A 120,392-nucleotide genomic window follows, 5' to 3' on the forward strand; every position below is an offset into this window, starting at 1 on the left:
GGAGGTAGTGAATCGTATGAAGTCGGGCAGCTTAGACCACAACTTATTAGCGGAGATCCTAAATGAATTGCCTATGAAGGATGAATTAATAACCCTGCCTTGTTCTACGTTCCTCACATCAACACATTATGCAGAAAACTCAGTTTTGTATCGCGCAGCCCAGGAACGACCAAAATTTAAGGCTTGACTTGTTTAAGCTATCGCGGAATATGCTTAAAACTAGTACTAACAATATCCATAGCACTAAATCACCTTCGCCATGAGCACATACACATCCTCATATAAACACCCTCACATTCAGACCAACACACAGCCGAGCCGAATTAGGTAGGTATTATAAGTAGATATATATATACTAGCAGACCGGCCAAGCGTTGCTGTGGCTAAGGTTTTAGTTATATTAGATAGCAGTAACCTATTCAAGGGAAACGGTAGGAGAACACCAGTCATGGGGACCACCATGCTTCTTTGGTGGTAATGCCATTAAATTGTAGCTTATTTGAAACGTTGGTACTTTCAACACAGCGCCATCTATTAGAATTGTGACTATCAAATAATAAACAAATATTTTGCAATAACGTAATATTGCGGCTATAAATTGAGATGTAAGCTATCCTATCTTTTAAATTAGATCAAACTGCACACGGTGTGCAAATTTGATTGAAATCGGTTCGGTAGTTTCGGAGTCCATAGCGGACAAACAACGTGACACGTAATTTATATATATATTAAGATTAGTCTTTATTTAATAATTATCATTTATTTTTTACATTCGTAAATGTTTAAACCTGTTTTTAAATATAATTGTTTTGTTGTACCTATATCTATACTTTATGTTAGCTGTAGGACTAAGAAATAAATAAATATAATCATTAAGGCTATTTGGAAATAAAGGAAAACGCTAAAACTTTATTAATTTTAAAGCGCAGTTTAAAATATACTTAGAGAAGTTTTTAATAATTTTACCACCCATAGTTTTCACAAAGCTGCAAGAGCGGGGCGCTTGTTGACCCTGTACTTAATGTGTAGAGTATACAGAAAAAAGGTTATGTTTGCGTGTCGATGACCTCCATGGGAAATTTGATGTAGAGGACTTCGCCAGAATAATTTCACAAAGGCTCCACCATCACGTGAATGACGAGGCTATTCTACTTCTTCATACCACGGGCCTAGTGACAAGTAAGAAAAGCATTTGAATAAGTTAACGAGTGTTATTGCACCTTAGTATTACGTGCTAAACAAAGGTAAATGAAAAAATTGTTCACAAGAATGCCATCAAACCAAGCGTTAACAGGAGTATTTGACAGCACTCTTCAAACACAGTATATATAGCAAGTTTAGTAGACAACCCCGGGCACTAACTAACTGTCCTTTAACTGTAAATACTTATTTATGTGTGTTTTAAGAACACTGTCAAACACTTTTGCTACGATTGTGGTGAGTCAGTTAGGCCAATTATTTAAATTTGTAACATTACCTAATTTATTATTTACTACTGGAACTACAACAGTTTTCATCGAATTATTTGGTAGGTAGCAATGTAATGTAGTACCGCGATGTAGACAAACCTCCATCCATCGCGACCAGGGAACTAATTGCTAAAATTGATTCACATATTTTACTACGCGAAAAGCTTCAGTGATTGTCACAAATATGCCAAGTATCAGACATATTTTAAAATAAAACAAAATCTATTTTTTATACGTATAATTCATACACAATACTAAATGTATAATTCAAATACAGTGTATAGACATGCAAAAAGTCGCAAAATATAAATTTGTATAAAATACTCTTAAGACTAAGTTTGTAATATGGCTAATATGCTAAGATTTGACAAGTTCATTTGAACCCTGTCATCTGTCAAATTCCGATGACTATTTGACATGAGATAGACTACTTATCTACGTCCGCACCCTTAGCTTTCTCTTTATTTTTTTTGAAATGTCAAGCATACCATAAAATTGTATCTAAAAACTAGCAAACATATCGTTTTAATTGCCAGTGCCTGTTCAAATACGGTACAATAACTCCACAAAAATACACAATACTTTTTTCTACTATACGCTACTATAAATTATGCGCCAATATTAAAAGACTAAGGGTACAGAACGCATAATAAAGGAATTAAAATAATATTTCCCGCCTAAAATCGCTAGTAAATTTCTTAATAAGTATTAATTTAAAAAATAATGGCAGTCTTCAGCCTTATTAACGTATACATTATACCTGCTCCACATTGTATTTACGGCTCAAAAAATAAATAAAAAAATGCCTCATATACAATTCTAAATAGTAAAATAAGATACAAAAATAAATGAGTATAACATGAAACACGAAACCAATTTAATACTGATAAATTTTTCTAAAATTAAATTTTGTTTAAGTTTAGATCCCAACTCCGAGCTTCATTACAGGACCAGAGTCAATATTATTTATTACGAAAACCTAAATCGTATTGTAAAAATCTCACACATTATGAAATAAAAAAATAAAAAATGTCACTTCTATGAAGTTTTTATCGAGCAGCGCCGGTGCATCGTGACTCCCAATAGCAAAAGCAATAGAGAACCACTGTTTGAGATTTTTATCGATTTCCATGTCCTGATGTTGCAATCAGCGCTACGGATATTGAAAGAACTACATATATCGAAACTACAAACTCGTGGTGATCTGATGTTAAACTTCCAATAAGTTACACAGTACGGACGCAGTTACAACATATATAATATATATATCAGAAATCCTATATTGCAATGTTCATAATTTTTATAAATATAAAAATAATAATAAAAATATAAAACTTTTTAAGAGATAGAAACTATAAATGCGTAAATTTGCAACGAGTTTCGTAAATAAATTCGCGTTTGTATCGTAATGTATTTCGGACGTAATTCAAAGACAATATTATGGCCATTTGTGATCGTCACTGACATAGATTATAGAATCTCCAAGAAAAAACCTTGTATCTTTACTAGGTTATGTAAATGTTTATAAATATTATACGTCAATAAAAAAATATATGCAATTGAATTCGTCCTACTATGAAACTTGAAGATTATGAAGAGTAACATTCAGTAATGAGACAGCTCTGACTCCAGTGCATCAAAAAGAAATTGGATTTGACATAAGAGTCACAATTCATCACAAGTCTCGTTTCTGAATCTTACCCTTAAATCTCCTGAATTAAAAATACTTATAATGGCACATTTAGATCCTGATTAATTACAAAATGTTCCAATTATTTAAAAAAATAATTATTATCATATTATAAATGATAAAACATTTAAAATTATATAAGGTGTCCATGATATTCGAATACGAAGAGGACTAATGTAAAATTGAATACATATTGTTTTTTAAATCAAATAACAAAGACTTTTTCCGTTTACAATAGCCAACTACATAAATTTTAAGTTAAATATGTATGCAAATTTAAATATGATTTAAAATAACAAAATCTATAATTATTCATTTTAAATTTTGTCTTAAAAGTCTTCTTATATTATAATAAAAATTAGCACTTTATCACTAATAAATAGTTTATACAAATATAAGTTTTGCAAGAAAATATTTAAACAAAACTCTTGTTTATAAATATTGATGTTGGTAGATTTGTATACTAAGGCATTACAGAAATATTTTCGTATAAAAAATATATATGGAAGCCATTAATCAGTCTGTATATTCGAGTCATAATGTACGAGACACGACATTGAACTATTTCTCCTTTGATAAAACGTTTAGAATACAAAATATATAGGTATAACAATGGTTGTGTAACATATAAACATGTGATGTACAAAAATTAGCAATAGCTAGAAAAAAAATATCAAATCACTTTTGAGCATCAAAAACTTTATAAATAAATAAAATGACAATAGACATCTGTCACTGCATACTCTAAATGTCAATTGTCAAATAGAAGTAATATCCGAAGTAATCATAATATAGGATATGTTAAACGGAAGGACCCCCTTATTTACAAAATTTTTAACTAAAGTTATGTCTCTTTTTGTCACAAGGTAAAAACAATTTAATAGCAAGAGATGCAAGAGTAATAAATAAAGGGGTTAATGTGACAATGCAATAGATTATAATCTTACACTAATGTTCACAAAAATGTGATGAGTATTCTAGAATGAAAAGAAGTATAAATGCACCTGGTAACAGCACCATTTGTGAATTATAGAAACTGTAGGAACTATAGACGTATTCAATTGTTGGTACGCTTCTCACAAAGGTAACACAACACGGCTATAAGTGGCTATAAAAGTATATTTTGGCCATAGATTACTATTTTTATTTAAATGCGAACTGTCAGAAGGCTCACGAGTGTGTTGCCGGTCTTTAAAGACAAATGATATGCAGTCATATGCTCAGTTTGATTCAAAACAACAACCCACTATTTGCCAATCAGCATGGTATAATAATTATATTATCCATTTCACAGCTCTAAGAAAAATTAAAAAAAAAATAGTTTAAATGACACTTTAACATTTTCAGCTCATTGCTTACTATATAAATTCAATCATTATTATTTATTGATTTATTTGTGAAACCTTTTACTTAAATTTTGTATTTTCATGATTATATGATTTCTGAGATCTCTCTTATTATTATTTTCCTATTCCTGGTCAATTATTTAGCTTGTGATATATGTCATACCATACTTCATCGAAATTTCAGCAGTTAAATCATATGTATTTCGAAGTTCTCAAGTCGAAAACTCGTTAACTCGTTTTTTTTTGCATTTCCATTGACATTAGAGCTATCGAGATTCCACTGTATTGAAACAATTTAAGACAACATAATGAATGTAACAGTCCGTTACCTATTAGATAAATAAGTTTGAAAGAGTAATGTAGGAACCACAAGGGTGATTCAACAATGATACTTCATAGATTTCTCATAAATGTGAAAAGAGTCAAACTAACACTGGTTCCAGTACTAATTACCACCAAAAGCCTTTCCAACCGTATTTCTATTTTCACCAGTACCTTATAGGTATCATGCTAGGCAAATCAGCTGTTTCCCTTCATCCATTTTAAACTGGACTTTGTCAGAATTAGCCGCTTTATCCGCTATCTTTGATAAAGCACTTGCCAAAAACACTAGACCCACTCCGAGTATTGTCATGTATAGGGCCCAACCTGGAAAAAGCAAATAAATTATGTAATAAGGTGTCATTATAATTTTTATTTAAAGTACGGAGGGCAAACGGACGGGAGGCTTACCTGATTTTAATAGAAACCGACGCCCGTGGACACTCTCAATGCCAGAGGCAATTAAAATTGCAATTTAAAATGTATCCTACATTAGGTTTCTTGAATTACTACTATCTATGGTATTGTTAAACAAATGTTTGACAACTGACTCTGACTATCACAAAACCTTTGAATAAAATGTCATGTACTTTATCCACTAAGCCACAGAAGAAGTACCAATCAACTATTGCAATTTTCAAACAAACTACTCCCATACTTTTAGAGCTATTACGCACTGTCGACTTGTCGCCGGCGACTCGGTCGTTGGCGACTGTGAGTTTCTACAGTTTAAATAGATGTCTACGCACTTGGTCGTCGGTCGCCCAAGCGACTGGGCGACTCGCCGCGTCGTGGCGACAAGTCGACAGTGCGTAATAGCTCTTAAGGTGAAAAGTAGAATTATGATCATTAACATCCAGCTTTAGGTACATATTCCAAAATATGTCTTAGTAATCCTATATATTTGTATTTTTTATTTGTGTATTTTATAAGCCTTACCAATAGAACAGTCCCCAGGTATGTAAGGCTCAGAGTATTCACCACAAAGCCGCTTTACTCGGGCAGCACCCCAACCCCAAGGATAAAGCAGTATACCCAGCACACCAAACAAACCTAAAAAATTATGATTAATAATATTTAGTGCTTGCTACATACACTTTGTCTGTTTGTATTTTGTCTACACTTTGTTTACGTAATCAATTCTATTTTAAAAAAATAATTCATTAAAACGAAAAATAGTATTTAGTATTATTTTTTAAATTCAAAAACCACTAATCTCTTAATCAATTGTAAATTTACCTCCCAATGCCTGAGTGGCACCTGCAAGTGATATTACACTCTTTTTAAATACAGATTGGACACAGCATGCCAAAACTCCTGCAAGTACTGTAGAAAACTGGATAGCTGCACCTGAAAAATGTATTAATATTATGATTGTATGATGCCACTTCTACCCTAGTCACCTTTTGTTTTTCATAAGATAACTGTGAAACATTGAGATAGAAGCAAGAATAGTATGCATATTTCATTTAAAACCCCCTTACAAAAGCAGAAATGTCTATACACACACTTGTGCCATCAGGTTCTGTTTCTTTGATCTAATATTTCTATTAGGTTTGCCATCAACTTTATGGGTCCTCTAATATGCAACACAAGAGTGATAAATACTTACAAAAGGATAAAAAAAACATTGCTGCCTTCCAAGGAGTAGGATACACATATGAATCGGTTGCAAGTCCATAGAGTGAGAATGGAGCACAATGGTTTCGGTCATGTTCTGTACGTATACATCTATAAATTTAAAGGCTCATAAACAAAAATATAAAATAAGGTGTAATTAGTTAAAAATATTATAACACAATTAGTTTTGACAATTTATAACTGTGTTAAATATGAATTTTAAAAACCAAATGTCATAAAACTTTTAACAGACATCTATATGTATGACCTTTAACAAGATAACAGTAGAAGAAACAAATCCAAATCAATTTTTTTACGAAAAACATACTTATGAAAAACCTAAATAATAGTGATAACAATATATTTCATTCCCTTTAACTTAAATCAGTTGAATAATTTAGTCATGATAAAAGCGCAATGATCCCTTTAGATCAGGAAATGATCGCATATATCATAGGGCCACATAATAATAAATTGATCTTAAAAGGAAGTCGAGTTACAATAACTGACACCAATACGAGAATACAAACCTATTGTAGATACCAACACTGGGAACATAAAAACTGGTAATATTGTTTTCATTCACTATGTTTGGCTGGCCGAGCAACCATTTAGGCGTCATAACACCGGTCAAAATTAGCATAAAAGCAGCCAAACTTATCAGCAGCCATGCTAGACTGCGGCCGGTTATAATAACATAACACATAGCTTATTAATTATTCTAATTTCGTTTTCTTGTAAACAGTATACAATAAGTTTCTTAAAAACTGTTAAGAGGATAAGACAATAAAAAGGTAGAACGCTTACAACTTCCAGTTCTACCTCTCAATCCTCATATACAACTCACGTATCACGATACAAATGAAAACAATGAAATTCGTTCAAAATTCAATCAGCAATCAGCATGATTGTCATTGAAAATTTCAATTTGACATTTGGATTCAATGTATTGTCAATGTCAATAATTTATTGTATACGAGACTTCTGACTCGGATACGAAATTCAAAGTTCGTGCTAAGTCTATAGTCCTTTTCACGAAAGAAGTCCCCCAGACGCGGCGCTGCAATCGCATGACGTAATGTTGCCATTTATGAGTAAAAAATTTACCTATTTTATTTACATTTAGCAGATGTAATTTATCAAGTAATATTATTTTCTGTATACTTCGATGAAACAATATTTCTGTTATGTAAAAACTATATATTTATTTACTTATATTAGCGGTGTTCTACCTACTTACAGGGAAAAGATGAGAAAATAGGGTAAAGAAAAGCAATACAATTTTTTATTCAGAGTTTTATTGCATAATTGTTGGGTTACAATTTTTTTCGAAGTACACACCGCTGTTATACCTTCGTTTGTAATTCTTGTTACAGTTATTTCTGACACACCTGCAATTAAATTATGAACAATTAAAAATAATAATAACTTTAAGTTTATAATGCTTATGTAATATATGTTTTAATTTCAGTTACCTAGTTTCATCACGTTATGTATTTGTTGAATTTTGTCGCAAAAACTAATTTATATCATAAAAGTCCCATCAATACAGCAAAAAAATATTAAATGGCAACTCTAAAAAGTACCTGTTATGGCGGCAATTCTCTTCCGAACATTGTTTAGTTGTATTAAAACACCTTGATTCTTATGTGCCGCTTCACAGAACTCTTTCACCTTTAATATCATTTCTCGAGCCGAACTTTTTACAACTTTTGGCATTGTAATCAATATTTAAAATGCACTAAGCTAGTTAAAAATTCACAAAAATCTACCACAACAAACGAACTTGATAACATCGACGAATGACAACATTGCCGACCTGTCAAATTTAGTTCCAAAAATATCCGCGGGACTTCTTTCATGAAAAGCACTATAGTTTCTGAATTGTACCCTAATGCATATTTCAAAGTTATTCTTATTTTATAATTTTTTAAATTAATATTTATTATTATATTCTTTTATTATATATTGATTATTTGAGTAATAAAAAATCTAAAAAAAATATACAACTTGTGTCATATTGAACGCATCTTTATACCAATAATAAGAACGACACCTAGTGTCAATACCGAAAATCAATAGCTTCTCAAGTGACAATTGACTAATACCAATGGACAATTTCTCAAATATTGGCATAATTAGGCGTTCGCTCTTATTTTCTTTTTCTTTGTATTCTAACGTGATTTGAATGTACGTGAAATGTTTCTAGCCAATTAAACTTTATACAGAACTATTAAAGTAAATGCAATTTATTCTTCACTAGAAGATATTGCAACGGAAAAATATATTACTTTTTTATCATTTTGTGTTTGAAGTGAAATGTGGTCGATGACAGTGTAAAACGGGTGTTTGCTACGTAAGTATAATCTAAACAAATTGTGATATCCCTTAGTTCTAAACGAAACAAGTCTTTAGTATTCTATTTCGTTTTGTTGTATTATAATAGCAGACTGACAATAAATAATGACAAGTCTTGTAAATTTAGATGATGCCCAATTGTATTCGACATAAAAAGCGATAGAATAACATGAAAAAGTCTGATATTTGTAAAAAACTAATTTTTTATGGTTTTCGCGTGTTCAAATCAGTGCCATAGCTGTGATCTGTATTTATACGAATCTGGTACGTCTTAGCTAAGGATAAGAAAAAAAACATGTTTCGTTTGCCCTTGTTGATTGCAAAATCTCTTTGTCGAATAGACTTTTACTTTTTAATCATTGTTCGTGTGACGATTTCCCGTTGTAAAAAAAATACGCGGATAGAATCTACCTACTGCGTGATAAGTTTGATGTAAACTTTCTTACATTAAAACAAAACAATATGATAATATTGGCACAGTTAATGCATGATTAAACATTGTTTGGTAATTTGTAAATACAGAAATACCTGCTTTTTGTCTTTATAATGCAGAAATAACTTGAAAAGCTTGATGCTTAACATCAATACAAATTATGTAAGTGTTGTGCAAATGTTAGTATGAAAAACTTGTTATTTACACACACTCACTTGTATATAAAAGAAGATAATAATATTAATTAAATTTTCGTGGAACAAACTCTCCAACCTTGATGTTTTCAAAGTAGAAAACAATAAGAAACATCAAAATATTTAAAATGACTTTATTTTCAAATTTTTTGTGTGTACATTGCTATACAAAAGCAGTATACTTTGTAATAAGAATCACACAAATAATAAACAAATAGAAAGTATAATTTAACAAAGGTAACAGGATTTGATATGATTTAAATAGTAAACTTAAACCCAATATTATGATAGCTCTATTTAACCTAAATGCTAATTAATGGTCTATTCAGTAATTATCAAACAAAGACATAGCCTTGACATTGTGTTGAAATAAACTGATTTCATTTTAATTGTGCCAAGGAAGACTATGAATTGTAGGTTGGTTAAATAATAATTAGTAATCTTGAATTAGAGCAAAAAAAATAAATTATTATTGCTACAATAAAAATTATTTATTGCTGCAATACTTATACTTACCAGATAATATTAATTTATTCTATCTTATATCTAAGTTCCAAGTTAACAAATGTTATTATTTGCTTTATTGTGATTATAATGTATTTATATAAAAGTTTTGCTGCTATATTTCATAGGTTATTTTCACAATTAAGAACCTAATTAAACCCTAGGAAAAGAGGGTAGGTTTCCTGAAAATTATGGATTTTTTTCTGTAGTATGTTGATTCAAATAAAACTTTTTAAACTGATCCTGTACATTTGGGTTACATACCATATGCAGATATGTTTGATACATGTTTAAACATAATATATTTGGTGTAAATATAGAAATAGAAAAGTCATAGATTGGCTTATTTTGTTTTTTAATTGCTCTATACTTGGATTCTTTTGGGTAACTTTTAAGTCTTCTTATAATACCTAGGTTTAGGGTGATCACATAAGATCTTTTCAATGAAGCCATACATAAACAGATTATGAGATAAAACTTCTTTGTGGTTTTATTTTAGTTGCTTGTTATAGTAAATATCATCTGCTTAGTAGATTGTATAATGTGTCAACTGTTTATGCTGAAAATTATTGTGTTTATTATAAATATTTTTATTTTAATGGTTGATGAAATAAAAATTAAATATTTGTTTCTATGTTATGTGTGTTTTGTTTCAGACAGTCCTAGAAGCACAAGACAGTTTGACCAAGCTATGCTGTAAATAGTTGTAATCCATCTTCCGTATAGTGTATAGTGAGTGGATAGTGTTTATAGTGCTAGTGTGTTATATAATGAGCGGACAGAACCGTCTTAACATGCCTCCACCACCTTTGAGACAGATTGACTTGGATCAGGTATGTTTTATCTTTTAAAAACAATTTAAATACAGACTATTAGTCTGTGACATTTTCCTTTTAAATAACAATACAACCTTATATACCAACTGAGATTCCAAGAGATTCACAAAACACAAATAATATCATAATTGGTATACTCATACTGAAATAAAGAAAAACATCCAACACCCCAGTGAGACTTATCGCCATCAGATTTGAGAGGTATTTTCATAATTAATGTACCTTTATATTTTTAATACATGTGATGTATGTACCTTCGGAACATATGAGTCTCTAGTATTAACCTAAGTTCCCTTAAAAATAAATTTGTACTTGCCATGGCCAATTGAACACAGAGCTTTTGAGAGGACTTGTGTAATTTAGTCTGTTTTAAGTATATTAAAATTGGAACCAGTAATACTTTTTTATATTGTATTGGGATGTATTACTAATCAGAGTTCAGTTATTCTTGTATGTTTCCTAATATGGAACTAACTTGTGTGGGTGTTTGTTGCTTTTTACATATTCAAGAACAGTTTTTTACAAATACAAAATGTATTTGAATGGTTTTTTAATCCACTTCAACAAAGGATGTAATCAGTTTGTTGATCTATTTTGGCTTTCAAGCACATGTACTAAATTTCTTATGTAATTCTATGTATAACCACAATTTATTAAGACTAGTTTTTTTTAACTTAGGGAACAATATCCAGTTTCATCAATATTGGTTCAGTTGTTTTTGAGACTCTGTGATGTAGGTAAACAATGTTAATGGGCACTTGAAGTCCATTAAATTTTGTAAATTACTTTGTCTAATGTATTCTATCAGATATTACTAGGTTCCATCAAAGTTTTAAATAACTTAAAAAAACCGCCATTTATTAAATAAACATTTAAAAAAAATTATGTTTATATTACTTATGGTACATTAACCTATTCCATCAAGTTGGTCAAGTGGTAAACATAAATTTATTTACAAATAAAGAGCTCAATTTTTATAACATGTTGATGATAACAAACAATTTTTATTTATCATCAATGATGCTGCAGAATGAATATTTCTTTTTTAAAATCAAGATTAATATATTCTATGACATGGGATCATTGTGACCAACAATTTTCCTCTCACGGTAAGCTACGTGTGAACGCCATTTGTAAAAATGTAGTTATAGCGTATTGAAAAAATAAGTCGTAAAATTAATAATTTAAAGTATCTTGTAGTATGAGCTTTAAATCGAAGTTTTTATTACGTCTCCTGATTTGGAAATTCTCTATTTATGTGTTTAAATGTATTTAACTCATTTATATTACTGTCTATTGTACGTATACTAAATTCATTTGTACCCTCAAAATGCTATTTTAATTTTTTTTGATTAGTTTATGTTGTTATTTATATATATAACCCTCCAATAGCTATTGATTATTTTGTCCTTATCAGTTCTCAATAGACGTCACAAAATCAAGCGTTTTTTCAATAATATCGCTGTTTTGGTGTCAGTTACGTGTTTGGTACTTGTTTTACCGACACAGTTAGCTAACTGTAATCTTTTTGTTTCCACGTTACCTAACTGAGTTTAATTAAAACGTCATTTGCAGTAACCTGTATTATGCAAAAATGGTCCTTCCGAACATATTTCAATAAACATTCAAATAGTACTCAGAGTCATAAGCATTTAAGATTAGTTGAGCTAAGTAATTATTGAATTAAGTTCACCATAGATCCAGACGGAAGCTTAGAAAGGTCTCTCGACCGAACCCAATAACCTATCTCAATCAATAATCCACCATCTGAGATAGTAATCTTTATCCAAATGTTTTAACAATGCCAATATGTGCCAATAACCAATCGATGGATTGTAATAGCTATCTGTCGATACAAGCTATCCATGGGAGGTCGTATCCGTGTCTTTGTATGAAAATGACAGTTGACGGAAGCTGGATTTCATCAGTTAATTATTTTAACAGATTTTAACTTACACCAGTTTTAAATTATAAAAAAAAAACTGTTCATTATGTTTTAAATATACACATGTATATTTTAATGTTATTTGTACGGTTTTATTTACTTTATTTGGTTTACATTGATTATCAAATATGAGTGAAAACTCGGTAAAATGGAACGACGAAGAGCATTTTATCCGTCGCCAAAAAAGGATTGTCTTCGTAGGGTTTGGTTATTGGGATGGAGTTGGAGCGACTGTCACGGTCTGATCTTAGATTGATTTCTGAGATTGTGGATTGATTATTGGGTTCGGGCGTTTGCCGTATTCTTCCTTTAATCAGTTGTTATTTAACGCTGTGGTAAATTCCCTACAGTTGCTCTGTTGAATACACATTTACATTAAAGAGAACGAGCTCGTGATGCTCTCGGTACGGCCGTTAGTCTCCTATAAGTAATTAAATATTTAACGACTAAGAAAATATCTAGAGCAGAGACATGCTATTGTTGTAATGTAATGTCGTCTTTAAGTTAATTATTGTGTTAACATAATATAAGAACGAGCAGTATTGGCGTAGCGGCAAAGAGCAGTTCAGTTTTGTTTCTCTTCTTTCCATGTGTGATATCTTGCGTCTTGGGAAGGTTTGTCTTAGAATCGACGTCGTATCAATCACGGTAGTCTTATCACCTTGAGGAATATTTATCAATAATTATTCAGAAATCTGAGACCAGGTCAAGATTTAGCGCGTAGTATGGCTCCTCTAAATCCCCTACTTTGTTAACTTTCGTGAGTCATATCTATACTAATATAGCGATACGTCTCGACTGGTGAGATTAAAAAAAAAATATTGTTCCTTATTAGGGTTGCCTGGAAGAAATCGCTTGTTAGCGATAAGGCCGCCCGTTGCCTAATAACTTATGTAACCTACTTACTTTTTTTTATTTTTTATATGTATAATTATGTGTATTATGGCAATGAAGTATACATAAATGAATAAAAGTGACTTATACCATGAGTCCCATATGTCAAAATCCAATCAATTGTTGACGTACGAGAGTCACACTTAGCGCTAAGTCTTGTTTCTGAATCTTACCCTCAATTTACCAAAACACCAAGGAATCTTGCGATTTAATTCTACAACGCACTAATACTTAAAAGCTCAAAATCATAAAATGTTATCAAATCTAACCTAAACATAATAGAATATTACTACACTCTCTCTCTGCATCTTCTACCGCATTTACCATAGAGAGTGTTCAGAGGAGTGGTTCGGTCTAATACCTGCAGCTGAGTTTCATCATCGGACGTCAAGGCAAAATACAGAATAACATCCGTATGTATCACCTCGACGTCCGTCGTCCTCAACTGAGCGTTTTCTAAGGCAGTTTTTGCCGCGCACCACAAACCAGCTGCCCACTGAAGTATTACCGAACCAATTCGACTTAGGGTCCTTCAAGAAAAGAGCGTACCAATTCTTGAAAGGCCGGCAACGCACTTGCGAGCCTTCTGGCATTGTGAGTGTCCATGGGCGGCGGTATCACTTAACATCAGGTGAGCCTCCTGCCCGTTTGCCTCCTATTACATAAAAAAAAATACTAAATAAAAAAAAAACAACATACACTGCCGTCTTTGTGATACCTAAGGTATATCTAGTAAAACGGTATACGTGACCTGTATACGTAGTTGTATGAACGTCACTTGAGATTTTATTCGTTTGGGAGCATTGCAAGGCCTACAGGTTTGAAATACTAACTGTAAGGCCTAGTTTAGCGTCTACGTCAGCGGATGGTAAATGTAATCACTATATATAGTAGGTATATATGTACATATATACTATATGTATAAAGTTGTTTGTCCAATCTTAATCAAGTGGCAAGTTATCTTATTATTGCTTTTTATTTTGTATGTTTTTTTTTATTGTACTAAGAAATAAATAAAGCGTTTATGTGCAAAGATAGTTTTTTAGACATTAAGATTGATAAATTATAAAAAAAATATTGGTTGTTTGTAAAGTAGGTTTACGATCGAGATGTTTACGTGATAACGTCTTATTGGTGATATAAGTTTTTGGGAAGTTAGGAATTAATGAAGATAACAATTTTTTCAAATTTTAAATTACATCTATCGTTTTATTCACACTTTTGATGATAAATTTCGGGTGTAAAATGACAAGTTTACTTATTCGACTATGATATACATTTTTCTTCATACATTCACGGAATGACTGGCAGCGCTCGAGATGAGACGGGAGATCGGTCCGTCTCTCTCTCGTTATACCTGCGATCGCGCTCGTGAGGTTTTGGTGTGACACAAGTTTCTGAACATGTCACCCGACTAAAACGATTTTAAAGACGTTATCACGTCAAAAAACGTATAGCCATATAAAAATAGGCAAATGTCATACTAATTATCATATATAACAGTTAAGTTATTTATAATTGTTGTCAAAATGTATGGTCTAAATACTCTCCAACGCTTTTAAGAAACTTTAAAAATTTAATCACCTTCCCCTTGAAAGCTATACTAAAACTAAATATTATAAAGTGAGTACTTGGGATCTGTTATACTTTTTTAAATATCTAGATATTGTTACAGTTAACAGTGTTTCCCAACGTTTTTTGTGCTTCCCCTTGCCTTTTCTAAACTTCCTATGATGAAATATAATAATTCACTTAAGAAAGAAGGTTTGAGGAAGATATTACTAAATGTTAACGAAACACAAGAAGTAAATTTTCAAAACATTAAGAAGACCTGAAATTCAAATAACAAATAATTTTAATCAATTTTCGAAAAGCGTCACCCTTAAGAAGGCCATATTTAAGAAAAAAACGTGACAAAACTTAGATTTACGACTAGTTGCGAAATACTTGTAATAATAATAAAGCCATTAAAGTAATTCCTATTAAAAATTACATATCAAATGAGTATTAGTTCTGGTATAGTAAAGGCACTGAACTGGATATTTGGATAATCAATTTCTCCCCAGAAACCTTAACTACTCAACAAAACAAAAAAAAAAAATCCATAACATCTGTTACAGTCGTGTACATTTAATGTAATGGAAATAAATCCTAGCGTGCGAAGATATCACTATTTTTTAAAAGTTAAAAAAAAGGCTTTTCAAATGTACAAAACCTAATACGCTGATAGGTTGGGTTATGAAAGCGAAACATAATACTTTCACTAAGATTAATACTTAACAGGAATTAGGAAGTGTCATTAAACACTGGTTATAATATGTTGTTGCATGTCATTAAATTATGATTAACATCAGCCTATTATATATATAAGCATTGTAACTTTAATAATGAAACTATCTAATAGTGCTCCCGATGTGGTTATGGGACTGAAATTGTACTTTTTTAACCACCATAAAACAATTCAAAATATCATCATAAATTTTTTTTTTAAGATAAATAAAAAATATTTTATTAAGACACAGTAAAACCACAATCAATAACCAAAGATGGGTCCAGCTGTCACCAGAAACACTGACTTACAGTGGGCCATACAATCTTAGACATAGACATATCATTTATTACAAACAAAAACACACACACATATAACAATAATCAAAGAAAAAAATTAAATAAAAAATATAATAAATATATTTAAAAAAATATAAAAAATGTTTTCCCTCTTCCCATTCGGTTCGTTTCAAGTGTAATGCGTGTGTGCTGTGGCGGTAATTGGCCCTGGCTCAGCATTATGCTAAGGAGCAGAATGTTCCACAGCCCTGGTCATTCTGCCACATCAGCTAGTTTGGCCTCAGTCGAAAAAAAGTAAAGAAAAAGAATGTAATAATACTTAGTAGAAAAAAATAATAATATTAGTAAAAGTTAGAAGTGTAAGTAATGAAGTCTTGTGCAATGGTGTGTAGTTAATAAAATAAAATGATAAGTTAAAAATTAGAATAGTTGTTAAGTCAATATATTTTTTTATATTATCTTGAAACTAAACAAATTATAAATTAAACATGAGACAATGTAACTAAATTCCCAACCCAGCCAAATGGCATTCCGATAGGTTATTTTCCGTTAATTATGCAATTCCATTCAGTCACGCGGAAATTGTATTCGTTTTTACAACAAACTCCCAAGCAAAATTAGAGAATTATCACTAAATAAATTCAAAGACCTCGTTAGACGAAAAATAATCAATAAAGCTTTTTATAAATTTGAGGAATACTTAAATGATCCTAATCCTTGGGATTGATTTGCTCCAGTACAAACAATTTGTATGACAATACTTGGCGATTAAAAAGATCGGCGGAGAGTTTCTTGCCAGTTCTTCTAACCCGCTCTACGCCCTTGACTTGCGAACTGGTAGTAAATGTAGAACAATTAATTTAACTTATTTCTGACAATTCATAAGTGTACTTTACCTTTTGTTTACCTACATGAATAAAGATATATTGAGTTTGAATTTAATAATAATGTCGATTTTACTGTGCAGTCAGAAAATGTCAGGACTTTGTTTTATTCAGTAAAGCGTATAGTTAACGATTTGACCGTTCGCCGGTTGAACATCTGCCGTTTTCAATCACATGCAACTTTCACTCGCATCCCGTGTCCCGTTATAGTTATTCAAATGAACCGTATGTTAAACGTAGTTTTAGGATACAGTATCGCATTTTTACTAACTAGACATGTAGATTATCTATATATATTCACAGAGCTGGTATAGGTGAAAATTCAACGTGTCAAACTTTTTTTTTTGTTTGAGGACAGGAAATTAATTGCCAGCGTTTTAAAAATAAAAAAGGAATGAAATATGTAGTCGTAGACTACAATTTTGTTTGTGGTTTAGTATTATTTTGATAATTAAGATATTCGGATGGATTTTAAGTATATCTTTAACCAATTAATTCTCCCTAAAGTTAAGATGTATTCGCAATTAACACTTGCTCTTAAATGAAAACTGCCTAGACTCGAAAACCTTAATGTGATACACAATGCATAAAAAAACAGATTCCATCTAATAGACCAAGATTCAAAATTACTTGATTATTTATTATTAAATTCTACTCAAAAACTACGTAAAGTTTCACGAGTATAGTGTTATTCAAAGCTCATAAGCTAATAAAAATTAATATATCGTACTTTTGTAAGTATTTTTATGCGTTGGCACGTTGCCAAGTAAATCTTATTGAATAAAAACCTCATATATCGGCCCAGATTCGCGATTATTATATTTAGATTTTATTTTTAATAACGGCAATTTTTGCCGAATAATATAAATTTGTAGCTTATGTTACATAATATAAGGCTCAGTTTGTATTGTTCAATAGATTTTAACCAGATCATTTTGTATAAAGGGCTACTAAGTTTTATGTAAATTGGCTGAACAATTTCATGTCTTGTCGTGTCGGGAGTTTTATTAACTTTAAAGTAATATATTACTAGGTTACAAAGTACCTAAGTCGCGAGTTATAGAGACGGACCATTTATATATTAATTTATATCTCGTGCGGAGACACATAATGCGCTGTTGTATATATATATAATACTAGCAGACTCGGCCAAGCGTTGCTGTGGCTAAGGTTTTTGTTATATTACATAGACTATTCAAAGGAAACGGCAGGAAAACAACAGTCATGGCGATCTCCATGCTTTTTGGTGGCTATGCCATTAAATTGTAGCTTATGTGAAACTTAACTTATGTGGAACTTTCAACACAGCGCCATCTGTTAGAATTGTGTCGAATAATAAACAAATAATTTGCAATAAAATTACATTGCGGGTATAAATTGAGATGTAAGCTATCCTATCTTTTAAGTTGGATCAAACTACACACGGTGTGCAAATTTGATTGATATCGGTTCTGTAGTTTAGGAGTCCATAGCGGACAAACAACGTGACACGTAATTTATATATATTAAGAAGATAATACTGCAATGGTTCGTTCCGTGAATGAAATCTCGCTGTTTTCCCGTGGCTGGCGCAAGGCCGTCTCCTACGAGACTCGGTCCTCGGTTTGTGCCGTCACGAGGTGGTCAATCGCCTGAAGGGCAGGACGGAAGTTCACTGGACTGAGCTAATTACGGAGGAAAGGTCCGCGCCCTCCCCGGTGAAGGTTTTTTACCCTAATCTAATTTTTAATATTATTTGGTTTTTAATTTGGCGTTAGCTACGGTGATTGGATCATCCGGATCCGTAAGGACATGTCCGGGCCTCCTACGGGCCTTTTCTGTCGAGAACGGGCCGTGTCGGTCTAGTGGTTAGGACCCTACGTTGTGTAACCAATAGCGATCCTTACGTTTTTGTATTGGCAATTTCTGTTTAATCCTCTCAAAATCCATAGCGTTCATGTCGTAACCTTGTTATAACCCGGTACAAAGACTAGACATTTGTAGTCTAGATCGCAATCGCTCTCGCAATTGGCAGGTAGGTATCGGTGCAGGGCTAAGACAGCTTTACGTACTCATTCGATCATCCTTTTATTATTTTTACTAACACAATTTGACGTTTCAGCCGTCAACAAGAGAATATTATAACAGCGTTTATATCGGCTATAGATGTATACAGTATACGTTTTTAAATTTAAAATATTATTAAGTAAACCGAAACTAAAAATCCAGTTATACAAATAAATAGGATTAATTATGCAGCCATAATTAATTAGTCTTGATAGCAAATTAATATTATAGCTAAGAGGTTTTCTGTCCACTTATATGTCTTCGTTGCATAAATAGCAGAATATCGATGTTAGTATTGTGACGTCATTTTATATCTTAATATATGTATATATAAATTACGTGTCACGTTGTTTCTCCGCTATGGACTCCTAAACTACCGAATCGATATCAATCAAATTTGCACACCGTGTGTAGTTTGATACAACTTAAAAAATAGGATATCTTATATCTCAAATTATACCCGCAATGTAATTTTATTGCAAATTATTTGTTTATTATTTGACACAACTCTAACAGATGGCGCTGTGTGGAATATACCAACGTTTCATATAAGCTACAATTTAATGGCATATCCACCAAAAAAGCATGTAGATCCCCATGACTTGTTCTCCTACCGTTTCCTTTGAATAGTTTAATACTATATAATACATATAACAAAAACCTTTGCCCCAGCAACGCTTGTTGAGTCTTCTAGTGTATAATAAAGAGGACAAATTATATTACTGTTAGGGATCTATGTTATCTCTAATATGTATGATATAACGTTATTATAACCAAAGATGTGAAAAAGACTAATAAAATTTTCTAAATCGCTTACGCTGCAGAAACTACTGCGACAATAGGGCATAGTGATGTACCTAATACAGTTTTATAGACGACATTAATATCTACAAAAAAGTAAAGTCTAACAAAAAAAATCTTTTTGCATTTATAAGTCTATTTACTGAGAAAAGCTATAGAACGATGCTGCGACCGAATTAATGCGGGTGGAACCGCATTCTATGTATATAGAGTTTAGATATTAGCGCGTAGTAACTAGTAACTTACGCCCGAACCCAATAATTAATCCACAATCTCAGATTGAAAATTATCTGAGATCAGACCGTGACAATCGATCGATCTTCTATCTGCATCCCAATAACCAAACCCTACGAAGACAATCCATTTTTGGCGACGAATAAAATGCTCTTTGTCGTTTCATTTTACCAAGTTTTCACTCATATTTGATAATCAATGTAAACCAAAAAAGTAAGTAAAACCGTACAAATAACATTAAAATATACATATGTATGTATAAAACATACCAAACAACTTTTTTAAATTATTTAAAAAACTGGTGTAAGATAAAATCTGTTGAAATAATTAACTGTTGAAATCGAGCTTTCGTCAACTGTAATTTTCATACAAAAGTCTATCCACAGACCTCCATACGACCTACCATTTTGGGGTTTTTCTTGTCTCTACGACCAAATTGGTCAAAAAGGCCGGCAACGCACTTGCGAGCCTCCTGCTCGTTTGCCTCCTAAACTACAAGCTACTTTATATAACAATAACTAGAGATTAGACTACACGATATATTCATGAAGTAGTTGGCTAAATTATTTACTCAAATTCTTTTCGTACTTATTCCATATATATACGTGACAACAATATTCGATTTTATCGTCTTAAGAAATGAATTATGAATAAATTTTACACAATGCTGCAGATACATTTTGAGTTGCTACAGATTAAAAAATGACATTTTTTTTTATATGTTATATATCCGAAGAACAGTGTTGGCCTAGTGGCTTCGGCGTGCGACTCTCATACCTGAGTTCGTAGGTTCGAGCCCCGGCTGTGCACCAATGGACTTTCTTTCTATGTGCGCATTTAACGTTTGCTCGAATGGTGAAGGATAACATCGTGAGGAAACCGACATGTCTTATACCCAAATAGGCGTGTGTCAGGCACTGGAGGCTGATCACCTACTTGCCTATCAGATTTAAAAAATGATCATGAAACAGATTCAGAAATCTGAGGCCAAGACCTAAAGAGGCTGTAGCGCCACTTATTTATTATTTTATTTTATATATCCGAAGAAGAAATAGCATTCGTACTAGGGTTGTATGTCGCACCGGAAGTATTGAGTGTAAAAGTTATGTCGTTTAGGCCGTGGTAGAATGCCAGATCGAACCCCAGAACTTTATCTAAGACGGCCTTAGATAGGTTAAGGAACTACTCAGGCATTGCTACTCCATCTCTCTAAATAGCTGAGATTCTGGTATGGGTCGGTTCCCTGCTACTTTCGGAGGCACGTGATACGACAATGCGTATAATACATAAGGCGTTGTATCTGAGACTCTGAACACTCTTAAGTTCTGTAGAGAGCCAATGAGCACAACAGTTGCATTGTAAAGGCCTTCTAACGATTATTTCACATTAATACGACATTAACAGCCATACACTTTATAATATCAACTATACAAGTACAAAAAGCAAAATTGTTTGAATAAGCAACGTAGAATGATATCAGCTATAGTAGTTAAGTAATACCTACTTTGATCTTAAATATCAATATGAGTGATATGCCGGATGGATTATATGGATTATAACGGTTTCATACAAGCATATTAACGCTCAACCGTAACAATGAAGACTGTAATGCACGCGATATTCGAGTTTTATCGTTCAAATTAAATTTAAAAAAACAAATCATATGAGGGTAGTCTAAAAATATAATTTTTAATTAATTAAAGGTCAATTACGTCAGCGTTTACGCATATTTTAATTTATGATTAATGATTATTATTTGTTATTTTTATTGAATTATTTATTTGAATGAGATTCTTTTTTACGTCCAAATGTGGGTATTAAAAAAACTTGTCTCATGTTCGATTTTTTAACTCTCATTTTGTATGTATGAAAGAAAATGTTTGCAAGGTTCTTGAACAATTTTCATTTCACAGTTCTATCAATAGCCATAATTTTGATGTCACAAATTTTTAAATAACGTGATGATAGTTTTATTTCGTAACCGAAAACTGTTTTATTAAGGACGTATTTAGGAAATGGAAAATAGCGTTTTCTTACCAACGGAATATCTTTAATATCTATATTTTCGTGTTTAGCATAATACGCTGCATGTACATTTATCATTTATCATTTAGCAAATTTCCATATTTAAAATGTGTGCAAAAACGAGAATTTTGGTTCAAAAACTAAATCTTATGTTTGGTTTTCAGATATGGGGCGACTTAAGGGAAGGAATCGAACAAGTATACAAACGACAACAGATGTCAAAATTGAGATACATGGACTTATATACGTATCCTTTTTAAAACGAATATAAAACACTGCCTATCGAGATTGAAACACACTCAAAATTGTATTCCTATTACTCATAGGGTTCAGTTTAGCATGTGGCCCCTCCGCATTTCATTAACCTTCAATTCAAATCACCCACTATTCGAAATTCAAACTTGAAAAAGGTTCTTAGGTATCGAGGCTTTTTATAGAGCAACGGCAAATAGGCAGGAGGCTACATGTTATACCACCGCCCATGGACACTTATTGCCAGATGGCTCGCGAGAGCTTTGCCGTTTAAGGATCTATCTGGTCGCCAAACTCGAAAAATTCTTTCCATTTTTCGTCATCGTTTCTTGAAGTAAGGCAAATGAAAAAAAAAATATTGGTTGTTTGTAAAGTAGGTTTACAATCGAGATGTTTACGTGATAACGTCTTATTGGTGATATAAGTTTTTGGGAAGTAAGGAATTAATGAAGATAACAATTTTTTCAAATTTTAAATTACATCTATCGTTTTATTCACACTTTTGATGATAAATTTCGGGTGTAAAATGACAAGTTTACTTATTCGACTATGATATACATTTTTCTTCATACATTCACGGAATGACTGGCAGCGCTCGAGATGAGACGGGAGATCGGTCCGTCTCTCTCTCGTTATACCTGCGATCGCGCTCGTGAGGTTTTGGTGTGACACAAGTTTCTGAACATGTCACCCGACTAAAACGATTTTAAAGACGTTATCACGTCAAAATATATGGTGGAGTCAAGTCTTAGTCAAGATTATTTATTTGACATTTTGAAAGATTTAAATAACTTCGCTCGATAGAAAATATCCAAACATAGCCAATTTTTGACACTTTGAATTCATTTTATCACGAAAATGTATATAGAACATGAGTTTAAAATGAACACGATATATTTTATTGTATGCCAAGTGATCCATTTAAAAAAAAATTGATAAAATTACATTTAATGTTTTACATAACTAATTGTTATTACGGGCCGGCGCACATCAGTGCTCCAGCTCTCCACTGCGCACCGCAGTCCACCCCGAGACACTGACACAGCAATTCGTGATAATATTCCTTATCGTAAATCAGTCATGTATATAACTATTGTACATCAGTTCATCAGCAGAGTGGTTCCAGTGGGAAGACAAGCTATACAAGTCGGCCAAGTGGAACGGTGCCTAAAAAACAGGTATATTCCATGATGTTTATAATCCAAATGCTGAAAAAGTTCCTTTCTCCAAGAAAATCCAATTTTTTGACTACCTGGAATTAGTAGGCAGTGATGCCAGCTAAAGAATAAAATAAAGTAATTAAAGTTAATTCGATATATTGTTCGTGATATTGAAATATTTGTTATTTTTGTATCAGGTTACTTGAGTAAGCAAATATTTAGATTTGTCTTTTTGTAGGTAAAACAGAAAAAATACGTAGCATTTTTTTTATTGCCCTCAAATAAGTCAAATTTTTCCGTTTTTCGGTGGAGAAATGTCAGAATTCTACGGAATAAAAAATCAGAGTATTTGTGTTTGTTTAAATCACGTTGATCGTTCGTTGACTTCTTTCTCTTAACATTAACTTAACGCTAAGCTACCCTACGTATATTATGAGTTATGACCCATAATAATATCGCCGCCACAACTTATACGAAATTCCAGAACCAAGTGGCGGGAGGTGCGCAACTAGTCGGTTTGGAGCTGTACAAGAGGCTACGGGAGTTTCTGAGGATGTATCTCGTCAATTTATTGAAGGTATAATCTTTATGTATTAATTATTATCCTTTACAGTTTTGATATAGAATACATTTGTCTCTTACTGTCACATTGTGTGTGAGCTGTGATGAAAAGGGACAGATGAGTACTAACTAAAACGTCTCCCGTGCTCTCTATTTGATGAAGTAAATACGGCAAAATATTATTTTACTAATTACTTCGTAGTTTTCAGTAATGAAAATATAAATATAGTATTATGAAGTAGCAGGGAAATATTAAAATTCTAAGTATTTTAATTCAGAATGGCTCCGATCTGATGGGCGAAGATGTGTTGGCGTTCTATACAAAACAGTGGGAGGAGTATCAGTTCTCATCGCGAGTGTTGAACGGCGTTTGCGCTTACCTCAACAGGCATTGGGTCAAACGGGAGTGTGAGGAGGGGAGGAAGGTTTGTATTGTAAATGGATTGTGGGGTAGACAAGGGGCAGATTCGTTTTTTCATATACAAGGAAAGAAAACAAAATGTTCATTTGATTAAAGCACACACACATATATATATAAAAGAAATACTATTATCCAAAATCTCAAACCTAACAACTCCTACCCAGCTTTAACTTCTTGTCACCAGCAACACTGATTTTCAGTGGACCCATATATTGTAGAGACAGCTAGACGCACTGAAGAAAACAAAAATTTAACAATCAAAATAGAAAATAAAATTATTTAAAAACAATAAAAAAAAAGTTACAAACACAAACAAATATCGAGACAATGCAACTAAATTCCAACCCAGCCGACTGCATTGCAAAAGATAATATAATATATGCTATATTATAGCATACATGCTTGCCTTGAATTTCCATTAAAACAAATCTTCAAGTAGCTATCAACTGAAAAGGAAATGACGATAATTTGTTAGGTACACCTATATTAGACATCATAAAGGTTAGGTATTCACCTATATATGAAAATGACTACTGATTTTTGAAGAAACTCGGACTAAGTTAGAATATACTTAAAAAAAGTGTAGCACTCGGGGACTGCCGCGGTAAAAAAATTATACAAAGCTATTGTATAATTTTTTTTTCAACTTATGCAATTATAATTATTTATTTATGCAGTATTTTTTTTCTTTAATATTAATTGAAGTTTTTTCTTTGATAAATTAATTCAATGTACCACTCTACCAGGCTCAGACTAACTCGCCTATGTAGTCTGTCTCACTCTAACGCGCACCGGCTGCACCAATCTCGTCAGAGAGATGTGAATACGCAGTATGCGTTCTGTCCCGCTCTAACGCGTAAGGTTTTTTTCGTTACGGAATTTCTGGATTCGGTCTCCACGCTCGAGGCCCGAGATAGAAGCTATGCTTAAAAGTATTTTTGAGAAATTTAGGAAAAACACAATTAATGCAATGGCGGTTTCAATAAGGTACGTAGTAAAAATACTTATAGGACTCAATATTAACCATTTTCAGGGTATATACGAAATATACCAACTGGCTTTAGTGACGTGGCGCGACAACCTTTTCAAGTGCCTCAACAAGCAGGTGACGAACGCTGTTCTGAAATTGATAGAACGTGAGCGGAATGGAGAGACGATCAACACTAGACTTGTTTCTGGCGTAAGTATGCTGTTTTTTTATAGAACTCATTTTCTATTGTCATATTTTTAATTAGACGAAGCCAACTGACAGTAGCTAATGTCACTTTGTAAAATAATGTTGCCATGTTTAAAGTAATAGTGATACGTTCAGTTCTTGTTCAATTAGATAGTTCAGTTAATCATTTCAAACTATAAAATAATATTATTTCCATTTTAAAATTGTATAAAAGTGCTCTGATAGAAGTTAGGTACTAGTAGTATGTAACTACAATCAGTTTTTTGACGTCTTAGTACAAAGCGCGGCGTGGTGACTAGTGCCATCACCGATCATTAATTCAGGAGTTTTTTCAATCATTCACTTTGTCACAACACTATTTTAATTTCATTAAAAACTGACAACACCGTAAACGTCATTTGACTTCGTCTAATTAAAAATACGACTGACTATAGTTATTACTCTCGACATGACTCACTTATTCACGGAGGGAACCAGATGAGACAAGCTAATTAATTTATAAGAGAAGGAAAAGAAAAAGAGTAGTTTTAGGCTGAATTTAGTCTCACGCTCACCCTCAGCGCTCATAGATCAGCGCGTAGTTCGTCAGCGCTGACAGCTACGCGGCGCCGACGCGCGACGCGTACGGCCGCGCAGCCATCGGCGCTGACCACCGTGCGCGCTGATAGCTACGCGTCATTCAAAAACGCTTCCTAGAAGTTCATATATCTCGACCATCAGCGCCGACGGTGCGCGTGCGGTCGGCGTGACACTAAATTCAGCCTTAGAATATATGTATTTCAAACAAAAAGTAAATCCATTATTTATTCTATTGGTACTTTGTAGTAAGAGTCTTATACATATAAGACTATATTATGTTTATGGACATCCATAAACATTAATATATTGTTTTACCAAAAGTCTAACAATCTCCGGAACTAAGCTTTGCAAAACAGAAATAATATTTGTATTTAATATTCATGTAATTTAAATAATGCAGGTAATAAACTGTTACGTGGCACTCGGTCTCAATGAAGAAGAGCCAGCCGCTCGAGGCCAGAACCTGGTGGTCTACAAGGAGACCTTCGAAGTCATCTTCCTCGAGGACACGGAGAGGTTCTACACGCGCGAAAGTACGGATTTCTTAAGGAATAACCCCGTCACGGAGTATATGATCAAGGTATGAAGAATATTTTATATACAGTCAAACCTGGGTAAGTGAGAAAACTCTATAAGTGAGAGAGAAAGTTTTTATACCATCTATCCTTTAGAAATAATAAATGTGCAATGTTGAGTAAATATGAGGATAGGTTAAATTTTTATAACTTGGAATCTCTGAGTGTTCGCAGAGAAAACATCGACTTGCTATACCTATTTAAAGTAATTAACGGAATAGTGGATTGCCCAGAAATTTTAGAACGTTTATCCATCCAAGTTCCTCGGGTCGGGAGTCGTTTGCACAATCGAAGATGTTTTCACATCCCACATTGTCGAACAAACGTTGGCAGAAACTTACCAATTAATAGGTTATGTCGCTACCATAATGATATTGCACAGAGTTTTGACATTTTTCACGGTTCTCTGGCCTCAGCTAAGAGTAGAATTAGGACACAGTACCGATAATTTATTTTCTTGGTTCAAATAGTTTAATTCTTTTATAGTTTGTATTTTTAATTTTTATGCTTGTTTGTATTTAACACTGTTTTTTGTATCTACTTGATTTCGCTGGTCGTGTCCACATGTTATAGGGACGGCACCGCTGTTGATAGTTATGTATGTATGTCAATTTATATCATGTGTTTGTCCTAATTTTGTGGTCCAAATAAAAAAAAAATAGTGAGAGTAATAGCCGGGACCCATCATCGCAGTAATCGCAGCCCAAAACCTCTATTAGCGAGTAACCGAAATCTCTGTAAGAGAGAGTCGTTTTTCCCTCATGGACCTCCGTAAGTGAGACTGCTACTATAAGCGACAGTAGAGCTTTATTTATTTATGAGGTTACAATAAAAATACATACACACATACAGTAACAAATGATAAAACATATTACAAATTTAACATCTGCTATTTTATGACTCAATCTTAACTTTCGTGGAACTTCCTACCATTGTTTTTGAGTTAGAGAAAAACAGTCAAAGTACAAAAACAGAAACCCAAACGATATTGACGGATTTTTTTAAGGGTAAAAAAATATACTGTGACTATGTGACTTGTTATTGATGCGTACCTCTATTAGAGAGAAACGCTACCCATGTGCCTGCATTAGCGAGAAACTCGGGTTAGTGAGAAACCTCTATAAACGAGAATGAGATTGTGGTCCCTTGAAATCTCGCTTATCCAGGTTTGACTATAATAGGGGTAATATATTTGTATATAATAGAGGTAATATATTTGTATATAATAGGGGGGAAAACGAGCTTGCGGGACGTCCAAAAAGGGCAGTAATCGCAGCCCATAGACACCCATTATTAGCGGGTGCTTTGCCGGCCTTTGAGGGAGGAGTATACTCGAACATTTGAACCAATTATATATAAAAGCTTTTTTAGATTATTATCAATATTCTGTCATTGATAACCGAAATATAATAATGATGATGCGATAATGGATTGGAACAATCAAATTCGAGTATTAAACTAAATTAAGTTTGTGGTTTATATGGTCAGAAATCGTAACATAACTGTCAAACTTTAATTATGATAACTTTTCGATTATACTTATTTCGTACAAAAATGCAAATCGAGGTTGTCTTTGTTTTCAGGCTGAACAAAGACTCCAAGAGGAACAGCGTCGCGTGCAAGTGTATCTCCACGAGACCACGATGGACAGATTGGCCAAGACCTGCGATCGTGTGCTTATCGAGAAACATTTAGAGATATTCCACTCTGAGTTCCAGGTGAGTTGAAGTGAAACCTCTTTAGGCGCATGAGGGTAATTTTTTTACGAATGAAACGCAATAATAATAATAATAGCGTCACGAAGGTGTGCAGCGTTTTTGTCGAAGAAAAGGGAGAGAGCCATTGAGACCGATTGAGTAAGAAAGAGATTCTATTTTAAAATTAAAATTTCGTCAAGAGAATTTAGGAAATATTAGTACATATTTTATGCATAATAATTTATTGAAATCTCAAATGACGAACTGAACATTAATATGAAGAAATAAATTAAAAAAAATAATTTTCAACACTTAATATTTTAATGACAATTAAATTAATTAAATTCCTAACATATCCTTTTTCCTTTTCTCTAAGTCTCGGAAATCTAAAGTTTTAGATTTGTATAAATATGAACAAGACTTAAAGTTTAGTTAGCCAAAGAAGTTTCACTTCTGACATGTGTACTTAGTACGCGTGCACTTTTTTTTAAATAGGTAACATTGTTTTTATTGTCTTATAGAGAACTTTAGAAATTTGGTATTTCGTAAAGTTAAAAATAAATTTTAACGTTGTTAAAAGAAACTTCTGGACGCCGACAAGAACTCCCACCTGGGCCGTATGTACAATCTGGTGGCGCGTATCCCCGACGGCCTGGTCGAGCTGCGACGCCTTCTAGAACAGCACATACACGCCCAGGGGCTGCAGGCCATCGACAAGTGCGGGGAGACTGCGCACACGGTGAGTCATAGATATCTTAATATATATATTTCTTGTGTGCGTGTGTATGTGACTGAACTCCTCCTAAACGACTGGACCGATTTTGATGAAATTTTTTGTGTGTGTTCAAGGGAATCTGGGAATGGTTTAGATTCACAAATCAGCCTGCCAGATGTTAAGGGTAGTCCACCCCTAATTTCTATTTTTTTATTTATAGATAAAATTTTATGTTTTTTATGTTACAGAATTAAAAAATACATACAACCCCTAATTTTCAACCCTCTACGATCAACCCCTATTTTTTTATATTTTTATTATAAATGATATACATGGCAAAACGACGTTTGGTATTATTTAAAATTCTCGTGTCACCATGTTACTTACCATACTTCTCCGAAACGGCTTGACCTATTTTCATCAAATTTTATATGCATATTCAGTAGGTCTGAAAATCGGCTACTATCTATCTTTCAACCCCCTAAGTGATAAGGGGTGTGTCCACCCCAAAAAAAAAATTGTTCTTATTTTTTATGATACATCATACAACATATAATCCCTAATTTTCACCCCTCTACGATCAACCCCTATTTTTTAATATAGTTATTTTTATTGAACTAAAACAATGTTTCCTACAAATAATATACATGGCAAAACAAACGTTTGCCAGGTCAGCTAGTACTATATAATATCTCTCCTTTCACGGGACTTGCATATAGTGCTACGATAATTTGTATATATAGAGATACATGGATAAAGTATAGTATAGATCTCTATCTATATCAAGCTTATTATTATCTATATCAACATGTATCTCTATATATATCAAGCTTTGTAAGAAAAAAAAGTACGTGTAATATAGATTTTAGAATCTAAAGGTTTTTTTTTCTATCTTTGTAGTAGCAATACAAATTTTTAAAAGGCCAGCAGCGCACTCGCGCGCCCACTGGCATTGAAAGTAGCTATAGGCTGTATCACTTAATAATGACGGATTTTTATTATGTTTGTTTTTTTTTATATTAATATTTAGACTCCGCAATTAACTTTTGTTCCGCAAACAACTTAATTGGATATAATTAAATTTCCTAATTGCACCTGAGTCATTGTTATAAATTAATTATATACAAACTACTTAGGATCCAATATCTCGATGTTATTGGATGGTTTAAAAAAATATTGTTTTCCAATTCAAATAATCAAAATAGTTTCTATGGAATGAGAATTAAAGTCACTCCTTACTTTTCCCGACATTATTAAACATAGCTGCCCCCCCGAACTTCGTTTCGCCTTAATATTTTTTACTAAATTTATCGTTTTAGTAGCTTCATACCAATGTTTTCCTATGTTACCCAATGGAGAATGTTCGCTTTTCCGGGATAAAAACCTAAGTACTAAATAAAACTACATTTTTCTCTACACAAAAAATCCAGCCGCTCTCTAGTTCTGCATTTACCAATATTGTCACGATTACAATTTACAAGGAAGTATCAATGATACATCCTTACAGTCTAATTGCACTCTTTTAATTGAAACTTACTTTAGCGCTGCAATTAGACCGATATTTTATGATTATATCTATTATACTGATAGAGGACAAATCTTTGTTTTTAATTTATTGTTTTATTATTTATTACTTAAGATGTCACGTGGAACATGGTGTAATGGTTGCAGCTCCTTACAAACGTTGTGTAAAACAAAAAACTTGGCGATTAAAAGGAGTGGCGGAGAGTTTATTGCCAGTTCTCTTCCGTTCTACGCCCTAGATTTGGGAACTGGCAGTAATTGTAAAATTAGAAGCATTTAATATGTATTTCTTTATTGACGTTCATAAGTGTACATACACCTATATAAATAAATGATTTTTGACTTTGAAAATAAAATTCCTCCTTACTGGGAAGCCTCACTAAGAAGGAAATGAACTAGATCATAAAATGATGTTAGCATTTGCTAAGTCTGTCCATGAATGTCCTGGTGTGATGCAAAATAGGCCTCTTCGGGTCTTTCAGGAGGTAGGGACACCCTTAACTTGCAGCTTCAAGCAAAAGCGAGCTACTTTAATTAAACGAGCTGGATCTGGACATCCATAGTTGCTCACCTCAGACTTTGAGAGCGATTTTCGTTTAGTGTTTGTTTAAATTTTATTATTGTTTTGTTTAATTAATTTTATTACTCCTTGCATGCTATGTTTGCCAGTAAGTGTTTGACACATTGAAAACTGTACTGAACTTTTCTTCTGTCAATGTTTTAATGTAAGTCCGGAACCGATGGGACTTTTGCTGGAGATTTACTAACAAAATACTTCTACCATTTAAAGATCTGATGTTCAATTGCAGGATCCAAAGATATATGTATCGACAATACTGGAAGTCCACAAAAAGTACAATGCTTTAGTACTGGTTGCATTCAACAATGACTCTGGCTTCGTGGCTGCACTCGACAAGGCTTGTGGACGGTTTATTAACAGTAAGTATGCTTTAGCATAAAAAATAAAAGTGTACGATAGGGTAATATTTAGAATTAGGCCTGTCTTAGCTGTAGACAGCTTTATAAAAGAAATTATCTATATATATAAAAATGAAACCCGTTTTCCGTTGTCACGACATAACATGAAAACGGCTAGACCGATTTGTCTGATTCTTTTTTTATAATATTCTTAGAAGGACGAGGATGGTTCTTACGGAGAGAAAAATTAAAAATGAATGAAAAAGTCTAAAAACAACACTTTTCTATATTCCCATACAAAATATTCGTAATAATATTTAAAGGCAATTTGAACTTTAATACCATATCATAAAGTTCAAGTGTTAGTGGAGGGGTTCCGGGAAGGTAATTTTTTATTTTTTTACATAATGTAAGTATTTGTTGTATTATCAACTTTCTTTTTTTATCTTAGCTAGACCGGTGTCCCGAATAGCAGAATAAGTATTTTTAAAAAAAAGAATCGACTGTTAGGCGGTACGATGTTCGCCAGGCCAGCTAGTATACTATAAAAGTAAATAAATAATGTGTAACATAGTTTTCATTATTTATTTTATGTCTATACATTCTGTAAATTGTGCTCTGCAATTAAAAAATAAATCAGTGGCGATATAACTTAATAGGCAAGTAGGAGATCAGCCTTCTGTGCCTGACACACGCCATCGACTTTTTGGGTCTAAGGCAGTGATTCCCAAAGTGGTTTATATCGACCCCTAGGGGTCTATGACAACCTGCAAGGGGTCTACGTCAGCGAAAAAAAATTTGGGGGTCCACGGTAGTGGATCTCAACACATACACTGATTGTACCTATTTACTTACATCATACTATCTTATAATATCAAAAAATATACATTATTTATAAAAGTACCTACATATCAGATAAAAAAATCTATTTTGAGTAGTTTTAATTTAAATTCAATTAATAAATGTATAGATTAACATGTGTTTTTACTTTAAGTTTTTAACACTTAACTTCACTACAGTTAGAAATTTACAGGAAATCAATATCAGGTAAGTAGGGGGTCGGAAAAACATGGCAAGGGGTCTACGACACAAAAAAGTTTGGGGAACTCTGGTCTAAGCCAAGCCGGTTTCCTCACGATGTTTCCCTTCACCGCTCGAACAAAACAACGCACATAGAAAGAAAATCCATTGGTGCACAGCCTGGGATCGAACCTACGACCTCAGGGATGAGAGTCGCACGATGAAGCCACTGGCCAACAGGCTCTGCAGTTTCACTCGCGTTATTTAAAAAAAAAATTGTTATTTTAGGTAATTCAGTGACGAAAGCCGCCAACTCATCATCCAAGAGCCCGGAATTGTTAGCCAAGTACTGTGACCTGCTGCTGAAGAAATCCAGCAAGAACCCCGAAGAAGCCGAACTTGAAGATACTCTCAATCAAGTGGTGAGTCTGATATTTCTTTAAATAAAATAAAAGAACGGTAAAAAGTAATTTACAGTGCAAATTCCTATATGGTTTTTATTAAATTAAATGTAACCTATGTAAGGCATGCTAATTCTAAAACAAAAATTAATATCGGTCCAATATTTGAGTATATTTGTTGCAAATAAACAAAATATTTTTTGTTTCCTTTTTATATCATTAATGTGAATTCTTGTGTAACAACCTAGTTTCCTTACAATGTTTCACCTCTAACGCATATGAGTACTTTTTTTATAAGTTTTTCTGCACAGACACAATTTTACATTACGATCTAGTATTTATATTATCTATCTAGATAATTCACTAAAAAGGATATTTAACATTAGATAGTGTCCAATAACACTTCTTACACTATTAAGGGGAAGACACTCTGTTCTTGTGTACTATTTTAAAACTAGTGTAGTGCAAAATTAGTTGTTTGTAATGTTGATACCACAAGTAATCAATACAGTAGTAACATAAAAATATATAATTCTTGTGTAATATAATAATATGATGTAAAAAAATGACGGTCGTCCGCATACCCGCCACGCCTTTTGTCTTACGGCACACTTATTTTAAATTCTATCTTAATTTTTAATTAAAATATGCTAAATACATATATGTATTCAATTTAAAAATATTTGAAATAGTAATGAATTAAAAATATTTTATTATATATATTATTTTATTTTTATAAAAAAAACTACTATCTTGCAATGTCTACTAAGCGCCATCTATTGTCGCGATCTCTAATAATAATATTAAGTTATCTGAACTTAGAGACATGAAACATCGACAAATGTAATAAATTCGCGTTTGTATCTGTTAAATAATTAATTATTTTTTTATTAATACTCGTGTAATGCAAATATATTATTAAAAATAATAAAATAATATATTTTTACAGATGGTTGTATTCAAATACATCGAAGACAAGGACGTATTCCAGAAATTCTACAGCAAAATGTTGGCGAAACGACTCGTACAACACATGTCTGCTAGCGATGACGCCGAGGTAAACGGCTGAATTGAATTTGACGGATTCGTTGAAAATGTGACAACTTTTATTTATCGTTAAAAATTGTTTTCAGGCCTCGATGATCTCGAAGTTGAAGCAAGCGTGTGGTTTCGAATACACGAGCAAATTACAAAGGATGTTCCAGGTGAGATATATTTTATTCAAGTAGATATATATATATATAGTCAAGTTAAAAAAAGAATGCAGAGATTGGCGTTGTGTTTGTTTCCATGGTTACGATTACTTTTAATGTAAATAGTTTTAGTTTTTTGGTAATGTATAAAAAAAATGTTGTTTAATTCGAATATATTTTGTATTTGGTTTAATTAGCTACGATATATATTAGTATGTTATTTTAACCGACTTTAAAAGGAGATTATCAGTTTGACATGTATATGTAATAGAATTTGTTATTTGAGTATCGTAGTTATTCCAGTGGGATGCTAAATTTTGTAAGTGCTTAATAATTATTTTTTATACCATTAATAATTTGTTGTAGGACATTGGCGTGTCTAAAGACCTAAACGAGAACTTCCGCAAGCACATAGCGAACAGCAGCGAGATTCCTCTGCATATCGATTTCAGTATCCAGGTGTTGTCTTCTGGCTCCTGGCCCTTCCAACAGTCCACCTCCTTCCAGCTGCCAACCGAGGTGAGTTTGTGATATTTTATTAAAAAAATATTATTACATAATATTTAAAAAAATACGACGAATACACTTCAATATGAATCTTTTTATTTACTAGTAAGTATTACTAAATATAATAATAGTTAATACCATAGACTTAGTATATACTGGCGTATAGACGAACTGGCAGCTCGATAAAGCGTGACCAATTTTGATTTGACAGTGTGTGCATTAGCTAGTGATGTACCTTTTACTTTGGAGGACTATCGATAACTTATTGAAGTTAGATGTTCGACCCTTGGAGAAAGTTATTCCATAGACTGTTTTTGTCCAGATTATAATTATGACATTATGTAAAAAAAATGCATTAATAAAAAAAACAACTTTTTTCATTGCTTCTTAATTTATTGACCTTTAAACAGAACAATCTTATTAAACTGGTTCCTTTCCTAAATTATTAAGTTTACATTCATACTTAAGTCGAATGTCAAAGTAGATTTCTATAACGTATTTTATTATTAAATACCTATGACCACTTAAAATATCTTGGTCCAAATTGTGGTTTTCTAAACTCGAAAATAAGCCGGGATTATCTTCTAATATAAGAAGTACCGCTTTGCAAATTGTAGATTTCCCAATAGCTTGAGTGATTTTTTTATTTTCACGAATAAATTTTTCTATTTTTAGACAAAGTTGTATCACATCTTTTGAAGGGTATGTTAAAAAGCCTTGATCAGCCTTAGATGAAAAGTCTCTTTTGTTTATGAAGGATTCTTGGCTACTACATTGACGGGAGGACTAACGCAATGCTTACTGGTACAAATAAAGTTGGAATGGCTCCTTTAACTAAAACTGTATTTATTCGTCTTTTTCTTTTATATTCGTCCGGGAAATGTTTGCTGCAAATGGTAGAGTTCTTCTTTGAAGTCCAACCAACGCGCCCAATTAATCTCAACCATTTTCCTCTTAGTATAGTATCTAGAGGGAATCTGTTGGACAAATAATACAAAATTGGGCAAAATGGTTCAGATACGAGACGGTAAACGTAAGCAAGCATTTATTTTCATAAGTAACATTCAAGATAAAATATCGATAATTCTATCGATTAATTTGAGTCAATCCCTAGCGTACATGTAAAATTAATTGATGAAATATTTATCCACTAAAATCATGTAAATTATCAACAAATGGACTTCCACATATACAAAATATGAAAGTAAACAAAAGCATTGGCATTATTTTATATTTTATATAGGATAAAAGACAAATTTTAACCAAAAATAAACGCGTCTTGCCAGTGATGACGATTTGGGTATTTACCTGTGAAATGTGCAATTTTCAGGATTATTTCTATTATTAACACCACAATCACTCTCAGAACATGTAACCATTGTTGAATACAATTAGATTTACTGAAAATAAACCACGATGTACGCAAAAAATCCAAAATACTAAGGGGTTGTTTCTCCGCGTTCCGACTTGTGATGACCTGTCATTCAAAACCAGTCACAGTTTCATTGGATTCACTATCCTTTTCTATCTTGGCAAATTTCCGTAAGGGATTTTCTTCTCCCTCGCTCGCTTTGTTGGTCTATACGCCAGTATATACTAAGTCTATGGTTAATACAGACTACATAATAGACAAAAGCATGAACCACAGATAACAGTTATTGTGAAAAAAATAATATATAAAATTTCAAAATATATATATTATATATTTATTACTAGCATTCTTGTGTACATAGTTAAGGAGTATTTCTCTTTCTCACTTAAAAGTAAAAATTGATGGGGTGGCATCAACTAATTCAGACGTAGTATAGAAGCGCAATCAATACGGATTTCATGTGCCGATTCCAAGTGGGGTTTGCGCCCACTTTAGTTTGTAGTTGGCGGCGCTGGCGTCGTTTTCCATCTCTTTCTCTTGTAGTTGCACTATGTATCATCTGAAGGAACTTCCATCTCTCTTGCTCATTCTTCAGTTAGGCCTACGTCTGAATTCGTTGCCGCCAAGTCTGTTAATGTATTAGTGACACGATGTTTATTAAAGTCCTACCTAAGACAACTTTAGGGTCTTCTACTTGTCTATTAGAAAAAAGTAAAAACATTATGACAAAACCGATACAGTTTGAGTTCAAAGTCAAGCCAAACGGTACAGAATACTAATTTTATTTGTAAATACACGATTATTACTAAAAAAAAACAATATACCATTCCTCTTACCTTAAATTAACTTATAATGAAATCTGTATTCATAAAATAAAATACTTGCCGTGTAAGTGATCAGCCTGCTAATTTTATTCGCCTGAAATCGAACCTGGATAAATTGAATAATTGTCGTCAGTTGGAGCGTTCCGTTCACCGTTTCACGACATTCTACTCGTCGCAACATTCTGGCCGCAAACTCAACTGGCTCTATAACATGAGCAAGGGCGAGCTTGTCACCAATTGCTTCAAAAACAGGTAATGCCTTATGGGAACTATTTTTTAACTGTTATTTAAATATACGAAAAGTTATTATGATCAATTGAAAAAAATAATGGGCAGTAATATTTTTATTGCTGGTTGGTAAATTTGGGCGACGGTAATAAAAAAAAAGGGTGCGTGTACTAATGTACGCGCGTAAGAAGTTACACTTCTTTGGCATTATTAAAAATAGTTTTTGATTGCAAGCAAATAATTAATTACAATTAAGATCAAAGACTGGAAAAGGAGTCATTATAGTCAATAAAGTTCAGTTTACATTTAAAAATTTAATAAATAAATATTTATTATTATTCTCTTACATTAAGTGTAACATAAATTCTATTATTATTCGAATGTTGTTTTTAAATTATTTCCAATGCCGTAGCATCTTCCGTAGGCAACTTCATTCTGTTAATTTTGTGTCACTCTCATAAATTTTTTCATAACGCGCCTAAAGAAGTATAACTTCAAAAAAGAATTTGCCAGTTATTTCGTCTTACAATGACAGAACTAAAAATACGTAAGCAGACTAAGAAATAAATGGCCGGTAAAAATTATGGAATGTTCCATAAATAGTTCGACAGTTTTGGGTTAGCTTTAGGATGACTCACAATTATTATGATACATTTTATAATTTTTTACGACTCATTTTTGTTTACTTCACTGCTAAGATTTAACCACCGTACTTTTGTAATTTTGTCATTTTCAACTTACACATGGGAATACTTCGTGTTATACGAAGCACTGAAATCGCGTAATATGAAAATGCGTTATAAGTAGCGTGTTATAAGGGAGGCTGAACAGTGTACATTCCTTTTTCAAGTAAAACAGTTGATAGCAAAGAAAATTTGTATTCCGACTATTTTCATTTCATAAATCATTTAGATTATTAAGATTGCAGCATTTGTAATCTCAGTTCTTAAGGATTTTACCTTGTCATATTTATTATAAAAAAATTAAGGTAAACAATATTGGATGCACACAGGCATTGCATTTCTTATAAAATAAATAAATCAGCTACAACCTCTTTAGGTCTTGGCCTCAGATTTCTGAAACTGTTTCATGATCATTTTTAAATCTAATGCGCAAGTAGGTGATCAGCCTCCAGTGCCTGACACACGCCGTCGATTTGTTGGGTCTAAGACATGTCGGTTTCCTCGCGATGTTTTCCTTCACCGTTCGAGCAAATGTTAAATGTGCACATAGAAAGAAAGTCCATTGGTGCACAGCCGGGGATCGAACCTACGACCTCAGCTATGAATGTCGCACGCTGAAGCCACTAGGCCAACACTGCTCACTTATATTTACATTGACTTGTATTTAAGTTAGTAATAATATTTTTTATTATTCAGAAAAAATTTGCGCGCCATCTAGTAATAGGATTTAAAGTTAAAAAATATTTTCCTTATTGCCTGTGTAAAACTCTAATTTACTATCTACTACCCAACAAGGCTGATTCTAAGAATGTTTATAATCGATAGATACACGTTACAAGCGAGTACCTTCCAAATGGCGGTGCTCCTTCAGTACAACGACAACACAGCGTGGACTGTGAAACAGCTCGAACACCACACTGGCATCAAGGGAGACTTCTTGATACAAGTAAATAATCATTTTATCGAAATTTAATAATATTTATAATAATATATGCAGAGGCGATGAGAACTCTTTGATTATTGTTTATGTGTGTGTGTTTTTGTTTGTTATGTTAAATGTTATGTGTATGAAAAGTTAAATACAATTTACTCATATAGGTAACACAATGTACAGTTATGAACGTCAAAAAAGAAATTTACATTTACTGCCAGTTCTCAAATCAAGGGCGTAGAACGGAAGAGAAGAACTGGCAATAAACTCTCCGCCACTCTTTCTCGTGGTTGATAAGACAGAAGGCAAAAGATCACGTGGCCGTTCACCAACTATGGGCCGATCAAGTGAAAGACTCATCGTCCTCAAAACAGTACACTGTTATAAGAGAGGTATTGGACAGAAACCGGTGGAAACATATAGTCCTCTCTCCTCCTCTCTCTCGGCACCTCATGTATGAGCGCCGATTAATGAGAAATAATAATATAATTTTTGCCGCGCAACACTATGTCGAACCAACCAGCTGCCCACTGATTTCCGAACCAATTCGACTTAGGGTCCTTCAAAGAACGTACCAATTCTTTAATGGCCGGCAACGCACTCGCGAACCCTCTGGTAGTGAGTGTTCATGGGCGGGGCGGTATCTCTTAACATCAGATAAGCTTCCTGCCCGTTTGCCCCCCTTGTTTATAACAAAAAACCTAATTATTTTATATTTATTGAGTTTTATTCAGTTCCCTAATTGGTATCGACTTATGGAACATTTGTTTAAAGTATTTAAACCTAAGTAATTTCGTGACCTGTAGTGTAGAAAATAAGATCTAGATTCGATTCCCGGCGTAAATAAGTGTATTTTAATTGATGACTTGCCTTGCAGGTGTTACAAATCCTGCTGAAGGCGAAACTGCTGGTCTGTCAGGATGATGAAGCTGAGCTGAGTGAGTCATCGGTCGTGGAACTTTATTTAGGTTATAAAAAGTGAGTATGAAATTATTAATTCGTATCGTATTTTTTTTTTAATTCGTAATGATTGCAAGCCTGAAGCCTTCCAACATGCGCCACGTGACCTGGATCAAGTAATTATAATAATAAATATTAATGTTTCTCGCCACACATATGGGAACAACTCGGGTCATACCATTAACAAGACAAATGACGTCATTTCAGAAACAAAGATTTTTTTCACATTCTGTCAAAATATGTTTCCGCTACGAAGAGACGTCAATCGTACTTAAAGTGACAATTTGGTCTTCAATAGAGTAATATATACTTTTTATTTAAATAAATATCCTTTACAAATACATGAAACGAATTTAATCAAAAAGAAAACGCAGTAATTAAACCATAATAGGTTTTATATTTGAAAAGGCAAAATTATCATTTTCATATGCAATTATAAAATATACAGTCGCGAGCCTATCACAGTTAACATTTTTAAAAAAACTCCTACCCGTTAGTTGTAAATTTTAGTTTCTTTTAAACGTGTATATGAATAATATTTTTTCATTCGTAACGGATTGTGTGTACCGACAGAAAAAAACAAAACATATTTATAATTACAAAATCAGAAAAAACAGGTATTGTGAAAGATATAATTTTTGTTTAGTAAAAAACTTCGCGTGAACATAAACATCCCCCTGAAGACAGAGCTGAAGGTGGAACAGGAAGCGACGCACAAACACATCGAGGAAGACCGCAAGATGCTTATACAGGTGTGTATTAGATGATTTCCAATTACATATATGTATAGCTTTTGACGTGACAACGTCTAATAAATGGATAAACGCCGGCTGCACTCACGACTCATTGTCCCGTTACGTTCATTGTCCCGTTACGTTCATTGTCGCATTACGCTCATTGTACGCTTGCGCCGCATCTATCTCTATTCCACTCGATTGGCCCATGCGTCCGAAGATTCACTCCTTTTTTGTACATACAAAATAGTGATAATTCAATAAAAATAATTCATTTTATTCAAAAGTATGCAATCATTTCATCACTGTTTTGTTATGTCGTTGTCACAACCAGTTTTTTTTTGTAGAATCCTATAAGTTTGATGTAAATTGTCAGATTGACGATTGTGTGAAATTTATAATAAAATAATTTTATATTTTCTTACACTAATTTATGTGACGAAATTATATGTAGAAGTCGATAGGAGTAAAATGATATTTTCTTATGAATCTCAATCATAGAAGAACTGATCATTTTTCAAACTTTATTTATCTGATATGATGTTGATATAATAATATAATTTTGTAAAATAATTAGTAAATTTAGGACTGTGTGATGTCGTAAGCTTAATAACTAAATAAATATATTTTTGAAGTTACTTCTTTTGGCGCGTTAGGGTAAAAATGATGTAGTTGTTGTAAATATGAGTAAATTTTTACGATGCGCGCGCACACCGTCACAAAAAACCGACACCCGAAGTTAGCTAGTCAACATTTAAGTTTTTTCTATTGTTAGTGTTTTTTCTACAAACGTAGAATACAAATTTTGGAGAGACTTTTATCTTGTTACACCAAAGAAGTATACACACATATTTTTTTTTCATTCAAATTTATATTTTAATCGATTTTATTATTAATAATTTCAGGCGGCGATCGTGCGTATAATGAAGACCCGCAAAAAGCTGAAACACCAGCATTTGGTTGTGGAAGTGCTCAACCAATTATCGTCAAGATTCAAGCCGCGCGTGCCTGTTATTAAGGTGAGTTTGTGTTTGAACCCCCCTCGGGTTTACTCTCTCTCTCTTTAGTCGGTAGCTCGCGTCTGACCGTCGTAATCAGCAGGTCTGGATCTGTCTGTTTCCACCGGTTTCTGTCCAGCACTTCTCTTATGACAGTGTATAGTTTTGAGGATGATGAATCTTTCACTTAATCGGTCCATAGTTGGTGAACGGCCACGTGATCTTTTGCCTTCTGTTATCAACCACGAACAGTTTCTCCAAGTTCATCACCTCAGCATTGTATGGTAGAAATTTCTTAGCGTCTTTACTTAGCATTTGCATCCAGCACATCTCAAAGGCATCAATCCTTTGCCTTTATCGAGCCAAGATATCCACGTTTATACTCCATACAGGAAGATATGGAATACTAGAGCCCGTATCGGTGTGATTTTGGTTTTGATACCAATTCTTCTTTTCTTCCAGATGTTGCCTAAACATGTCGGTTTACACTATGTTTTACATTATGTATTAAAAAGAACATTACTAAATAGTAAGTTATGCTTCTCTTGAAATGTCCCAACCGATACGTAGACGTGACGACTTCGCGCTGCTCTATTCTCGGCTATTTTAGGTTTTTAGATGTTGAGACCCACAATTGTGTGAATTTGGCCATTCCGACGAATTCTGCTAGAAATCAACCCTACTCTCTCCAGTTTCTATCTATTATTTTATTAATACATACTAGTATACTTAAAAATAATTAAAGTATTTTAACAAATTATTAAACAGCTGATCTTAAACATTCGCCATCTTGTCTGTAGTTTTGCTGTTGTTTAAATGAATTCAGTTTATCGGTGAAAAGATAAAATACTGTTTAAAATAAAAATTCTTAGGTTAGCTAGAGTTATTTTATATACATTTTATAAGCATTGTTTGATTTCAGAAATGTATTGACATCCTGATAGAGAAGGAATACTTGGAACGCACGGAAGGAGAGAAGGACACGTACAGCTATCTTGCGTGATCTCACCTATACGTTATTACTAAATAAATGTAACAATATTATTAACACGCTTTTTATTTGCGGCAACCCTAATTATATCATAGATTTAAAATGAAGAAAAATATCTGTAATCTATGAAAGGGAACAGATCAATCGTTAGATTGAAGATAAATTTAATTTAAAAAATATCTTTCATGGTCACAACTAAACTTATATTACTTAAAAGTCATCTTAGTTTTAGTATTGAACTAGAAATCACTAAATTAAATTCGGTGAATGAATAGTTTTGGAAATTGAAAATCGAACTTGTAATTTTCGTGTCTTTTTAGTAATTTTTTTTATAAAACCCAACCTCGAGTGACAAAAATAGATATAAAATAAAAATACAGCCGGGATTTGAACCTTTGACCACAGAGGTTTTAGTCGCATTCTGAAACTGCTAGGCCAAAAAGTGTATAGTGGCTAACCTAACCTTAACTATGTAACAGCTTTTCGGCTTAAGCAACTTTAATGAAACATATATATTTTAAATCATTTTAATAATTGCAAGTATTTCTTAATCGTTAAATTTTTGTTTTGTTCAGTGTATACAGCTTTAACTTCAAGATAGTATAAGCAGTGACGTAACTATACCATCTGTGGCCCGTGGCAAATTCTTTTGATGGGGCCCTATCAGTAAAAACCGTCACCTTGTACTCAGTTTAATTAACTTCTAGATTTTCAGTTTCATTTTCTCTTAGGCGAGAGGGAATGGTCTGTAGTCCCCACGCTAGCCCAATGCGTATTGGAGACTTCACATTCATCCATAGAACATAATATCTCTTGCGTCGCGGGCCCGTGGCATTTTGCCAGCCCTGCCACCCTATTAATACGCCACTGAGTATCAGTCTACTTGTAAGTTGTGACAACAACTTAGAGATGAGTTAGGCCCATTTTTTATTTACGTGATTGTTTGTGTTTTAATAAAATAAAATATAAGTATTTATTGAAAACTAAACCGAAAAAAAAACATTTTATTTGGAAAATAAACTGGGGCTGGCGGCCTTCAGACCTTTGAATCCGGCATTGTGGGTTTAAGTAGATTATTCAATCACTCTGTTAAAAGGAGGCTTAGGAGGAATAAAAAACAAACTTTAAATACATAATTTATTTCTATGGTACATGTTTGAATGATTTGCCGAGAGTTAATAAACATTTTTATCGTCAACATACAGAGGTAACCAACTTCGTAAACCGGGTTTTCATTTAATTTTAGCGCATTACTATTTATTAATTTTAGCGAAGTCGATCCACGCTTGTAACACTAAAAGTCCGCAAAATTTTTGATTCCCTAATACATTCAGAAACAGCCACTGTATTAATTACTTTTAATATAAACATAAAAAAGTAACAAACATAAAGGCACACTTCCGTTTTTCGGCTTTTACGATTTTTTTAGACAGTCGCCCTTTATTATTATTAGCTAGCAACACTGATTATGGAATACTTTATTGTCTATGAATGGAACGAGGATACGGCCTTTGGACCGGGCCTAGCAAAATTTATCGTTCAATACAATTCGACCGGCGCTTACATAAAACCTAGAGACGATTGAGCTTAAAAACGTTAAATCTTCTGTTTACATATTCTAATTGATCGAATATATTTGATCGACTTTGTTTCTGTCAAAGCTTTAATTATTCGGACTCTGAGTGCTGATTGACAGCTGACGTTTTTCAAAGATACACTTAGCTGGAATCACATTTAATTGATAGTATGAATATTTCACTTTATAAGAACACCATCTAGGCATTGATTGATTATAGCAACCGTCACAGATAATATATTTAAGAGTAGATGCGAGGAAGTGCGCGGTAAATTGCAATATTGTTTAGTTATATGGGAACTATGCCTGGCTTGCTTAAAGTCCATAATGACACTTCACTTTATTATTTATGTTCGCCGAACGTCCAGCTACCTGGAATTGAAAATCAATAATTACATAACTATATATCTAAACAAGAAATCTTATTAATAAACGCTATAAGGCTTAAGCTGTTTAATGTTAAAATTTAGTTATAGATTTTTAACGCACGTATTTACCAGCTTGTACATTTTATTTCTATGGTAACATTAATTCTAACCATTCAAGTTAATAAGTCTCGACTCTGAACCTATCAATTATTGTTTGGCTGGAAACCGAAGCACTTCCAGGGTTTTACGCCACGTGGGTCAGAAATAGTTATGCCATTCTTTTTTATGCAAACGCGTCTTTAACTGAACTATGTTTATCATTTCTTTAAAATGGTAGTAATGTAACATCAATTTACTATGTACAAAGAGTATTATACAGTCAACAACATAATATTTGTTAATATTAAGTTGTTGACTCTATTTTTCCAACACATCATTATAAACAGTCAACAACATAATATTTGTTAATATTAAGTTGTTGACTCTATTTTTCCAACACATCATTATAAACAGTCAACAACATAATATTTGTTAATATTAAGTTGTTGACTCTATTTTTCCAACACATCATTATAAACAGTCAACAACATAATATTTGTTAATATTAAGTTGTTGACTCTATTTTTCCAACACATCATTATAAACAGTCAACAACATAATATTTGTTAATATTAAGTTGTTGACTCTATTTTTCCAACACATCATTATAAACAGTCAACAACATAATATTTGTTAATATTAAGTTGTTGACTCTATTTTTCCAACACATCATTATAAACAGTCAACAACATAATATTTGTTAATATTAAGTTGTTGACTCTATTTTTCCAACACATCATTATAAACAGTCAACAACATAATATTTGTTAATATTAAGTTGTTGACTCTATTTTTCCAACACATCATTATAAACTCCTTATTTAAACTAAGTAAATAATAATTTAGATTTCTTTGTGATGTCATTTGCATTTTAGAACAAGGCTACTCTATTTGTCTACTCTGTAACTGATTTTAACACCAGAAATCAAGAAATTGTTTGACTAGATAAAATTACCCTAAATAGGAAAAAAACTAGACATTCATTTTTTATAAAAAACTTTAGCAGTGTATTTTAACTGTTACTATATGCGCAAGTAATACTATTGAGATGGTTTAGGCTACTTTAACATAGTAGAAATATAAAAGCCAAGGGACATCAAAAGCAAAATGGAAGAGAGATATATATTATCATTACTTTTTTACTCCGAATATTTTGTATGATTTTTAAATGTTTGATAAATGAAAGAAAAGGGCCTATTTCTATGTTTAAACTTATACTTATCGAACTAAATCTTTATGCTGCAATAAATTACCTAGCTAACTGTCGTCGGGCAAAGACGTGAATCGGTTGCCGAGAGCCAGCGGGTTGAGCGCGTGCTGTGCGCGGGGCGGAGCCCCACCCGCCGTGCTCCAACCACCACCGCGTTTTGCCCCCGCAGCCGCACCCAGCACAGGGAAGTAGTCCTCGTTGTGGATGTCCAGAGACGCTTTCTGTTTGCCCATAGTCAAATCATTAGTAAATCAACTTTGTATAGTATTTATTTAAAGAAGAAAACCCACAGGAGAAACAACCAATACTGTCCTCATTCTTCTACACAAGCATTGCAGATTACCGTACCATTGAAAATATTAATGAGTATTTTCATGTAGCTTTTACTGTTCAAATAAATAGAATATAAAGATAAAACATAGTTTACAGTATAGTTAGTTTTAAGTTTTATTAATTCTGTATAAATTTGAGCATGACCATACTCAAAACTGTCTTGAGTTACATTAAAAAATATGGACCTGACAGTAGTATGTAGATGCATGTGTATGATTCCTATCCAAAGGGCTTTATTTATCCATTCTATATACAAAACATCTAAGTCACCTCATGAACAAAAACACGAATTATATCTAAAAGGTTGTACAAGCAAATCGGAGTAAACAATAAACCTTAAGAATCTCTTAATAATTATGTATAGTTAGAATTAACAAGTATCTTAAACTATAATAAGTACTAGGTCCACAAAGTAATTCTGAAAGCTACAGTACATAAGATAATTATTCAAATATTCTACCTTGTTTGACATATGCAAATCAAATGTGGGTCCCAGCAAGTAAACAACAAGAAAAAACTGTCTGCCCTGCATGCAAATTGAGAAGAATAAACAAAACAATTTTTTTTGATAATCGTAACAATACAAAGCTTACAGATGCATTTGTAAATTTAAATGGGCAGGACATATATCTAGAGTGCAGAATAAAAGGTGAAAACTTTAAAAACAAAATGGTCTGGACCTACTGGAAAGAGATTCACAGGAAGATATGGGCGAATGACGTAATAGAGGTAGTGGAGAAAATCTGCATGACTGTTGCTCAAAACAAAGATAAATGGAAAAATATGAAGACACAAATTCAAATATAGTGTATTTGTATATACAACAGAACACTAACAAAACTAACTAAAATTTTAATTCTAATACCTCAATACTAAAAGAACTATACTTATATCAAGAAATGTAAATAAACTAAATGATTATTGTATCAATTAATTAAGAAAGCTTTAATAATAATAATCTATTATTTTGTTGCCACACTTACATTCTGGGGACGCCGTACTGATCCATCACAGGGGCGTTGTCTCGACTGTGGCGGGACATAAGTTGACGTCGCACGAATTTTCTCTTCCACGGGTGGTGGTGGAGGTTTAACCACTACTTGTTCAGCTTCCACCTAAAGCCCACAAAAATAAACATATTCCCACTTTCTTACATTTCTCTAGAATTTTCTCTTTAATTATCACTTGCATGTACAGTGAATGACATGCATCAGGCAGAAGGCTGATCTCACACGAGTACAATCCACTACTTGCTAAGAAAAATGCTCAAGGAAACAGACTGCATCACTAAAGGGATATAAATAATAAACAACATATATATATATTTAATATGACACAAAATATGTAAACAACTTTACATATTTTATCAGACATGCAGACAGATGAAAACTTGTTTACATATTTTATATTCAGATGAGACTTTCATTGCAGAAAATTGTGTATAGATTCAAGGTCAAATGGCACATTAAGATTCAATTATACCTACATATATCATAAACAATCATGTTTGAACGTATAAAGTATGTAATATGTAGTAGAAAGTATCTATTACAGTAAAGTATGTTAAAATTGTTATGCAAAAAACTAACCTATTCTGACATATTTAATTTATATTTTTATTTCTATATAAAAAAACAAAGAACTTAAATATAGTTTTCTTAACTTAAATATTTTATGTAGTTTTGTTTATTTAAATTTGACTTTTCTGTCAAGAAACCTGAGCTCTGTAGTACCCAGATTACAAAATAAAAGACAATTAGTGTTTACAAGAATTTTAAAATGAATGTGACAAGGATGTACATCCATTCCAACTCCAATAATATATTAGTTTAAGAACAAAAATGTTTTTCTATATAGAGCATAACAAATAAATTATTGTTTTTAAAAAATTAACCCAGTTTGAGTGTTCTTAATGTAGCCTGTAGCTTTTTTAAAGTATACATTAAACTTTAACACACTTTACATGAAAAATCAATATTCCATCTATAAGATGTGGAAAGTTGAATGAACAAGAACTAACCTAAAATAAATAATAATAATATATAACTAAAAACATTAGCTCTGCTAATATCTAATTACAAAGTCCAAATAAATTATTTTTGCTAACAATGTGATATGTACTCACCGGCTTGTTCCATGGGCCCTTGTTTTTAGAGTTTTCAGGGGTAGAGTCTTCAGCTGCTGTATCCCGCCCACTTTCTGGAGCTCTAGTACCTCTCTGTAGCACCTGTAGCTTGAGGCCTGTATAATCCTTCACAGGTTCTTCATATTCTTTCCACTCCTCTTCTTCCTAGAGATTGCATTATTATATCAAAAAGGTTTCAAAGAAAGACAATGATTCATAAATCATTCAATATATGTTTCTTATGGAACATAAGATACAGGTATCACTAAATAATAATGAAACAAATTCATACAAATTGCATTCACAATTTATCTAATAGTAGAAACAAACAATGCAAAAGTGATATCAGTTGATAACAAGTTTAGTTTAAATAGGTTTGTCATAGATCTTGGGTCTTGTTGATGGGCACAGAAATAGAACATAATATGCATTATAACAAAATCTTTATCTAAATTAACAGTATCTGTATACAATGATGAAGAGTATTGTGTATCTTATGTGACATTAAGTGACAAACGGCATAAGTAGGTCATAATTTGCACTAACTTAAACAGTAGTTTTTTTTATACATATGTATTATTTATATAATTGAAGAACTATGTTTTCCAAAATAAAATGTTGAAACAAAATCATTTCCGATAGATGGGTTTCTTAACCTGTAATTTAGGGCGAAGGAGTGTCACTGATGTGCTTCCGTGGGAATAAGGTCAAAATCAAGCGAAATACATTCTCAATCATCATGGTGATATTCGGGCGATAGAAGTTACACCAGGATAGACATGGTTTCCAACTAGGAACACCTGCTTTTGACACTTCGCGCATTTCAAATGTCGATAATCACCACGTAATTTAAAAACTTTAAACTAACCCTAATTGATCCAGCCTCTTCGCCTTCTGTCGCCGGCCTGTCTTTCTTCGGTCTTACGTCCGTTTTCTGTTTTGTGTCCTCCAATTTTTTCGCCATTTCATCCGCAGTAGCAAACTTTTTGACCGACTTAGACTTTTTACGATCTTTTTTTGCGAAGAAATCGTCTAGATCAGCCATTGTGTAATTTTGGTTATAACTTTAATGTTGTTGTAAAACGTAAAAAAACAGTAATATTGGAATAAAATATAATTAAAAGGGGGAAATACGTGAATACTCCCCCGGAATGATTTAGTGGCAAGCGTGGCCGACTGTTTCTTTTTTAATGAAATGGCATATAGTAGTGTTGCCAAATGCCAGTTCAGTTAAGCATCAAGCATAGACTAAAGTCTATGTAACAATTAACATGGCTGATCATTCTACTATAATAATATAAAATGGTAGAATTCGTGAAAATAACTTTTAAAATTGTTACTTCATATTAATAACTAAACTATCAAGAATTTCCTAGTGAAAGATATATTATGTTTTTATTAATATGCACTCAATATTTGGCGTTAAAATGGTTTTTTAATACCAAAATGAAGCTGCTAAGACATTGTACGAAAATATTAATATTACTTTTTTTTAACTGTAGGTATCTAATCTAGACGCCAATACTACCTTTTATTATTAAATGCTTTATTTCAGGCCTTGTGGGAATATATAAATTGGCATCTTTAAATTAATATGATATTGAAATTAAAAAGATATTAATTGTAATACACTTTAGTGTAATTTATTATTGTTTGTTGTTTTAATTCAAATTTGTCAAATCAATAGATATGCAAAATAATAAAGTTATTAGGTAGGTATGTTGTTATGCATATATTTGTAATTAAGTATGAACCTTTTCTCAAATGATGTACTGGCCCCTGACACCCCGGATACCCTTGCAGCAATTAAGTAAAAATATCCCAATGCTTCAGACACACCTTTTTTTACACCTTCTCACAGATGTCCAGGCTGCCTTTAAATTCAGTCTACTGAAGATTTTATGGTTTAAATGAATTTATTGCATTTGAATTTTAAACGCTATAAATTTATCCTGGTTCAGACTTCAGCTGCTGGCGTGGATGGGCTGTCACCCCAACATCTATAAGAATTAAGATCATTCAGTGTTGGTAAAACAGGTGCTCGTCTTTTAGAAGCCCTTAATAACTTATAAATGCTTTGTGGGGAGATAAATCAAGCTATTGCCCCCATTTTATATGGGTCAATCTTGGTGGCTCTTACCAAGAAAGAAGGTGAGATAAGGCCAATGCTCTGGGAAGCACTTTTGGTGGATTAACCTCGAAAATTGCGGTAAAATATACAATCAGTAAATTGAATAAAATTGTTGAACATTGTTGGCTTTGGCACTTAAAGCGCCTGTGAAGCCGCTATACACGCTTTGCGCACTCTTTTTACTAACGAAAATTGTATGTGCTGTTGAAAGTCGACGTTAAAAATGCATTTAATTCAATAAGAGGTGACATCATGTTGAGAAGGCTACTGAAAACATTCCAAAAATATATTGAAATATATTTTATTGTTACTCAGAGACATCAAAATTAATATATAAGAGTTATGAACTCTCTTCAGAAGTTGGTTGTCCAAAAGGTGATCATCTTGGGCTGGCTACTTTTAGTCTCGCAATAAATTCTTGCATACAAAATTAAATTTTAACGTCTGATCATTGATATACAAAAAACCCAAGATGCATAGTCTCGAATAAAAGTAACGCTCGAAAGTGTCCCGAAACACTATTTCTATAACAGTATATGTAACAAGCATATATTATTGCAAAATCAACCTTACACGAATTGCTTAAAGATGTTATTACAACGCAGTGTATATGTCACCGTAAAATTGTAAAAACCGTTAGATTGTAATCTATCTCGCGAGATTGTAAACTGTCGAAAGATTGTCAACTCAACATACTGCTTGCAATTTAACGTATTATTATTCGGTAGTTATATGAAATTGTTGGGAAGTAAAATTAATCTGTAATTGACCAAAGAAGTTTGAATGATAACTAAGTTAGTGTAGTACAATCTACCGAATACCGATAACTGATAACCGATAGATTACAATCTAACGGTTTTTACAATTTTACGTTAACATATACGTACTTAAAGCAATAAAATTTTACAACCGACCGTGGTCGGTAGGACAAGGTATTGAGTGGAGTCGAACATGACTTTTTTATTTACAACTATTTAACATAATTTTAAATTTATCCGACTTTTCGGGTGCTTTACAGCGTGCGTGGTCACGGTGACTGAAGACAAAAGGTGTTGGATGTTAAATAGTTGTAAATTTATAATAATACACTAGTGGATGAGGTGGTAAGGACAGGTGAATAAGGACTAGTGCTAGACAGGCTACCTCTAATTAATTTGCGATATTTGTTTTTAAAATAAGTGTTATTTGATGATTTGATATTTTAAAAGAGTACCGAGAGTTTTTTACGCCGGCTTTTTCTCTCGGCCTACACCCTCTGTCTTCTTTGCCGATGAGTAGGGATGCCTACAAATTGAAATTTAATGACGTGGAATAAGTGATACATGTATCTTATGTTCCATAATAAACATATTTTATTTTACATAACTTTAATCCGGTTAAAAAGTTTTTTCTTTAAATTAAAAAAAAAATGTTAAATTGGCTACCTCCTGACCTACACTTTATATAGCGTAAATATATTTGTCAAAAACTACACACAAAAAAGTTCAAAAGTACATAAATTTATTTATAAAAAAAAACACAAATAAATAACATCGACTTCACTTATTAGACGCGAGACTATTTGAAATGAGCGCACAATTTAGAATGTTGCGCTCATTTTTTGAGGACTTTTTTTTGACGTTGAGTGTGCATCTTGGGTTTTTTGTATATCAATGCGTCTGATATCTTGACGATGGTACTCTAGGAGGTAACGCAGATTTGCGCTTTCAGATCTAAGTTTATATCAGAGTTTAGTTCAATAGGTCTAACTTGAAATTTTGATAAATGTGAAATACATATATATCCATGCTGAGAATGTGGACACTGACGACACAATAAAAAAAAATGATACCTTCGGGTCAAATAAGAGTATTTCCTCCAACTTCGATTTGTTCCCATTGGAGTTGAGAGTCTAGGGCCGTGGGGTTCAAGTGCAATTAAAGACTTAAGTTTGCGACTGGTAGATAGTACCAGTGACCACGGAGCTGGTGATTTCCTGGCTCAACGAATAAGTATCGCAATACAGCGAGGAATTGCTGCCAGCGTTTAAGGGACTACTCTGCCAAAGGGACCAAACTTTTTACATTTGTTTTAATTTTCTTTTTATTAAATTTTATTATTACTATTTGTAGGTTAAGAAAATTATAAATACTGTAAGTATATTTGATTGTTGTGTATAGATTTTAATAAACAATTCGGAATATGCAGTATAACTCACACATTAAAAAAAACTTTATAATAATTAAATTTTAAAATAATAATATCATCAAAACATTTCAAACTCTAACTGATAATAAAAACATATTTTCCTTACAAATTATTTAGTACGAAACAACAGTCCAAATACCAAACAGTAGTTTAATGTGTTTCCCATCATCAATTTGATAATATTTTTAAAATACAATTTTATTTTTTTATATTATATTTTGTCTATTAGATTTGCTACTTATAATTAAGGACCCTTTATGCCTTATTTGCTTTGACCCCGAACCGACCTCTCCCTTTTACAACTGAAATACGTAAGCTCTGGCCAGTAAGCAAACGTTACATTTTGCTTATCACTACGCCTCGGGACAGACGTATCGACATTTATCAATATTTATCTAATCTACCTGGCCAAGGGACTCATTTAGAACAAATAACCAAAGCAACTATGTTGGGTGTTGTAACCAGATCAAACCTCCTTGGAAGGAATGTGATGAAAACTTTCATCAGGAATGGATCCCATGGTGGTGTTCCAGGAGAGGTAAGTTATTTATTAAGCTATTATTTTTTTTATCTTAATAGTTACGTAACATTAGAATGTCGAACCACGCTGGTAGTATATTAAAAATAATGTCCTATATCTTATACTGTTTTAAACATTAGTTTAGACATGTGTGTATAAATGTTTAAACGACTAGATAAATTCAATATTACTAGAAATAAGAATACCTTTAGACTTAAGCACATATCTGGTTTTGTAATCGAAGTTTGGAAGTTTATATTATTCGTATGACTGTTACACGTTTTAACTAAGGAGGAGAGGTATTTCTGGTACTCTCACATTTATAGTTCTTGAAGCTTGTTAATTGTATGATATGTGCCTTATTTTTACATGTTGATTCATTAATTAATCTTAACAATGTAAATTGTAAATGCGAATAAAGAAGTTATTATAAAACTTTCAGAACCTTCCCTTCAACATTCACAACAGAACACGATTGACTGTCAATTTCTTCCTCTACATCTTGACTGGTATTTCATCACCATTTGTCATCACCGCTTACCAAATGAAAAAGTAAAAGAAGCGAAGTAAGGTAAGAAGTATTTACTCTGTAGCATGTTATGTTAAGGGGTCATTTTATTACGAAAACAAAATGTAAAAAAATGCCATCAACGAGGCATGGGATTCGTAAAGTAGTCCTATTTCCTCCTTGCGATATTTTTTTAAGTTTTATCCCTGATTGTTTAAGCACTAAAAAACTAATGGTATTAACATACATTAGGTACACATCCACATTGCCAAAATCATCTCTTTGTTTATTCCCTTGGGAACTTCCTTTAAAGTTTTTCAACTCCTCAAAAACTTAAAAATCTTTAAAAAACTATGACTTTTTTTAACACATTGTATAGATTTTTAAAAACTCAATTGCCGCAGTAAAATGTCTAATATTCGTAACAAAGAGCAGGAAAAATATTTGCTTATTATTTTCCTTGTCCGCAGTCAATATATAGTTACAGCGGTGATTCCGTGTAATGTCATAAAGGTTTAATTAGTTGTTCCAACACAACCATAGGTATAACAGTTTATTACTATAACCAATATTATGTGGAAACCATTAAAATTAAATAAAACTAGGATTATGATGCACTTTTACGGTAAATTGCTAAATTAATTGTGAACAGTTTAAAGATACTGCGTCATTTAGGCATAAAAAAAATCAGTCGCGCTACAACATCTTTAGGTCTTGGCCTCAGATTTCTGAATCTGTTTCATGATAATTTTTTAATCTAATAGGCTAGTAGGTGATCAGCCTCCAGTGCCTGACACACGACGTCGACTTTTGGGTCTAAGACATGTCGGTTTCCTCACGATGTTTTCCTTCACCGTTCTAGCAAATGTTCAATGCGCACATAGAAAGAAAGTCCATTGGTGCACAACCGGGGATCGAACCTATGACCTCGATCCCCGGTGATTTAGGCATAGGTCCAAAAATAAGATGAATTATGATATTAATAAAATTAACTACAAAATATGGAGTAAATTAAAACAATGCGTTAAAATCGTATTAAGTACCTAAATTTCTCTTTTTAATAAAAGTAAAACTCATTTTGGCATTCTCTGTAATGAAAATTATTATTCAAAACACAAATATATTCTAAGCAATTTTCTCTATTACATTTGCATAACATTTACCTAAGTATTTTCTAAACACACTATACAAATAGTGCTTTACACAAAAATAGTTAACGAAAGCTTATTTGATGGGTAAAGATATATTTCTTATCCCTTTAATGCTTACTCCAGCTTCGATTCTTCGTGAAATATTAATTGTCTAGAAAGACTGACCTTTGGTTGTAGCCTGATTATGTCTCGATTAATTGACTTAGCAAATCGGAAATTATATTCTTTTCAAAAAAGCATACACGGTCAGACGGGCTAGTGTACCTAAAGCTCTAATTGTGTTTGATTTTTAATACGAATGAGCCTGGTTTCATGTCAGAATGCTATAAAGATGGTATCTGAGTCATTCTTTATTATTTGATTATAGTGTTGAAGTCGTCCTTTTACCCTTCAAAAAATCAATAATTAGTACGAAAACCCTTTCATAGTTGTATGTCTATATCAAAAGTTTGCATTAGGTATAACGTTAATTTTGTTACTGTTACCGGAAAATAATAAACACATATTTTTTAACAAAAAAAAATACTTTGTAAGAATATTGTAACTACTGTAGGTTTATTTGTATATAATCTTTACTTAGAATAATTAAAACATGTTTGATTTTTGTTTTGAATGTCATTGGTTGTATCCAATATAAAAATATAGGTTCCAAATACGAAACTTTCAAAATAGAATATTAATGGTTCTTGTATTGTAAGTATCTATTGTACACCTGAAAGTGGATAGGCGCGTTTATGCGATTGAAACAACCTCGTGAAGTTTATGATCCATTGTTTTCGGTAGAATGACAATATTTTCATTTACTAGAAATCATACAACATCAATACAATATGTAAAAATGATTATTTATTGAATTTGTTTTGCACATAGCATATGCCAATGTAGAAATAATTTAAACGTTAATGGCCATATAGAACAAAACGTGGGATACGCTGCGACAAAATCTATAAATGAGTTAGAATGTGTTTTTATTTTTGTACATATATCTGAACAATAAACGTTATTACACTTCACACATTACCTAAGTTAACGTTACCATAATGAAAGTATTTTAAAGAATATATTATAGATAAGACAATAAATCTGGAAATCCACATTGGATTTGTCCGCATAGCAGACACATTCAAATAATATGATCGTGTTTTTGCTATTCTTTCTTTAAGCAATCACGTTATCTCGTCGATATACGAGCAATGTGAATTATGATTACAGAAAGTAATTACCATTGCTTATTCATGATTTCTTTTTTATTATCCTAAGTTAATAATATACGGAACAAGCATTACATTTATTCAACTTCTTTTCAGATATAATTATTGCGTGGACAAGTGAAAATAATGTTTGTTACCAAATCAATGATTAATATAATTTGTAAGAGAAAATTATCTATAAAATATAGCTAAATAAATTGATAGAGCTCATATTTGTTGTTTTATTCTAAGTATAGGTTGCGTTCAGATTTTGTGATCAAGAAACTACCAAATTTCTTAAACGCAATGGTAGTTAAAGCGTGCATATTCCTAGAAAGAGATGGAGAGTGTTCGATTTTAGATAGCCTTTTGCGACTGCGTTTGGCTGATATTTTCATTTCCATCTTGCAGTTATAAAACCTAATTTGTAACTATGCAGGCTCCATTATCTCGTCTTTCGACTAGATTAGGCAGAAATGTTATGTCTAACTTCGTGCGAAACCATTCCCATGGTGGGGTCCCTGGCGAGGTAAGTTCCAAATTCAAAATATTACATAATCCTCTTTTGTCAAAACTTAAACTGTACTGTAATACATGTACCTACTTTCTACTCCAATAAGAATGATAATATTTTTCGGATGTTAGTCAATAGGCACATGCTATACATGTAATTATTTCGATTATAATCTTTTTACCAACTAGTATTGATACTGATGTAGTAACCTTAAAAGTTTGTAATCTATATGTCAGAAAACTATTTTACCATAAAATCTATGTAGGAATATAGTATTTTTATTAATTACTTATGTTTATAATTTTAACAGTATTTCATTTTACCTATTTTTCTATTCAACATGTAATGTTATGGTTCGAAATAATATGTTCTTATAGGCATTTGACTTTGTTTTTTATTGACTTCTCACTCTACAGTAAATACTAACAAAATAAGTACACATTTCATTATTTCTGTATATAAAAAAGTTATTATGTTAATTTTCAGAATCTGCCATTTGACATCCAAAACAGGCACAAGCTAACTTTATTGTTTACTGTTTTCATTGGATCCGGCCTAGGAGCACCCTTCCTCATCACCCGCCACCAACTGCTTAAGAAGTAATTAGTATTACCTGTTTAAATAACATTTGTCCCAGTAATTATTAAAACTAAATTAAGCTAACTGCACTATTTCAGTTAATGTCCTCATTTGTCTTATTGCATTTTGACAGGACTATATGTTACACTGTTGAGATAACCGACACCAATTTTACTTTTGTGTTTACTTTTAAAACTATTATGGCATAATTAAAGAGGATTCTAAAACTGTCTGTTTCAAATACTACTATATAACATTAAATATATATGTATATTGCACTAGCATAGAAAATGGGTCTTAGATCATATCTTAATTCTTCTTTGTTAGGAAGAGCCCATGGCTACCAATTATTGAGTCATTGAAATCTGAGTTAGTTTAAAATTGCAAGCAACATTTGGAGGGTTACCAACAAGTATGAAATTAACTGTAAGAACATCCTGTTTTTGCAAGCGTTTAGTAAATTTATATATATTTTTAGATATTCATGTTTTCATCTGTGACAGTTATAATTTGAATTAAAAATGCTTTATAAAACTAGTTATTTTATGTGTATATTACTTTTAAATTATAATGTTATTTTTCTTTTGTTACAGGTAATCTCATAATTCCTTAAATCAGTTTAGGTTAAGCTAGAAAAGTGTATTATGTTGTAATAAATTATAATAGAGAAACTGTTAATTTTTTTAAATAATTCTAATTTTCAACTAAGTTGTTAGAGAAGCCCTTCAACCATATTTATATTTTCTGTGGCCAAGTTTAACCCTTACTAAACAAAATATAACTTGCTGAAATTATATATTGAATAGTGGTTTCTTCTCTAGAAGTCTAGAGTAACTAAATAATATACTTATAATTCAAAGTATACTTTAATATATTATTGTAAAGGTATAGTTTGAACTATATAAATTATTTAATGTGAAGAAATTAAATATATAAATAGATGTTTTGTTTGAGAATCAGCTAAAAAATAATAGTATTTCTACTTTACCCTGGCTGATATTGTATAATTATATTCTGTGGTTGAAATTAAGTTGATTGTTGTCAATTGTCATGGCACTTATATTGCGTTTGTGATGTTTCATGTTGATTGTCAATTGTCATGGTTATTTGTTACAAGTTTTAATTGTTTTTGTGGGTCAATATACTACCCCTAGTATTTAATAAATAAACAATAAACGTTTTTGGCAATGTTCAATATTGTAAGCAGAAAAAAATAATACATGCTAAAATTGTGTATAATTTTATCTAGAATTTACATTCCAACCTTTTCGCCGGTAACCTTCAAGAAACATGAGTGAAACTTCATGTTATATTCTTGATAATGGAGCTTATACAGCTAAAGTAGGTTTATCTACAATGGAGCCGAAGATCGTACCCAATTGTATTATGAAAGCTAAATCAGAACGCCGTCGACCATTCATAGCCTCACAGCTTGATGAATGTCGTGATGCTTCGGGCTTATTTTATATATTACCATTCCAAAAAGGATTTCTTATCAATTGGGACACGCAAAAAACAATATGGGACTATATATTTAGCAAAGAATGTTGTCCAGTAAATTTTAGTGAAACTCCATTGATTTTGACTGAGCCTTTGTTTAACTTTCATTCAATTCAAGAAGCAATGACGGAAATTTTTTTTGAGGAGTACGAATGTCAGTCATTATTACGTATTAATGCAACAGATTTGGCAGAATATCATTATAGAAAACTTCATAAAAATGAAGGTACCGTAGTTGTTGATTCTGGTTACAGCTTTACTTACATAGTGCCATATATAAATGGAAAAAAGTATAAGGAAGGTATTAGGCGCATAGATGTTGGAGGAAAAGTCTTAACTAACCATTTAAAAGAGATTTTAAGTTATCGTCAGCTAAATGTTATGGAAGAGAGTTATGTTATTAATCAGGCAAAGGAAGACTCCTGTTTTGTATCACATGATTTCATGGGAGATATGCAAATAACTAGAAGAACAGGTAAATCATTAATAATATGGTGTCACCCTGATTTAACTGCTTAAGTAAATGGTTAATTATTTGGAAATTCAAAGTTAGGACTAACTTCCTAAAAACTAAATGACATAATAAATTTAAAATTGTTAGCTGAATTATTAATTTTTATTATTATAAATCTTTTTGTGTTCTGCAGGTTCTAGAAACACAATAGTTAAGGACTATGTTTTACCAGATTACACCACATTAAGGAGAGGATATCTTCGAGATATTGTTAGACCAAATGAAGATTTAGAACAACAAACATTACGGATGAACAATGAACGATTTAGCATACCAGAACTATTGTTTCATCCATCAGATGTTGGAATACCACAAATGGGTATACCAGAAGCAATAATTAATAGTATTGATTCCTGTCCGGAAGGTAACAAGGAAAGTCTGTTGGAGAATATAATATTGTATGGTGGTAATGCTTTGTTTCCTGGTTTTCGTGATAGAGTTTTTAATGAAGTTCGTGCATTAGCATTAGACCACTTTGATGTAAACGTTAGTATTGCTGAAAATCCAATTACCTATGCCTGGGAAGGTGGAAAGTATTTGTTTAAAGATCCTGAGTTTTACTCATTTTGTTTAACAAAAGAAGAATATGAAGAGGAAGGGAGGAATTTGGCATTTGAAAGGTTTGATATATAGCGTAGAAAACGAGCGAGAAATTCTTCAGAGTAAAGGATATCGCTCGGTAAATGTTACATTTCTAATAAAGTATTATATACATTTTATGTAAATTCTATGTATAAAAATATTATGTACATTATTTTTGGATTAACAAAAATATGATGTTTTGGGACATCCATGAGTTAGATTTCTAAGCTACTAATGGAAATCAATACCACTATTTGGAATTAGTATAGGATTGTGAAATACCTCTATAACCCTTAATAGTGGTAAGACAGCATGGAAAAGAGTTGAATCCCAACATGCTCATCTTAGTTTTGAAACTTACCTGTTTTATTATTCCACAATATATATTAGAAGCTTTTAATACTTAGTTTGATGTAAAAGTTTTTATATAATTAGCATGAAATGCCAAACTTAAAAATATGTTGTCCAACTTACATGTAAATTACCACATTATTTTTAGGATATTGTAAAAAGATAATATAAACATATATATTTGTGCCAAGACTGAAATTTTAATATGAGATTGAGGGACAATCCATGTCATGTTGTTATTATATAGAAGCTCCTAGTTAGCTTATTATTTCCAACATACATATAATTAATTAACATGGTAATTGCTAAATGTAGGAATAACCCTGATAATGTAAATCTGAATAGGTAGTACAGTTATGTATATTATGTCATTAGAATTAAATCCTTATATTTTTATATGGAGACAGAAATATCTGATTGTAACTTACTTGGTAAAAAATACTCAAAATAGTTTATTAATTTTATTATCTTGAAGATTTCCATTACATATTAACCTAAGCAAAATTGTTTAAACCAACAAATACAATACAGTATACCTATTAACAATAAATGCATGTCATGTGTACTTAATAAAGCTTTATTTCCCACTACGCTGTTGTATACTTTCAAGCTGTTTTCATGAAATAAAGCTCTTTTGTGGTTTGTATTATCAGAGAAATATCTATTTGTAAATCAGTCCACTGATAGGTCAAATTACAATATTTAAAGTAAAACGCTGACATGTCTAACACAATCACAGAATGAATTGATAAAACAGTGTTATTAAGCTGATTTTGTTAATAATTTCTATAAATATTCACTCAGATCTCCATAAAATAAGAGTGGCTGTAAGTTGTGTTAAATGTTTAAAACCACCACTAATTTCAAAATAAGTTTTATTAGAATTAAATTAATAATTAAAATATGTGAATACATCTAGTATGTGACATAAAGTAAATTAACAACTAAAATAAAATGCTTTGTGAATTATTCACAGATGAAGCAAACAAATCAACTATTGGTTAAATTGGTATAAAAGTGTAACCAAATGCTGAGAATACTTTTTAGATTTTTTACTTCAGTTTTAAGAATAAATTGTTCATAAACCTTTTTGCCATTTATTTAATTCCTTGAAATATCTTCCTCAGTGTTGACAGTACCAAAAACTAAGATACAGTATAAGGCATACATGCACATTATAGAAGCAGTATAAATTGCTATTGCAATTGCTATTATTTATAATATTTTATTTGAAAACAGATTTTTTAGGATCAATATGTGCTTTATAATTATGCACAAATGTATATTTATTTAAGCAAACAAAAACAATACTCAAGACCCCCCTATATAAATTAAGTTTAGCCAACTTAAAAATACTTGGACTAAGGGGGCTATTTTAATACAATTTATTGCATATTATCAGCTGGGGAGCGAACATCATCAATTTTGAGTATCATTTTGACTAGTTGTGTAGCTAGTGCAATTTGTTGCTTCTTAGAGTGAAGGGACTCAATCACATTGAGTGCTTTCATATCATTGGAATCTGGAAAAAAATTTACTGCATCAGCATTAAGTTTAGAAAACCTATCAGGTTGGATAAATATATAGCTACCTAAAACAAAAGTTATTGTTAAAATAAGGCTATAGTTACTCATAAATTGTAATCTTTTCTTTTGAATTGGCAATTCACTCAATACTCAGTTAACATAAACTTACCACTGTTCATGCAATCAATTCCAAGATTTGGATTGTTCTCGGCTGCCTGACGAGCCTTCACATCTGATAGAGCATCAATTGGAGACAGACCACTGAAAAATGGAGAATTCCTCTTTAAATTACAGATTAAACTTTTAGTACTAAATAATACTTATTTACTTTAAAAGATGCCTCAGACACAGCCAAGGAAAATAATCATTATAATTCATGATTTAATAATGAAATTTTATCATCATTGGCATCTATATAACAAGTACAAAAAATAAAACATTTAAATAACCATTCTTTGAAAAACCCCATCTCTCTGTTATACTGAGTTTGTATTAATTAAAGAAAAGCTATATTGTAGCTCAGTGTTTTAATACAACAAAGGCAAAGTAGAAAACTGATTACCTGTTCTCAGCTAATGCCATAGGAATAGCTTCCAAGGCATCAGCAAAAGCCCTGTAGGAATACTGATCAAGTGAAGATAATTTATCAGCTTCACGAGCGACGGCCAAAGAACAGGACACTTCAGCTGCACCTCCACCATATACTACACGAGAGTCCTAAGAAAGATAAAATAAAAATAAATTATGACTAAAATAACTATATGCTAAATATAAAATATTTGCATTGCAACACATCGCAATACAAATTTCCTGCTTCAAGAATTTTTAAGTCTCTTACAAAACAGCACACCTAAACATTACACTATGTAACCATAAAAACATTGTTAATGATATAAAAGTATTTTTAGGAGTTGGCTTAAAGAGTTTTACATTTTATGATTTCACACCTAAAATACTCACCACAAATGATAAAGATGACATTTTGATTAGATAATTAATGTTTCTATATAAATTACCTGAACCAAACTTCTAACAATGCACAATGCATCATGCACACTGCGTTTTGCCTCCTCAACAATCATTCGGTTACCACCACGAACCAAAACTGTTACAGCGCGAGAGTTTGAGCACTCTTCAATCACCAACATCTCATCCTTTGTTGTGCCAAAAGCTGTAATTGATTGATATAAAAACTTAACTTGTATAAATATGTAACAAGAAAATATAAAATAAATTTAAAAGGTCTTCCTCATTTGAAGACTTATCTATAAAGATGTTCTTATATTTGAGTGGCCTTTACGTATAAGTAATGAATTAAATTTTTACCAATACATACTCAATTCTCTGACAAGTCCACAGTGTCCAAGTTTCTCTGGGGATAACTCCTCAAATCTAGGCACAATGCGACCACCTGTTGCGATAGCTATTAACTCCATCTCTGGTCCACCCACCCACCTTACTGCTGGCAACTGTTCAGCCAGGAGAAGGTGATTTGCTTCATCATCAAAGCCCCATTGGCAGATGGCCAGTGTAGCACCAGTATCCTTAACTTTGCGAACCATTTCAATAAACTTCTCATGTTCATACTGCCTTAAGTCTCTGTATTCTTCAACTGAGCCAACTTGGAGCTTATGCTTGGTTTTGGGCTTGGGTGGTTCAAATGCACAGGTTAGGATTGCCAGTTTTACATCTTTAAGAACTTTAGGCATTTGTGGATGGCTCATAGTCTTATCTATGACAACACCACGGACAAGCACGGAATCTTCCATCCTTCCTCCAACCTTCCCTTCAACTTTGATCAGTTCGAAATTGACATCACGCTTCTCTAAGTCTGCTACTGACAGAACAGCCTTAAAATAAGGAATTTAATTATTAAAATAAAAAATACTAAACACATAGTAGGGACTTCTTAACTCTTCAAAAACAAAGTACTCCAGCAAAAATGTATCTTAGATAACAATAATAGATATAATTATTCAAGCCTTAACTTACATCAACAGCAATCTCCGCCATCAAACGGTGACATTTAACAACGACTTTACTACCAAGGGTTGTCATGGCAACCTTAATAAGATGTTCCCTTGTGTTCTTGCTAACTGGGAAGGCTTCACTGATGCTGTCAAGGTGTGCCAAAGCAGTTGCTGCAGCTAACTCAAAACCATCAGCAATTCTTATAGGGTGAATACCCTTATCTAACAAGTTGGATGCCTGCTCCAATAGAGCCCCTAAAAAAAATTGTGGTTAAAAACTAACTAGTTTTGTATTAGACAACAAATGTGTTTATGTTATGTTTATATTATTGTATAAATATTTTCACACTTTTGAAAGAAAAACTTTAACATTGACAAAAAAAGCAGCTTAAAACAATTTTATTAGGGCTGAAAATTAAATAGCTACCGATATTAAACAATACCTGCTAAGACAACAACTCCAGTGGTACCATCACCAATCTCATCATCCTGACTCTGAGCTAGTTGTACCATCAATTTTCCAATCTGGTGTTCAACATCCATCATCTTTAGAATAGTAGCTCCATCATTAGTGACTGTCACTTCACCATCAGAAGATACCATCATTTTGTCAAGACCACGGGGCCCCAAAGATGTTCGGAGGATCCCCGAGATTTGACGTGCTGCTTGAATATGGGACTAAAAGACATTTTTTACTTAAAAATTTGAGAAATGTATAGTAAACTAGATAACATAAAATTTCCCTTTTAATGCATAGAGGGCAGCAATTCTGAGATGAAACTTGACTGTTTTTTGTATTGGAAACTTTAAACGAAAACGAGCGTCGATTTTTTCGTATAATGTATCATGTGACTCAGAACTGAACAGAATACCACCTGTGTACTTTCAATGATTTTTTACGTAAATTACAACATTTTTTTGGAAAACAACGAACGTATATTGATAAACCACTTAAAAATGACTTAATTGTGAGTTTATTAGACAAAAATAATTTTCCTAATATTCCTGATAAATATTCCAAATACTTTTAAGGTTACAACTATAGTAAAAGTATACGAAATATTACGGTCTCTAAGAAAAATTTAATTTAATTATATTGTGATCGTAAGAAAGTAAGATATGTAGTTTTGTCACTAAATTAACACAATTCGTAATTTAAGAAATGTACCTTCAAAGCATCAATACCGGTCATCCGTTTTTGGCTTTCTTGGTCTCTTAGAATAATAAAAGGACGACCATATTCGTCGAAAGCCACAGTTCCCGGGAACATGGACATTTTAAAATTTTCTTAATACACAATTAGGATCCAAACTGATTTCTTTTCTTGAATATTTTCAGTAAGCAAGCAAAAGACTCAAAGACACTTTTGACATTAGTGTTTATTATTTACAATTTGTTGCATACAGATAATAAATACTTTTTTTTCGCACAGGTGGTAAAATTTTAATGTACATAATGTCAGATGTCAATTATCAATTTTGTTCCAAGCCTGGGAGTGATTTTGACATCCAAAATTGTTCTAAAGTTCTTATTGCGAGTTTTACTTTTGTACAAGGTAAATAATCCGTTGAAATCTATTTTATTGTGTTTAAATTGTGGGGATAAACAACGTAATTGTGATTTTTAATAATTTTGTGACTGTGTTAGTGATTTATTTTTGATATTGACTATTTTGGTATTGTTATTTGCAGTCCGCATTTGTAGCGGCGTTTAGCCGACATCTCTCTTATTTATATAATTTTTATCCAATGGGGCATGGGGCAATTAACACTTTACTTCTATGATTCTTTAATCGTATGTACACAAGAACTGTATTCAACACTTATCACAGGTGAAGATATCAAGTTACTAAGAAATTGTAATCATCAGATTAAATAATAATTTCAGGAATTAAAAGCAGATAAAAATGCCTGAACTCACAGAATTAGACAAAGCTACAGCTTCCATGACTGAGAAGAGGAAGGAAGAGACAGCCTCTTCAGACAGTGATTCTGATGATTCCATCCCAGAATTGGAAGATGCAGGTAATATGATTGTAATATATTTAACATTAAACTAACGATAAGCTTAGCTGTTTAATTAGTGCTATTAAAATATGAAATCTCAGGGTAAACACCCTAGCTATCATTTTTTACATATTAAAATTTTTTATGTCAGTATAAAACATGGTATCTTAATCGAAAATGGTTTATGGTATGGTAATATTTCAGTCATTTTTCAGGTGCACCAGGAGCTGGAGGTATCACTAACCCCATTGCAGGCATTGATATTGTCTCTAAAGCAAAGCAAACTCGTGGGGAAAAGAAAGCTAGAAAAATCATGAGCAAGTTGGGACTTAAGCCTGTAAGCAATTCATTTTAAAATTAAACAAAAAATAATAATAATTAAGCCTTATTTATTCCTTGAAAAATTTACAAAATATACACACACTTAAAATACATACATGTATATATATATTTTTTAATGGACCTCTTATTGAGTATAGGCCTCCTCCAATTGGCTCCATCTCTATCTGTTTTGAGCATTTTTCTCCCAATCCTCTCCACCAACTTTCTTAAGCTTGTCAGTTTTGTTAAAAATAAATACATAATATGTTTTTATTACAAAAGAAATATATTTGAGCATGTTAATCAAACTATGCTAAATTATAATATAGTAGTTACACATACATTAATATATTGATAATGCCGTTTTAGGTACAAGGAGTAAACAGAGTAACAATAAGGAAGTCTAAGAACATTCTTTTTGTTATCAACTCACCAGATGTTTACAAGAACCCTCACTCTGACACATACATAGTATTTGGAGAGGCCAAGATTGAAGATCTTTCACAACAGGCAACTATGGCGGCTGCTGAACGTTTCAAGGCACCTGAAACTACAACAGCTGGAAATGATACTGCTACTGCTGGAACAGTAAGTAAATTGTTTTAGGCAACAATTTTGTTACCTTTTATATTAAATGCTATGTACTACTTTTATATAAAAAGTAGTAGATACCATCTCTAAGCCATATCTCAAGATGTGGCTAGATGTTTCAACAATGAAATAAAACTATTTTTTTATTCTGAACTGAAAAGTGATACATAACTCAGACTTATGAAGCTACCTTGATTCTTTTGTTACGAAGTTAAGTTATTCATAATAATGTTTCTTCATTTCAATAAGATTTTATATACTTGTTTTTTACAGACGGTAGCACCAATAGCTGAAGAAGAAGATGAAGAGGGTGTAGATGAAACTGGTGTTGATGAGAAGGATGTAGAAATAGTCATGTCCCAAGCCAATGTGTCTCGAGCTAAAGCAGTTCGGGCACTTCGGAACAATCAATCAGATATTGTCAATGCTATTATGGTAAGTTCAAAAGTAGCTCTTTCTGTACTCTGATAGTCTCGAATTTTTGTATAATTCCTATTCAATTAAGTTTTTTTTTAATTATACAAGAGTATCACTCATAATAATTAGGATGATGATTTTTATAACTTTCAGAAATGTTGCATATGTTAATCCAAAACGAATTGTGTAAAACTTTTAATTATATTATACTAAATTTTGTCCACAGGAGCTGACAATGTAAGCGAGGGATAGTCACAAGGTTACTTTATGTTCCTAGTTTTAAGTCTTACAATGATTAATGCTAAATTTAAAGTGTCAAAATTTTGAAACCACACCCAAAAATATATTATAAACAGTTTATATCCAAACATGTTTTGGATAGGTCATGGGAATGTAAATAGCATTCAACAAAATAAATATTATGTATTATAATATTATTAACTTGTTTCATTTATTGAGTGAATTAGCGTAATTTATAAATTTGTTTTCACCGAACTTAAGGAGTTGCACAGATATAAGCTTTGGTTTGTAGTCATAGTAGTACTACGTCTTCAAATCAAATCAAAATACGTTTATTCAATTTAGATGCTTCTTAGAGCATGCTTATGAATGTCAACAACGTTTACAAAATTCACGAAAGAGCAAGACTACGCCATCCGTTCGCAAAACTCCCAGGAGGCCTTGTTCTGAGAAGAACGGGCAAGAAACTCACCTCCCTTTACATTACAATTATTCAAAGGAAAATGTCATAAACCACAACGTCATAAAAGTTACATAAGTAAAAAAAAATGAAAATTTGTTCTGTGATTTACCACATTCACCATTACACACATATTCATAACACTTCAAAGATAACAAATCAAATTATAAGAATATAATTAGAACTATTGCCAAGCGTTTTTATCTTCCAGGTAGTCATTGACTGTGTAGTAACCTTTACACATTAAGGTTTTTTTGATATGTGTTTTGAATCTGTTTAAAGGCAGTTCCAATATTTCACTAGGAATCATGTTATAGCAGCGTATACTTAGGCCCATAAATGAAGTATTTATTTTCTGCAACGGCTGGAAAAGTTTTCCCTTATTTCTTGTATTCCTATTGTGAATGTCGCTGTTCATGTGAAAAGAGAACTAATATTACTACGCACAAAAATGATACAGTTGTAAATATATTGGGAAGGTACTGTCAAAATATCGATTTTATTGAACAAATTTCTAAGTGAAGTGCCTGGTTTCAAGCAATAAATTGACCTAATAGCACGTTTTTGCAAGATAAAAATAGATTGTATATCTGCTGCTTTGCCCCATAAAAGAATTCCATACGACATAACGCTGTGAAAGTAACTAAAACATACTATTCGCGCAGTTTCCTCGTCTGTGAGTTGCCTAATTTTCCTAATAGCGTATGCCGCAGAACTAAGCTTGTCAGAAAGTTTAGTGATATGCTGACTCCATTGAAGTTTTTGGTCTATTGTAATGCCCAGAAATACCGTAGAATCAACTAAATTTAGTTTTTCATTGTTCAATTTAAGCTCTATAGTTGTAGTTTTAACATTAGGTAAAGTAAATCTTATGCATTTTGTTTTTGTGGCATTTAATTGTAAATTATTTGCAGAAAACCAGCACACTATTTCAGAAAGTGCATTGTTCACATCGTCAAAATTTGTCTTATATCTATTTACTTTAAAAATCAAAGACGTGTCATCAGCAAACAATACAATATCACATAATGGCTTTGGCTTCAACAAACAAAAACGCAGACATGACGTTTCAAGGTGCTTATGTCTTGCTGACTACAACTGCTGTAATGTTTTATTTAAATCTGTATTAGTACTCGCGTAAACCATACAATCTTCCCTGTAATACTACTTGGATGGTTCACACTTCACATCTTAATATATATAAATTACGTGTCACGTTTGTCCGCTATGGACTCCTAAACTACCGAACCGATATCAATCCGTGTGTTGTTTGATCCAACTTAAAAGATAGGATACTGGATAGCTTACATTTTCATTTATACCCGTAATATTTATGGCAAATTATTTGTTTATTATTTGATAGTCAGAATTCTAACAGATGGCGCTGTGTTGAAAGTACCAACGTTTCATAAAGCTACAATTTAATGGCAAAACCACCAGAAAAACCTGGTGGTCGCCATGACTGGTGTTCTCCTACCTACATACATACATAGTAGTAAACTATTCAAGGGAAACCCCTTGAATAGTTTACTACTATGTAATATAACAAAAACCTTAGCCACAGCAATGCTTGGCCGAGTCTACTAGTATACTATATTTATTTTCTTAACATAGTTAATCTTCTGCCCGCGTTATACAGCATCACTGTATTTATATTTTATTAGGTATCTAAAAATGGCTGTGTTCACGCGTGTGTCTACTATTTTTATGTAATTCAATTAATAATAAGGATAAATTGTAATCAGTAACGCATTATGCAATATTTTTTTATTATATACTAGATGACCCCGTGAACTTTGTTTCACCAACATATATTTGTGTCAAAACTTTTAAAACAGACCAAAGAAGTCGGCCCTCATACAGCAGACTACATACTTAATACTATGAAACACATATTTTTGAAAGAATCTACAAATATGTAAATGACAATAATTTTTAATTTCTAAAAAGACGTCCAATTCCCCATCTAAGAACATTTTGTATTGGGATATTCAATTGTCGTTTTTAGTATTTTTCTTTAATTATTATTTACGTTTCCCATCGTTTAAACCTTCCCTGATCTTTCACAAATATTTTAAGATCATAATTAGCCAAATTGGTCCAGCCGTTTTCGAGTTTTAGCGAGACTAACGAACAGCAATTCATTTTTATATATATAGATGAACCAAAGCAAAATGCCCAACACACATTAATAATTTAATAGTACTCTTGACGAATGTATATTACTATTTCCTATTCGAGTATGTATTTAATATTTTATGCAGCCTTTTTATGCTTATGGGCGGATGCCCTTCATTATTAGAATCAGCCATGTCTTAATAATTTTAATGTTGGTCACCAAACTCAAAATCTATTTACTATTCATTAGGAAATCTCTTAAACAAGCATTTTCAATTAGTTTTGTAACAAAAAGACACCAGATTATTTAGAACAAAAGCGATTCGTCGCAGACGTGGTGCGCTCGCCGTTGACGTTCGAAAACTTCCAACGATTCAACATGGCCGCGCTGACCATCGATACGACGCTCCGCCAGACTTGACAACTGTCAAATCTCGTTCCAATATTTGCAGTATTTCTTAACATGGCGCTAGGAATGCGCCGTCACGGCCGGACTGACTTTCGACCGTCCTCGGGCGCATCAGATTGCAGTCCTGTAACAGTGACACAATCAATCGGACAGGTGTCAGTAAATCTACCCGCTCGCCCAACCTGACAAGCTATGACTACTAGACGTAATGCTACTGTCATGCAACTATGACTATCAGAATAAAAAAAGCGTGTGTCCTTTCGACCACTCATGGACCGGACGGCACCTTTTTCTAATCACTTAACAAACATTACACTCTTTATCTAACAAACATACTCACAGTATCAATTTGGACCGGACGAGTGTGTCCTTTCGACCAGCCACTCGTGCATGGACCGGACGACACTGTCCCTTCGACCAATTAACACCTAAGATTGGACCGGACGGGTGTGTCCTTTCGACCAGCCACTCGTGCATGGACCGGACGACACTGTCCCTTCGACCAATGAACACTTAAGATTGGACCGGATGAATGTGTCCCTTCGACCAGCCGCTATCAGCTGCGTGGCCCGGACGACATTATCCTTTCGACCAATGAACACTTACGGTTGGACCGGATGAATGTGTCCCTTCGACCAGCCGCTATCAGCTGCGTGGCCCGGACGACATTATCCTTTCGACCAACGAACACTTAAGGTTGGACCGGATGAATGTGTCCCTACGACCAGCCGCTATCAGCTGCATGGCCCGGACGACATTATCCTTTCGACCACCTTCACACACACACACACACACCACGTTATTCAATGACTCATCTCACTAATCGTGCCAACATAGTTAAGTAAACTTCAGCGCTTACAGATTACACATACCTATAAGTTACGGACTGTCTTGCTCTGCGTGAATTCGGACCTCATGCTCAAAGATTTCGCGATCTGAAATGTTACTTAGGGTATCAGACTCCGCTGTAAGCGTGTCTGATCCTGCGGACAGTGTATCGGAGCCTGCAGTCAATATATATCACAAACATTCGGTCTGTCGAGGTGACTATTATCGAGTTCAACATCGTTCGGCGCCGTCATGGCCTCTTCTTCAGTCATCAAACTAGTAGATATTTCAACTAACCCGTCATGACCCCGAGGTACTGGACGCAAGTTCTCGTGCGCGTATTTGAAAGTACGATGTGAACCGGTTATGCTTTTCAACTCGTAACGGTAATTAACTAATACTGCGATTATTACATAAGGACCCCTAAACTTCCTATCTAACTTGGTTTGGTTGCGTTCACAACTTTTGATGAATACGAAATCGCCTTTAGAAAATGGCTTGATAGTAGCTCGACCCTGGTTAAATCGTAAAGTATCGGATGCGGCTGCCCTTTGTATGTTAAGAGACGCATCTTGCCTAGCTGACTCTACGTCAATTCGCTGTTCTTGTTCTGAATCTGGACTTGAACACCTAATTCTCGACATACCTAGAGATTGAGAACGGATACCGCACATGAGTTCAGTTGGCGTAAATTTGGTGACTGTAGACCTAGTACTATTAAGCGCTAATTGCACATTACCTAACTCGTCACGCCACGCTTTATTGGGATCGTTTTCGATAATCGTTAGCAAACTTTTCAAAGTGCGCATCACACGCTCGACTTGCCCGTTTGCCTTGCTGGAGCCAGTTGCTATAAAATGCAGCTTAATGTTATGTTCTGAACAAAAGTTCTTGAAATCCTGGCTAACGTAACACACCTGCCTTGATCAGCTATTATGCGCTTAGGTGCTACAAAAAGGCAAACGGCACTTTTAACGGCTTGAACCGCACTAATGATGAGGTGTGCTCTAATAATACGTATTTAGTGAACGCATCAATAATTACTGAACAATATTCCTTACGGTCACTTTTTCCACTTAGTTTGCCGGTGAAGTCTATATGAATCGTGTGCCACGGTACCGGAGCTTATGGAATAGAATGTAGCTGCACAGGCTGAGCACCTGAGGGACCTTTTGATGCCTTGCAGACAATGCAAGAGTCAATAAATTTTCTAACGCACAACATCTGAGGGAACCAGTACTGTTCGTACAGTTTGTCCAGTGTTTTGTCACCACCCAGATGTAACTCGTTATGAACGTGATTAATCAAAGTCCATATTAGGGAGCGAGGGACGACTGGCAGCCATGATATAATCTTGTTTCTTACAACCTTCCTATAAAGAATGCCATTCCTAACGTCATATGTCTGACCAACCGTTTCAGGAAAATCGTTATTATTGTGCTTGTTGATCAAGTCACTCTGCATCACGTTTCTGTTCTACAGAAAGCCAACCCTGATGTAATTCTACAAAATTTACTATCTGAATTGTAGGTTTTGAAGAGACTTGTGACTCGGAAATTAAGCTATTGGGGTCCGGCAGGGGATTTCTAGAAAGGTAATCCGCGTGTTCCATGCCACGACCTTCGCGATATATGATATCGAAATCGTAGGCTTGTAAAAATGCCCACCAGCGATGAACACGTGGGGTTAGGTCAGTTTTAGATTTCGATGCTTTTAATGAGTTACAGTCCGTGAAAACCTTGAAACGTCGGCCGTATAAATAATGCCGGAAGTGTTCTACCGTTCGTACGACTGCCAGCGTTTCCAGTTCATATGAGTGGTAGCGGGACTCTACTTCAGAGGTACGTCGGCTAAAGTATTCTACAAAATGGGGAAGGTCTTTCTTTTTCTGTATAAAATCGCCCCATATCCCTCCGAGCCAGCGTAAGTCCGGGTTAAAGATCATCAGAACTGGTTCGGAGGTAAGCATCTGTATAATGGTATTACGGATATGGGCGTCGTTGAACAGTTTTATGGGGTAGACCCCTATCAATCAATTTCTAACTCTCCTGTGTTCACGCGTTTACGGGCTAATCTAATAAGGGCATCTCTATCATCAGCTGCCAAATCCGTATCTATCCGAGTAAAGTATGGCTGGGTAACAATCGCCTCACAAACATTAACTTCAAATTATCATTATTAATTTTGACGCTCACACCGTTTTCTAAAATGTCCCTACCTATTATAACAGGGTCCGTAAGACATGAGTCTGGTACTACATGAAATGTCAAGAGTTTTATAAAATTTTCAAAATTAACCTCACTCGAAATCTGTGACGTAGATTTTATCACACAAGATCATTGCGTACAGTACTTGGGAACTTAGTATAATAGCTCTCTTTTATCAACGAGCAAGACGATCCGCTATCAAACAAAAAGAAAGGAAACTGACTCACCAGATGACATCCTCAAGGTGCCCCTCAACAGCCACTGTTCGCAGATATTGACCTATTACCTTGCAGTAGATCCACCACCTTTTTCCTTTTCTTTACAAATTGTTGCTATGTGTCCAACTTGACCGCATATATAACAGGTTACGGTAGAAGTTTTCTCGGGGGCACGTGTTGCAGTTGACGGATCTTGCTGCTTAGTCATCCAAGAAGAATCTTCTCGAAGACGCTTGCCGGTGTCCGAGGATTCCACAAAAATGATATTTACTAGGAAATCTTGCGTCCACAATTCTAGGTCGCTTGAAAACAGGCTCTTGGATTTCAGTAACCCCCGATCTTCGCTTTAGGGTATAGTGACAGTATATGCGTTTAGCTCACGGCATATCAAATCATCCTTCTGACATAAGACCGATATGACGTATCCAGTTATAAAATCTTGACATTCGGGTTTTAGGTATAGTTTCGATCATATTCCATAAGCGCAGGCCACTCTGCTGCAGTTTCTTTTGTTCCAATTTGAAAACGCAATATTTCATCAAAGAAGTCTTGAAATAATTTTGGTTTACAAAATCTAGCCATTAAACTTTGTTTTACATTCTCCCATGTCAGCTCATACAAATTTAACTTGCTCAAGGAAGCTGCGCGCCCTTTCAGTACACTGCTAAGAGCTAGAGAAATCTACGCCCTCTAAATGTTTAGTCAGTACTTTAAGCTCTGTAATTAAGACCAACCTTCTATATCCGCGTCTGCGTCTACCGGATTAAACTCTACGAATTTCACTGAACTATACTGGGCGTTAGCAGTTGCCACCGGTGGTTGCGTTGTCGCTAACATCCGAGTAAGTAAAATTTCCATATTACTTAACAACTTCAAGGCGCTATTTTAGTCAGGTGGTTGTTTTTGCACGGTCAGTAGCGCATGGGATCCCACTTCTGATATGGGCGGATGCCCTTCATTATTAGAATCAGCCATGTCTTAATAATTTTAATGTTGGTCACCAAACTCAAAATCTATTTACTATTCATTAGGAAATCTCTTAAACAAGCATTTTCAATTAGTTTTGTAACAAAAAGACACCAGATTATTTAGAACAAAAGCGATTCGTCGCAGACGTGGTGCGCTCGCCGTTGACGTTCGAAAACTTCCAACGATTCAACATGGCCGCGCTGACCATCGATACGACGCTCCGCCAGACTTGACAACTGTCAAATCTCGTTCCAATATTTGCAGTATTTCTTAACATGGCGCTAGGAATGCGCCGTCATGCTAGTTAAACTGTCAAAAATCAAAATATCAGTAACGCCGACGTCTGTTCACTTATTTATTTTTTTTTTTTTTTAATGGCTTTTATATGTGCCAACTGGGCACAAGGTACTTCGCCAGTGTCGTGTAGATGGAGAAGGCACGATGGAGATTGATCGGTGAAAATAATAATTAAGTTAATTTTGAATATGCACCTAAACAAAAACAAAATAGTTGCAATTCGATTGTTAGTTTTAAGACTGCACAGACAACACAAATATGAGTGAGTAATAATACCATTATTAAATACTGTTTCCTCTTTATAATAATTTTTATATATATATTACACTTTAATTTTATTGCTTTCTATATATTTACATAAAAATCTACAATATGGACTAAACACAAACATTAACAAACATTTAACACTTAAAGGACGGGGGACTTTACGGGGAAGAACGTCATAGAGAGGATAGGTTAGTTTGGGACAATTAAATAGAATGTGAGATACAGTGCCTTCATCCAAGCCACACTCACAGATAGAGTGATCCCTTTTCCGGAGCTTGGCTAGATGAACAGGGGTGCAAGCATGACCAAGACGAAGACGTGAGATTGTGGATGTAATCCAGCGATTTGCATTCCGATAATGACAAAACCAGGGTTGTCTTGGTATGTTTGGTTGGATGGAAGCATAAAACTTACCCTTAACCGATTTGGAGTCATTCCAAAATGTCTTCCAGGTTCTGTCCAGATATGTCTTTGCAAGAGTACAAAGATCCTGTGCTGAATTTTCAAAATGATCTAGAGAACCTGACTCAACAGCTGATTTGGCACATGAATCAGCAGTCTCGTTTCCAGGGATACCTGAGTGGCTAGGAATCCAAACTAGTATGATAGACAATCCTTTTTGATTACAAGAGAGCAGAGTCTCCCTGATTTTTAGAATAATGGGAAAACGTGATTTGCTGCGAAATGGGTTTTCTTTAATGGACATTAAACAACTAAAAGAGTCTGTCAAAATAGCTGTCTGTTGTATGTTATGGGAGTGTGCAAACAGGATTGCTTCCAATAGAGCAGTGGCCTCTCCTGTGAACACTGAAGATTCGGGAGGACATTTAAATTTCAGGATATTTCTATACCGAGGAACCCAACAGGCAGCACCAACACAGCCGTCTGGAGACAGCTTTGATGCGTCAGTGTAAATAAGAAGATGATTTGGCCAATTTTGATTAATATAGCTTTGTAATTTGATGTTGGTATCTGGGGCTCCTTTGATCAGACCAAGGTCTGTGATGATGGGAGGTTTGTATACCAGGGCTTTATAAGAAGTAGAATACAGGGGATTTATTGGAAAAGATATCAGGGGGTTAGGGAGGCTGGTGAACTTTAGATAACTATCTAGCAGATAGGAAGAGGAGTTGCGGGTACAAGGAGAATGTGATAGTTGGGATAATCGATGCCAAAGAGGGTGGGATGATAGCTGTAACATTTTGCTAACAAAGCGGTCACATAAATACTGCCGGCGGATGTGTAGAGGAGGATCAACACACTCAACCTGCAAAGCATTAGTGGGGGAGGATTTCATTGCACCTAGAATGATTCTAAGGCACCTATATTGAATTTTGTTTAGTTTCTCAGCAGCTGATTTGTTAAAGGGATCCAGAACAAACATACAGTAATCCATATGACTACGTACTAAGGCATTATACAATAACTTTAAAGAATAGGGGTGAGCGCCCCACCAAACTCCCGCTACTGCTCTTAGTACGTTAATACCTTTTTCGCATTTTTTGATAATGTGTTCAGAATGGGCAATTCCGTTCAGCCGGTTGTCTAAATAAATACCTAAAAATTTTGCTTTATCTGTCAGGTTGATTGCTTGATTTTCAAATGAAATCAGTAGAGTGGGAATGTATCTCTTCCTTGTAAACACCACTGCCTGAGATTTGCTCACTGACAGGGACAAGCCGTGGTCAGACAACCACTGGCCTAGATAATACAAAGCAGAATTGATACGACAGGATACTTCCCCTATACTGCTTGAGCTGTGATAGAGGACAATATCATCAGCATATTGTAAAATATTGCAAAAACTGGTAACAGACAGTTCGAGGTCATAGGTATAAATGCTATAGAGCAGAGGGCTGAGAACTGAGCCTTGAGGGAGACCTTTCCAGACTAGTCTGGGGGGAAGAGAGGTATTCTGATGCTTTATCAAAATAGATCTGGTAAATAGCAGATTACATATGAGATGTACCATCCTCGAAGAAACACTCAGCTTAAGCAGTTTCTGCCTGAGCGCTGGAAGTAGGACACTGTCATATGCAGAAGCAATATCAAGAAACACACCCACAAGGTACTCTCCTTTTGTAAAGGCTAGGCGAATGTCTGTTGTCAGTATACTGAGGCTGTCTGTGGTACTCATACCCTTCCGGAACCCAAATTGGGATGAGGGGAGAATATTTCTACTTTCCATTAACCATTCCAGTCGGTTTTTAAGAAGGTGTTCCGTTACTTTAGCTAAAGTAGATGACAAAGCTATGGGACGATAAGAATTTGAATCTGAAGGGTTTTTTCCAGGTTTGAGAATGGGAATGACTATTTGAGATGTCCAAGATGTCGGTATAATACCAGTTTCAAAAATTTTGTTGATTATTTTTAGATAGTAAAGTTTAGCTTTGTCATTTAGTCTAGTCAGGAAGGAATATGGAACGCCATCTTCCCCTGGAGTTGAATCTTTGAGACCATTAAGAGCGATTTGAAGCTCAGAGAAAGAAAAGGGAGCATCCATTTCATTGTTAGCCGGAGCTGGCGTAGAACTTAGAAATGAGTCCACATAGGGAGCGAAAGGTGGAGCCAGTTTATCCGCAAAGTTGTTAAGCCAGTCAGAAGGGTTATTTGAAGAAGGATTAACATGGTTCAGGGAACGACGGAATCTCCTCACATTAGACCACACAATAGAGGATGGAGAACGAGGGCTAAGGGATTCGCAAAATTGTATCCAACTACATCTTTTCTTCCTGGATACCAACCTTTTAATTTTAGCATCAAGCTTCTGGTAATTAATAAAGTTCTCCTGTGACATACTGGCTGAGTAGGATTTCTCTGCAGCCATTCTCTTACCAAACAAATCGCTGCATTCATCATCCCACCAGGGAGAGGAAAGCAGCTGATTTTTAGGAGAGTGCTTTTTGGGGATCTGGGAATCGGCCGAAGATATGAGAGAATTTAAAAAAAGATCATAGCAAGACAAGACATTTTCTTCGCATTCCAAATCAGGCAGAGTGTCTACCATGCAATCAACGGATTGGGCATAATCTTTCCAGTTTGCTTTTTTGAGTTTATATTTTAAAAGGGGGGTTGTGGTAAGAGGGGGGTAAGGATTTGTTATTTAATGAAATAATTACAGGAAAATGATCACTGCCATAGGTGAACTCAAGGGCGTTCCAAGTTAGTTGCGAGGCTAGGTTAGGGGAACAGAGGGTGAGATCCACTGCAGATTTGGGATTCTGATTAGGGTATACCCTGCGAGTTGGAGAGCCATCATTGAGGATGCAGAGATTGACATCGTCGAGTAAGTCAATCAGCAGTGGAGCAAACCTATCACTAGCATGGCACCCCCACATAGTGTGATGGGTGTTAAAGTCACCCATGGCTATGATAGGGCTGGGAAGGGATGATAAAATTGATTGTATCTCAGGAAGAAGAGAAGGAGAAGGGTGAGGAATATACAAAGATACAAAAGAAATGTCTAAGGTACGAACAGCAACAGCATTAATGATCGCTGATCGCTGTGGGTAGGGAGAGGAATTTGGGAGAATGGGAGGGAATGCCGTACAAAGACAGCACTGCCCGCATACCCATCATTCCTGTCATCCCGCAGACAGGAAAAGCCAGGCACCCGAAATCGGGAACCAGGTCTCAGCCATGTCTCCGAGATGGCAACAATCGTGGGTTTATGGAGGTTTATGAGGGAAATTAATTCATGTTTTTTTGAACGTAAGCTTTTACTATTCCATTGAATTAGGGTTATTGGGTCCGTTTTGTAGTAATTTAAAAAGTTGGGATAGGTTTTTGGCAACGTTGGGCGGTAGGGGGATTTCGCTACATGGAGCGACAATACTTAGAAGAAATTCAGAAATAAATTCTAACATTTTTCCCTGAGAGGGAAGGGTGTCAACATTATTGTTGAGAGCACAACCATTTGGGAGGGATGAGGAGCACTCACCAACAATAGTCTGGTGAGCTGTTCTATCGTACCCCTTTGCTAGAGGAGCTTGGGGACGAGGGGAGCGATAAATTGTTTGGCGATAGGAAGCATTGGTAGGAGTTTGGGCTTTTTGAGTAGATTTTAGAGAATAGGCAGGAGGGGTAAACATTTCTTTTGTCATCTCAGCATATGAACGTCGGACAGGAGGAAACTTAATTGCTGCTTCAACGTATGAGATGTTGTCCTGGGACATCACCATTTTTATGGATTGCTGTCGAGTAAATTCTGGACAGCCCTTGTCAGAAGCAAAATGTTTGCCTGAGCAATGTAAACATGTGGATTTTTCTAAAGTGACTTCACACGTATCACCTGTATGGGGCTGAGCACACCTGTAACATCTTGGCTTAGATCGGCAAATCGATTTGATATGTCCAAAACGGCAGCAGTTCAGGCACTGTATGGTTGGGAGTTGGTAGGTTTCGACAGGGAGGGAAGTGTGGTAGGAGTAAACCTTGGCAGGGAGCATTTGCCCCCTGAAGGTAAGGACGACAGATTGGGTAGGCACCCAGGTGGTGACACCCTCAGTGACTGTTTTTCGGTTCAGTCGCCTTGATTTTAATACTTCACCACATCCAGGAGGAAGCTCTAATGAAATCACGAGTTCGTCCATTGACCAGTCCACCGGTACACCTCTGACCAACCCCATTCTGGTAATGTTGTAAGTGGGGATAATAGCTTTAAACTTGCACATACTAAGAACCGGGTTGACCAGAAAGTTGTTGGCAGCTTCAGCAGAAGAGAACTCAACGGTGATTTTATTACGGCCAATATTTTTTACACCATCGTGTATGATAGAACTAATTTTGTGCTTATGCATAAACTGGCCGAATGTAATAGCACGTAAAGAGGCTCCGGAAGATGGGTCTTCTACTTCACGGGAGACTTGGACAATGAACGGACCTTTATCTTCATTAGAGTAAGACCTAGGTCCATCGGAGAAGGAGGGGTGGACATAAAGGTGTTGTATAGACGGGTTCGCCTGAGCGGGATCCGTAATAGTTTTTTTAAAGGATGGTTCATTTCTCTCCTCTCCTTGTCGTTTGCGAGACGTAGAAGAGGTTCCCGGGTCAGGAGGCTCGGGGTCAGGATCTAGATCCATATTACTAAAACTGCAGCAACTATATTAATTTAAATTTTATACTTTACCAGCACCAATAGGGTTAGTTTTATCTAAATAGCACAATAACAACTATTTCAGCTTAGGAAAATCACAGAAACACCGAGAAAAACACGGAAATCTCACTAACACGTGCGTCAACCAAAGCTAACGCGAGCCGACCCATATGTCCTGTTCACTTATATTCGCGGGTATATAACTGACATATCGTTGTCAGCTGTCACATTGATAATTTGAAATATTTCTAGCTTTTGATTTTTATGTTCACCTCAAACATGGAATTCGTGTTTCTCTTAATTGTTGAAAGTAAACATATTTTTTGTTGTAATTTACTTTCGTAAGTCTTCGCTTTGATACTTAAGTTATAGTTCAGCTAAATATCCGTACTGAAAATAACATAAGACTGATCTTATTATTTTAACAATAATTAATTTGTTAAGGCAAGCTGTGGATATGTATTCCACGATCAATTAAGTTTTATTTTTCAAGTCCAAAGTACAATTAATACGTGTCTCGTGTGTTAAAGTGATTGTGCAAAATGTCCATTGAAGAAAAGTTTCATGCTGCTGTAAATGTGATCAAAAATCTGCCCAAAAGTGGTATGTTGATTACAAAATAATTACCCTTGACTAACCTAGTTAACGTATTCATATGTCATTGTTTAAAAATATATTATAATATTTGTACATACAACTAATAAAATGCTAAGAAATCATTCTATTCATTATAATAAAAAATCTTATTGGGGAAGTCAGCTGTTAAAAAACATACAATTGCTGTTATTAATTTACTAGTCCTTTATTTGCAATATTTTTATTTATCTTATTATCACAATATATTGATTAGGTAATAATATATATAGTAACAGCTATTTTATAAATGTGGTGTTATCTTAATTTTTTTAATAGTAATTAATTTATGCTTAACAAGTTAGTATTTGTGTTTATGCTGAATTCATATATTGTGGTGTCATATCATTTATCAAAATAATAATTATAGCAGAGTAAATATTTTTATCTGATATTAATAAAAGCTCTCAATGGAAAATATAAAAGATACATTATTATGTTGACATATGAATAGTTGCAATATGTATAACAGTGCAACATAATGTTTTGTTATATAACATATATTTGCATAACATGGTGATTTTAAATATAGGAACTAACAGACATATTCTCATCTTTACTCAGCTTATGTTAAGACTATTTCTAAATGACCAATTAGGGCTAATTTAATAGAATTTCTATAATATGAGAGATGAGATTGATCCTTTTTGAAATTATATTAAGGATGATGTTTTTTAAATGATAAAAATCACTTCTAATATATATAACAGCTATCAATGGTGTAGGGTCAATTGTTCTTTATTCTAAACTTATGATCAAGGAGGTTTGTAAGCAAATAAATATGTTTTGTTGTTATTGTAGATGTAAAAATTTATATACTTAATATGTGGCTTAGTGAAGAATGCACAATCAATATTGTCTACTTAAGGGAATGTTCCAGTATTACGTAACGCAATTTTTGGAGATTATTGACCCCCCCCATGTAACTCGCCGTAACGTTTTTCAGTACCCAAGTACAGTACTGTACTCGAGTATAGTAAAACGTTTCATGACCACCTAGTGACTAAATAAATATTCTGACTTTTGTTTTCAGCTTTAATGGTAAAATTTAAATATAGTGGTTATTTATGTGCACAGTAAAACTTTCTGTAGGTATATAATACATAGTTATTTACCAATCATATTATTCAGCGTGTGTGCAGATCCGGACTACATTTCTTATCATACAAGTACTTTCATACAACAATATTCCATCTTTATAATATTAGTATACTACATATTATATATTAGATAACACCCAACACATTGTGATCAGCCACAATGATAAAATCCTGAATAAAACAATTGTAGAACTCTAAAGCTACAAGATTTAAAGCAGCACAGGATTATTAATATTTAAAAAAAAAGGTATTTGGTTTATGGTAAAAATGTGGATAGATCTCTCTTACTCTTAAAAATAAACTTAAGGATTTCTCTAGTTCTTCTTGGTTTTCCTATTATACCTTATGCTATGCCCTTTCCGCAGAACTGGCATAGGTTCTAACTACTATTCCTAGGATGCGTAAGATGGCTAATAAATTATCCCCGAAATTGATCCCTTTCACCTCTCTTACTCACAGTTTCACATCCTTTTCTAAATGTTACAATAACTTGTCATTTATACCTCTTGCTTTTTAGATCAGATATAGTTTAGGAATTCTGTTCTAGCAATACTAATTATGTATAAAGCATGCTGTGTTTCCTGCTAAAGGGTGTACTATCAGTTTTTATTGTCATTTTTGTGTGTTCCAAGATGTTGTATCTGTCTTTTATTGTAATGTTCATTGGAAAACGTAGTTTAAGTAAATAAATAAAAATAAGCTGATTGCAATGATATTTTCCTAACCAAGTCATTTTAAGGACTCTCAATTTTATAATATGTGTTCAGTGTTCACACATGGGAGTCTCAGTTAGCGCTTTAGCTTTAAGGGTAAAATTCAGATTCCATACGCGTACCTACATCTTTTCCACAATTAAAGAAACTAGTATTCAATACTAGTTTCTGATACACAGATACCCGAAAGTGTAGTAATATGTTAGGTCAAAGGACATAGTATGATTCATATGTTATATTTTTTATTTTTTTAAAGCATCTTATTTTCGTTTTGCTGTGCAGTTGTATAATTGTTCACTTATATGCGGATTTATTCCTTAACCATTGAATAAGGCGATCCTATTTTTATCAAAACGTATAAGAACAACTGATGACTGTAATTCGAAGTTCAAAGTTGTCCTCTTTGAATTGTCTGTACAATGCTTCTATGTCATATTTATGTTCGAAACATAAATTGCATCCATCAATTCGGTAGCGTAACTTTCACCCGTTTTTCGGTCACTTTCAATGTTTACTTTCTAACATTAGATTGGTGCTTGGAAGTGTTTAATAAGCTAAAGACGCTTTGCCCTAGAAGTATAGTTCAGTAGACTAGTGTAGTTGGTAGGAATAATTTAAATATGTGCATAGTTGTAGTAAAAATGTTTATGCGTTTTTTGTTACGAATTTGTAGATAAAACTTACAACTTGTGATAATAACTGTTAAATATGCGCATTATTTAAATTTTATAAATAAATATGATTTATCGATATCTGAATACGTCTAAAAACAGCATGAAGAGATAGCGTATGTATAATGACGCTGGCAGCGAACATATTTTCGATTTTTTTGATTATCATTTCCAAGCCTTATCAATAATTTATTTTAAATCGAATGTCATTGTTATTTTTTTCTAGTAACCTATAGAAATTCAATTGTCTTATCCCAAAAAAATCTGTATATTTTGGGAAACGATCTAGGGTTTTGTCGTCATCTGCGATATTTCTTGGAGGCGATGGTCTTAACGTGAACTATCTAACTTGAAAACTATCTAGCGGTGTCATAGCTATTAAATCCTATAAGTTTTTTGTAGGCAGTTTAGTTTCCGCCAAGTCCCGAATCAGGACTAATTATATTATATCTTGTATATGATATAATTTAGGCCAGTCCTTCAAATTGCATGTTGTATGTAATTTTAAATACACAAGGGTGCGCAAGTAATTAGTACTGCACGAATAAGCTTCGATGTAAAAATTACAGATAAAATATTCACATAATTTGTTAGTTAACTAGAGTAAGTTGCAAGGTTGTGTTAAATCGATTCGGTGCCTTACCTACTCTACTCATTCTGTTACAAGGTTCAGTTTACAGACATGTGTGAAGTGTAAAAAATCACGCAGCGCAATAAAAATAATACATATTTGAAAATGTGTGGAATTAAGAGAACTTTATTCCTTATTAATATAAATTGTCATTAAACATTAGAACCCGGTCCCCAAACGGGAACGTAATTGAACTTGAATTTTCTGTGAAAGAAGTACCGAAGAATTTCAAACAATTTTTTTTTTTAAGACAATTCACACCAATTGACCTAGTCCCATGCTAAGCTGGTGAAGCTTGTGTTATGGGTACTAGGCAACGGATATATAGATGTATGTTATAGATAGATAAACATATAAAAACATATTTAAACACCCAAGACCTAAGCACAACACCAAATGCTCATCACATCGATGGTCGTCTCAGCCGGGGATCGAACCCGGGACCCATGAATTCGCAGTCAGGGGTACTAACCACTAGACCAATGAGTCGTCAAAACAATGGACATATAAAGAGATAAATGGGCCTGGCCCAGACCCTAAACGGCGAATAGGTACATCATGAAGTGGTAGTCAAATGATGTAGTTGTAGCAAGCAAGCTACAAAGCTGTATGGCTTAACTTGAAACATCCAGGGTGGAGTTCCAACCTTAATGTAAAGACCCAACTACATATTGAACATTATCTCCTTTATTAAGTGATTTTATATATTAATATTTTCATATATTACAATTATATTGTATATATAACGTTGCCTTCTTTTGTTATTTATATTTTATACTTTGATAAAGCTGAAAGTTGGCGTCCATTTATTGAATAAGCTTAAAAGTTTATGAAATAACATCATGGTAGTTACCAATAGGAGAGCGAAGTGAAGTGAGCGCACAAAATTGCCCTTGACATCATTGCAATGCATATCTTAGGAGTAATAACTCCACCTCAACATCAAAAAATTGTGGTCAAGTACGATAATCCCCTTTACTTGCATATAAGGGTCACAAATTTATTTATTTGCTCAACATTTATTTGTTTTTGATGATTTGCTATTTTAAAAGAGTACCGAGAGTTTTTTACGCCGGCTTCTTCTCTCGGCCTACAGGCTACACCCTCTGTCTTCTTTGCCGATGAGTAGGGATGCCTACAAATTCAAATTTAATGACGTGGAATAAGTGATACCTGTATCTTATGTTCCATAATAAACATATTTTTATTTTTTTTACTTTAATAGTAATTTGTTCAATTAACCCGGTTATTCTGCGGGACCGCTTATTATCGGTCAATAGTATTACTGTTTATTAAATAATAATAATCCAGTGGCACTTCAATCCTATAGTATCCTATATCCTCATATAGGTCATGGTCTCAGATCGCATGTGATCGATCATTTGCAAATTCTAGACAAGTAGGTGATCAGCCATCGTTCCGATTACTAAAACTGTGTATTAAAATTTATTTAAAAGTGGTTGCAAAACAAACTCTTTTGCAATAACTTAGATAACAAATATGTCATTATTTATGATTCATTGTACGGTGATACTGTTTGACATTTGACCCTATTTATTTGTTACGTTTAAAATGTTGTACGTTCACCTTCCTAAAGTAATATTAGTAACTTCAACTTATGCTATTTCTTTTGGTAAATTTGTCGAATCACGGCTCCGAGAACAGCTCCAATTTTTGCCTTCATAGTTTTATCACTCGCCAATGGTTGTATGTGGTGGTGCATGCTCTTTAACACCATAGAAATTAATTAAAACATCATCATTTGCGAAATGAATGAAAGAAGATACAATTTTTTGCTTTAACCTAATCTAACCTGATCACAAACGCCATTGAGAATAAAAAAACCTAACCTAACCTAATGTTATTCACTGCGACTCACTGAGAACTGAAACAATATCATTTACATCATGCATGTAATATTATCAGTTTTTTATTTTTTTTAAGGGGCTCAAAGCCATGCGCCTCCTTAATATGACTTGGTGTACTACATACAAGTAAAGACCGATAGAAAAATATTTGGAGCTGTTTTAAGGTCTTTTATATTATAATATATATAAATATATTTCTAAGATATAACTCATTATCAAATGCCTTTTCTGATTTTGGGTTTATAAAGGTTTTCATATTTCTCGCAATAACATAAAGATCTTCTGAGATATAATGTTTTCTCTTTAGAAAAAATACTATATCAATTTATTATAAATTAAATTTATCTCTTGAAAAATTTATCGGGTGGCAGAATTTTTCTCGCGGGCTGCTACGTTGCCAAGTACCGATGCCTTGTATGTAGCAATTACTTGACATTTTTATTAAAATATACTTACATAAGTATATTGCATGTTCTTCTTATAAATATTAAATAACTAAATCCACCTAATAATATCGCCTGTCCGAAGGTCAGTAGGAAAGAAATCAATAAACTTCTACAATCATAATAACTTGGTTTCTATGCAGACAAAGCAAAAAATACAATACATACATTGTGAGTTCTTTTAAGTCCTACGAAACAATACATGTAATTTTGAAAATTGTTGTTGTATGATTTAAAACGAGATCGAATCAGTTGCTCTTGGTCGCAGATTCTATTCTTTGATCATTTTTTGACGGCTTTCTCGCCATACTTTTACCGTACCAGCAAAGCACAGCCAGTATTCAAACTCAAACTCAAAATAACTTTATTTATATAGCTTACCAAGTACACTTATGAACGTCAACAGAAAAGATGTTAAATTAATTCTATATTTACATTTACTACCACTTCGCAAGTCAAGAGCGTAGAGCGGACAAGAAGAACTGGCAAGAAACTCTCCGCCACTCTTTTTAATCGCCAAGTTTTGAGTCATATAAATTGTTTGAACTGTTGCAAATGAATTCCAAAGATTAGAATCATTTAAATAATCGTCCAATTTATAAAAAGCTTTATTCATTTAGTTTAGTTAGTTTTGAATTTATTCAGTGATAATTCTCTAATTTCGCTTGGGAGTTTGTTGTGAAAACGAATATAATTTCCATATAAGGAGTGGTTTATCTTCTGGAGCCTGGTTGGTCGTACGCTTAGATTTGTTCTGTTTCGAGTATTATACTGATGAAAGTCACCATTTGTTTTATAATCGTTTTTATTTTTTTGTACATACAACAAGGCTTCAAGGATATATTGACCAGATAGTGTCATTATAAACAAACGCACGACCTTAGGGTTGAAAGACATCAGGGAAACAATATAAGTTGATAAATTTAGAAATGTCATCTCCAAATCGTATTAATGTATATCAAAAGCATCTGTGTACAAACACATAAACAACCTTTTTGTCCTTGGCAAAAAGAGCATGCGCGATCAACGAACCTAAAAGGTCTCTAAAATTTTCCACGCTATCTAAGTTATTACTAGTATTTAGTAAAACTTGTCTATGACCGACTTAAGATTGAATACTGCTTACCTAAATCAATATACATCGCAAATATGCTAATGGCATGTTAACATACTAATAACTTTTAAATGAAATGACCTTTTTAAAGTCAAAGCACCGCCGCGCGGTGAAGAATGCCAATAAACTATCATTTTTACGTTATTTCCCTTTGTACAGATCGAAAATTGTATTATTTTGCTTTTTTGTTAATATATAATGTATATATACACTTAAATATATATATATATTTAGTGTGAAAATTGTTTTTTTTAAATTTATTTACATTGTTTAGATAATTCAGCATAAAACTATTTTTGGCCGCGTAGAACGTACGGCTGTGTGCACCGTTTCATCATAAAACTAATCGCTAGAATAACTTCGGTGAACGCATTTTACTAACCACTCCATACCAATACATATTTATATTTATAATTAGAGCTGTAAATTGGCATCTAAATACATTAATAAATTGTCTAAATGGAATTGATAGGCCCGTTATTGCTCAACGGGCAACATTCGTTTGTTTAAATTTAAATTAGAACCATTCTTACTATTAATGTGGTCACATGTTATCTTTTGTCGTGTTATATCTATTAGGTCATGAAATCTCGCTTCCATAACCTAAAATGCCGAAGTTTGATACATAGATGACATTCTATATATCAATAGTAGGTAATATTACGAAATATTGTTATGTAATCACGAAACAGAAACAACCTTGAGATAAAAGGTAGCGCCACTGGTTTTTTTTTGATTCAATATAAATTTTCCAAACATTTGCCAAAGTCGAAGTAGTTGAAATAAAATTGCTAAGAATTTACTTTTTTCGATAAAAAATGTCAACTGCACAACGAGTTAAGAATAGAAATACTAACTCTTGAGTTTAGTAACCGGGCGAAACTGAATTGCTACTAACATATAAAACTACTAGCAGACCGGCCAAGCGTTGCTGTGGCTAAGGTTTTTGTTATATTAAATAGTAGCAAACTATTCATGGGAAACGGTAGGAGGACACCAGCCATGGGGACCACCATGCTTTATTGGTTGTTATGCCATTAAATTGTAGCTTATGTGAAACGTTGGTACGTTCAACACAGCGCCATCTGTTAGAATTGTGACTAACAAATAATAAAACAAATATTTTGCAATAAAATAATATTGCGGGTATAAATTGAGATGTAAGCTATCCTATCTTTTAAGTTGGAGCAAACTGAACACGGTGTGCAAATTTGATTAATATTGGTTCGGTAGTTTAGGAGTCCATAGCGGACAAACAACGTGATACGTAATTTATATATATTAAGATTATTTATTTTCAGGACCATACCAGCCCAGCCATGACCTGATGCTGAAGTTCTATAGCTACTTCAAGCAAGCCACTGAAGGACCCTGCACAAAACCGAAGCCCGGCTTCTGGGACGTTATAAACAGGTATAAACAGATCTTTTTTTTATTTACAAAAGCATGCCAACACTCGGCACTCTGATACATTAATACATTAAAAAAAAGTGTGGCACTCGGGGACTTTTTATCAACTTATGCAGTTATAATTATTCATTTATTTTTTATTTATGCAGTATTTGTTTTTCTTTGATATGAATTCGAGTTTTTTCTTTGATATTATTTCAATCTCCCACTCTATTAGACTCAGACTAAAACGCCTATATAGACTGTCTCACTCTAACGCGTACCGGCCGCGCTCACGCTACGTCACCGATCTCTTCCGAGAGATGGGAATGCGCAGTATGCGTTCTGTCCCACTCTAACGCGTATTTGCCGCACCTATTACGTTTTCGTGTGTTAGGTTTTTTTTCGTTACGGAATTTCTTGATTCGGTCGCCGCGCTCCTAGCCCGCAAAGAAATCTATGCAATAGCTTAAAAAAGAAAAAAAGAGATGTGATAACTACCTATAAAGGTAAACATAAGAAACCCGAAGATAAAAAACTACTAGAAAATTGTTCTCAAAGTGAGATATCAATTATGGTTATCCAGACCTAGCTCGTTTATCAGAATATCGGTAACTTTTGGCCAAAACGCGTTCTTCTGAAAGGAGGGACAAATGGGTTGATGGATTGCTTATGGTATCTAGAGGGTAGTTTAATAGGCAATCCACCTGATTCATAAATATCACCAACGCAAACGATATATGAAAAAAATATTATATTGTCATTTATAGATACTGTCGTAAAAGTCATATAGCAATAGTCAATTGAAACCACTACGAACGCTTTTCGTAACACACATTTCAATACAATTACATCGTATAGGTCACGAGGTCTACGATGTTATTTTGCTCTATATGATGAGTAATAAATATATATTGTGGTTTGTTACGGGGTATTTTGCGTTGTTTGAAGCTGATACTTGAGTTACATCGAAATTCGTAACAAGATGTTGTTTTAACTAATTCCCTTAGTAAAAAAGAATAGTTTGGAACCTGCTGTTATTTCAATTACAACATCTAAAATTTAAATAGCATTTAATGATAGCCATTCACATAAAATAGATGATAAACATAAGTTTATGATTTTAGAGCGAAATGGGAGGCTTGGGCAAAACTAGGCGACATGACAAAGGAAGAAGCGATGGAATGCTATGTTGATGAATTACATAAGGTATGTTTGCTTTATATATTTATCTCGCCTGGCAAACGTTGAAATATTACATAAATATTGACATTAATATATTTCATCAGTAACCCTACATTTAAAAAGAGTGGCGAAGAGTTTATTGCCAGTTCTTCTTTTCCGTTCTACGCCCTTGAATTGAGAACTGGTAAGTAAATGTAAAATTAGAAGCATTTAATATGTACTTTTTTGACGATAATAAGTGTACATTGTGTTACCTATATCAATAGATGATTTTGATTTGATTTAGATGGGAAATGATAATTATCCATACTGCTCAAATCACCTATTTATACATTCTCACCCACCACCTTGACTATTGCATCTGTTTCAAAGATAATTTTTTCATAAGGCACTTATTTTGCGAATCAGCGAACTGTGGAAAGAGAGTGATACGATCTCCGATTGTTTAAAGTAAGAGTATACTCCTCCTTCACTCAGATTTGGTGCTGAGTAACTTCTATGTATATGTTAAATATAGATCCACGCATCACTATGACGAAATTCTTCTATATAATATTCATAATCGACAGATCAAAACATAAATTTCATATTATCGACAGATCGTCGAAACAATGTCCTTAAATTCGAATGTTGAGTCATTCTTAACGTTGAACGACAATGGAGAAGGATTTCCCAGTGCTGACTTGCAACTTGTTGCTGGCGATATTTTGGGGCGTTCTCGGGAGGAATCGCAACATAATTCACCTGCTTGTAAGTGTTTTACGCTATTTTAGTTCAGCGTCGATATTCTTTTAATAGCTCTTCAGACTTACAACGATCCCAAGATTATGACGCATTTATTCTAAGAGAGATCAAAACAGATATTTTTTTGATATTAATCATACAATCAGTCTTTGCGACTATAAGTAGATACGTTGAGTGCTTCTTAACAGATATTTAGAAAAATTAAACCGATGTCAAGTGAAAAGTAAAAATTGCTACTAAACCGATATAAATTAGGCTTGGACCTGATTTAAGTAAAATATAATCACTTATAATACCACAAGAGCTTCAAAATTATCTGGTATTTCCCGATAGGTTCGTTGCAAACAATTAATATAGTCGTCATGACGACTATGACGACTATAAGTCGTCATGACGACTATATTTGTTTGCAGGGAACCTTGAGGGAAATGCCCGATAATTTTGAAGCTCGTGTGGTATTCGGGGGATTATTTTTCCGACCCAAATGTCGGCCAATAGAATTGCACCATGAGACGAAATGTACAGTTAACAAATAATAATTTCATAATGAATAAAACAACTACTTAATACTTTTCTTGAAGCAACGACCAGAGAAAATTTTCACAAAAAATTATCAGTATAATACCATGTAGGTTGTACCACGTGACGTCGAATGGTGCAATTCTATTGGCCGATATTTGGGTCGGAAAAATAATCATCTCAAATTTTAGTTTCCGATAAAATATATAATCAAAATTTGCACACGTGCTTAATAACTTCTGATAACCTCTTTTTTGAAATTAGATCTTCAATAGATGAGATACGGGAAGATACGGGAAACCTTGAATTTCATTTGTGTAATCACAAACAGTCTTTACTGGTACATCTTTACCGCCCAGGACCCTTTAACGTTAGGAGCTATATACATAAAAAAAAAAGCATTGGGAAGGGATATAAAATATAAGTTGTAATAGTTTATAACACTAAATTCTCCATCAACGGAAATGTTTTATAAACACACGAAATTTCTTTTTATAATTTTTTTCAATACAAACAAAAGTTCCTTCACTCAAAATACTACATCTTACAAACTAATAGTATGAGTCAATGTCTATATGTACACGTGACTTTTGAAGGTTAGGGCTATCAAAATATTTATTTAATACTTATAGCGCCATCTATGTGTCAGCCTACGTACTTTTCAGCCCACCTAATAATATAAATAAATATATTTCAGATTCTCGTTCAGTGAGTGGTGCCTCATCACCAGTGCCTGATGAAGTTTCGTTGAGGACTAGGCATGACTCGGAGGATGAGTTTATAGACACCGTAGATGTTAGTGCCCCAGTACGTGTTACACACACGCACACATTTTAAACTTTTAGATAAATCACTATGGTGTTGCCAATCACGTACCATAATTATATCATCATATTTAATTTTTATTATAAATGGCGGTAGTCCAAGGTTTTGAGTAAAAATTTAGTGCTAACTAAGACTCTCGTATGTCAAAATCCATTACTTACGGAAGTCATACTTAGCGCTGAGTCTCGACTCTGATTCTTACCCAAAGTGACACTTGAACACAAAATTTCCCAAAAGACTAAACTTGTAACTACCCGCATAATCCAATAACAATTTGATACAGGTTTTGTTTTGTTTTTGCCAAAATGTGTTTAATATAAGAAACAATCAGTGCTTTAGCTTAAAACGGTGTTGTAGTTTTGTTAAGTTTAGGTTTGATGAGTATGAGGGTATGTTAATAATTCTAGCCCGAAAATTTTAATTACTTTATGCAATAAATCACTTAAAAATTAAATATATTTAGATCGAAGAGCCTGTGACACAGAACGCACCAAGACTAAGCAACGGACACGCATATCAAATAACATCACAGCTTACTCGTAAGTATTCAAAATACGAAACAATACATTTTTAAGGCCATTTCCCAAAACAATAATAATATTTTGTTTCCTTAGATCTGAAGGTGCTAGAACAGTTGCCAGGAACCTTAGCTCGGTTAGAAGCAGATGTGGCAGCGTTGAGGAAGGCGGTGGAAGGGGATAGGAGAATATTAGATGTGAGTTTTTAAATAAAGTTTGCTTTTTTTTGACACGGAATGGAATTATTAATTTTTTTGTTAGCGCTTTAATACGTTTTAATTTCCAATACAAATGTAAAAAGTATGCTTCTAATGATACTAGATGGCGCTTCCATAAGTTTCCAAACCTTGAATACTATCAAAGTAATGTAAGACACAAAAGTGCAGCTAAAAGTAGAATAAAAAAAGATGTCCTTTTATTGTTCATAATTTAGTTTATTTAGGCCTAATTAAAATATTTCGTTTGTCATGTATTTACCTTTTTTATATGATTGTTATACCTATTGGGATACACAAAGAAACATTATTGAAAAATTTGTAATCTCGCCTTGTCTTATTGGAAAAAAATGAGATAATACTAGGAGCATATTCTTTAATAACTTGCCTAATAGTCACCGGGTACTTGGTTACAACATACACAGGATACATTTTATATTTAATTATTATTTCAAATGCGTTCAAGTATTATTATTAGTCACGCAATTTTTGAAGATTATTGACCCCCCCGCCATGAAACGCGCCGTAACGTTTTTCTGTTATACCTAAAAGTTACCATTATGTGTAAAGTACTGGAAAGTCGAAAATAATATTAACAATAACGCGTAATTCAATCCCCGCCCCGCATCGTAACGTTTTACAAAAGGACCCCCCCCCCCCCCCCATATAAAAATATTATAATAAGTGGTTATTATAATATTTTTTGAGATTAAATAGGTATCTATAAATCTTTATTGCAGCAAGTATCAAGCGGATGGCGTTGGCCGTGGCAGGAGCTGAGTCCGCCGACATTGGCCTTTGTTATAATCTGGCCTTTTGTGGCTTACAGACTCTTGAACAGGACACAGAGGCACAGCACTTAGTAAGATTTTAATACTAAAAATATTGATAAATGCAAATTAATTCAACGCATTATTCATAGTAACATCGGAATTGTTTCGGTTCAGTTTGTTCTAGAAAAAGTAATTAAATTAGAAATATTAGGATATTGTATGTTAATTTTAAGTCAATATTAATTAAGAAATTAAATTTGAAACTACAAAACTTTTAATTATACTTTGGTAATATAAATCAATATCTATATATATATAATGAAAATGGTCTTCGTTTGAGGCTCAATCACGCCTAAACCACTGATCGTATCGACATGAAACTACCACCATTCAATGCGAAATTTTTCCTGTTTTTTATTGCTGTTTTACTTTTATGAAAATTTATCCATACGGACTTCACCGCGGAATCATTCGGGGAGGCTTCCTAGAACCTCTAAACGTCAACATCTGTTAAAAACTCGATTTTCGAAATATTTCAATTTTCTTAGCGGGAAGTTAAAAAGAAGAATAATAAAAATATGAAAAAAATAAAATAATGAAACATAAAATTTATTTTAATTCGTCCAGCAAAGCGGGCGCGAAACGGCTAGTATATATATAAATCAAGACATATATGTCATAGATGAATCAAAATTTAATATAATTATTGATTTTTCAGATAACATCGAGTAAAGTTAAGTGTACCGTCGTGCTCAAAATACATGAGAAAATCATTTTTATTATCCATCCAGCTCAATGTTGCCAGAAAATATTGAGTGGAAGTTATGTAGCAACACTTTTCGTTATAAACTTATGCAATATTTCACTAAAATTATAATAGATTTCGACTTCAATAATAAGTATTCGTACCATTTCATGACGTCATCAGAATTCTTGTATACATACAAGAACTACGAGAGTTATTCATTATTAAATTCGGTATTGATTTTACAGTTCACATACCTAATCATATGAAAATAACTGAGAATATTGCTACTTGCTTGTGATAGTATTGCATTTCGTTTTCACTGGGTTTGTTTTGATTAAACTGGTATTTTGTATCGTGGGTTTTAAATTAGTTCTTTTTATATTTTTAAGGTCTTCGTGATCTTGATTTCTGACAAGATTCTGAACAAAAAATATTTGTTTTTTTTTGCATTAACTATTTTTTTTCTAAAATGTAGAGATTGCTCTAAAATGGCTGATCCAATTAACGTGAGTCATAGCCATGAGTGTTTATTTTATCTTTAAACCATAACCAGAATTTAAATTTCCTCCTTCATAAAAAAATCATCAGTCTAACATATGCAGAACTAAATTATAGTTATAACGATGTAATTAGCTGATTATTTCTTTAAATTTTGTTTTATAATTTATATATCCACTTTGACAATTGACAACACATACAAGTGTTCTTGGCACCATCTGTTAAAAAACTTATATGCAGCGCCATCTAGTTTTAAATTAAGATCACGATTACCACATATTTTACCATACATTTTATTGTTACCTGTTACGTATAGTTTAAAATTATTTAGGTTATGTTATTTGTGATACGTAGGTTATAGTGACATTTGATTTGCAAATTCGAGACCTCCTTTAGTGCAAATTAGCTTGGATTCAATATATGACTAAAAATGTTTTATAATAATAATGTTTTATTTCTCAAAGGCCCCTGCCCTCTTATGCATTCTATAAATTTTGTTTGTACGAAAGGTTCTCTTTTTTCGAAAATATTTTTATTGTATTCCTACTCAATACAATTGGTACTGAATAACTGAAGCATAAAATAGTTAACATACTTGAAATGCCATTCTCAAAATTAGTAGAGACTGAATAAAACTTAAATCTTATAAGGGACATAGATAAGAAATAACCAATGAAGATGCAATGTATCGTAAATGGTAATATAAATTTTTTATTGATTTTTATTCAAATTCACCGGGGCCTAAATTTCATAATTGAAATACATGACCGTTGGTTCTTTAATTCATAATTTAAAATTGTTAAAACTTATAGTCACTAACATAAGACACCTAATTAATAAAAACTAAATCAGTATTATTATCCTACAGTTCCATGAAATGTTGGTTTATGCATGAAGGTTTCAATTTGTGGTTCATGTTCTGATGAAAATATAATGTATTGAGGCTGATTTGGGTTTTATAATTAGGCGGTAATAGTTAAAGGTACAGTTGTGTAATGACAAGTATAATGTTCTAAGAATATTCTCAAATAATTAAATAATAGTTGATCCCAATACCAGTTTGTGTGGATTAGTTTCTAGTACTGGTATAGCTTTGTTGAAAACAGATTTAGATAAGCGCCATCTATTTACCGAATATGACACTTCAGTTACAGTTAAACTGTTGTGATACTGGCAGCAGTGTAGTTTTTAAATTTTACCATAATTTTGTAAATCAGTCAATATTTGTATATTTGTTACTTTAATAAAGTAATGGGGGTTTTGTAAACATTGTTTTATTTTAAACTCCACGTGATCAGTAGATGACTGGTAATATTTCCTTAAGACATAAATATAGATAAAGGATAATAGATAACAAAACGATCAATCTGTCAAATGAAATGTGATAAAAGTATGAATTAACAAGGAACCTAAACGTGGTACATGGCGAATAACCCAGCCAGGACATAGGTTCAATGCCCAACAACGCATTGGTCTTGGTTGATAGGCGCAGACAATGAAACAGACGCAGTAATGCCATATGCTCTATAGGTAAGTATTTTAGGGATGCCATACACGATCACCACTTACGAGAGTAAAACATAAAATAAGTTATAATAAAACAATATTTTCCGTTCCTCTTTATTAGAAACAAAATGTACCTTAACCATTAAATCACTGTATCAAAATAAAACGTACGTAATATCGATAATAAAATAAACATTACGAAAAATAACATGGCCCGCAATAAACTTAACTATTTACAAATTAAAATCACATTTCGTTAAACGATAAAAAATACGAAACAAATACTTGTACTTTTTAGGCGTTATCAATAACTTTATAATATTTTCATTAAACCAGCTTTCTAGTAGTTCCGAATTGTAAAAATAGATGGCGTGGCGAAGTAATTATTTAAAAGACATTGTTAATATTTTATTTACGCATTTTAAGCAAGCGAGATTCCTATGCATTACATAACAATAGATGCCACTTTGAAAAATATTGAAAATATAAAAGTTATTGAAAAGGCCATAATTTCGCATTTGAAACTTCACTTTCTTTTGAAAAACAAGAGAAAAATTAAGTAAAGATCAATTGGTGAATTTCCATAGCTTCAACACAAATAACAAATACAAGACTTACATTAACTTAAAAATTATTTTATTACAATAAGTTAAAGCGAAATTGTCTTCTCAGATTTTAATGCAAAATTTATAAATTTATAAGACGAATTTAAGAAAAATTATCAATAATTTTTCTAAATAGAATAAATAATATCGGCGAAGGTTGATATAAATCAAATCAATAACACATTTATAAAACAATACGGATAAAAATGTATGCAAAATACCATTACCCCATCTTCCAGAAACTTTTACATAACAGTCCTTGAATAAAAGTTCAATACTTTAAAACTAGATGGCGTTAAAGACAAATGAGGCTTGCATTAAAGCTCAAGAACTTACCTTATGAAAACCACAAATTTTGCATCAAATTCTTAAAGTAGACGGCGAATAAAACTTTGTATCAATACAAAAAACTACAAATACAATAAGGTACAACGTTGTAAAGAGAAAATATTTTCATATCAACGCCAAATATACTGTGATCAAAGCGAGGGAGGGTGATCTCGCGCATCCAGTGATTGTCCTTCAACGGGGCTTAGGCGCCATCCATAAAGTACATCACACGTTAATGGGGAGGGAGGGTATCAAGTGTGACATCGTGTGACAAGGGGCATGAGGGGGTCAATACTTTTATGACGTCACATGTTAAAATTTTAAATACTAAAACCATTGATATACAAAAAACAAAAGATGCACAGTCTCGAATAAAAGTAACGCTCGAAAGTGTCCCGAAACACTATTTCTGTCTCTTTCTATAAGTTAATATATGCTATATTATTGCAAAATCAACCTTACGCGAATTGTTTAAAGTTGTTATTACAACGATTATTTTTAAATACATACATAAATTTAAAAAATGTGTGACGTCACATCAAGAGGGGGGGTTATAAAAATGTGACAACCTGTGACAAGGACGGGGGAAGGGGTTCAAAAGTCCTAAAATTCGTGTGACGTACTTTATGGATGGCCCCTATATGTAACAAACACATTTTTTGTGTGTGTGCTATCCATGGTTGTAATGCGAGACGTTTATCGCCTCGATTCTTCGTTTGTAACATAAGACTCAGGACCCTTAAAAATAACTAGATAATTGTCTGTTAATAATGTGTTATTAAAACAATTTCCTTGGCTTTTAGAAAAATTGCCTATTTGTGGAGTAAAATGTCCCACTGTACACTTAAGTGGTATAAAAATGTACATTATTTCATCGAATTTCAATATTTAATCATATTACGTATAACTTAGAGCTGTTTTTCATTTGTCAGTTTTAAGGTCCACCACTAGACACTAGAGGTCACTAAAATATAGAAAATTTTAACACTACATAATCTTGATTTATGTGAGGTAACATTTTGTATACGAAATGGAATTAAACTCACATGTTTTATACTCTATGGAATTATTGTTTTACGACCAACGTACACACGGTATTTTAGATTTGAATTCTGTTATGGTCGTAAAAGTAAATCAGATTCATGACTCTGTTTTCACTGAAGCATTGCTGTCTATTGCTGTCTCTTTTTATCCTAATGTAAACACAATTTGACAGAAAGAGAAGAATGTGTACTTTCATTACTAATAATTTACTTAGATGTAGGTTTATTCTGAGCTGATAAATTAAATATTGTTGGACACACGTGAATGCAATGTTCTCTTAAATATTAAATAAAAAACTGGTATGTCAATTCTAAAATACTCCGCGTATAGTCTGTGGATCTCACACTTCAACACTATGTTTATATGTTTGTACTATTATCTACCTACTCTAGTTGAATCTAGTATATGTAATTCGATAACTCTAGCAATCTTTTACATAAATAAAAACAGAAATAAAGTGAAAAGAGGATGTTTAAAAGTACAAAATCTTGAAATAAGAAACCATAGACATAAAACAGACTGAGAGCTGTCAATGTCAAAAACGTAACTAATAAAAAATTATGGATATATTTAATGACTATTATGTTGTATGTAATATATAGAATATATTGAACATTATTTTTATTCATTCACACAAACTAAGAGAAAATTAAGTTATAAAACCCCATATAAACCTTACCTCAGTCTGTTCTGTCTATGGATAGGACGTAAAAATTATATAAAATCTATTGTTTTAAACTTAACGAATTCAACAAAAGAGAATAAACAGCATTAAATCCGTCGGTTTCATAATTTCTTATATAATTTGTATTTACTACAAGTCTAATCTATGCGAACTATTGTAAATGTATTGGAACGTTTTCGGTTCTATCTAATTAATACTCTATGAATTTCCGTTTATAGACCCACGCTTCAGACTTTTGAATTGTTCGTTTTAAAAAAAACATTATTATTTGACTTAATAGTTCTAACATAAATAATAATAGAAATATACTTTCAAGTAGTGGTTTTTAATGGCCGATTTACATTATCTTAGTGTTTAGGAGAGTATTTTAGTACAACTTGAAAGGCAAGTTCTTTAGTGCTTTAGTGCGTTGCGAGTGAACGTTTACATTTCTTCCAGTAGAGTATCACAGCGCCACAATGAACGCGCAACGACGTTGGATAATACCCTCTATTCTAAGCAAAATACTAACTGTAGTTATGGAACAAATAGAAGACGAGATTTTATTCGAAATAAATAAACTAAATATAAATAATAAACAAAATGGCTTCTTTTAAGGCAGTGTATGCCGAATGCCTAGCCTGTTTGTTTTTGTATAAATTGTTTTTAACGTTCCACAAACATTGTGAACAACATATTCAGACACAAATTTGATAGTTGTATCTTCCGACCATTTAGCCATCTTTAAAAATCAAAAAACACGCACGCGTTTCACGGCACTTATGCACTCTCCTAAAGATTTTACTAAATTACACGTTTACACACAAATAGGGAAGATCTCGGGGGTTCCGCGGGCGCGGGAGGGGTATCACTTGAAACAAAAATAAAAAGCGATTCTATTTTGATTCAACTTGAAAGTCAAGTAGAACCGTACTAAAGCAAGTGGCGCTTACATGTTTCAACTAAAGTACTATCCTAAAGCACTCTCCTAAACACTAAGATAATGTAAATCGGCCTTAACATTTGCGTAAATGGTCTATGTCGATTAACCGCGGTTAAAACGAACAGTTTAACAGTCAGTCAACATGAATCCAAGGATCATAAGTGCGACAATAACCTGTATATTCCTAATTGATACATTTGTAACATTATGAATACTTTATATTGGAATGGACATTGTTAGCGAAGTACAAAACAAAAGGTGAAATGATCGCTTCATTGTGATTGGACGACGGCGTCTGTCGACATCCACCTTTCGGAATCAAGCGAAATGTGCCAACATTTAGAAGGTCTTCTGCACATATATACATATATGTTACCGTTTACCAATAGTAATACAATATATAAGAGGTTGATGTATTATCATATAACAATTGATAAATACTTTATTGAACTCAAAATATTCAATAAGATTCAAGATGAGATTTAAAATTCTTTAAGAATCACATTTATTTAATGTTCGTACAATTCAGTGTTTATCATTATATGAAATGTCATTGAATTTTAAAAGTACACATGTCTTTTGACAGCTACGAGTACCTATAACATGTTCAGGTCCGCCATTTTGTGATGCTTTAGTCAATTAGTTAATTAATTATAGATAATTGTTATACACCGTCCTCTTTCCACGACATACAACATATATATGTTACGAAAGCTTAAACTGAAAGTATAAAAGCACGTTTTATTGCTATCTCAGTTCAAACTAAGCCTCGAGTCGTGTTTCGACATTTCTCAAGACTACCCTGAGATAGGTTTTGGAATACGAGCCGTAATGTGTCAAACACAATTTAAATCAAGTTTTAAAATATATTAGATTTATAATACTTTAAACACTAAAGGTACACATTTACTTAAAACAATCGCAATTGATTAATAAAAAAATAAACTTGTACTAATCCCGAAAAAATATATAAATTATATGTTATACATATAAACAAAAACCAATTGTTTTTAATAACATATCACAAAACGAAATAAAACGGAAATTCATTTTGTGTGCTCCGGATCGATGGTTTATTTTAAAAAGGCGCAAGATATTCTCCATACGAAAACAAAAATAACATTTGACAAAAAATTTAAATTTCTAGAATATTAAAATAATTAAAGACTATTTCCGAACATCATTCTATCATCGTACAAACTCAATCGATTGCTTTCGTTAGACCTACCCTTTTGCAGCGCCCTGTCTCGTCTTGCCCTACGAATAGCCACCGGTAAATCTCCAGGTGTTTTCACCCTTCCAGCTGGATTTTGTAGATGCAAATCACCAGACGAAGAAAATATTTCACTAACTTGCTCTAAAGAGTGTTGCCGCTTAATCGACAACGATTTCAGCGACGGTTTTGGTGATTTTTGACTCTCGTCTATTATTTTTAATTCGTTCGTGTCGATTTCGCCGTTAATAGCTGCCAAGTACACTGGATTGTCGCCGCTGTACCCGTTCATCAGATTCTCTTTATCGTTTGGGTCACTAAATTCATTGTCTAAAGCTGTATATTTATTTTGGAATTTGTTAAATGTGAAATCTGTTTTTGTTAGCGTTGCTTCTTTTAATACGTCATTTTGGTATTTGCTTTTTTTTTCTTCTATAGGTTTTTGTATTGTTTGGATTGTTATTTTGGCGCCATCATTTTCTGATAATAGCATTAAATGTTCGTCTTCGCTGCTCGAGCAGTCCGAATTTAGGTCGAAAGGGCTGTCGCCGTTAAAATTCTCAGTTTGGTTAGGTAAGTATTGAAGTTCCAAATTGATTGATGCGCGTGACGATCCGGCGCTATTCGAATTGGTTATAATTCGATTGTCGCAACTCAATCGCTTTTTTAAAGTCGAATCTTCGGATTCGGAATGTCCAGCTTTCATACTTTGTGAAGACATGGATGTTCTAATCGATCTTTTGTTTAGACTTTCTGAGCTGCTTTTTGATTTGTTTTGCGTTAAGTCTGTTTTGACTTTAGGTACAATTACGGCGAAAATTTGATTCCTTTCAGTATCATTATGCGATGGAAGTTCTCTAAACGCAGTGTTCATTTCTGATTCCATTAGCATCGTCGGCGAAAGAGTTTTATTAGGAGGTGACAGTGTACACGGTGCTTCAAAATTATATGGCGTATCATGAATTCCTAAATTGTTGGGCCGATCAAAACTGAGGTTACTCGACTTTTCGACTACCGTGGTTCTGGTTCGTTGCGTTACATTCTCTGTAAACTTAACCTCTGTCTCTTTAGGTTTCTTCTTTTCAAAAAACTTTTTGAATCCCCATCTTTTGTCTTTATGTTCTTGTAACAAGTTTGTCTCCTTGAGTGTTTTTTCATCGGGTGCATTTACATCATTTTGGACGTAGTCCAAGGGTCTTTGGTAGGACCTGATTTCGTTTAATCTATCTGAATTTTCTTGCGATTGAAATCTATTATGGCTTATTCTAGCTACTGAAAGGCAGTTTTCCGTTTGTCTCCTAGGCTCTGTTATATCTTTAAGGCTTTTATGTATGAGTTCAACGGTGTGAGTTTGTGTGTTTGTATTACGCTCAATACACGCGTTCCGACCTATGTGCGGATATAAAAGGGGCGTAGTGACGTCACCATTCATTTGTACACAATTTGAGTTTTTCTCTATCTCATTTGGTAGGTTATTTTCTGCGAAAAATGTGTATCCAATAAGCTATGATTTATTTAATTAAATATAATTTCTTTATTATTACGCTTAAAATTACGGTTTTCTTACCTGGTGTATACGGATGTAGATTGTTTTCGTGCATAATTGGACCTTGCATAAGTAACATCAGTTTCAATTCAGCCATTCGCTCTTCCACGCATACCGCTGTTAATCTGAAATTTAACACTCTTTCAAGTCCCATACCCACACACGGGGCAGACACATTTTCCTTTCCCATATTTATTTGACACCCTATAAGGGAAGCTTAAATATTGGACTTGCCCCCCCCCCCCCCCTTTTTAGGTATACAGTCTAGTTAAGTATGACTCCATCCAAAAATGTATTGGACATACGGGATTCGTCGTGACCCCAAGACCACTCACCTAGCTTCAGCATCATGATCCCAGCATTCATCGCATGTGTCATTGGCAATTTTGAGAGCTCGCGTCTCAGCGACAGGCCCACGAGGCAATGGCGGCCTTGCCTTGTTACGACACACCAGAGTCTGGGGATTATTGTCCTTGTTTAGTTGTGTACAAAATATACCCCGAGGTCCTAGGTTCGAACAGACTAGAGCAATGGTGGCTTGATCGTGCAACTCTCAACCTTACCTTACCAGTTCACCATACATTTGGGAGATTTCTACTGTTGTTAAGGATTAAAATATCTATAACATTCTTAAAATATGTCCCCTAGGGATAATTTTTTATATTTTCTAATGAAAATTTATGACAATTTCTAAAAAGTAATTTTCTAAGGAATGAGTAACTTTATATATTTCCTAAATATCTTTTTACGATCCATCTTGTCCGAATTGTAGTCTCAATAGAACTGAATGATTTCAAAATGTGTGTGAACAGCTACTCGCTTACTACATTGTCTCGGCCGAGAAACATTTTACCGTCTCGCCGGTTTGCTCGGTACGTGTGATCAAGGCATAAGGCTGTACATCCGAATCACGTACACGATTAACATTTTTTTTCCTCTTAATTTTTACCCTCGGAATAGTACATGGTGATGAAAAATCATCTGTCAGACACTGTAGGATCGCCTTGTCATGCAATTAAAATGTTGGACTATTACTAAACCATTATTGGTGTCTTTCCAAATTCGACATAGGGTCCTTCAAGAAAAGAGCGTACCAATTCTTAAAAGGCCGATAACGCACTTGCATGCCTACTGGCACCGTGAGTGCACATGGGCGGTATCACTTAACATCAGATGAGCTTCATGCCCGTTTGCCTCTTGTCATATAAGGAAAAAAATCAAATAATTTTTTTTTTTAATTTCTTAACTATCGTAATTGTTTGATTTTTATAAATATTAACCTGCATTTGCGCCAACGTAGGCCTCTGTGGCAATCCATGTTGGTGATAGGGCTGTGCGTAACATTGAACCGTGCTATGGGCCCCACTACAACGCCACAACATCTCCCATATAACAAGGCCCAAGGCAAATACGTCCACTGCGCAAAGCGCTGCGCGTGCGCCGCTCAAATCTAAAGCACCCTCTAGCGCTTCTGGTGAGAGGTAGCGCAGTGTACCAGCCTAGAATGAAAACTTATTTTATTTTAAGAAAATTTTCACTAGCACCTTGTAGCTTCTGGGGTTAGGTAGTGGAGGGAATTAACATAGCTACCAGCTTTAATTAGCTGTAATGTTAATGCATTATCTATAATATATATATATATATATATATATATATATATATATATATATATATATATATATGTATATATATGTAAAGAGAATGATCTCTTTAATTTGAATATTCGCGCGCACTGGCAGTTTGTGAGTGAGCCGCGTCGTGTCACGTCAAGCTAGCTGACATTGTCAAAGATGTAAAGGGCAAATATGCTGAGATTGTTGAATTGCATTTTAATCTTATTTGTAAATTATTTTAATACTTAGTTATAGCTTAACATCGAGAGGTGATAACAATGAACTTTTATTGTCGTTTCTTTATTTACAGGTAAGATTGTGTTAGTCTTGTAATTATTGTTAGATTGTATCAGTGTGTAACCTACTCGATAAATAAAATTGCATTCTTTATTTACAGAGAAACAAATAGAAGTTTTATTTAGCCTCTTGCTTGCTATTGAAATACAGACTATTGTCTTATAAAACGACAATACTTGTTTATAATGTCACAAAAATTGCAGTTTGCATTTAAGCTTGAAGCATCACAAACTGACAATAAGACGAGTGTAATTGCCATAACCTCAATTACAACAGAAGATGACAAAAAGTATACACTGTCTGAGACTGATAAATACGCGAGTCGTCACATAGCATTAACAAAAACAGAAACCTACAAAAGAGTGAGAAAAAGTTTAAATCAAAGAGGTCAAGAAAGAACAATATGGATGACATGTACAGAAGAAATGATTCAAGCCTATTTTGATGAAGATAATAATTTAATGTTTAACGACCTATATTTAAAAGAAGAAAAAAAACAAACAGATATTGTAGAATCCACACAGAAGAAAAAGGGTCTACTAAATTTGAAAAATATATCAGAAAGATTCATGATTGAGAAATTTGTATGTAAATTCTCAAATGCGAAACAATGGATAGAAATATTCGAGAATGAATGTAAACGATTTGAGATTGAGGAAGATACAACAAAGATAGAAATATTAAGATTATTTTTGGACAAAACATGTGCAGATTGGCACTCGGCAACATTGAAGACTTTGAAAATCGAGGCTGGATGGTCCGAGTGGAAAAATAAATTTTTGGACACATTTGCCGATAAAGGATGGAGTTCGGGAATGTATGCCATATTTTACAAATATAAAGAAGGATCACTGATGGAATACGCCATTAGAAAAGAAAAGTTATTATTAGATATGGATGAAAATATTGGCGGGAAAAGTCTGGTCACACTTATAGCAGCCGGCTTACCTGAATTTATTAGAAACAGAATTGATCCTGAAAAGTGTGAAACCTCAACAAGATTGCTTCATGAAATAAGTAAATGTGAAAGTTTGGTAAATAATAAAAACTTCAAAATAAAAAAGGAAGAAAAAGATGACAATAAGAAATACAGTTTAGGAAAAAAACCATGCAAAACCTGTCAGTATTTAAATAAGGGTAATCGATACCACCCAGAACAGTCTTGTTGGTTTAAAAAAGAAGGGGCAGATAACAAAAGGATTGGAAGTAATTCGGTTATAGAAGTAAATCTAAGCGAAGAGACAAAAAACGAGTAATCACACCATTGATAAAAATAAATATGTTATTAGAAGACAAAATACAAATAAATGGAATATATGATTCAGGCTCACAAGTGTCTCTGATAAACAAAAGGTTAGTTAGAACACAGAATGATTCTGTGGATACAAATAGAATATTATTAAGAACTGTCAATGGTGTGACATACACAAAAGGTTTAATAAGAATAAAAGTAAAGATTTTTGATATAGAAGAATATGTTGATGTTTTTATTGTAGACAAACTGGATTTTGAAGATTTCATTATAGGACTAGATATGATAAAAAAATTTAAATTAGCTCAAAATGAAGATTTAAAAATTTTACAAAAGACAAAGAGGGAGATAAATACTATAAATGCATTTGAAGAGATAGAGGAAATTAAAGTCAATTTTAATGAGCATGTGAATAAAAATGACTTCATAACAAATCTACATCACTTGGACAATATCAAAAAGTCCCGAATACACAATTTAATACAGAATTATAATACTATATTTGCCAAAGACAAATATGATGTAGGTACAGTAACAGATTATGAAGCCCGGATAGACTTAATGGTGGACAAGTACTGTAGCAAAAGACCATATCGTTGCACATTAGAAGACAAAATAGAAATAGAAAAACAGGTGGGTAATTTACTAAAAAATAACTTAATTGAGGAATCATACAGCCCATTCGCAGCACCAGTTACCTTGGCATTTAAAAGAGACGAAAATACAAAATCGAGACTCTGTATTGATTTTCGTGAACTAAACAAGATAGTCATACCACAAGCACAACCATTTCCATTGATAAGCGACTTGATTGTTAAAGCAAGAAATTGTAAATATTTTACCACACTGGACATAAATTCCGCGTTTTGGTCTATACCACTACGTATTGAGGACAGACAAAAGACAGGATTTGTCACACAGGATGGACATTATCAATGGACTTGCCTACCATTTGGATTGAAAACATCACCTGCCATTTTCCAGAGAATTTTATCAAATATATTAAGAGATAATAACTTGAAAGACTTCACAGAAAATTACATTGATGATATCTTAATATTTTCACAATCGTTTGAAGAACATATAGATCACATAGAAAAAGTACTCAAAGCAATAATAAAAGAAGGATTCAGATTAAAATTTAAAAAATGCACATTTGCAGCAACATCAGTGAAATACCTAGGACATATAATAGGAAATAATACGGTAAAACCGCTCAAAGATAACATTATTTCAATAAGAAATTTCCCAACACCCAAAACCCGAAAGAATATTAGACAGTTTCTGGGAAAGATTAACTTTTACCACGAATACATACCAAATAGTTCGATATTATTGGATCCACTACATAAATTATTGAGGAAAGATGCCCAGTTTATATGGTCAGAAGAATGTGAAGAAACTTTTTCTAATATAAAAAATATATTATGCTCACAACCGGTACTCGAAATATTTGATAAAGACCTGCCTATTACAATTTACACGGATGCCTCGTTGAATGGTATAGGTGCAATATTAAAACAGATTCAAAAAAATGGTAAAGAAAAACCAGTTGGTTATTTTTCAAAAAAACTCAATGATTCACAAAAAAGAAAGAAGGCAATATACCTTGAATGCTTTGCAATAAAAGAAGCTATCAAATACTGGCAATATTGGTTGATTGGAAGAAAGTTCACCGTTTTTTCGGATCACAAACCACTAGAAAACCTCAACATAAAGGCTAGAACAGACGATGAACTTGGTGAATTAACTTTTTATTTGTCACAATATGACTTCAACATCAAATATATTCCGGGGAAGAATAATACGGAAGCAGACAGTCTCAGTAGAAACCCAGTATTGGAAGATAATGATAATGATGAAGAAATTTTAAAAATGGTGAATCTGATAACAATAGATGATATTAAGGCAGATCAGCAGAAAAACGAGAAAATAAAGGAAAAGAAAACCAAAATAATCGAAAGAAATGGGATACTATACAAAAAAGATCGAAACAGAGAAAAAGTTATATTATCGGAAGAAGCGAGTGTAAAATTAATAAAGGAAACACACACCGAATGGTGTCATTTAGGGATCAACCAAATGATAAATAAAATCAGTCCTTATTATACAGCAAAGTATTTAACGAGAAACATTAAAAGAATATGCAAAAATTGTGAAACCTGTATAAAAAATAAATCGAGAGGCCAGGATAAATACGGATTAATGTCACATCTGGGACCAGCCGAAAAACCATTTCAGATAATGTCGATAGATACTATTGGTGGCTTTGGAGGACAAAGATCAACAAAGAAATACCTACATTTGTTAGTTGATCATTTTACAAGATTTGCGTTCATTCTGACATCAAAAACGCAAAATGCTTCAGATTTCATCAAGTTAGTAAAAAAAGTTCTGGAGACGGAAAATATTGAGATATTACTAGCAGATCAGTATCCAGGATTAAATTCAAAAGAATTCAAAGAATTTTTGACAGATAATGATGTAAAACTAATATTTACTGCGGTAGATACACCATTTTCAAACGGACTCAACGAAAGATTGAACCAAACACTGGTTAACAAAATGAGGTGCAAAATAAATCAGAAGAATGAAAAGAAATCCTGGACGTCAATTGCAAGAGAATGTATAGATAAGTATAATGAAACCGAGCACACAGTGACAGGCTTTGCACCAGTATATCTATTAGAAGGAAAAGTCACCAGTATTTTGCCACAAGAACTACGACAACCATTAGATACAGAAACATGGGTTCAAAATAGACAACAAGCACTTGAAAGATCAATTAGATCACATGCATATAATAAGAAATTATTTGATAAAGGCAGAACACAGTGGGAATTCAACATAGGAGAACTGGTATATATGTTGAAAACGGAAACAAATTAAATAGGAAGAAAATGGACAATTTAAGAATCGGCCCATTTGAAATAACAGACAAAATATCGAATACAATATACAAAATAAACACAGGCAGAACAAAAACTAATACAAGCTTATACCATATAACAAAACTTATTCGAATGGACGGTGGAATAAATGATGGATAACGCTGAATAATATGTACGGCTACCATGAGAATTACTGGAGCAATTCTCATCCTGGAGGAGGGAGATGTAAAGAGAATGATCTCTTTAATTTGAATATTCGCGCGCACTGGCAGTTTGTGAGTGAGCCGCGTCGTGTCACGTCAAGCTAGCTGACATTGTCAAAGATGTAAAGGGCAAATATGCTGAGATTGTTGAATTGCATTTTAATCTTATTTGTAAATTATTTTAATACTTAGTTATAGCTTAACATCGAGAGGTGATAACAATGAACTTTTATTGTCGTTTCTTTATTTACAGGTAAGATTGTGTTAGTCTTGTAATTATTGTTAGATTGTATCAGTGTGTAACCTACTCGATAAATAAAATTGCATTCTTTATTTACAGAGAAACAAATAGAAGTTTTATTTAGCCTCTTGCTTGCTATTGAAATACAGACTATTGTCTTATATATATATATATCACAAGTGTCTCTGACTACTTACGGGGGCTGTCTCAACTCATGTATTTAATGTAAAATTTGAGAAACAATAAACATTTTTGTTTTTTTTGATATGTCTAAAATAAAAGTTGTTTTTAAGGCCGATAGAACTCTACTGGAAATCGTCATGAAATGCTTCTGAGGATGGATAGCAGACAACCATGTGATATGAAACAGCCTCATAAATAAATAAAGTTTTTTCAATTTCATATAGACAAAAAATTGCTAAAAATTCTAACAAATATTACTTAATAATACGTCAATCTTAAGAAACATTGTTAAATTTTTACTTTTTTGAAAGCTTTGCTTCACCATAGATAATAGAATGTGAGATGAATAAAAAAAAAAGTTTTTCTCATTAAACATACCTCAGTAATCCTGGTAGGAGCTGTATTATCAATCCGCGGCGTCAACGGTTGAGCCAATCCCAGGTCGGCGAGTCTGGCCGTGCCATCATGGGCCACCAACACATTGCCGCTATTCACATCTCTATGGACTATACACGGCTTGCTGCCACCTGAAAAATTTGACCGTTGATCATTCGTTCTCATCGCAAACTATTTTTTTTAAAGAAATTGAGTAAAAATTTATTATTGTGTCACAATTTTAAAAATCCTATGCAACATTAATACTTGCAACTAACTCTAGACACTTTATAGATATCCCGATACAACCTTTTAATATATATATATATATGTTAACGTAAAATTGTAAACACCGTTAGATTGTAATCTATCTCGCGAGATTGTAAACTGTCGAAAGATTGTGAACCTCAGCGTAGTGCTTACAATTTAACGTATTATTATTCGGTAGATTGTACTACACTAACTTAGTTATCATTAAAACTTCTTTGGTCAATTACAGATTAATTTTACTTCCCAACAATTTCATATAACTACCGAACAATAATACCTTAAATTGTAAGCAGTTCGTTGAGGTTCACAATCTTTCGACAGTTTACAATCTCGCGAGATAGATTACAATCTAACGGTGTTTACAATTTTACGGTGACATATATAAAGGTTGTATCGGGAAAAGAAAAAATATGTTTCGATAGTAAAAAGACGACGTTGCAAAATTATAAAAAAAATGTTTATTAGGCAGTAGTAATCGCTAATTGCGTGGAAAGAAAAACCTATTCACAGCCGGGATGAAGGGAAAAATTTGGCTAAATTCTAATTATTATTCATAAAGGCTAAATCTAGTGTCATTGCACCGTTCTAAAGTTAGTAAAGTATCTATGTGTTGTGATGAAAAGATACCTGTCTCTTTTGGTCACAGTACAAACGCCATATGACAGAAAGAGACGAAAGATCACTTTCGTCCTGTACGGTACCTGGGTCATCGAAGTGCTTTAAATAATAGAGGAATTCATTTTTTAGGCGTAACTTCGACAATTTAAAACCTCAGTGAGCAAAATGTACAGCCTCGGCTCGTACAAGTGCAAACCAGTTCAAAATATTCAATAGCTATTTATGAATAAAACTCTAAGCCTAAGATGACTCACAAGGTGTATGTAGATGCGCAAGCGCAGATGCAAGTCCGTGTGCCAATGTTGCAAACTCCAACCACGTGACAGGTGCTTGCTGCAACCTCTCTCGCAAAGACATAGGGCATAGCTCTAGCACGAGTAAATGCGATCGCGGACTGCCCTCTGTGAGGGAGGGTCGGCTGTCACTCCCTGAAAAAAAAATTAATAGATTTTCTATCAGAATTTTACCAAAAAGAAAAAAATCTAATTATCAAAGCACGGGCGTGACAACGTTAGATGACGTCATCTACTGATTATTTTATGTACTTTTGTTTTTTTTTTGTTGGGAAGTCCTATTACAAACCCAACCTGCCACTTTAATAATTGACGCAGGGAGTGTGGGGCCTGGGGGTTAGTCCGGATTACCTCCTGGACTTACCAAAACCTAAAAGACCCATCTGCTCCATGAGCGTCTAGAACAGTGCTTCCCAACCTCTTTTGTCCCAACCTTAGGCTATCAAAAATTAGATAATTTCTTTTAAATATTATAAAAATTAATTGTTCATCTAGAAACTGACATAATAAGTTTTAGGAATAAATTACTAGGAAATTGTTAACGAAACACAGTAAGTAAATTTTCGAATAGCCCCCCTTAACAATTAAATTTGCCGCGGTAAAGCTATTGTATAGCATTTTTAATCAACTTATGCAATTATAATTTTTATATATTATGTAGAATTTTTTGATCAAAGAAAAAAAATTCAATATAAATGCTTAATTCAATCTACCCCTCAACCACAGACTCATACTAACACGCCTATATAGTCTGTCTCAATCTAACGCGTACCGTCTGCACCGGCCGCGCTAACGCTACGTCACCGATCTCGTCAGAGAGATGTGAAGACGCAATATGCGTTCTGTCCCGCTCTAACGCGTATTGGCCGCACCTATATTACGTTATCGTGTGTTAGGTTTGTATTTTCGTTACGAAATTTCTTGATTCGGTCGCCGCGCTCAAAGCCCGCGATAAAAGCAATAGCTTAAAAATATATGATAATAATTTTATCTCCATATATAATATACGTGATAAAACGTGCTACTCTTGTGGTGTTACAGAATACCAGTGCTGAATGTCTATATAAATCTGGTTTCAATCAAAAAGCCTTACCGTAATATCTCAATATATTTGGATGAGCCAAATGGGGTATGGCATACACCGTGGCCTCCTTATGCCAGGCAGTGGGGCTGGAGTACAATTTTACCGCGACGGGAGCCGAACCGAGGCTCCCCCGCCATACAGACCCGAATTTTCCTTGACCTGTATAAAAATTGCTTATTAATGTTTTCTATTTATTCACTAGCGACCCGCCACGGCTTCGCACGGTATTTAATTGATAAGGATTAATGCTGTTTTGGTTAAGCGATTCGAAAATCTCGTAGGGTTCAGCCTGCGTTTGCAATGCATAATTATTAACGACATCACATTAGAATCCTCAAAAATAACAGTATTTCTCCATTATTTTATGGTTGTTATTATACATATAAACCTTCCTCTTCAATCACTCTATCTATTTAAAAAAACCACATCAAAATCTGTTGCGTAGTTTTAAAGATTTAAGCATACATAGGGATATAGGGACAGAGAAAGCGACTTTGTTTTATACTATGTAGTGATATTACAAACAGATATTGGTCGATTTTCTTTTTCTTTAGATCTGAAAACTCTTTCTCTTCTTCATCACGTCCCGCATTGCACGATTTGGATCGACATTTCTTGAAAAACCAGAAAGGAACTCCTCGTCCCCTTCAATCCTCCCTAGACAGTTTCACATGGGTTCATTCAAGCGGCGGCGAAATAGGTATCTCCTGAACAGGCGTGCCCACCAAGAGATGACAGATGTAATGATGTGTGTATAACAAAAACGGAAAACCCTTTCGTTAACTTACCAATATGCTCAATAGGTGTGAGATTATCGACGCACAGTAATCCAGTTGCCAACGAGTCAGGTCCACTGCCCATGACGTCACCTGGAAGTAAAAGAAAACGTTAAAGCAAAGGTAATGTTGTCTAAAGATTTATATATAAATGGCAAAAACTAACTCACTAACATTTGCATACATTTTCACACACTCACACATTCACTCATACTTAATCTTAATATATGTATATAAATTACGTGTCACGTTGTTTGTCCGCTATGGACTCCTAAACTACCGAACCGATATCAATCAAATTTGCACACCGTGTGTAGTTTGATCCAACTTAAAAGATAAGATAGCTTACATCTCAATTTATACCCGCAATATTATTTTATTGCAAAATATTCGTTTATTATTTGATAGTCACAATTCTAACAGATGGCGCTGTGTTGAAAGTACCAACGTTTCACATAAGCAACAATTTTATGGCATAACCACCATAAAAGCATGGTGGTCCCCATGACTGGTGTTCTCCTACCGTTTCCCTTGAATAGTTTGCTACTATGTAATATAACAAAAACCTTAGCCACAGCAACGCTTGGCCGGTCTGCTAGTTTCTTATAAGACTTAGTTGTAACAATAACATTGCTTTTTTTTTGTTTTAAACATGTTCCATGTACCACGGAACTGCGAATTGTTATCTAGTTACTGTGTGTGGGGACTAGCGATATATGAATTTTGTCACAACCCTTTTGTCATAAATTAAGTTTTTATTATTTATTTATTTATAAGTGACTCGTGGAGTAATATTAACGAGAAATAGGACGTAAGTTAAAACTCTCTACGTTTTTGAAATATCAGAGTCACTCTGAATCTCAAACTCTAAGTTCTGGAACTGTCTGTAACTTTACGTGTACCGTGAAATTATTTGGCCTTATTTGTGTTACAGTTAACATTTTTGCGAATAAAAATGTTATAAACTCAAATACATAGCGTCAGGGATATAGCATTCTAATATGCTGATATTGTACACCTTACCAAAGAGGATGTCAGGAAATATTTGAAGAGGTGGGAAGATTTTGACTTTGTATAGCAGTAACAATTTAGTTTTTTGAAGTGAAACTTCTTTATCGGGGTTGGAAAAAATTTAGTGTAACATTTTTTCGTTACCCGTCACGTTTTTCGGTTAAGCGCCATGTTCCTTTTTGAAGTCAAACTTCTTTATCGGCGTTGGAAAAAAATTTACCGTCACTATTTATTATTCGACACTTAATAATTAAATTCATTAAATTCCTAACATATCTTCCTTTTTCCGTCCCTCTAAGTATCGGAAATCTAAACTTTTAGATTTGTATAAATATGAACAACACATCAAGATCATTTTGCCACTTAAGTTTCACTTCTGACATGTGTACTTTGTACACACACACTTTTTTTTTATTGAAGTAATAATTGTCGTTTGTTTAATATTAAATTATTATTATTTCAATTTTCTATTAATGTAGTTATGTTTTCTGTTTCATATTTTGTTTATCAATGTAATCTGTGTTGGCTTTGTATATTGTCAATGTGTTTTTTTTTATAATATGGATGTTAGCAGTAAGATAAGTAATAATCAAATAGTGAAGCAATTGAAGTCGGCGCAGAAGTTTTCAGTTAATTACAAATCATATATAGAACATATAGAATGTCTACTACTTAGTACTTGCAAGGATATGTGCACTGAAAAAACCCCTTTACTGAACTTGTTCAATTATCGTTCGGCTAAAACTAATTCGAGTTATCCATTATTAATAAAAACATTACCGATGCCTTGTTTGAATAAAGCGCCATCTGTTAATTACAATTGTTATTTTTGTAAGATATCTGTTAGTTAATATAAAATAATAGTGTAATAAATAAGTGAGATATGTAAGTGACATGTATTAGTTAAGTGTCTTTCAATAAATGCAATTCAGTTCGTTCCAAGTCAAATAACAGACGCACATTGTTTCATTAGGTTATGGGCCCAGATTTATGGCCTTTAAGTTTTTTTAGCTAATTATCGCGAAAGTTTAAAAGTTATCAAGTTAGTGTGATAATTAATCGCAGTAGGATAATTAGATTAGCTAGCTTACGTGCTCAGTTTTTATTTGGATTGCATGAAGCAATGCTGGTTTAATGAAATACATTTATCGTGCGGCTAAAACTATTAGGGGCCATCCATAAAGTTCGTCACACGTTAATGGGGAGGGAGGGTATCACCGAAGTGTGACATCGTGTGACAAGGGGCATGGGGGGGGTCAATACTTTTGTGACGTCACATGTTAAAATTTTAAATACTAAAACGCAAAGTTTGGATGTGAATTAAAAATTTACGAACTTGATCTATATTTATTAATAATTTAGCATTCTCGCTATGCGATAATCTCTCATGCAACGTCATTTAACTTCTAGAGCGGCGTTGTAATGCAAGTGAGACACTCAAATTCACGAGAATTTTGAATGGTAAATACATACATAAATTTAAAATGTGTGACGTCACATCAGAGGGGGGTTATAAAAATGTGACAACCTGCGACAAGGACGGGGGGAGGGCTTCAAAAGTCCTAAAATTCGCGTGACGTACTTTATGGATGGCCCCTAATTCGAGTAATCAATTATTAATAAAACTATTACCGATGCCTTCTTTGAATATAGCGCCATCTGTTAATCACAATTGTAACTTTTGTAAGAAAACGAACACAAATAAAATAATTTCACACAACTTACATTTCTCCAAATCGGTGCCATCACTTAAATCATCCTTATCAAGTTCGATTCTCTTGTAATACACTTTTCTAAACACTATGGCCATTAGCAAAATGGCGACTAACACCAAAATGCCAGCTGCCACTGCGCTTGAGTAGTTCGGATGCGCTGTTTCCATCGTTGATTCAGCTTTAATTGTAACTGTTTCCACACGTAGTGATGCTGAAAACACAATCGACCTAATTATACACGTGCATTAAAGTTATAGTAACGATGGCACAAGACTTAAGAGAAGAGACTAATTTAGGTTCACATTTTATAATAATTCCTACATAAGTAGGAATTATTATAAAATAAACAAACAAAAGGTAACAAAAGGCAACAAAAGGCAACAAAAGGTAACAAAAGTTACTGGGGCCAACCTTATGGTATGGTAACTTTTGTTACCAGTATTGCTATAGAAATTAGCGAAAGATTAAGAAACGAAACTTCTAATTCTGACTCCCATACGTTTTTTACGAATTAATTAATCAGTGTCGCTACAATATTTTTAAGTCTGAGCCTCAGATTTCTGTATCTGTTTTTCGATCATTTGTCAATTGTATAGGCAAGTGTGTGATCAGCCTCCTGTGCCTGACACACACCGTCGATTTTTTGGGTCTAAGGCAAGTCGGTTTCCTTCTTTCCTTCACCGTTCAGGCGAATGTTAAATGCGCACATAGAAATAAAGTGCACAGCTGGGAATCGAACCTACGACCTCAGGTATGAGAGTAACACGCCCAATCCACTAAGGTCTCAAAGCTTAATGACACATGTTTTACGTATCTCATCCTTAGTAATGAATATTATGGAAAAATAATTCCTAATCTGTTTATAAGTGTATAACTTAAAATAAAACTACACTTTTCACAATGTTTGTCCTTAGCCTAGAAGTGATGCGATTTTAAAGCACGCATTAATGGAATAAATTAAAAACCCTTCTGTTTCATGCAATATATCCGAAATATTACGCGATCTTGTGTCACGATAAAAAAAATTTAATTAAAAATTTCTTAATAATAAATTTCAATGAGTAAAATATTTTTTTTATTTAAAACACATGACAATTTTGGTAAACATAAATGTTACAAAAAAAAATATATAAAATAAAAATACTAGCAATTTGTGTTAAGCAGAAAAACAAATTACCATCAAAACAGCGGATAAGGTATAAGATAGGCAGTTAACAATGCTATAATATCCAGCTCCATCAATGCTTAATCCATTACAAACGCGAAGAATTTGTTTTAGCTGACAGAATTAGGAAAATGCTGCTCATTTTAAACCTTGGGAATGAGCAAGGGACCAGTGTTAACGTCCAATAAATTTTATCAATTATTATATATATAGCCTATTACAGTTGTATCTGATTAAATATTTTCAATTTATAAACTACTAGCTGGCCTGGCGAACATCGTACCGCCTAACAGTCGATTCTTTATTTTTTTTTTATACTTTTTCTTCTATTCGGGACATCGTTCTAGCTAAGATAAAAAAAAGAAAGTTGATAAGACAACAAATACATTACGTCAAAAAATATAAATTTACCTTCCCGGAACCCCTCCACTAACACTTGAACTTTATGATATGGTATTAAAGTTCAAATTGACTTTTAAGTATTATTATGTATGGGAATATAGAAAAGTGTTGTTTTTAGACTTTTTCACTCAATTTTTTTAATTTTTCTCTCCGTAAGAACCATCCTCGTACTTCAAAGAATATTATAAAAAAAGAATTGGCCAAATCGGTCAAGCCGTTTTCATGTTATGTCGTGACAACGGAAAACGGGTTTCATTTTTATATATATAGATATAGACGCCAGATCCGTAGTTTAGTTTTGTTAGGTCATTGATATCTATCGCTTGGCATAAAGTTAGCCTTGACTAAGCCTCGGAATTACTTCGAGCATATCTGAATAAATTTTTAATGGTTTTTGACATATGGGAGAGATAGATGGCGCTTAATTTCGACTCTAAATCATACGTCATGACTCATATCATAATAATCAAAAAGTTACGTACTGAAGTCTGCGTTGCAGTTACTCTTGGTGCAGCAACAAAACTTTGTACCCGGCAGACGTGCTGTGACTGGCGTGCATTTGTCGCAATTGTTACGCTCACTACTTTGGGACGAACGCCAACATCCTACAAAAAATATCATGAAATTATCTTTTAAATCTTTTTTTTTTTTTTTTTTTTTTTAATGAAGCGCATCGTGCAATCAGTCTTCTGACTATGAGCAGATGAGTTGTAGGATGGTTGATCTTTTAAATCTAAACTATGACATGTTAAAAAAATGCTGTCCTGTCAATCAACAAAGCTTACCAGCTTTAGTCTTAGTTTGATACAATATTCATCAAAGTTTGTCATATCAGGTTATCATTGTATATCTATGTCACAAATACTGGATTTAACTATCACAATTGACTATTATTGAAGTTGAAAGGTAAAATATTGTAACAAACTTTCTTGAGTGGTATTTGTTTATGCATAGCTAATGTTTCGTAGCGAAATACACACAGAAATCTGGTCTTCTTATATAAAAACAATTTAATAGATAAAGCTTTTTATTTGGTCACCTTAGACATGCTATACTCACCTTGACCTAGCACAGTAATATTCCCCTCATTATCTTGCTGCCATAGAGTATAGCAATATGCTTTAGTGTCATTGCAATGCTCAATTTGTGCTATTTCTCCATCTGGTAGTGTTGTCTTTGATAATTTTCCAATATCTGTAGTATAAAAATGAAGAATTATTTATTAGATAAGTTATGTATACAGGGTGGCCAAAAAGTCGTGGATCAAACGCAAATAGGGGATAGATAAGGTCATCAACGGCAAAAAATTGTTCTACGGGAGGTCTCTAAGGTCAACCCCTGCAGAGTTATGATTTATTTTGGTTTTTATATGAAAATTGACTTTTTTTACTAATTCCTATTAAAATTCGAAAAAATCTACACCCTGTATCTTTTTTATAATATCCACTAGATTGGTACTGATGAGTTCTTGCGTTAGATAGTTGTTTATTGAGTGTATTGAAGATAATATTAAGTTATACGATATAATTTTTTTTCAAATCAAAACTTTTTGTTTATTTCGGACCCCACTGTGAAAAAAAATTACTCCACCGAAAAGTGTCCCTGTGCTACAAGTTTTGGCGCATTTAATAGGGATTCTGAAAAGGTATTACACGTGGCCATGAGTCGCTCTAATATCTTTCTAGGAAGAATTACAAACAACCTTAGAGACCTTAGAGACCTCCCGTAGAACAATTTTTTGCCGCTGATGACCTCATCTATCCCCTATTTGCGTTTGATCCACGACTTTTTGGCCACCCTGTATATTATTAAATTATAATATGAGTTATTATAAAGTTAAAGACCTAATATAAGTTTGCATGATTTATCAGTACTCTTGGCTTAGTGGCAATCCTTGTTTTTCACAGCCTGAGGCCTCCCAACCAGGATTTGAGCTCAGGTCTTGGGTTCAAAACCTCAACTGTGTTTGAAAGAATGCTAAAAGGTTCACCTCATAATCTCAACATAATCTGATTTTTAAATTAAATCACTCAAACCAGGTATTGTAATCAGTTGCGATGGAAAACTTCTATTCAGAAACACCACATACTAATTAAGAGATAGAGATACAAAGCCATAATTGATACAAGGTTTAGTTATTATAATTTTTCACTTAATTAAGGATAGGTAATACAATCTTACCAAAAATTTCATTCTCAACTACCAACTGAGTTTGTTTATCATCATGATAAGAGGGTGTCACACTTAATGCAAGATTGTCTATTTTATATAGACATGTAATTCCAGGCTGAGATGTTGGACTGGTTGTTGTTAATATTTTTGGCTCAGTTTTAATAATTTCATTTGACATTTCATTCTTATCAGAAGCTCCAATGATGTTTTCCCTCACAGAGTCAGAAACCAACTGATTTAATTCAGGCATCTCTTTAGAATTTGGAACACTCCGCTTTTGGACTACCTTTGGATGATCATACCAGTATGAGTCCATATTATTCCATTGTATTGTCCGCCTATGATGATATTTAGTAAAAGTCCGAACATAGTGAGAAGGCTTTTGATGATGAATACTATTTCTATTATCTACCGATTCTTGAGGACGAGACGTGAGAACCTTAGCCGTGAAGATGAATAGAAATAAAATGACACACTTTAAAAGTGGTGATAATCTCTGTGAAAGTAGACCTTCCATGTTCTTGATTAATAAATTTGTAGCAGAAAAGTGTAGAGGCACATTTTAAGAGTTCAATAATTATTTTCGTCACATGAATATGACGTTAATGCGGCTAATGACTTCAGCTGCATTATTGATTTTTCTTTTGCGTTTGAAATGTGATTCGGTTCGTACTCACTAAACACAGTCACTATTTCTATAACACTTACGGGGTTTAACAGTCCATATCTATAACAATTGATAGGTTTTTACACTGATTCACATAAATATATTACATTACAAGGAATGGATTTGCATTGATTCAATGTTATGGAAATATTATGTTAATGGAATCTTATATACTACCACTTTAACGCTATATTAGAATAAGTTATTATTATTTTTTTAAATATTCGATATAATTAGATTTCAACACTTATTTAATTCAAATTACGTATAAAACAAGATCAATAGAAAATCAATATAGTGTTGACAAACACATTTTACCACCATTGAAAACAGATTTTTTTTTTTTTTTTTTTTTTTTTTTTTTAATGGCTTTTATATGTGCCAACTGGGCACAAGGTACTTCGCCAGTGTCGTGTAGATGGAGAAGGCACGATGGAGATTGATCGGTGAAAATAATAATTAAGTTAATTTTGAATATGCACCTAAACAAAAACAAAATAGTTGCAATTCGATTGTTAGTTTTAAGACTGCACAGACAACACAAATATGAGTGAGTAATAATACCATTATTAAATACTGTTTCCTCTTTATAATAATTTTTATATATATATTACACTTTAATTTTATTGCTTTCTATATATTTACATAAAAATCTACAATATGGACTAAACACAAACATTAACAAACATTTAACACTTAAAGGACGGGGGACTTTACGGGGAAGAACGTCATAGAGAGGATAGGTTAGTTTGGGACAATT

The 120,392-nt window shown here is 33.3% G+C and overlaps 10 protein-coding genes across 16 annotated transcripts; 6 read left to right on the forward strand and 4 right to left on the reverse strand.

The window, feature by feature from the left end:
- Positions 1–3,037: 3,037 nt before the first annotated feature.
- On the reverse strand, positions 3,038–7,333 carry LOC125055460 (LHFPL tetraspan subfamily member 2a protein). Its single transcript, XM_047657924.1, has 5 exons — positions 6,977–7,333; positions 6,439–6,557; positions 6,066–6,176; positions 5,766–5,879; positions 3,038–5,153 (listed from the first exon to the last, which is right to left on the reverse strand). Exons 1-5 carry the CDS (start codon positions 7,150–7,152, stop codon positions 5,011–5,013), a joined length of 663 nt encoding a protein of 220 aa, XP_047513880.1. The 5' UTR covers positions 7,153–7,333; the 3' UTR covers positions 3,038–5,010.
- Positions 7,334–8,547: 1,214 nt separating this feature from the next.
- LOC125055159 (cullin-1) lies at positions 8,548–42,646 on the forward strand. Of its 3 annotated transcripts, none has more exons than XM_047657431.1 (21): positions 8,548–8,802; positions 10,592–10,768; positions 22,333–22,415; positions 23,499–23,598; positions 24,065–24,157; positions 24,420–24,566; positions 25,596–25,742; positions 26,719–26,898; positions 28,477–28,611; positions 29,171–29,329; positions 31,639–31,768; positions 33,056–33,189; positions 34,118–34,225; positions 34,302–34,373; positions 34,728–34,880; positions 37,198–37,316; positions 38,801–38,921; positions 39,784–39,884; positions 40,513–40,618; positions 41,506–41,619; positions 42,521–42,646. In XM_047657431.1, the coding sequence occupies exons 2-21, from the start codon at positions 10,706–10,708 to the stop codon at positions 42,599–42,601; spliced, it is 2,346 nt and encodes a 781-aa protein (XP_047513387.1). In that variant the 5' UTR covers positions 8,548–8,802; positions 10,592–10,705; the 3' UTR covers positions 42,602–42,646. The 3 variants fall into 3 exon arrangements, with proteins under 3 accessions (XP_047513387.1, XP_047513389.1, XP_047513388.1); XM_047657433.1 differs by having other exon boundaries at positions 10,596–10,768; XM_047657432.1 differs by lacking the exon at positions 8,548–8,802 and adding an exon at positions 8,911–9,068.
- Positions 42,647–43,712: 1,066 nt separating this feature from the next.
- LOC125055156 (protein CDV3 homolog) lies at positions 43,713–49,504 on the reverse strand. The gene is made up of 5 exons (XM_047657429.1): positions 49,169–49,504; positions 48,301–48,465; positions 47,159–47,290; positions 45,886–46,063; positions 43,713–44,537 (listed from the first exon to the last, which is right to left on the reverse strand). The coding sequence occupies exons 1-4, from the start codon at positions 49,343–49,345 to the stop codon at positions 45,890–45,892; spliced, it is 648 nt and encodes a 215-aa protein (XP_047513385.1). The 5' UTR covers positions 49,346–49,504; the 3' UTR covers positions 43,713–44,537; positions 45,886–45,889.
- Positions 49,505–52,858: 3,354 nt separating this feature from the next.
- LOC125055529 (cytochrome c oxidase subunit 7C, mitochondrial-like) lies at positions 52,859–57,104 on the forward strand. Its single transcript, XM_047657993.1, has 2 exons — positions 52,859–53,156; positions 56,988–57,104. The coding sequence occupies exons 1-2, from the start codon at positions 53,064–53,066 to the stop codon at positions 57,102–57,104; spliced, it is 210 nt and encodes a 69-aa protein (XP_047513949.1). The 5' UTR covers positions 52,859–53,063.
- A 569-nt stretch (positions 57,105–57,673) lies between these two features.
- Positions 57,674–61,116, forward strand: LOC125055526 (actin-related protein 6). The gene is made up of 2 exons (XM_047657990.1): positions 57,674–59,055; positions 59,228–61,116. Exons 1-2 carry the CDS (start codon positions 58,371–58,373, stop codon positions 59,725–59,727), a joined length of 1,185 nt encoding a protein of 394 aa, XP_047513946.1. The 5' UTR covers positions 57,674–58,370; the 3' UTR covers positions 59,728–61,116.
- Positions 60,476–64,907, reverse strand: LOC125055525 (T-complex protein 1 subunit epsilon). The gene is made up of 8 exons (XM_047657989.1): positions 64,692–64,907; positions 63,967–64,201; positions 63,546–63,778; positions 62,890–63,403; positions 62,570–62,724; positions 62,116–62,270; positions 61,723–61,814; positions 60,476–61,549 (listed from the first exon to the last, which is right to left on the reverse strand). The coding sequence occupies exons 1-8, from the start codon at positions 64,797–64,799 to the stop codon at positions 61,413–61,415; spliced, it is 1,629 nt and encodes a 542-aa protein (XP_047513945.1). The 5' UTR covers positions 64,800–64,907; the 3' UTR covers positions 60,476–61,412.
- A 51-nt stretch (positions 64,908–64,958) lies between these two features.
- LOC125055527 (nascent polypeptide-associated complex subunit alpha) lies at positions 64,959–67,295 on the forward strand. 2 transcript variants are annotated; one of them, XM_047657991.1, is made up of 6 exons: positions 64,959–65,078; positions 65,411–65,547; positions 65,745–65,866; positions 66,220–66,438; positions 66,715–66,876; positions 67,085–67,295. In XM_047657991.1, the coding sequence occupies exons 2-6, from the start codon at positions 65,430–65,432 to the stop codon at positions 67,097–67,099; spliced, it is 636 nt and encodes a 211-aa protein (XP_047513947.1). In that variant the 5' UTR covers positions 64,959–65,078; positions 65,411–65,429; the 3' UTR covers positions 67,100–67,295. The 2 variants fall into 2 exon arrangements, with proteins under 2 accessions (XP_047513947.1, XP_047513948.1); XM_047657992.1 differs by having other exon boundaries at positions 65,052–65,165.
- Positions 67,296–80,208: 12,913 nt separating this feature from the next.
- Positions 80,209–95,820, forward strand: LOC125055257 (acyl-CoA-binding domain-containing protein 5). 2 transcript variants are annotated; one of them, XM_047657639.1, is made up of 9 exons: positions 80,209–80,569; positions 88,441–88,552; positions 89,656–89,737; positions 90,313–90,463; positions 91,674–91,783; positions 92,265–92,340; positions 92,416–92,516; positions 93,275–93,396; positions 94,026–95,820. In XM_047657639.1, coding segments are annotated over exons 1-9 (816 nt in total). In that variant the 5' UTR covers positions 80,209–80,508; the 3' UTR covers positions 94,027–95,820. The 2 variants fall into 2 exon arrangements, with proteins under 2 accessions (XP_047513595.1, XP_047513596.1); XM_047657640.1 differs by having other exon boundaries at positions 91,674–91,771.
- A 3,603-nt stretch (positions 95,821–99,423) lies between these two features.
- On the reverse strand, positions 99,424–119,965 carry LOC125055255 (bone morphogenetic protein receptor type-2-like). 3 transcript variants are annotated; one of them, XM_047657635.1, is made up of 12 exons: positions 118,975–119,965; positions 117,853–117,987; positions 117,276–117,398; positions 115,237–115,437; positions 112,513–112,593; positions 111,734–111,883; positions 110,602–110,775; positions 109,463–109,611; positions 103,685–103,903; positions 102,740–102,861; positions 102,426–102,529; positions 99,424–102,337 (listed from the first exon to the last, which is right to left on the reverse strand). In XM_047657635.1, exons 1-12 carry the CDS (start codon positions 119,480–119,482, stop codon positions 100,806–100,808), a joined length of 3,498 nt encoding a protein of 1,165 aa, XP_047513591.1. In that variant the 5' UTR covers positions 119,483–119,965; the 3' UTR covers positions 99,424–100,805. The 3 variants fall into 3 exon arrangements, with proteins under 3 accessions (XP_047513591.1, XP_047513592.1, XP_047513593.1); XM_047657636.1 differs by lacking the exon at positions 118,975–119,965 and having other exon boundaries at positions 117,276–117,431; positions 117,527–117,977; XM_047657637.1 differs by lacking the exons at positions 99,424–102,337; positions 102,740–102,861.
- On the forward strand, positions 104,076–108,422 carry LOC125055256. Its single transcript, XM_047657638.1, has 2 exons — positions 104,076–104,327; positions 104,415–108,422. The coding sequence occupies exon 2, from the start codon at positions 104,500–104,502 to the stop codon at positions 105,568–105,570; it is 1,071 nt and encodes a 356-aa protein (XP_047513594.1). The 5' UTR covers positions 104,076–104,327; positions 104,415–104,499; the 3' UTR covers positions 105,571–108,422.
- Positions 119,966–120,392: the final 427 nt, after the last annotated feature.

The sequence above is a fragment of the Pieris napi genome, chromosome 13 (assembly GCF_905475465.1).
Source record: "Pieris napi chromosome 13, ilPieNapi1.2, whole genome shotgun sequence".
Taxonomy (NCBI): domain Eukaryota; kingdom Metazoa; phylum Arthropoda; class Insecta; order Lepidoptera; family Pieridae; genus Pieris; species Pieris napi.

What these genes read in the sequence shown, in the direction of transcription:
- LOC125055460 (XM_047657924.1), bottom strand. Translation starts at nt 7,152, where the DNA reads ATGTGTTATGTTATTATAACCGGCCGCAGTCTAGCATGGCTGCTGATA. An exon ending in TGCCACTCAGGCATTGGGAG is followed by an intron (nt 5,880 to 6,065) that starts GTAAATTTACAA and finishes ATAATTTTTTAG; the next exon opens with GTTTGTTTGGTGTGCTGGGT. An exon ending in ACCTGGGGACTGTTCTATTG is followed by an intron (nt 5,154 to 5,765) that starts GTAAGGCTTATA and finishes TGCTTTTTCCAG; the next exon opens with GTTGGGCCCTATACATGACA.
- LOC125055159 (XM_047657431.1), top strand. Translation starts at nt 10,706, where the DNA reads ATGAGCGGACAGAACCGTCTTAACATGCCTCCACCACCTTTGAGACAG. An exon ending in TATTCCACTCTGAGTTCCAG is followed by an intron (nt 28,612 to 29,170) that starts GTGAGTTGAAGT and finishes CGTTGTTAAAAG; the next exon opens with AAACTTCTGGACGCCGACAA. An exon ending in CTGCTAGCGATGACGCCGAG is followed by an intron (nt 34,226 to 34,301) that starts GTAAACGGCTGA and finishes AATTGTTTTCAG; the next exon opens with GCCTCGATGATCTCGAAGTT.
- LOC125055156 (XM_047657429.1), bottom strand. Translation starts at nt 49,345, where the DNA reads ATGGCTGATCTAGACGATTTCTTCGCAAAAAAAGATCGTAAAAAGTCT. An exon ending in AAGAGGCTGGATCAATTAGG is followed by an intron (nt 48,466 to 49,168) that starts GTTAGTTTAAAG and finishes TGCAATCTCTAG; the next exon opens with GAAGAAGAGGAGTGGAAAGA. An exon ending in AGGGCCCATGGAACAAGCCG is followed by an intron (nt 47,291 to 48,300) that starts GTGAGTACATAT and finishes TGTGGGCTTTAG; the next exon opens with GTGGAAGCTGAACAAGTAGT.
- LOC125055529 (XM_047657993.1), top strand. Translation starts at nt 53,064, where the DNA reads ATGTTGGGTGTTGTAACCAGATCAAACCTCCTTGGAAGGAATGTGATG. An exon ending in ATGGTGGTGTTCCAGGAGAG is followed by an intron (nt 53,157 to 56,987) that starts GTAAGTTATTTA and finishes GTTAATTTTCAG; the next exon opens with AATCTGCCATTTGACATCCA.
- LOC125055526 (XM_047657990.1), top strand. Translation starts at nt 58,371, where the DNA reads ATGAGTGAAACTTCATGTTATATTCTTGATAATGGAGCTTATACAGCT. An exon ending in GCAAATAACTAGAAGAACAG is followed by an intron (nt 59,056 to 59,227) that starts GTAAATCATTAA and finishes TGTGTTCTGCAG; the next exon opens with GTTCTAGAAACACAATAGTT.
- LOC125055525 (XM_047657989.1), bottom strand. Translation starts at nt 64,799, where the DNA reads ATGTCCATGTTCCCGGGAACTGTGGCTTTCGACGAATATGGTCGTCCT. An exon ending in CCGGTATTGATGCTTTGAAG is followed by an intron (nt 64,202 to 64,691) that starts GTACATTTCTTA and finishes AATGTCTTTTAG; the next exon opens with TCCCATATTCAAGCAGCACG. An exon ending in TTGTTAGAAGTTTGGTTCAG is followed by an intron (nt 62,271 to 62,569) that starts GTAATTTATATA and finishes TATCTTTCTTAG; the next exon opens with GACTCTCGTGTAGTATATGG.
- LOC125055527 (XM_047657991.1), top strand. Translation starts at nt 65,430, where the DNA reads ATGCCTGAACTCACAGAATTAGACAAAGCTACAGCTTCCATGACTGAG. An exon ending in CCCAGAATTGGAAGATGCAG is followed by an intron (nt 65,548 to 65,744) that starts GTAATATGATTG and finishes GTCATTTTTCAG; the next exon opens with GTGCACCAGGAGCTGGAGGT. An exon ending in ATACTGCTACTGCTGGAACA is followed by an intron (nt 66,439 to 66,714) that starts GTAAGTAAATTG and finishes TGTTTTTTACAG; the next exon opens with ACGGTAGCACCAATAGCTGA.
- LOC125055257 (XM_047657639.1), top strand. Translation starts at nt 80,509, where the DNA reads ATGTCCATTGAAGAAAAGTTTCATGCTGCTGTAAATGTGATCAAAAAT. An exon ending in ATGTTGATGAATTACATAAG is followed by an intron (nt 89,738 to 90,312) that starts GTATGTTTGCTT and finishes TATTATCGACAG; the next exon opens with ATCGTCGAAACAATGTCCTT. An exon ending in AATAACATCACAGCTTACTC is followed by an intron (nt 92,341 to 92,415) that starts GTAAGTATTCAA and finishes TTGTTTCCTTAG; the next exon opens with ATCTGAAGGTGCTAGAACAG.
- LOC125055256 (XM_047657638.1), top strand. Translation starts at nt 104,500, where the DNA reads ATGTCACAAAAATTGCAGTTTGCATTTAAGCTTGAAGCATCACAAACT.
- LOC125055255 (XM_047657635.1), bottom strand. Translation starts at nt 119,482, where the DNA reads ATGGAAGGTCTACTTTCACAGAGATTATCACCACTTTTAAAGTGTGTC. An exon ending in TGCGCATCTACATACACCTT is followed by an intron (nt 109,612 to 110,601) that starts GTGAGTCATCTT and finishes CAAATTTTTCAG; the next exon opens with GTGGCAGCAAGCCGTGTATA. An exon ending in TCTACATCCGTATACACCAG is followed by an intron (nt 102,338 to 102,425) that starts GTAAGAAAACCG and finishes CATTTTTCGCAG; the next exon opens with AAAATAACCTACCAAATGAG.